General features: G+C 35.3%; 5 protein-coding genes across 5 annotated transcripts; 2 read left to right on the forward strand and 3 right to left on the reverse strand.

Moving 5' to 3' along the window:
- The first annotated feature begins 21,350 nt into the window (after positions 1-21,350).
- On the forward strand, positions 21,351-26,766 carry LOC114190551 (alcohol dehydrogenase class-3). The gene is made up of 9 exons (XM_028079486.1): positions 21,351-21,483; positions 21,630-21,766; positions 21,968-22,014; positions 22,224-22,549; positions 25,170-25,252; positions 25,347-25,422; positions 25,818-25,975; positions 26,133-26,294; positions 26,394-26,766. Exons 1-9 carry the CDS (start codon positions 21,450-21,452, stop codon positions 26,508-26,510), a joined length of 1,140 nt encoding a protein of 379 aa, XP_027935287.1. The 5' UTR covers positions 21,351-21,449; the 3' UTR covers positions 26,511-26,766.
- Positions 26,767-27,241: 475 nt separating this feature from the next.
- LOC114190222 (tetratricopeptide repeat protein 4 homolog) lies at positions 27,242-31,104 on the reverse strand. The gene is made up of 8 exons (XM_028079021.1): positions 30,870-31,104; positions 30,575-30,787; positions 30,290-30,481; positions 30,000-30,200; positions 29,841-29,918; positions 29,114-29,243; positions 27,735-27,821; positions 27,242-27,663 (listed from the first exon to the last, which is right to left on the reverse strand). The coding sequence occupies exons 1-8, from the start codon at positions 30,972-30,974 to the stop codon at positions 27,587-27,589; spliced, it is 1,083 nt and encodes a 360-aa protein (XP_027934822.1). The 5' UTR covers positions 30,975-31,104; the 3' UTR covers positions 27,242-27,586.
- A 2,719-nt stretch (positions 31,105-33,823) lies between these two features.
- On the reverse strand, positions 33,824-37,601 carry LOC114192677 (cleavage stimulating factor 64). The gene is made up of 8 exons (XM_028082456.1): positions 37,361-37,601; positions 36,896-36,990; positions 36,738-36,815; positions 36,166-36,204; positions 35,514-36,086; positions 35,338-35,430; positions 34,367-34,552; positions 33,824-34,287 (listed from the first exon to the last, which is right to left on the reverse strand). Exons 2-8 carry the CDS (start codon positions 36,986-36,988, stop codon positions 34,162-34,164), a joined length of 1,188 nt encoding a protein of 395 aa, XP_027938257.1. The 5' UTR covers positions 36,989-36,990; positions 37,361-37,601; the 3' UTR covers positions 33,824-34,161.
- Positions 37,602-66,352: 28,751 nt separating this feature from the next.
- Positions 66,353-70,541, reverse strand: LOC114191710. Its single transcript, XM_028081064.1, has 3 exons — positions 69,996-70,541; positions 68,289-68,375; positions 66,353-68,152 (listed from the first exon to the last, which is right to left on the reverse strand). The coding sequence occupies exons 1-3, from the start codon at positions 70,314-70,316 to the stop codon at positions 66,773-66,775; spliced, it is 1,788 nt and encodes a 595-aa protein (XP_027936865.1). The 5' UTR covers positions 70,317-70,541; the 3' UTR covers positions 66,353-66,772.
- A 63,786-nt stretch (positions 70,542-134,327) lies between these two features.
- On the forward strand, positions 134,328-142,915 carry LOC114192569 (ABC transporter C family member 5-like). The gene is made up of 11 exons (XM_028082329.1): positions 134,328-137,021; positions 137,139-137,459; positions 137,566-137,652; positions 138,767-139,453; positions 139,549-139,713; positions 140,005-140,299; positions 140,461-140,675; positions 140,932-141,237; positions 141,447-141,510; positions 141,648-141,887; positions 142,265-142,915. Exons 1-11 carry the CDS (start codon positions 134,973-134,975, stop codon positions 142,375-142,377), a joined length of 4,542 nt encoding a protein of 1,513 aa, XP_027938130.1. The 5' UTR covers positions 134,328-134,972; the 3' UTR covers positions 142,378-142,915.
- The last annotated feature ends 1,264 nt before the right edge of the window (positions 142,916-144,179 follow it).

Consider the following 144,179-nt stretch of genomic DNA (forward strand, 5'->3'; position numbering starts at 1 on the left):
GGGTAACGTTTTAAAAGAGGCTAATGTTTACAATAAAGAGGGATTTGGGTAATTTGTGAAACCCTAAATTGGAGTGGTGCGACGAAGACATTGGTGAGGATCTTTGGCAGAGTACGAAGATGTTATGAATAACATTCATGATTGAAGACCGTTGTAGAGTGATGAAGAGTGGGAGCAAAGGATTTCACTGTTCGCAGAGGAATAATGGTTCGAGAATGTCTCAAAGTTGTGCATCGTCTGTAGATATGTCCTCAAAAGTGTGTGGGTGTGGGGAAAGATTGTTGCTCCTAAAGGCAACAACTGTGAAGAACAAGGGGAGATTATTTTAGAGATGTAGAAATTGGGCTGTAAGTAACAAATTTAAATTTAATATTGATTAGTCAAGCTTGATTTTGTTTCATCTGATAATGGTTTCGTAATTTTTGCAGTCGAATTCTCACTGTAATATTTTTGAATGGATTAATGAAAATGAATCCAAATTCGAATGTAATGAATATGAATTTCAAGATAGCGGTGGAAAAGGAGTTGAATAAGATGAAGTGTCGCCGGAAAAGGAGAGGGTAATATTAGAGTTGATGAAGAAAAGTGAGAAGTTGAAGAGGAAATTACAAGAAGAGAAAAAGTTTGAGAGATTCCTACAATGTTTATTGGTTTTGTCATGGGCGATAACAGTTGTATTGGTGCTTATGTTGTTGTTCAAGTTGAATTGTAATTAGTCATGTACTCAGTAGTATTTAGGACTTAGGTATTACTTTTGTATGAAACTTGAAGGGTTAATTAAGTGTTGTGTGTTCCCGTTATGTTTTAACTAAGTTTTGATAGGCAAATGTTCTGTGCTCCTGAGATGTTTGAATGAATGAAATCAGAACTTTTGTTACTGGTGTTATTCTTGTTTGTATCATTATTGGCCTTTTTTTTCAGCAATGTATCATATCATATATTGATTCTATAGATTGTATCATTCTTGTTCGTATAAATTGATTCTAATACTGGAATGAATTTTTGGTATAAATTGATTACATATCATACTGGAATCTATAGTATTATTGGAATGAAACAATAATATTATTGGAATGGAACAAAAATAGTATTATTGGAACAAAAATAATCCCTCGTCAATTATGACAACAAAAAGTAGTCCAACTGTAATGCAACGTGAAAGTGGTCCCTAACATTGAACTCAATAAAATATTCCAGGCCAAACAAGTGGTCCATAAATTTGAATACAATAAGCTTTCATATTGCTTTAATAAAAAAAGTTGTCCACTATCACTATGCCCACTGCAACAAAAAGGTGGTCCACCATTAAAAGCAACAAAACAACTTTGTTTCCTCCATCAATTTCACGTGGGCTGGGCAGAAGTTCCAGTACTTTCTTGAGACCCTGAGACATGTGCCGCCATGCTTCTGATTTGTGTTGTTGATGGTTTTTCTCCTTGGTTCATGTTTGCAGCAACCATGGGTGCAGATCTTCTTCTACTAGTGGAGCTCTAGTTGGATGGTCTTGCAGGGCTGGTAGCTCCACTCATAGTTGGATTTTTTTGTGTTTATCCCTGTCAATTGGGTATGTATAACAGATTCAGATATGTATGCTTTGAACAAACAAAAAAAATTGAACAAACAGATTAAAATTTACCTTTCTATTTCTGATTCCCTTTCTACAACTCCTTATGTTATGTCCTAATTGCTTACACCTGCTGCATCAGGATGAGATTTTTCTTTGACAGCTTGGAATGACTGACATGTTCATCAACTTCCCTTCTTCTTAGCTTTTTAGGTCTCCCAGGCGGTGTTTTATAAATTGGTGGACGTAGTTCCGGCTGATTTCTTTTAGCCAGAGTTGTCCATTGATTGGGGTTATTTTTGGGCTATAGCATGCCTCATAAGCAGCTCTTTTGTAATATGCATGCACATAAGCTTCAGGGTTTTCTACCTTATAATTAATTGTTGCCACAACATGTCTACAAGGTATGCCTACCGGATCCCAAAAATAACACGTGTAACTATGGTTACTGAGATCTACCACAAACTTCTCCATGGTGAACCCTTGTGTTACTTCAAACTTAGCACCCCTTGCCCACACTGGAAGTCAATTTCCACTATTTCCCACTTCCCTATCAAGCCTTTTCCGTGGCTTAGGCATAACAGTTCCAGGATATGCATTTAATTTTTCTCTAAGTGTTGCAAATCTACTCATTGTGTATGACCTAATCCATTCCATCATACTAATAATTGGTTTATCCCTAGCCAATAAGGTAGTACTATTGAATGACTCAGACAGGTTATTCATTAAAACATCACATCTAGGATAAATGCTGAATGCATGCTTACACCATGAACTTCTAGGAATGCCAATTAACCAATTGTACGCTTTAGGGTTAATGTTTCTTAACTCACCCATATTTTTTTCCCAACCTGCGTAGAAGGTTGCCTTTGCTGCCCCCATCATAAGGTCTTTGATAACTACCCCACCACTAAATTTCTTCTTGAAATTGCTATAGAGATTCCTCAAACAGAAACGATGCTCCACCATATTCAAGATTTCATCAAATACTGTCATAAGTCCCTGCAAAAATGAATAGTTGTATATAAGACTATAGTATCAATTAATTATCATACTCTAAAATTTCAGTGCATGTAAGTAGTTCACCTTTTGTTGATCTGAGATGAAAACCCAACGATGATTTTCAATTTCCCCAATATCTTCTAGCAACAGTGAAAGAAACCACCTCCACGTCTCCTTACATTCATTCTCTACAACAACAAATGCCAGTGGATAGTATTGGTCATTGGGGTCCCTACCCACTGCAACCAAAAGTTGACCACCATAAGTTGTTTTCAAGTGGCATCCATCAACCCCTATAAAGGACCTACACCTAGCCAGAAAACCAGCCTTACAACCTTCTAAGCACATGTAGAAACAACCAAACCTTGGTGGCAGATTTGCTTGAGGCTGATTTATCTTAATTTTGAATGTTCCAGCCTTTACTCTCACCAATTCAGCTACATAATTATATAAGCGATTGTATTGCCTTTGTCCATCCCCTACCAAAGAGTCCATTGCTATTTGCTTTGCTTTCCTAGCCCTCTAAGGGGTTATCCCAACACTGTATGTCTTCTTGCTCTCGTCAATAATTTGACTCACTGTCATTACACCTACATTCATAAATTTGTCTACTAACACTTGTGCTATCCAGTCCTTATTTGCATTTTTATTCCCAAAAACCCTGCTACACCTATGACGCCCAACCAATGTCTTAATCTGAAAGGTTTCCCTACCACCAACCTTGCTCGCCATCATTAAGAAACCACATTTTTTTTACAGACAACCCTAACTCTATTTTGATCATTTTTAACAAACTGAACTTCTTTACCATTTAAAACACTATGCTCCATTAATGCTTGCTTAAAATCCTTCAAAGAAGAAAATTCCATTCCTAATTTGAACTTGAAGCCCTTTGTCATATCTTCAGCTCTATATCTTGAAAATTTGGGCTTATCACGACCAACACCCTCCTCACTATCAACATCTGAATCCAACTCGTCAGTATCGTATTCATCACTTATGTCATGTTGTCCAACTTCAACATTAGTCACAAATGAACCAGGTCCAACATCTTTCTTACTCCTCATAGTGCTTGAAGTGCTTGAATTTTGTTTCATTGCTTTCCACCTATCCCAAATCCATCATCATCATCTACCACCCTTTCTTCTTCACTGTCATCAAGTTTATCTACAGAAGAACCTTCATTCTTATCAGACACATCCTCAACTACCACATCTGGTTGTCCAGCTCCATCCTCATCACCCCCCATTGTGCCTCATTCCCAGTTCTGCCTCACCCACTGGTTCTACCTCACCCCCAATTCTCCCTCACTAACCACACCACATGAACTCCTACTTCTACCTCAACCCCCAATTGTGCCTCAATGCCCATTTGTGCCTCACACCCCTGTTCTGCCTCACCAACCAGATCACCAAGAACTCCTACTTCTGGCTCACACCCTTGTTCTGCCTCACCAACCAGATCACCATGAACTCCTATTTCTGGCTCACACCCTTGTTTTGCCTCACCAACCACATCACCCTCACATCCTACTTCTTGCTCACACCCCCGTTCTGGCTCACCAACCACATCACCCTCACATCTTACTTCTGCCTCAACCCCCAATTGTGCCCCAGCCCCCATTTCATCCATTCCAGCACCAGCAATAAAATGAACTACTTCGGGCTGACAAGGAATGTGTTGAACATATATATCAACCTCTTCATTCCTATCCTCTACATACTTAGAAGAAAGGGAGTTCCTTGATCCCTTCCTTTACTTTTATTTTCTTTAGTTTAAAATTCCATTAAGTTGGTTTGGTTGACTATTTTTAAGTTGACTAGTTGACCTTGACTTTGGGTTGACTTGTTGACTCAAAGGATTAGCTTAACCTAATGCCAACATGCTAATTCAAAATTAACTTGTGTTTGTAGGTTCATTAAGAGGTGGGACAAGCATTGTCCATGTCCTCCTTTTTGGACCTACTTTCTAGACTCTAGGTTTTGTTATTTGCATTATAATCCTTTTTAACTTATTTGTTTTTGCTAAGAGGCCCCTAGACACTTCTATTTAAAGGGACCTCTAACACTTGTACAAGGGTTGAACATTTTGGAGAAATTATACACTTTGTGTTTCAACCTTTTGTGAGAGCATCCCTCCTTAGCGAGTGGAGTTCTTTCAAGCCTTATCTTGCCTTGGCAAGTGGCGGCATACACCACTCATCTTCAAGGTTGCCATGGCTTCTTCTAGCCATCCTCCTTGCTTTTCATTTTATGTTTCTTTATTCTTCTTGGTTTATATTGTTTCTATTATATGTTTTTCCTTTTGGTTTCTTACTCTCCATCAATCCATTTTCCTCCTCTCTAGAACCTTGGAAAGGAACCTTCATATCTAGATAGCTTGCTATCTTAATGTCCAGTAGGGATTTCCTTGGTTTTCTTAATCAATCATCACCATATTCATTAATCTTCTAAAAGGAACAAGATAATCCTACATCATTTGGTATCTAGAGCTCTGGTTGTCCTTGAATATGGTGTTTTCATGTTCTAACCTTGTGTTTTGTAGCTATCTTTGAATGGTCCACATAAAAACAGTGTTGGCAGCAATGTGTGCGTTTTTGAAAAAATACTGCAGCTAGGTCAGACGTCCAAAAGTAACGTTCTTTATATCAAAATAAAGATCTGTGAGTCTAGTTTCCAACAAAAAAAGAATGAACGCATTTGGAGTTATGTGGAGAGAGTTATGATGAAATGAGTGAGCAAAGGTCAAAGCTGCCGAGAATACGAAAAACAATGTTTTTCAGGTTATGTTGTGACAATTTTGGCTTCGGTTTTGTGACTCTTTTGCTCCTAAATGTGGTTGGATAACATGTCTTTGGATGCTTAGTCATGGAGCTTCAAATCCATGAGTTTAAATGCATGATAGCTACATGTTTGTGTCTTTGTGTATGTCACGTTGAGTCTTTAAATATGCCTAACTTTTGCTTGAGTCATATGTCATATGTTAGCTTGAAGTTTTTTTGTTCTTGTTATTCCAAGTATTTGAATATTGCATTCACTTTATGTATTGCTTGATGTTGCTCCTTGAAATTGATTTTGGCCTAAAATTTGAGGAACTAAGTGTCCAAGTAAAAACATTGTCTTTCTATCTTATGAAACTTGTGAAAGAAGAAAAATCTTAACACCTTTTTACTCATTTGCCAAGGGCAAACTTGCTCTTTGGTGAACCAAAAGTGCAATTTTGATTAGGTGTTATGCTACTAGTTTTCATATTAAAATTGTGGGTGATATTAGCTAATTAGTTCCATTCTTAACTTGACTATTATCTATTTTAGTGTATGAATTTATGACTTGGTGTGGCATGTTCAAGTACTTTCCATAGGGTCTTTAAATGTGCTTTTCTTGTTTGTTTTGGTAAAATTTTTGTCATATAATTTCTTTTCATGAGAGTTTAACTTCCTTGGCTTTGTGCTTTTCTTGCTTGTCCTTAAGTAATCTTTGTTTTGTCTTAGTGGTTTTCTTCCTTTGTTCTCTTTTAAGTTTGGTGGCCGACCCACTTGAGTTTGTGGTTGAGAAGGTTTCAAAAAGTATTTCACTCCTTTTGGTGGATTTAAGTGTAGCCTTGCCTTGTTGCTTTGGGGAGAGTGATCTAAACACTTAGGTAAAATTCTTTGGACCGTACTTAGTCTTGGGTTTGGTTACCAATTGTCACTAATATCTTCTTTTTTTCTCGGACTTTGAGTTTTATGGTAGGAGACTCCTTTCTAGACTCCTTTTTCCCTCCACTTTTTGAAGACTCCTTGGTCTCATTTTAGCCTATAAATAGAAGGCTTAGGAGATGTATTTTTCAGCTTGAAATTGAGTAATGAATTGCTGCCCAAATTTGTGCACAAATCTCTTTTGAGCTCACCTTAGAGTAAACTCTTCTCTAGTTTACTCTAGTCTTCTTCCTTAGGAGTTGGCCTCACCTCTCTTAAGAATCCTTTCACCTACACCAAACCAAACACCTTAAGCTTCTTTCCTTCATGCTTCCGCATCCAACACCATCCATGGAGCCTCCATTCTTCATGCAAGCTTCAATGGAGACAAGAGAAGCCATCAATAATCAACAAAGTTAGCCATGGATTCATGATTCATGATGTTCACACGAACCTGCCCGCTTGTGGTCTTGCCTCTACGAACCTCCCCGCTTACAGTCCTACTCTACGGACCTGCTTGCCCGTAGTCCAACACATGTGATCCACCAGCTACGTACCTCCCCGCACGCAGCATCTCTCAATTGTGAGCACGGAACATACGAACCTACCTCGCTCGTATCCCCACAGGAGAGTAATTTAAGTATGAACCTCCCTACTCATACCATTACATGTCAACCTCCATCCATGAACCTACCCGTTCATGACACAGGATCTCCTGATCTACATTTACATCAATGCGTACAACAATACACACAAACGGCACTAAACTTGCTTGGGCTAGAAGCCTTAGCTTAAGCAACCAGGCCTGTCTCGCTCAAGTTAAGCTTCCTCGCCTGAGCGAGCGTGCTACCATGGTTTACGTGCGAAGACTCGCTTAGGCGAGCTTGTCTCGCTTGGATGAGATCTCCCTGCGCTCAACACAACATCACTCGCCTAGGCGGTGAGACATCAGAACACACACTCCTCAATTGCAATTTCTCGCTTAGGCGAGTACCTCTCGCCTGAGCAAGGTACTCTGTCGCTCAAACCATGGGCTCCTCGTCTGAGCGAGACCCTCGAGCACAACCTCACCACTACGCGATTTCTCGCCTGAGCGAGATGTGCAGACACAACCCATAATTTCGTTTATGCTATTCTCGCCTAGGCAAGCCTAGTTATCTTGAGCGAGAATAGCAAATATCCTCCCAGTCATGCGCGCAGAAACCTATCCCAAAAAGCCCAAAAGCCCATTCAACTATGCCAAGCAATACATCACAGGATACCACATTATGTGCATGATTTGAACACCAAATTAATCACCCAAAATGCGAAATCAGACCTTAAACACCAACAGTACAACAAATCCCATAATTTCCATACAAACTCATAAGGGTTTTATCACATTACCACAAAACAATCCAATACCCCAATTCATAGCCTGTTGTCAAGAAAATTACATGGCAAAGGTACATAAATCATTGCATATCACAATATACACGAAATTCGCCTCAATACTCATATAAATGCATGGAAAGGAGCTCCCCTAACCTGAAATTCCTTGCTCCAAGTGGTCTTTTAGCCTTAGCTTTGTGCTACCCAAAATCCTCCTTTGTTCTCCCACAAAAAAAAAAATAGCTCTTCTCTCAACCCAATTCACCTCCTAATTACCTTATTTTGTCTTTTTATATGGTCCTTAATTATGGTTAATGAAAAAAAACGAAATTACCCTTTTTTAATGTCTATAATTACCTTTCATAAACCATTATAGGTTATTTTTCCCAACTCCCTTGGCTGCCCATTGTCTCTAGGGTTTTCCCACCCTTTCACATTCAGACCACAAGTATTTTAACAAAAATAAAGATATTAATTTGTTCTCAACAAGGGTTGAACGCACAACCACTCAAACATAAGTTAATTGCACAACCAATCCAACCAAATCATGTTTCATGTTAATTCCTCTAATTCTGTAGTTACGTTATCACCCAACACAATCATGCATATGATTAAAATAATAATAAATCAAATAACACATACATGACATACATAGGACTTAAACCCAAGTCCTCTCACATAACCAAGTACTCTCAACCACTTGAGCTAGTACTATTCCACGTCACAACAACTAACATTAAATGCCATAAAGGCTTCTACTACCCGCATTTATTAAATAATTATTTATTTAATCATTTAATTTTTCCGGGTCTTACATGATGCATATTTGAAATAAATGGTCTCACTTGCACCTTCTAATTATGACAACACTTGTCAAATTTATTGGAAGGTGCCAAGGCTGATATTAATTCAGAAATTTACTCTCACCCTGTAATTTGGATAAGACTTGTCAATGTTATTGGGATAGTGTGCGAATAAAGATACATAATTTTACCACTTCAAAAGCTGACGGATATTTCAACACATGGTCGTACACATTAGACCAAAATATTCATCACCACTCCCCATTAATCTACTTTATACTCACCACTTATCGATTGATTCATGCATGGTACATTATGTAGATAAAAAATTTAGCCAGTATGACAACATTCACTACTAGTTTATGTCGACGGTGGACCTTTTTCAAATTGTGCTAATACTGATATTGTTCGTAAGTGGGGAGTACAAAGGTAGTAAGTGGGGAGTTGTGATGACTATTTTGGTCTTCATTACCCAGTTTTTATATAAAAATCAAACTTCATTGTGAACATAATATTCTCACACTAATCTTAACATAGTACAAATTCATTTCCATGACCATGACATTAAATACTGGATAATGTAACCACGGGGGTGTTTTGAAATTTTCGAGTCACACTATGTTCGAAATTGAGTGGAGAACAATTAAGTGGGAAGTTATGTTGGATATTTTGGTCATTAGTACCAGTTTTTGTTTCATATTTTGAGTTACTGCAACTGATAATAAAAAAAATTACAATAACTCCCCATTTAATCCAACACAGCTCCCCACATACCATTTACGTTACTTATGGGATAATTTGTAATGTTCACCATCCAAATAAGCTACTATTCAATTTAGTCGTCATGGAAATAATTTACTTTTGTTGTTCATAACTCAAGATCAAAATGTCCATCGTAACTCCCTACTTAATCTATCATTAGTCCCTACCTACCTCATTCATTAGTTATGAGACCTTTTTTCCATTATCCTCGTCCAGCTAACATTTAGTAGTCTTGGAAATATTATTGTGCTATCATATGATTACAATGAACATTTTTCTCTTAACTCTCAAGTTTTATATTTTCCATTTTTATACTTTCCATTGAATTACTACAACTAATGTTCAAAATAATAAGAATAACTCACAAGTTAATCCAACAGGACTCCCCACATACCTCATACATACTTTAAGGGACATCTTTTCATTACCACCATCCAAAAAAAGCTGTTTTCAATTTCGTGGTGATGAAAATAGTTTTGTTCAATGATACAATGACAACGAACATTTTGTCTTAACACTCAAGTTTCATATTTTACATTTAAAAAATTGTTAGCGATGTTCATAATATTAAGAAAAACTCCCCACTTATTCCAGCATTACTCCTCACATACAGAACCCACAATGAAATGAAAGTCCACGAAGGAAAGATTCAAAAAACAGCACCCAAAAAAATTGATTCTCTCATCCTTGCAATCACTCCTATTAAAAACAATTAATACTACACAAATTATAAAAAAAAAATTAAATTGACGTTTATATTTTCAAATTACACATAAAATAACTTACTACACAATACAAAATCTATTTTTATATCAACAAATTCAAAAAGGCAAAAAAAATAATTTTATTTTTTTATTTTTTCAAATAATACCTAAAATAACTAAAAATACAATAGTAAATCTATTTTATAAAAAATAATTTTAACCTCTAATGCAACATTTTTTACAAAAAAAATAAAATTAACTCTTATATCTATATTATTAAAAAAATTCAAAAATCTAAATTCTAATTTATTTATATTAAAAAAAATCAAGTACAGAATTTGGGTCCTTGAGGACCGAAGTCTGACTTGGGATGGCAAAAAAAATTACAAATCATAGGCTGGAATTCGGGTCCCCAAGGACCGAATTCTCACCTAAAACAAAAAACAATGCTATGTATGTAATATTTGTGTACAATGTGCTATTGAGGTAAATAAAACGGGAAACAATGTTGATGGGAAAAAAATCCATATGTAGCACCTATAGTAACATAATTAACTTAATGTTTGTAATTAGACTGGAAATTTTGAACAAACTTTGAAAAAAATATGTTTCTTTTCGGCACAAACACACGATAAAAAACATAAAACGAAGTTCAGGCCATGACAAAGTTAATTTTAAATCATAAAACTCATAATCATGTAGTCAAGTAAAACAATTCATTTTAATTTCATTAATAAACAAAATTTTTAAAAATTCATGAATTTGATAAAAAAATTAGTATTAATCATTTCAAATTCATCTATTTTTCACAAGAATATTTACATAAAACTTTACAAGAGACTCGTATTTTAATTTAAGTCCTTCCCATTACTTAAGAACAATCTTAGTATGTTAAGATATATTATAAATATTCAAAGCACTTAAAATATGTTCATGACATCTCATATCTTTATGAGGAACATCATAATAGATTAATTAGTAGGTCTACATATCATATTATATATATATATATATATATATATATATATATATATATATATATATATAACATATTTCAATGAGCAACATAACATTATCTCTGACTTTTGCAATAAAATGAATAATGATGTGTAAAAAAAACTTTTTCTCTGTAAGAAAATAATAAAAATAAATAATTATTATTATTATTTAGGAATAAAATAATAGAAGATTCATCAAGTCAAACAAATCAACAAAATATGATATAATTATAATTGAATAAAGGAATAGAAATTGTTTGGGGTGAGGTACGCAGAACACTGTCTTAGAGAGAAAACATTCTCACTACACAGGCAAAACAAAAATGATTTACGCTTCTCTTTTAAGATACGATAACATGTTAGATCAGATGTGGTGAAGAATCTTTGAACCTTATAAACACCAATGCAATATTTTATAATATAGAGAAGAAGATAACACTCTTGTATGAATTGTAGTGTTTGTTATGTTATGTATTTTTTTAATGCACATAGGTGGTTGTTATAAATATAAAGAGAGATACTTATGAGTAAATTGTAATAAATATGACTTTTAAATAAATTAATATGTAATCAATAAAATAAATGTAGAAAATTATTTATCCATAAATAGCATTTATCTCTAGAATTAATAATGCATAAAACATTAACGACAAGAATTTATTCTAGTTATTTATTTTCTAAATTATATTAAATATTCCAACAATATACTATGAATTTAGTTGACTCTTTTTGACATCTACGCTATGTGAGCTTTTGAGTATCTGTAACGTCCCATTTAATAAATAAACATCATTAAATGAAACATCACATAAATAAGATAAAGAGCATTGTCATGGAGTGGAAATATCACTCCTTACAGTTATCCGAAATACTTAGAAAGGAAACTAAGGCACACCACGATGCCATTAACAAAATGGGGTAAATGAGTATTCAAAATATATGCTCAAGGAGCAAGATGATACATAGGCAACAATGCCTTAAAAGAAAACTTGGAGCAAGGAGTCCAACTCAAGAATAGCTACGCAGCGGAATTTCCATCACCCTGACGACCACAAGGAGTTCCCACATTTGCTCACATCAATAAATTGATGATCATCGTAAAAGGAGAAAACCACACACAAGACACGCAAACAAACAAAAAGGGTAAGCTAGAGTGAAAAAGGTTTTATCATATTATTGCATACAATTTAAAATGTAAAGATACATAAAACCAAGCATGTGATGACCAACAAGCACAACGCTAAGACTCAATTATCCGAATACATATAATTAGTCGGATTTACTGGATGCTTGCACTTGTGGTGACCTCTACTACTCTGCAAAGCCATTGCTAATGAGTTTCACCTTACCACGCACAAGGTTAGCCTTCAAACGTCTAAGGCCATTATCCTACCAAAGATTAGGGCCTTCTACTACTCTCACCACTCAAGTCAATACGCTCTACGTGAGACTTACTGACTCTTTAGAGTTTCAGGATGCAATCCTTACTTGAATCCTTACTAATTATATAATGAGGCAGCATTATGAAACCTTCATGGAATTATGTCCTAACCATGAGGCACTACCATGAGCTCCCACTAAAAAGGATCATGGAATTACGTCCTGACCATGAGGCACCACCACGAAACCTTTGCGGATTTATGTCCTGACCATGAGGCACCACCATGAGATCTCACCTAAAGATTCATGGAATTGCGTCCTAAACCATACCAAAATCATGTCTCACCAACCAACATAAAATGATCATGCATATCAATCTCATGCCAATATGTATAACCAACCATCCCATTATGTTCCACACAAAGATCATAACAAACTCATCAATTCCAGCCCATAAATCATTTAAATACATGCAAAATCACTCAATTCATGCTTTAACATAGTAATCCAACCAAACATGTGACCATCAACCAAGAACAGAGGAGAAAACAGTACCTGAGCACATTCTCGCCCAGTTCTCGCTCAAGCTATAAGGCCTCGCTCAGGCTATAAGGCCTCGCTTAGGCGAGAGGGTTCTCTCGCTCAGGCGAGCTCCTTTCGCCTAGGCGAGAACTCAAAAAGTGGAAACAGTGGCCCTCGCGTTCTCTTGCTTAGGCGAGACCTCATCGCCCGAGCGAGATGGACTCTTGCTCAAAACTGGAGCTCGTCGCCTGAGCAACAGCTAGTGAAAACCCTAGGGAGCACTTCTGGCACTCTTGCTTGGGCGAGCCTTGCTCACCTGGGCGAAAACACCAGGTTCCTCCACTATTCACGTGTGTAACAGCTAGGTATTCACAACCAAATGATGTTTTAGCATTTCTCAGGCAATTACAACATCAAATAAGCCACAATTTCATGAAACAATACCAAAGCAAGTAGAAAATCGAAGAACAAACAAAACCCTAGCTTCCCTTACCTGGAAAAGGCTAGCAAAAGACTTAGACACCCCAAACAGCTAAGCACAATAGCTCTAGGAGTAGATTCGTGAGCTGGAAAATATTGGCACATATAGAAAATGAGATCATCAAGATGAACCTTTGTTGGAATCACGAAAGTAAGACTAGAGAAGAACGAGTATGAGCTGAAAAACAACTTACGTGGAGCAGAAAATAGGGTTGAGCTAACTCGAAGACGAATGAGACCCAAACCCTAACAGAGCACTGTTAAGGGAAAAAGGAGATGAGTAAAACACTGTTTTTGCAAGGTGGGCAGAAAATAAGAGTTAGGTTGGTTTAGGAGTTTTGGACACCCTATGGGTCAGCTTTAGCTCCAACTGATTAGGACAAGCCCTTAAACATTGGGGCAAAATTAAAGTGGACCTTATACTATCTAAATTTTTTTTACCTTTACCCGTATAACCCAAGTTGTGTGAGTTGACCAAATTGAGTTTTTATCAATATGTTTTGAAGTTTATTTCCTATCTGCATTATCTTGACATTGCTATTGTTTTTTATAATATAATTATAACTTTCAAAACTAAGACGTTAAATTACGCTAACGTTCCATTAAAATTAATTATACAGATTAAGGTTCAATTATTTTAATTATCTTAATATTTTTAACGAATATATTTTATATTTAAAAAAATAGACTAATTCCAATGTTTTATAATAAAATAATTTATTTCATATTCATATACACCAACAACAAAAATTAATAGACTCAAAAGTGAGTTACAGTTTGCTTTAAAAGATCGATTTTAATGTATCTATCATAAATTCATTTATTTCATTTCATACACTTCTAAAAATAATTAATAGACTAAAAAGTAACTTATCATTTTTTTTATCATAAAAATATTTACTTCATATTAGTAAGGTTGTTGACTTACATCATCAACAAGAGATAAGGTCAACTTAATATATATATATATATATATATATATATATATATATATATAAAAGTTGATGTAAACCTAACCTTACAAGTCAGGTCAGGATTGTGAGGTTGAGTTAGGTTTAAAGTTCAAAGTTTACACTTTAATCTGGTATAAAAATCATTATTAGAGCATATCCTAACAAAGTTTAATGTTTGTTGGACACGTTATTCCGACACTCTGTCGAGTTGTTATCGGACCATTCATTGGACATGTTATTCTGACACCCTATCGAGTTATTATCAGACCATCCATGAATATCTAATCCACGTTCGAAGTGTATATAATTCTGCATAATCATTATTAGAACTTATCCTAACGAAGTTTAATGTTTGTTGGTCACGTTATTCCGACACTCTGTCGAGTTGTCATCAGACCATCCATTGGGCATGTTATTTCGACACTCTATCGAGTCGTAATATATCAAATCATCCATTAATATTTAATCCACGCTCAAAGTGTATATAACTCTGAATAAGAAAGTGTAGTTAAGTTTAGACTTTAAAGTTTACTTCTTCGTAAAAAAATAATTGTAATTTTAATAAACTACACAGTTTGGACAAAGAAAAAAATACTATCAAAAACATAAGTTCAATAATATAAATCAAAATCAATAAAAAGAGGTCATTAGGTAAACAACACATACACGACAAAAAATACAACTATCATTCAACTTACATGAATCTTCTTGATCACCAGAGATTTTTCAGCAAGTCCCTCTATAATTACAATAATCAATTTTAATTCTTAATTTTTTAAATACTTTATCTAATAACGTATGTAAATATATATATATATATATATATATATATATATATATATATATACACATTATTTTTAAAATTTAAATAAATTTAACGATTTAATTGACTAATCGAAACCGAGCTAATATATTTTAAATTACATAAGGAGTGAGTCTAAGTAGACTCATTTTTACAACTATATTATTACTTTTCTCTTTTATTCCTACCTACCATGACTACTCACGAGTCTTTTAACAAATTTATTAAACCTCATTTTTAAAAGTAATTGAAATAAGTTTAATATTTCTTAGTTTATGCGACATATATATAAAAAATAGAAAAGAAAAAAAACTTAGAGTAAGTTTTAAATTATTGATAAATTTGTGTATATATTTATTTGGGTTCCTATTAAATTTATAAATTATAAAATTACAGATCTGCAAAATTATAAAATTGCATAATAGCATGCGACAACTGAATAAAGTGATAAAGAAAAATAACAATCATATTGTTATGAATTAATGGTCGTCCATTGATTTATACAATTACTCATATGATTGATAATCATATTATTCATTACTCTTTATGTAATATTTTGTATTTACTATTTGATTTTATATCTTTTCTGGGTTACCATATTGTATCTATAAATAGGACTCGTCCTATCAGTAATAAGACACACATACAAACAGAAGTTGCTCCCTACTCTCTCATTCTCTATTCTTCCTCTCCTTTGTCTCTCTTATTACCTTTATTTTATAACACGTTATCAACACGAGGGTTATCCAACTGAGCGTGAAGGCATATTTTTTTTTTCTCCCTAAGAACAACGCTCTACATTCCTTAACCGAGGTTCTTTCTAATCTTTTTCTCATTCACAAACTTTATCTCATTTTTTTTTGTGTAATGATAATTGTTTGATTTATTTTTCTCTGTCATATTATTATTATTATTATTTGATTTTAATAATTTCATACATGAAATTTGATTATATTAATATTTTATGTGCTAGTTCTAAAACATGTCAAATCTTGCAAAGCTTGAATTTGCGGCCCTTGATATTTTGGGGGAGAATTATTTATCATGGATTTTAGATGCTGAGATTCATCTAGATGCAATGGGTCTGGGTGATGCTATTAAAGAAGGAAATAAAGCATCTGAACAAGATAAAGCTAAAACTATGATTTTCCTTCGTCGCCATCTTCATGAAGGGTTGAAAATTGAATACCTTACTATAAAAGACCCTTCTGTATTATGGAAAAATTTAAAAGAAAGATATGACCACCAAAAGACCGTGATTTTGCCAAAAGCTCGTTATGATTGGATGCATTTATGGTTGCAAGATTTTAAAACTGTAAGTGAATATAATTTTGCAATGTTTAGAATTACTTCTCAATTGACTCTATGTGGAGAAAGAATTACTGATGAGGATATGTTGGAAAAAACATTCTCAACTTTTCATGCAACTAATTTGCTTTTGCAACAACAGTATCGTGAAAAAGGTTTTCACAAATATTCTGAATTGATTTCATGCCTTCTTGTGGCTGAACAAAATAATGAGCTCTTGATGAAAAATCATGAGGCCCGACCAACTGGTTCTGCTCCATTCCCAGAAGTGAATGCAGCAACATCTGATCCATATAATCATGGACGAGGTCAAGACCATAATAATAATCGTGGTCGTAATTTTGGCCGTGGTCGTAGCCATGGTCGTGGTCGTGGTCGTGCTATTAATCATGGTCGTGGACATGGTTATAAAGGAAATTTCAAAGAGAAACTTCATCAACAGAAGTGGAACAAGAATGCGAAAAAGGAAAAAGAAAGGGGTGAAAATAATGGCAAAAAGGCTGAAAATATATGTTACCGTTGTGGTAGTAAAGGTCATTGGACCCGTGCCTGTTATACACCAAAGCATCTTGTTGAACTCTACCAAGAATCACTTAAAAAGAAGAATGTAGAAACACACTTTGCTTATGAAGATGGTGATTCTGATTATGGTCATATGGATACTACTCATCTTGATATTGGTGATTTCTTTTCTAAACCCGATGGAAGCATTGATCACCTTATTGGTGATGGGAGTGTTAGAAAATAGTTTTATTTTATGATTAAATTTTAAGACAATGTTTTATATTTAATTCATGTTGCTTTTATATGTACAAGTTTTTATGTTTTTATGAATAAAATCCTCTATTTTATTTTTTTTATTTTTTTTCTCTCCTCTTACAAAGTAATCTCTAATATTGATATTTATGTTTATATGAAGAATGAATATTGGCATTAACACCAATGATGAGGATCTGTGCCTTGCTGATAGTGCAACAACTCATACAATTCTCAAGAGTAATAAATTTTTCTCTACTTTGGTAATGCGAGAAGTCAATGTTAGTACTATTTCTAGTACTACAAATATAATTGAAGGCTCTGGAAGAGCTACAGTACTTCTGCCAAGAGGTACAAGATTGCATATTAAAAATGCATTTTATTCTCCTAAGTCCAATAGAAACTTATTAAGTTTCAAGGATATTCGTCTAAATGGATATCATATTGAGACAAATAATGAAGGAGATGTTGAATATCTTTATATCACTCAAATTGAGTCAAATAAAAAATGTGTATTGGAGAAATTATCAGCCTTCTCTTATGGCTTGTACTACACATATATTAATGCGATTGAGACGCATGTTATTGTAAGCCAGAAGCTTACAAATAAGAATGAATTTCTTGTTTGGCATGATCGGTTGGGTCATCCTGGATATATCATGATGCGAAAAATAGCTGAAAACTCATGTGGACATCCACTTAAAAGTCAAAAGCTTCTTCAGTCCAATGATTTCTCATGTACTGCATGTTCGCAGGGAAAATTGATAATAAGACCATCACCAGAAAAAATTAGAAATGAGTCAATCTCATTTTTAGAACGAATACAAGGTGATATTTGTGGTCCAATACACCCACCATGTGGATCATTTAGATATTTCATGGTATTAATTGATGCGTCCACTAGATGGTCACATATTTGTTTACTATCAACTCGAAATCAAGCATTTGCTAAGTTATTAGCACAATTGATCAAGTTAAGAGCCCACTTCCCAGATTATCCAATTAAGAAAATTCGTCTTGATAATGCTGGTGAATTTACATCTCATGCTTTTAATGAGTATTGTATGTCAATTGGAATTGAAGTTGAACATCCAGTAGCACATGTTCATACTCAAAATGGACTTGCAGAATCATTGATAAAACGTCTAAAATTGATTGCACGACCTTTACTTATGAAAGCTAATCTTCCAATGACTACTTGGGGATATGCAATTCTACATGCTGCAGTATTGATTCGCATCAGACCAACAAGTTATCACAAATACTCTCCTTTACAGTTGGTGTTTGGTCAACAACCAAATATTTCTCATTTAAGAATTTTTGGGTGTGCTGTATATGTCCCAATTTCCCCACCAAAAAGGACTATGATGGGTCCTCAAAGAAGTTTGGGAATATATGTTGGATATGATTCTCCATCGATAATAAAATATCTTGAACCATCAACAGGTGACTTATTTACAGCTCGATTTGCTGATAGTCATTTTGATGAATCAATTTTTCCAACGTTAGGGGGAGAAAGAAAGAAATTGGAAAAGGATATTGGTTGGAATGAATTATCATTATCTCATCTTGATCCTCGTACAAAAGAGTGTGAACTAGAAGTTCAACGGATAATTCATTTACAAAAATTGGCCAACCAATTACCAGATGCTTTTACTGACACAAAAAGGGTAACTAAGTCGCATATACCCGCTGCTAATACTCCAATCAGAATTGATATTCCTGTTGGACAATCTAATATAGCAAATGAATCTCAAACACGCCTAAAGCGTGGTAGGCCTTTGGGTTCCAAAGATAAAAATACTCGTGTGAGAAAAAGGGAAAAAAGGCAAGATGGCCTAATCGAGGGGGTAAAAGTCCTAAAAGATTCTTTTGACATAATCAATGATTCAGTTCCAGAAGAACCTCAGGTACCTGAAATTGTTGAAAATGATGAGATCTCAATAAATTATGTCATGAATCATAAAATATGGAATCGAAATAAAGTCAATATTGACGAGGTTTTTGCATATAATGTAGCAAAGGATGTTATAAGTGACAATGATGATCAAGAACCAATGAAAATTGAAGATTGTCGGCAAAGAAATGATTGGCCAAAATGGAAAGATGCAATCCAAGCAGAATTAGATTCGCTTGCTAAACGAAAGGTTTTTGGACCTGTAGTTCGCACACCTGAGGGTGTAAAACCTATTGGGTACAGATGGGTTTTTGTACAAAAACGAAATGAGAATGGTGAAATTGTTAGATACAAAGCACGGTTAGTTGCTCAAGGTTTTTCACAAAGACCTGGTATTGATTTTGAGGAGACATATTCTCCAGTATTGGATGCAACAACATTTAGATATTTAATTAGCCTTGTTGCACAAGAAGGTTTGAATTTGCACCTCATGGATGTTGTTACAGCCTATTTGTATGGCTCTTTGGAAAATGATATTTATATGAAACTCCTTGAAGGATTTAATGTGCCCAACAAAGCAAATTCTAAAAAGGATTATTCAATAAAATTGAATAAGTCCCTTTATGGATTGAAACAATCAGGACGTATGTGGTATAACCGTCTAAGTGAGTACTTATTAAAGGAAGGGTATAAAAATGACCCTATTTGTCCTTGTATTTATATGAAAAGATCCGAGAATGAATTTGCCATAATTGCTGTTTATGTAGATGACATAAACATAGTTGGAACTCCTAATGAGCTCACAAAGGCAATTGATTGTTTAAAGAAAGAATTTGAGATGAAGGATCTTGGAAGGACAAAATTTTGTTTGGGATTACAAATTGAGTATTTAAACAAAGGTGTTCTTGTACATCAAGAAGCTTATATAACGAAAGTGCTTAAAAAGTTCTATATGGACAAATCACATTCACTATGCACTCCAATGGTGGTGAGGTCATTAGATGTTGATAAAGACCCTTTTAGACCTCAAGAAAAAGATGAAGAACTACTTGGTCCTGAAGTACCATATCTTAGTGCTATAGGAGCACTAATGTATCTTGCTAATTATACTCGACCCGATATAGCATTTGCTGTAAATTTGTTAGCAAGATATAGTTCTTCACCTACAAGAAGACATTGGAATGGAGTAAAACAAATACTCCGTTACCTTAAAGGCACTATGAATATGGGCTTGTTTTACCCAAATGATTCAAAATTAGATTTAATGGGTTATGCAGATGCAGGTTATTTATCAGATCCTCATAATGGTCGATCACAAACAGGATATTTGTTCACATGTGGTGGCACAGCGATTTCATGGCGATCTGTGAAACAAACAATAACAACAACATCGTCAAATCATGCAGAAATTTTAGCATTACATGAGGCAAGTCGTGAATGCATTTGGTTAAGGTCTATAATTCAACATGTGCGACAAACTTGTGGTTTATCCTTGGGAAAAATGAAACCAACAACGATATATGAAGACAATAGTGCATGCATTGCTCAATTGAAAGAAGGATATATTAAAGGAGACAGAACAAAACATATTCTTCCAAAATTCTTTTTCACTCATGATCTTCAAAGAAATGGTGATGTAGAGATCCAAAAGATTCGCTCATGTGAAAATCTAGCAGATTTATTTACAAAGTCTTTGCCAAGGAGAACTTTTGAGCAATTGGTTCATAGGATTGGACTCCGCTATCTTAATGATGTAAGTTTACATGAGGGGGAGAAATAGAAGATGCAAAGAACAATATTATATAGAATGATGTACTATTTTTCCTTCACTAGGTTTTTATCCCAAAGGGTTTTTCCTAGTAAGGTTTTAACGAGACACATTCTTTTATCAATGGACACCCAAGGGAGAGTGTTATGAATTAATGGTCGTCCATTGATTTATACAATTACTCATATGATTGATAATCATATTATTCATTACTCTTTATGTAATATTTTGTATTTACTATTTGATTTTATATCCTTACTGGGTTACCATATTGTATCTATAAATAGGACTCGTCCTATCAGTAATAAGACACACATACAAACAGAAGTTGTTCCATACTCTCTCATTCTCTATTCTTCCTCTCCTTTGTCTCTCTTATTACCTTTATTTTATAACACATGTCTCTTAATTAAAAAATAATAATGAAATATAATTTTTTTTATATTCAATATATGACGAAAAATTATTAGGAAATAAATCTGACCTATCCACATTCACAAGGACTTACCACTTAATAAAACCTAAAAAAATATAAGGGATTTTTACCTGTTACATTATACCATTTGGTCAGGAGCCCCACTGTCAGTATCTTATATAAACCTCGTATATATAATCCTCAAACAATCTCATACCTGGTATCATAGACGGCGACACTGACCATATATCTCTTTGAACCAATATCAACTCTTTTTTCTTCTCTTCCATGGCTACTCAAGGACAAGTCATTACCTGCAAAGGTTCCATTCTTTCATTTCTCCAATTCTTCACTCTCTCTTAATACATATATCAAACCCTCTCTCTCTCTCTTGTTATTATTAATATCACTACATTTTGTGAATTCATACGTGAATCATTGATTCAAACTGTTGATTTCATGGTGAAGCCGCGGTGGCCTGGGAACCCAACAAGCCATTGAGCATCGAGGACGTTCAGGTGGCTCCGCCGCAGAATGGAGAGGTCCGAATCAAAATTCTCTACACTGCTCTCTGTCACACCGATGCTTACACGTGGAGCGGCAAGGTACCATTCTTTTCATTCTTTTTTTTTTCTTGGCTTGATGGAGTTTTCTGGGTATGAACTTGGTTGGCAATGTAGAAAAAAAAAATTATATTTTTTGGTATCTACGTGAGTTTTTGCACTGCTAGGGTTAATTCAATGATATGTTTGATTGTTGCATGGAGATTTTTTGTCTCATGAATTTATTTTATATTGATTTTGCAGGATCCAGAAGGCCTTTTTCCATGTATACTCGGTCATGAGGCTGCAGGGTATATATATAGAAAAAAAAAGCACTTGAAAATGTTCTTTTGTTTTTAACTTTCTCATGTATTCTCGGAAGCAAATTTGCTCAAGCACAAATGAGGACTCTAGTTTTAGTGAGAATATAAATCTTATATATGAAAGATTAACTATTTCTGTTTTTGTTTAGAGCAAATAAGAGAAAAAGTTTTGATTGTTAAGTATGTTTTTGGTGCAGGATTGTGGAAAGTGTTGGAGAAGGTGTTACTGCAGTTGAGGTTGGTGATCATGTGATCCCTTGTTACCAGGCTGAGTGTGGAGAGTGCAAGTTTTGTAAATCAGGGAAAACCAATCTGTGTGGCAAAGTTCGAAGTGCAACTGGAGTAGGTGTGATGTTGAGCGATGGCAAGAGTCGGTTCTCTATTAACGGAAAACCCCTTTATCATTTTATGGGAACCTCCACATTTAGTCAATACACTGTTGTTCATGATGTTAGTGTAGCCAAGATTGATCCCAAAGCTCCTTTGGACAAAGTTTGTCTTCTTGGATGTGGTGTTCCAACTGGTATGTTAATTCTTTTTAGAATAATCTTCAATACAATTTATTATATGTATTTCTTCTAATTCCTTTAGTTTTCTCTTATTCATTGTATGTGCTGCATTCCAAGTTATACCAAGTTATTGCAGATATGAAATCCTAAGGGAGGGGAAGTATCTCTCTCAAATTCATTGTATTATCTTTGTGTATCTTTCTGGAGCGGATCGATCACGCTGTGCTGGTTTTTGTCTTGTTTTTGTTTGAAAAAAGAATTGTTTATTAGTCATTATTTGTGTAGTCCATTGTTCTTTGTTGTTGTTCGCCACCATCCGCCAATGGATCATTATGTAATTAATTACCTTAGTCAATTAGTCAATGGATCCAAATTTACTTTTTAGGAAGTTGGTCAAATTTTCCTTTCTCCCTCCTTAAACCTAAATCATCTTCATATTGTCTTATTGTCCTTTCAATCTAATTTTCCTAAGTCACTTAATCAAATCCTTGAATTGTTCCTTTACCTTTGATGCAAATTCTAGTATAGGTCAATTGATTGGGGAAGGATATGAATCTAGAAGACTTTATTATTTAGTTCTAGAACATCAATGTCTTATTCAGCATCATCTCCTGCACTTTTGCATGATCGCTTAGATCATCTACATTTGTCAAAATTAAAAAAAAGAAAAATTCTTGAACTTAGCAAAATTCAAAGCTTAAAATGTGAATCATGTGAATTAGAAAAACATGTTCATTCTTCTTTTTCAAAAAGAACGGGAATAAGATGCAATTCTATCTTTTCTATAATTCATTCTGACATTTGAGGTTTTAGTCGAGTCACTTCCTTTAAATTTCATTATTTTTCCACTTTTATTGGTGAATTTCTTGTTGCACTTGAGTTTACTTAATGAAAGATATGTTTGAACTCCTAAACATCTTTAAGTCTTTCCTTAATAAAATTAAAAACCAATTTGACAAATTGATCTCGAGGACTTATAAAGCCAAAGGACATTTTTCTTCTAGTTTTTATACTCTTTTAAATTCACATGGCATTTTACATTAGTCTACTTGTCTATATACACTCTAGGAAAATAGAAAGAATAGATACTTAGTTGAAACTGCTAGTAGCTTATGAATTTGGACCAATCTACCACTCCATCATTGGAGGGAAGCCATTCTTATTGCGTGCTATCTTATTAATCGAATGTCTTCTTCATTAAACAATCAAGTTTATTCCATTGTATTTCCAAATGAATCTCTTTTTTCGTTACTCCTCAAGTATTTGGTTGTTTTTGTTTTGTACATTATGTGTTTCCATATTTAGAAAAATTTTCGGTCCAAGCCATCAAATGTGTCTTCTTAAGGTATTCTCGTCATCAAAAATTATATGGATGTTATTTTCTTGGCACTAAAAAATACTACATGTATGCAAGTGTCACATTTTTTTTGAAGAAACTCTTTTCTTCTTTTCCTCCGCCCAAGATGTTAACTATGTCCAACAAGTGTTGTCTATGCCAAAGGATGTTTATTGAGCTTTTTCTTATCTCTTATTCTTCAAGTAGATTGTCTAGTGGCAACGTCTAGTTGATGCTTCCAGTAGAGTATGTCTAGTAAACATCCTTTAAGAAACATTGTCTAGTGAACATCGTTTATCTTCTAAAGTATGAGCATTTGCTTGCTACTAGTATTAGATCATTTTTTAAATTTTGTTGGCTTCACATTGTCATTCTTTCTCTTATTTTTTGTTATCTTAGTTAGCTATGGACTGTGATATTTTAATAAACTTTTTTTGACAAAATTTGTTTTTCAACACACATTAAACCTTTTTCTTCTTTTTTCAAATCACATCAAATCTTTCTTTCATCCATTAAAGTGTTGGTACGTGTGCATTGTTAAAAGTTTGTCAACAAAATTTTGTTAAAAATTAATTTTCCGTTAGCTATATATGCTAACTACAACTATATACATATACTTGATTGGAAAATTATTTTTTGACAGTTTTAGTGACAAACTTTTGACAATGCATACATGACATCCACCTTAATGGATGAAAAGAATGATTTGATATAACTTGGAAAGAGAAGAAAAATGTTTGGTGTGTGTTGAAAAACAAATTTTGTCAAACTTTATCAAGAAAAAAGTTTATCAAAGTATCATAGTCCAATACTTGATTTCGTGTAATTGTATTCATGTTAATTATTGCTATAACTTTTTTATTTTTGTCTAAGTGTGTACTCTGAAATTATTATCCGTTATTGTATATATTCACAAAACCCTTTAACAGAGAACCATCATATTCTCTTCCTATGTTTTCATATCTCTCTTTTATCCAACGAAGAGATTATGGATGAACATAGAAGTTTCATCACTAGATACTAATCGTGATGTTACTCTACTAGTTTGGTTGAACTCAATTAACCATGTCCGTGTTGTATGAGTTCTAAAGCTGCGTTTGAGTTCTAAAAACAATATTTTTATCCTTGATCCAATTTTCAGTTTGTTATATATAACATTAGGCTTCCATTTCTTTTTTCTTATTCTTTTATTTCTTTCTTCTATCTTAGCAATCCGATGGACAAGAGTGGTGTATTTTTATCACCGTTGCTTGCTTAATATTTTGTACCCAATTTAATTATTATTTTGTACATTTTAGGTCTTGGAGCTGTCTGGAACACTGCAAAGGTGGAAAAGGGATCAATTGTTGCTATTTTTGGCCTTGGAACTGTTGGGCTTGCTGTGAGTTTCTAAAATAACAGTAGTAACTTTTGCAATTGTTTGCGTGGACTCAGTGCTACCATTATGAGATGTGACTAAAAATTTGCACTTGCAGGTTGCAGAAGGTGCAAAAACTGTTGGTGCATCAAGGATTATTGGCATAGATATTGATAGCAATAAGTTTGAAAGAGGTACACCTTAAGCTTTATTGACATAATTTTGAAATGAGTGTGCATTTAATGCTGTCAATTATCTCCATTATGTTTTTTGACTAATACTCTTCAAATTCAGTGTATTAACCATCATATGTTAATCCAACCATAGCCCCAAATGTTATCTGATAAATATGGTTTCATTTTTTAATAATTTCACTCACAAGTGGGACAATTATAGCCCCAAATATGATCTGGCTATCTTCGTTCTTTTGGTTTGTAGTTGTATTTCTCGATTTTTGCTTCATTATTTTTCTTCCGTGTGCTACTTTTTAAGATATTGTTTATTCTGAGCCTTGGTTTTATTCATTTTTGTACATAAAAAGCTGCATTACTTGTTTTAATTACTTGTCTTGTTTCACTTGCAATTGCAGCAAAGAACTTTGGAGTCACCGAATTTATTAATCCAAAAGAACATGAGAAACCAATTCAGCAGGTGATAGTTGATCTCACAGATGGTGGAGTTGATTACAGTTTTGAGTGTATTGGAAATGTGTCTGTGATGAGAGCTGCTTTGGAATGCTGCCATAAGGTGACTCTGCTGCTTTCCTTACACATCTAGACCGAAATTAGTGGCAGTATTAAAAGATCTAAAGTTAAGAAAGTTAGTTGAAGATTGATGATAGCAGAAAGTAATAGAAAAAAAGAAAGTTTAAGGATCTAAGTTTAAGGTTGTTAAAAAATTGCAGGGTTGGGGTACATCAGTTATTGTGGGGGTTGCAGCATCAGGTCAGGAAATATGTACTCGACCTTTCCAGCTGGTGACTGGGCGTGTATGGAAGGGAACAGCTTTTGGTGGCTTCAAGAGCCGATCACAAGTGCCTTGGCTTGTAGAAAAGTACATGAAGAAGGTAAAGGTTTTGAGCCTTAAATGTAAATATGAAAATGAAAATGAAAATGAAAATGAAAATGTATGATTAGTTTTATGGACTGAATGAATCATTTTGCAGGAAATCAAGGTTGATGAGTACGTCACCCACAGTTTGACTCTTGCGGAGATCAATAAGGCATTTGACCTCATGCATGAAGGAGGATGTCTCCGTTGTGTGCTTGCAATGCATGAGTGACTGTGTCTACATGCATGCATGCCTAATAATATGAATGTTATCTTCTCATGTCGCTTGGCATGAAAACTAGCTATCAGAATTCTTTTTGCGCTGGATTTCAGTTTTAACATTCGAATGTATGCTGTCACGGTTGCAAACATACAAATTCTTCTTAAATAATCCTAGAGTGCAAAAAACAAAGACACTGGATGACTCATGTCATTCTCATTCTGTCATAAAATACAAACTGTTTATAAATAATTTTTTACAAGTTTAACTAGGAAAGCCAAATCTTTGCAAAGTTTCGAAATTAAAACACCAAAAGAGAAAGTCTAGTCCACTTGCACTTTTTTGTTCCTTTAACAATCATGCTCACAAAAAGTGCATAAAATCTTTTCAGAAACCTACCCTATAATCAAATTTGATTAATTACAACATATATAATTGTTAAAATAAAAACTTAGTGATCACGTTATTTATGTATTTTTATTTTTCAACTTTTAGTTGTGAATAAAAATGTAATAGTTTATCTTTGTTTTCATTTTTTACAATAATAAATTATTCTGACCTGAATAACTGCTATAATCCATCATCTCTTTGCTGCTAAATTAGTCCCTATTATACTGTTTTATCTAGTTTTATATTTATTTACTGTACAAAGAATCATAAGGAAGATGATGTAAGGAAATCGAGTGGAAAACAAGAATAAACAAACCACTTATAGACAACCATGGTGTGTCTAAGTGAAAATGTAAACAGGAAATTCTGCATAATGAAAATGCACGAAGAACTTTATAATGTAACAAAATTTATCAAATTATACATTTGTGCCAAAAAATCCAAGCTACATAACATTATACTTAGTTGACTAGGTAGCAAGAGAGAAGAATTGGACTCATTCAAGGGAGGTTCCTCGTATTCTAGTACTATCATTGGCCACTAGACCTGCCTAACATCTTTCACTCACCAAACAACTGCAGTAATTGGAAGGTAACTCTAGTTTAAAAGGAAGTCCAAAACAGTTGGAAGAACTACAATCAAACTTCAAGACTTGCAGTTTGAAACATTCAACCTTTAAATCATGCTTGTTTCTTCCTTCATACATTTGGAGGAGCCCACTTTCCAGCTTTGAACTTGCTGTAAAAGCTGGATCTCTTCGAAATAACATAGAAGACTGCAAATACATAACAGTCAGGAAATTCTAAACAAAACCAATGATAAAGAAGTTCGTGCACTATATTTTACCTGGGATCCCAGGAATGATGAAATCAGGCTCTTTCAGAACATCATTGAGTGTCCTCCTTTCATTCACTTTGATCCATTTTGGAGAACCTGTGAACATAAAAGATTACATCAAGTTTTCAACTGTCCCTGATGTTTATCTCGCATGTTATATTTTGAAAAATAAAACAACAAAAACCATGTAATCAAAAGGTTAAAATTTTCTTATATATGAATAATATATTCTGCTAAACCTATATACAAGCACTGTTTCGTTTTTCAGACAAACTGCTATTAATAATCACTTAACATTAATATGGTTTGAGATACCCATTTTAGAAAACATATAAAACCACTGACTTCATCTGACAGATTAAGCTTTTGGAATAGTTTATTGCTAAGCCTTCATGGCCAATCACTCAGATGAATTTTGTTGTCCTCATTCCTCATTCTTCTACAAAAGGTTGAATTTTAGCAAACGGTAGATGATGGGTCTATGCATTATCCACGCTTCAATCCTAAAGGGCTCTTGTGTAGAGTACAGAAGTAATATAAAAATCATTCACTCGTCTTAACACTTTGGGTATGGTTGTTTCATGACAATATCATTCAAGAATTATCTAATCAATCCAAGAACATAACTCCTCCCCATGTTACATGGTTGGCTATAAGACCTAAGGATTTAACCAAGGGAGTCACCATTCAAGTGCATATAATCAATCATAATTTTAACAGTTGACCTTTCAATCAATAGGTATAACTCCTCACTTTACTCTGGGTATTCAATCCTTACTCCAGATAGAAGACATAAATTTTGAAAAACAAAAGAAGTTTTTAAAGTACATTATGCAGACGTTTTGCCTTGCTAAGTGTGATGCGGCTGTTTTTTTAAGTGTTATGTACTGTAATCACTTGAGATTTTAAATAAGTTCTTATTTGATCAATTCTGCAGCGACCAGTTAGAAAATATCCATTATAACATTGGTATTCAACTAACTATGTTTATTTTAAATGAAAGTTTCTTCATTGTTGCTTTTTAATTTATTTTAACTTTAAAAAAAGGGATTAACCAAAATTTACCAAAGATACTGAACTGTTCAAAATCAAATTTAATACAAGCCAAGTATCAAATATTACAAAACCAGTTTGAAATCGAACATTTCCGAAATACTTATTTCTTATCCAAACCGAAACACCTTCTGAAGCATAATTATAAAGATTAGACAAGTTCGAAAAGTTTCATCATACATCACAAAAATGGTTCACCGAAAATTAGAGCAATACATGTTTTCCTCGTACTTAGATTGCAAAACTTCATACATTGTAAATCACTAAAGAAGGAGAAACTAGTCAGACTCAAACATCAACAGCAAAGGAGGAAAAGTACTTCAGAAGTAACATACCCGTTTGTTGCTTATAATCCTCAACTGCATCTTTCTCTTCATCACCAACACTATCACTGTGAGCAGCTGCAGTTCCTTCTAATAGACAACAAAGAAGTTTTTCCTTCGATAGACAGTGTCCAGAACCAGCCTGATAAAAAAATCCAAAGGTGAGAAAAAAATGCTTTGAAATTGTCAAACATCTGATACAACATACATCAAATCAGAACTATGCTACCAAAAAATTGATGTTGCAAATATAATCTTAGTAGTCCATGTTAGTAACACAAAAAATGTTAATAAAAGAAAAAATGGAATGTGATGATAACTACTCAACAGAGAGTCAAAATGAATTGAAGATTGGGCTTATGACAACAACAACAATGTACTTAAGTTGTATCCAAAGCCAACTTTTACTTTCATTTATAATTTCCCATTCAGTTTTGATCACCATTGGGACCAGTTGACACATTTTGAGATCTATATGTGCAAACTGAAGCGACATTTGTTTTTTTTTTTTTTAAGATCCAGAACACAAACTTGAGTATTTATGTAAATAACCACAAATGTTGCATGCCCAAAGTCCCCAAGTGTTGACTCCATAAAGTATGGCATGCCCTGCAGTATCCCATCCTTAAGTAAGACTGCATACTGATATGACTTTCCCCCATGTGAAATTCAAAATTACAATTTACATTCAGAACAACAAACACAGTCAAACAACAAAAGAATTTCAACAAGAGCTTACCTCATAGTATAATTCAATAAATTCACGTTTGTAGTTGTTTTCAACATCCCATGACAAAGGCTGATCTTCTGAAAATATGTTTGATAGCTAAGGGTGTATGTAACACATTCATATTCATAAAAATTGCTTTTCTATAAACCAATTCTCAGAAAAGGATATCAAATCAAGGTGAGCCGAAAACATGTCAGTCTCGCAGAAATCCTCAATGAAGTCACTGGACATAACCTCTGCATACAGAAGAACAACAGGCCAATGAAGGATATTACTTTTATCCAACACAGGTTTCCTCAATCCAATAAGGTCTCGATACATTGCCTTTCCAATCTTCAAGCCTCTATATTCTATAGCAGACACAAGTTCCTGCATGTTCTTTGGTTAGTAAACAAGGGCATTGACATCCTTACATCCAAAACAGACATCAAACACATAAGAAAACAATTCAAAGATACTTTTGCCTCTGCAACAGCCTTGGAGACTTGAGCCTCATGCTTTTCCTTCTCTGATATCTTCAGACCAATCTGTCTGTCAAGCTTCTTCAAATCCTCATTATTGGGGTCCAACTGAAGACCCTTCAGACAATACTCTCTTGCTTCAGCCAACATATTCAGCGAAAGGGAAGCTTTGACAGCTCTATAAATTGCCTAGTCACAGTTGGCAGCACTTTGAGACAACAAACCAGCCAATTATAATTACAAAGAAACAATCAAAAAAACACAAACCTTCAACACAAATACCTTTATATTTGAAGGGCACAACTTGAGGGCCTCTTGAGAATCTACGAGAGCACGTCTAAGATTTCCTAGTAGCAAATTCACATGGGCTCTATTTGAAAACAGAATAGAGGTCTCAGAGTCACCCAAGGCTTTCTGATCAATTGCCCTTGTGTAACAATCAATGGCATCAGAATAATGCTTCTTACCCATCTTCACATATTGGTTACCCTTTTCCTGAATTTGAAGGTTGAACTCGAATCAAAAGCCAACAAGAGAAAAAGAATGTTTCTTTAGCATTACCAAAACATTAATATACCTTGAATTCAAATGCAGCAGACTCTTTGAGTGCAGCAATGGCTTCAAGGTCAGCCTTCTCGCTTTCCGTTAAGGGCTCCGAACCCTTTTCCATCCACAGCGCCATCTTCAATTTCTTCGGCTACTGCCTCTCACCAACTACACACAAAGCTTAAAGTTCAACTCTTTCTGCAGTTTCTCTGTTGCAGACGAATTCTACGGTGTGGACGAGTTGGCCCCAACCGTTAAATATGTTACTATAATATTCTGTGCTTCAGATTTATTGAGGGCAATTTGTATGTATTAAAAAAGTTAACTTTTTTTTAGGCTTAATTACATTTTAAACATATGCTATTATTCGAATTTTTACATTCAAAGAAATAAAGTAACAACTAAATGGTGTTTTATCACTAATCTATAAGTGTTATAATAATTAATCTATTTTTACATTTCAACCCTTGTTCAAATTAGTTTTAATACCAAATTTATCCTCTAATTTTATTCGAATTTTTAGAATGACTCCTAATTTTTCATTTGTTCAATTTAGTCCTTCAATTTTTAAAAAATGTTTCATTTAGTCTTTTTTGTTAAATTGACGTTAACGTCGTCTTCGTACAGTACCACGATTAAAAATATTTGTCACATTGAACATTTAAAAATTACAAGTGTCACTTTACATTTACATTTTTAATATTTAAAAAAAATTATAAGTTTAAACAGGGATTTTTTATGTAAAAATGTAAAAGAAAAAATAATTTGAATATTTAGGTGAAAAATTTGATATATAAATATTTAAAAAATATTTTATCATATTTATATAAGCTGTAATTAAGTTTAATTACTAAGTTAGTCTCAGATTAGAAAAGGACCAAATTGCTTCCTTTTAAATAAAGAGAGGATCAAAATTATAAATAAGGGACTAAATTGACATGTGACAATAATATGACATGTTATACTGTACGAATATGACGTTAACATCAATTTAACATTAATGACTAAATTGAACAGAACATTTTAAAGAGATTGGAAGACAAAATTGAACAAATAAAAAATGAGAAATCTTTTAAACATTCGAATAAAATTAAATGACCAAATTTAGTATTAAACCTTCAATAGAAGGATTATGTTTGTGAGACTAATCTACCGCTACATTATACTAAGCTAAAATTAGAAAGACAAATGTTAGACCAACTGTAAATACGATTTCGATTGAATTTAGTTTTTTAGAAATAAAATAAAATAATATGATTTCGGTTCATCTAAAAAAAATTGAAACAAGCTGTAACAAACTGAAGAATATTAAATCTATCAGTAAGCTATGAACATTGCATAGGTTCCTCTGAAGTCAAAGTTTTCATTTTTCAAAATTTCCATTCGTTTGGTTTCAGGTGTGGATGCTCATGATGAAGGTTATCATATGATGAAGTCGTACAAAATATGAAAATTGTCTTACCTTGAACTTGTACACAATTATTTATGTTGTATTATTATAATTAAACTGATTAAGTTTTTAAAATAAATTTAACTAAAATTGTATTTTTCAATTTAAAAAACAACAAATTTAACTGAAGTGATATTTGATTTTTGAAAAAAGCCTTAACTGTATGCGCTAATTTAACTTCAAATATGCAAAGGATAATTATAATGTTCAAATAGGGGGTGTAAAGATAACTGTAAAAAGCAACCCCAAACTTAAATTTAAAATACTTAACTAGTAGAAAAAACTAGTGTCACCATGGTTCACAATGCACCAAACCTTTATCTTTTTTCGGTATTTTTTTTCGTTCACCTTAGAAATTTCTTTTGGTAATCTATATATTTTGCAATGCAACTTCTTTGTGAAATTATTTGCTCTTATCTTCTTTCATCTCCACCCTCTTCCACCAACGTACTCTTCTCCCCCTTCTTCCTCCTCCACTAGCACCTCTTACTCCTTCTTCCATTGGCTTTCCTTTCTCCGTTCTTTCACCAGCACCTCCTCTTCCCCATCTTTCTTCAATCGATGTTCCTCTCTTCTTTCACTTTCTTCTTACTAAAAAAAATATATATATTGAATTATGCAATCTATAATGTAATTTTATTTTACATGTATAATTTATAATTAAAAAATATACTTTGGATTATATATTTTAAAATACAAAATAAAAAGTTATATTCTGAATTGCATAATTTAAAATGCAAAATTTGTATTCCATAATACACAGTTCTAAATATAAAATTAGTATTACGAAGTATATAATCCAAAACATATATATTTGTATTCCATAATACAAAATTCTAAATTTAAATTTTGTATTATGAAGTATATAATCCAAAATACAATTAAGTTTCTTTTAATATTAGAATAATTTAAAATACAAAATTTGTATTTTATAGTACACAATTATAAATATAAAATTTGTATTTCGAAGTTTACGGTCTAAAATAGATATTTTGTATTCAGATTATATATTCCAAAATACAAATTAAGTTTTTTTTAATATTAGAAAAAAAAAAATTAAGTTATTGAATACATATGTATATGTAGCCAAGAAGGGAAATTTTATTTGGATTAATATTAATTATAAAACTCCCGGTAAGGACAAAGATCAGAAGACGGGAAAATTCATGAGGAGAAATGTTATTCAGCTTATAACAATTGATATACTGTCACCTACCAACCTAAGGAATATTACACGAGAAACAAGACTTTTATGCACTTTGCTTTAGTATTGCTCAAATCACTGCTATATATAAATGAATAAAATAGACGAGTCATTGGTTGCAATAAGAGAAAATGTGATTTTAATAAGAAAAATAATACATTAACGATGAAAAGGCTAAAATTTAGCCCATGAAGTACCAAACCCAAGACTTACCACGCTGACACATCGAAGAGATGTGAAAACAAAAAGACGTGTTCCTATGCTGAGGGTGTTAATGACAGTAAACCAAATTCCCTGCGTCCAGAAGCTCCATAAAACTAGCCAACCATGGTGCATCCACTAGGAAAAATACGAATCCTTCCATCATTTTATAGTATATATACAGATAGACATGCATAATAGATTTAGATAACCGGTAAAACAGAGCAAGTGAAATTAACAATAAATGCGGAACACGGTGAGAAGTTTTGCAAATAGCCCCACCAACAGGCTGATATTTAATTGGAGCTCAATTCCAGAAGAAAAGAATACTATGATCTCTAATTTGTTACATGAAGTTGTATTAATTTCTACAAAACTTAGCAGCCAGTCAGTTTGGATATATGACACAATAATCTCTGGCAAACTGGAAGGATCGAAGGTTGCCTAACTTTCAAGGTGCGAATTGCATCAATGACGCAACATCTGCTGTAGCTGCAGCACTTGATTTCTCTGCTCTGGAGGCAGGAGATTTATCTGCTCTGGTGTGAGGCTCATGACCTGTTGAAGCAGAGCTTTCTCCATCTCTGGTGTCAACTGCATGTACCAAGAAAAGAATATCAACAGACTGGGCAGAAATGTTTACAGAAACTAAACTGTAATTCAAAACAACTACCGCAGGAGGTCGAAGAGCTTGATTAGCAGCACCCATCGGACCAGAAACTCCATATGGAGGTCCAGGAGGACCAGAAAGATGTGCAAGGTTATCTGACGGACCAGGTATCATAGAAGACCCTCTGTCTACTTGCATAGCATTTCCAGCTTGATTGCCAAAATCAGGCCCTAAAGGCATATTCCCAACCTAACAAAATAAATATAGATTTACTTTCTTATAATCAAATAACCAAAATAAATTTACAGTTAGGTGAAATGCCATCGTGGTAATCAATTAACCTTTGAATGAACCAATGATAAATTTTATAAGTTATATACAGAGAAGACTAAAAATGGCAGGAAAAATAAATGATATCTGAAAAAAAAATAACGTTTCAAATGTGGAAAATCTTCTAACTCCAAATAAAAAATAGTTGTTCTAAATAAAATTGTCTGAGAAAACTAGGATAGAGAACAAACTACTTTCCTGTTCTACCCTTACCACCATAATTGGATTGTGTCAAATATATTCTTTCTAAGGGTATGTTTAGAAGTTGAATATGGAAGAGAAAATAAAGACAGGAAACATTTTATTATTTTTAAAATATAGTTCAAAAAGAAACAAAAAATTTACAAATTTAAACATAATTTGTTATTTTATTTCTTCCATTTCCCTTCAATAACACAACGTCTAAATATAGTAGCCAATAAAAATAAAAATATAACTTTCTGATGTAAAAGCTACTTTATAAGCCAGCATTCCAGAAACAATGCTATTCATTACAACTAGAAGATAGCTTAATGACTAATAACTTAGGGGGGGAAGTTAGGATTAACTATCCAATGAAGCAAGGAATCATACATTCATAATAGTAATAAGAAATCCCTACACAAACCAATAATGCAGGTGCACTAGTGCCTAGTTGCTCCTCACAATTCATGGTGCCAAAACGCAGTCTTTAAGTCTTAATCATCAGGAAACCCTCAACATACCTGATAAGGTGGCTGAGATGATTTTTGACTTGGAAGTTGTGTCTGCCCCTGTGGGAAAGCAGATCCAACACTAGCAGGGGGTTTTGAACCTGGCTGAAAATTTAATCAATAAACAATATTCAACTTACATGAAACATCTCATTGAATTATGAATTGTAAACTGAAGCTCATCTTACATGAAACAAGGACTGTGAAAGGTTGTGAGATGCACCAGCATGTTGAAAACCTAAGTTTGCACCCATTTGTGGGGGATATTGGGGATGGAAGGTTGGCACTGCAGATGGTGGTCTAATCTGCGGTGCCAGTGGTTGTTGCATAGGTATATGGGGAAATCCAGGTGACTGCAATGGTTGTTGTAACTGACTGGAAGCAGTCGGCATTTGAGGAGGATGAAGAGGTTGTGACAATGAATGAAGTGAAGGAGGAGGTATGTTTGGAAGTTGTGATGATTGTGGAAGAGATGCAAGAGCCACTTGGGGAGCAAGATGTCCTTTAGGCTGCTGTGGCATTGGCAAAGAATGTGCAGAAATGGGCTGAGATTGATGACTCATTGCAGGAACAGCAGATGAAACTGGCACTGAAGATTGGTTATGGTGTTTCCTCAGAGGAATCTGTGTTTGAGATACACCTGTTTGGTCCTGTGCCCCACCATGCCCAGGCAATAATGGAGCAGGCTGAGTATTTGGTTGTTGTGTTGGTTGTGCTGGCTGCTGATTATTCTGCAAAACCATTGGCTGGACTTTTGGAACCTAGAAGCAAACAAAATTTATCATCCAAAATTCTACCGAGGGATGGTATTGACCACATCAAAAGAAAGTAAGTGCATACCACTTGAGGAGCCTGCACCATTCCAAGCATAATTTGGGCCTGGTTTTAAACAAACAAAATGGACAAAAATGTCAAAGAGATTTAAGTGGCTGAAGACCCTCAATTGAATACTACGGTTACTGAACAATAAAACCAAATCAAAAAGGCACAGACTACTGTTTTCATTAAAGAATTTCGAACTGCCCCAAAAACAAGTAAGTTGATTCTCGTACACTTGCAGATATTAATGCTTTAGTGAGACCACAACTAGAATAGTTATAAAACAAACAAATACAAATCTGATTGTTCTGAATATAATTCAAATGAAGTCCAAGAATAGATAGATACACTGATACACGTATATGAAAAATTAGGATTTTATTTATGACAAAACCTTAGGGAAAATAGCTAATGTAATATAATCACCAGAAAATAACTACATGATCGTAACTAACTAACAAGTATCAAATACACACCTGCCGTGGTAAATGTAATGAAGTGATGTTTAGAAGTTATAGGTGTGAAATCCGAAGAATTTAGTGAAGCAACAAAAAGAGAAAAATAAAAGAAAGACAATCAGAAACCCTAAGAACCTGGAAAAGCGCTTTGGTTAACGTAGGGTTTTGAATTAGGATCTGCCTGGCCTGTTGCTGGTTCTGTTCTATCAGACTCTGAGAGACGACAACAAACAAAATGGTTAGCATGGTGTTCTACATGAGTAAAAAAGAAGATGAAAAAGAAATATATACACCTTCATCTGAGACACGATATCGTAGAGCTGGTTCTTCGACATTCCAGCTAGGTTAACCGACAAGTCCTCGCCGCCACCCTGTTTTCCAGCCATTGCTACACCAAAATGCCGAAAAACCACCGGGGCCAATTAGCTTTGATTAAAAAAAATTGTTCAATTCTTCGTCAAAATAAACCACCATTATCGAAAATACGTTTTGATATATAGGGTCTAGAAAAGTGGAGAATGCCTTAAGAAGCAATTACAGCGCCATTTTGACAAGCCCTTTTGTTTTGCAAAAAGTGGATTCTGAGTTCTTGCAAATATCTCAGTACATGATTCGGGTTCCCGTTTGCACTAGTGCTCTAGGATAAGAATTATGACATAATGAACAAACCTTTGAATTTTTATATTAATTTAACAAGTATCTGTAACATTTGTTGTTACTGATATTAAATTAGCACTAGGTCACAATTAAAGACTTACGCACGAAGAGGGAGCGACGGACCCGCTATGCGATTCGACGATTCTGCGAACAGAGGAGAGAAACACCAGCAGGGACCGACTGCCGCCGGCGGCGAGGAGCGACGGTGACGTCGGTTGCCGGAATCAGAGCGTGAGGGGATCGACGACGCGACGGTCACGGTGGCCTTGAGGGGATTAATGAGTCGCAACGACAACAGAAAGGGAAATAGGAACTAATTAAATTAGGTTTTCATGTCTACACAAACAAACGTCAAAACCGGCGTCGTTTAGTAACTCATTGAAAATGGTATGTCTCGTACATTTCGTTTTCAAACAACACATTTTTGAGTCCAATCAAATCGTAAAATCTAAATATATTAAATATGTTTTAAGTCTTTTTACTTTTATGCAGTCTTTGTATCGGAATGCAGATTTGTGAGAGTGAATTTATATCGATTTATGTTGATTTGTAAATAAATATGACGTTGTTTGGATTAAAATAAAGATGATATAATTTGAGTGAATATAAATGAAAAATTTATGAAAATTTGTGTGTAACGTGATTGATAAAATTTAGTAAATTATCATTTTTAATAAAATAAATTGTATGATTACCATTTTATTTTTCAATGTAAATAGAAAAAATGTTATCCAAATAAAATTAAAAATGTTATTTAAAATTATAAAAATATAATTTATTCATATTATAATTAATAACTTAAAATAATTATTATTATTCTTAATTATAACTTGAAATAATTTATAATATAAACTGTTTAATTTTAACTTCACATTCATATTATTATTCTTATATATATATATATATATAGTATTATCAATATTCATATAATAAATATATAATTATTATATATATTTTATTATATAATAATAATCACGTTAGTCACTTAACAACCACATATCTATCTAGTAAAATTCAATTGAAAAAATAATTTTATTAAGTACTCAATAAATTCTAAAACATTAATAAGACTCAAGTTGCCAAAATTTATAACAATTAAAAATATAATTTTTTTTAAATCGTCATTAACAAAATAATAATAATCTTTTTTAAGTTAAAACTTCCATATATTAATTTGAATTTGAAGTTTTGATTTTAAATATAAAATATAGTTATATACTTAAAAGGATTAATTCACTATGTTTTAAATTCATAGAAATAAACATTCTAGCTAGTACCAAAAATGAAAAAAATTACATTATCAGCCAATTAGAAGTTATTATTGGATATAATTTTAAAATTATTAAATTAAGGATTGGTAAACTTACTTAATTATGGCTAAACATATTGGTGAGTGATAATTATAGTTAAACATTGTCGCGCATTTTTTAATTTTCAAAAAATTTGAGTTAAGATTAATAATAAATATATAATTAATTTTTAAAATAGTTGTTAAATGTAAAATTAAAAAAAAATATGTATAAAAAAGTTTTTAAAATAATGATTTAAGACAAACAAAAAATTTAGAATAACGATTAAAAGTAAATTATTTATAAAATAATTAATTTTTAAAATTATTAAGGGTAAAACTAGTATTATGAAATGTGGACAAAAAAAGAGGAATCTTCTTTATATATTGTTATATATATATATATATATATATATATATATATATATTATAATAAATTAAATTGTTAAAAGAGAAGGACAAGAAAGTAATTTTAATACGATGATCTGGTACGAATCTCTTCATTTTAGAGCAACTTACCTGAAAATCCACACTCGCAAATCAGTGCAAACAAGTATATCCAAACACGTTTTCAAGTCACTTTCATCCACATGAACAGTACTCATGCGTATCCAAACAAAGTATTATTGAAAATTAGAATTAGTCTATTTTTTATAATTTTGACCTAATTTAGTTCATTAATTTCATAATTGTGTGGATTTAATCCTTTTAACTAAATTTTGATAAATTTATTTAACGTTTTAAACTTATTTCTCAATTACTATTGATCCAAGTTAATCTATCAACTTTAGAACTATAGTGGATTTAGTCCTTCTAACTATTTTTTGTTAAGTTTATTTTATGTTTTACACGTATTTAAAATTTGGGCTATGACAGTGCAAACGGACACGTCACTGAATAGTATCCACGTCACACAAAATCACCACGTTGGCCACTGTTCTGTTAACGATTTAGACGGAGTTAACGAAAAGGAGTTGATTGAAAAAAAATTACGAAATGTAGGACCAAATTGAAAACATTTTCAAAAGTAGGACCAACGTGAAAAAAGTCGACCAAAACTAGGACCAAATGACTATTTAAGCATATATATATATATATATATATATATATATATATATATATATATATATTCCTTTCTCTTTTAATTTTAAAATATAATAAAGAGTGAAATAGAAATATAAAATACGTAGGACAATCTCTTTTATATATCGATATACATTATAGATTTTCTTTTGCTTTTCAATTTTAAATTATGATTAGAGAAGTAAGGTCTTGTCATGTTTAAAAAAAGAAGGCTTAATTAACATTTTGGTTTCCTAATTTGTTGGTTTTGTTCATTATGGTCCTCTTATTTTTTTTGGTTCAATTTGGTCCATGCAGTTAAGTTGATGTTAACACCGTCTCCGTACATGCCACGTGTATACATTAATCCTTTATTTTTTATTTTTTTTTAATTTAAAAAAAATTTAAATAAAAAAATAAACTGCCACGTGTCACTTTATGGTTGTGACATGTGTCAATTTGAGATTTTTTTATTTAAAAAAAATACTGCCACGTGGTAGGACACGATTGTGCCACGTGTGAAGCTAACATTTGTTGTTTTCAATTTAGTCTCTCTATTTGAAATTTTGATTCAATTTAGTCCTCCAATTTTTAAAATGATTCAAGTTTGTCATCTCCAATTTGAAACCAAATTAATAATTAAGCTTAATTACAATTTATATATTCATGTTAAATAATTTTTTACCATTTATACATCAAATCACTTCCTAAATACTCATGTTATTTCATTTCTTACATTTTTCACTTGTAATTTTTTACACTTGAAATTTTGTACACATGTAAAAATAATAATAATTTGAATAGTTAGATGGAGTAATTTGATCTATAAATATAATAAAAATTATTTTAACATGTATATATAAGTTGTAATTAAGCTTAATTACTAATTTGGTATCAAATTAAAGAGGACAAAATTGAATCATTTTAAAAAATTGGAGGACTAAATTGAATAAAATAGTAAATAGAGGGATTAAATTGAAAACAACCAATGTTAGCTTGACACATGACACAATCGTCATGTGACACTTTTTTTTTAAATTAAAAAAATTAAAATTAATTTTTTTTATCAAGTTGACATGTGGCACAACCATAACATGACACGTGATAGTTTAATTTTTTTTTTAAATAATAAAAATAATTAAAAAATAAAAAAAAATTGAAAATTTCACAAAATGACATGTGGCATGTACGGAGACGGTGTTAACGCCAACTTAACGGTAAAGACCAAATTGAACTTTTTTAAAGAATTAGAGGACCAAATTGAACAAAAAAAATAATAAGGAGAACAAAATGAACCAAACCAACAAATTAGGGAACCAAAATAGTAATTAAGCCAAAAATGAATATGGTCGGAAGATTATTAATTCATTACAAAAACAATATCAAAATGAGATAAAGATATATATATATATATATATATATATATATATATATATATATATAAAGATGTATAGAAAAACATTTATTGCTTATGGAAATACGACAATTTATGTTTGCAAATAAAATGATAACTAGGACATTTCATAGGAATATACAATTAAATCATATGGCAATAAAAAAATAGGTAATTTTAGATGTTTTACATAATCATGTGATATTAAAGTGTGAGTAGCACATAAATCATATAATATATTGATGAGGAAATATGTCCATTTATATGCATTTACCTTGGATTAGGTCTTTTGATTTAGCAACTTCAGTACCATTCGTACCATTCATAGTGAAAACTCTTCTAGTTGTCATATGTTTTCAAACTTGATTATTTCCTCCACTGTTACTTTCTTTATTATCTTGCTCCTTTTTTAACTACTAGCATTCATTACGATAATGACCAAGTTTCCCACAATTTGCATTCATTACGATAATGACCTAGTTTTCCACAATTGAAGCAAGTTACAATCCTTGTGGAACACTTTCTTGATAAGTGAGGTCCTTTGTAGTGGAAGCATTTGACAAGGTTGGTTAAACCATAAGTATTTGTGGGAATGGGATTTCTTTTACTTAAAGAATTTTAAGAAGCATGAAATTAGTAATCTTAGTGGCCCTCCTTGTCACAACTGAGTTTGTCTCATGTTAATATCATCCTCATATATAAATCCTACAATGATTTATAAGAGTATAGAATGAGAAGCAATCTCTAAGTAACCAACTGCCTATATAGTATTAAGTCTTAGTCCACCTTTGAACTTTGAACAATGGAAATATTCCTTAACTCTCATGAAAGTAGGGAAATTTTCTTACGACTTGTCAAATTTTGATGCATAGTCTTACACATGATTTCTTGACAAAAATTAAGGAATTCAACTTCCTCCCTCCTTTGAAAATCCTATAGAAAATATTTTTCAAGAAATTTTTGTTTAAATAATTTTCAGGTAATTTTTCTTCTTTCATGATAAAGGATTGATCCCTACCAAGGATGATGGCTCATGGCACATGCTTAGAATGAAGGGAGTTCATTGATCCCTTCCTTTGTTTTTATTTTCTTTAGTTTAAAATTCCATTAAGTTGACTTGGTTGACTATTTTTAAGTTGACTTGCTGACCTTGTCTATGGGTTGACTTGTTGACTCAAAGGATTAGCTTAACCTAAAGCCAGCTAATTCAAAATTAACTTGTTTTGTAGGTTCATTAAGATATGGGACAAGGAAGGACAAGTGGCACATTTAGATGGCTTTTGGAGAGCACATGTGAAGGAAAGAGAAGGAGCAAAGCTTTCTAGAAAGGATGACCACATGCCTTGGCCACCAAGAAGTCTAGAAACATTTAAAAGGAACATCCACCTTGCCTTGGCCAAGAAGGCTTCTAGAATGTGTCCATGTGCTCCTTTATTGACCTACTTTCTAGACTCTAGGTTTTGTTATTTGCATTGTATTCCTTTTTAGCTTATTTGTTTTTTCTAAGAGGCCCCTAGATACTTCTATTTAAGGGGACCTCTAACACTTGTACAAGGGTTGAACATTTTGGAAAAATTAAAACACCTTTGTGTATCTACCATTGTGAGAGTCTTCCTCCTTAGGTAGTGAATGCTTTTAAGCCTTATCTTGAATTTTGATTCAAGTGGCGACACACATCCACTCATCTTCAAGGTTGTCGTGGCTTCTTCTAGCCTAGCCTTGTAGTGGCGTGCTTATCACATTTTTATCATTCCTTTTCTTTCCATTTTATGCTTTCTTCTTCCTTTGTGTGTGTGACCTGGGTTTTACTCTTTTTATGTGTTCTACACTCTTATTTCTTTTGAATCAATCCATTCTTCTATTCTCTAGAACCTTGGAAAGGAACCTTTACATCTAGATAGCTAGCTATCTTAATGTCCAATAGGGATTTCCTTGGTTTTCTTAATCAATTATCACCATATTCATTAATCTTCTAAAAGGAACAAGATAATCCTACATCATTTCATATTTCAGTTTGTTGGAAGTCCCACATCGATTAGAGATAAGGCAATTTCATAGTATATAAGTGAGATGCAAACCTCACCTTAAAAGCTGATTTTGTAGGGTTGAGTTAGGGTTAAAACTCACTTCTAACATGGTATCAGAGTCATTGTTTAAAACAGACATTTTGTTTCACCCGCTATTAGGCTCCTAACGGACCACCCATTAATTTCTAGTCTACCTCCTTGTGAGGGGGTGTGTTGGAAGTTCCACATCGACTAGAGATAAGATAATATTTAGCTTCTTTGATAAGCACAAAAATAGCAGATGTGACTTTATTTTGTTCAATGTATATCTAATTTATCATCTGCTTTCATATAACAAGTCATACAATTATCATAGATGAAAATCACAACATAATGAAGTGTTTTATTTTATAAGTTTTAAGCTACTAAAATGAAATGTTATATAAAAACTTTGAAAAATGTTGATAAGCCGATTCACTCATTCGTCCTTCAACAGGACAAATAAGATTTTTAATCCATTTTGTTGTGATGAGAAAGTCGATCCCACCTAAACTTTTACAAGTTAAAAATGTTAACTTCATATCATCAGTTTTCTAAATCACAAGTCTTTAATATTATAAATTGTTTGTTATATTTAGAATATATGTGAAAGAAATTATGCATCTCATACACCACCTCACACGAACAATAACATTATTTTATACTACCTTTGCCAATTTTAAATTTCATTTTTATTTTTCATTATTATTTTATCAACTTTCAATGATATATTTGAAATCTTCTTCTAACCATCTTAATTTCAATTCCTCAACTTACGAACTATATTAATTAATAATATTTATGCTTTTAATATTAAATCCAATATTTAATTATGTAAATATTATTCAAATTTTAAATATATATATATATATATATATATATATATATATATATTAACTCAAACAATAAATTTATTTTCCACCTAAATTTTCTATTTCAAATACAAAATAATTTTGTCACGGTTAAATATTGTCTATTTTTAATCCACAGTATTTGATTATATAAAATTTTGTACCTTTTAAAAATAGTTGAACACCGCAAGAAAATAAAAATAGTCATATTTGCATAAAATTAATAACATTTGTTGAAGTATTCTTATATATCAAATTAAATTAGTATAAGTATTTAAACTGTGAAAGTATATAATGCAAGGCCCAATTGTTTCTGCTTTTTTTTTTTTATTTTAAAGGCTGCCCAATCTTATGGGCCTAAGGGGGTTGGCCCAATCCAATTTCTGACCTAAGGTGCCCCAAACCCTAATTTGTGCTCACTTTTCGTAAAAACAGATCCCTCACATCCTTTAGAGCAGTTGCTGTTATCCTCTGCTAGGGTTTGGAATCGCCATAGCCAAGTAAGCTCAGCCTCATTCTTCCATTCCGCGTAAGTCTCTCCTAACTCAAGCTCTATGTTCATTTCGTCTCTTCCTTATGTTCCCAGTTAGAGCTTTCTAGTAAACTCGTTTTGACCTTGTCCCACTGTTTTTCAATTCGCGAAACTGTTCCTTAAGCTATTGTCCTTCGCTGTTCGAGTATCAAAGCCTTAGCTAACATTTTCCAGGTACGAGAAGCTAGGATTCGCTCTTTCTTTTGAGTTATGCTGCTTGTACTACTGTTTTACCAATTTAATATGTTTGGTGTGTTGATGCGAACTTGTGTATGATATTTTTGAGCCATTGGCGACCTGTTGGATGTTTGTGCACCAGAGAACAATGGTGAGCACTGGTTTTCTTGCCTAAGCGAGCATGTCTCGCCTAGGCGAGATCAACAGAGACTCGCCCAAGCTGCTTCACGCGAGCGGTCGCTTAGGCGACCTACGTTGCTCCTGAGCGAGTGAGCATCTCGCCTAAGCGAGAGGGGTCTCGCCTAAGCGAGATCCCACATGAGGCTACTGTTCCCCTTTTTCGAGCCCTCGCCTAGGCGAAGGGGGCTCGCCTGAGCGAGAGCCTCTCGCTTGAGCGAGAGCCTCTCGCCTGAGCGAGACCCTTCAGCCTGAGCGAGGAGCTAGGCGAGGCATTTCGATTGTGTGGTTGTTTCTGGAATCTGAAATGGTTTATGCTTGCTTGGATTTGATTATTGTGTTAAATGCATGAGACAAATAAACTTGTATGAGTGATGTGATTCATGGATTGTAAATGATGGATTTGGCATGAACTTAGCATGTGACCTTAATGAGGAGGTTAGTATTAAAGTGGCATGATAATGAGATGAGTTGGAATGGTATATTCACGAACGGAGTATGAAACATGAATTGGTATTGATTGAGCTGGGATGCGAAAGGGATTGGCTATAAATATTGGTATAATGTAAATACATATATGCATGATGGATTTTCTTAATTGAATGAATACGTTTGATCAACAGTCAGTGCATAAATCCTTGAGATCTCTAGGTGGGGTCTCAAGGTCATGCTTCAGTGGTCGGGACGTAATTCCATGGCCCTTGTTAGTGGGTGTCCATGGTGGTGCCCCATCTGTATAACTTGGTAAGGATTCAAGGTAAGGTTGCATCCTGACATTCTAAGGAGTCAGTTAGTCTCACCCAGAGCAGACTGACTCCTGTGGTGAGAGTAGCAGGAGGCCTGAAATTCATTAAGGGCTAACCTTGTGGTGAGGGAAATTGATTCATTGTAACACTTATAACACAGAGCTCGGGGGTGAGCAGAGGTATCCACCACAAGTGCAAGCATCCGCTGAATCCGACCAGGTTATATGTATCCGGATGAGTCGAGTCGAGTTTTAGTGTATTGGTTTGAGAGTCATAACATGCTTGGGTGTTTTATGTATTGTTGACTATGTAAGTGTATTAGATTTCATGATGAAATTATTTTGTGCTCTAGCTTACTCTACTTTTATTGTGGTGTGTTCTACTGTGTGGTACTCTATTTTGCGATGATCATCAACTTGTTAATGTGAGCATATGCGAGGAACACCCGTGGTCAACAGGGAGGCGATGGTTCCGCTGCTTAGTCTTTGGATTGATTGTTGCCCTTGGGCTCTTCATTTAGGGCTAAGGCCCATGTATTGTTTTCTCTGTAGATTTGTTTAAGTCTTTATCACTTTCTTGCTTTACTTGGTACCTGGCATCGTGGTGTGCCGCTTTATTCGTCCTTTAAATTTGGGATATTTGTATGAGTGACGTCATACTCTTTTATTCTCGCTTCTTATATTATTCAGTGTGACATGTCCTTTATTTAGCTTTATTAAATAAATGGGGTGTTACATTTATGGTATTAGAGCGGTCATTCCTTAGGTCTATGGACTTGGGTTGTCCGCTTAGTTTCCTCTATGTTTCTCTTAGTGTTTGGTTGAAATCCGATCTTATCAAGCCTAACCAAGTGATTTTCTGTGTGCTAGTGAACTATGGCACCCCATCGTAGGACCTCTCAATCCTCTCAAGGCGATGCACATGATATCGCCAGGGCTATAAAAGCAATGGTGGCTGCTATGACAGAGCAAAGCATGGCGATGATGCAACAGCATGAGGCATCGATGCAGTGACAGGCGGCATCGCTTGAGTAGTAGTAGATAGTGATGCAGTAGATGGAGGCTGCACGAGTGGCTGCCGAGGATGCACATAGGAAGCATATGGAAGCACTCCGCCAGTTGGAGGAGACCAGGACGGCAGCACCTGCCTTTGGTCCGGAGCCACGACCTGCAGCCAGGGAGTGGAGTTTAGAAGATGTCCTGAAGCACCACCCAACGAAGTTTGACGTGAAGACTAGTCCCGATGCCGTAGATCAATGGCTGAAGGATCTAAAGCGCATCTTTGATGCGAAAATGTGCCCCGTGGAGAACAGACTGGCGTTCTCAGTGTATATGCTCACAAGGGAGGCAGAACATTGGTGGATCAACACCAAATCCATCTAGAGGAGAGAGACGAGCCGGTGACATGGGAGGCTTTCAGGGAGAGATTCCTCTCCGACTACTTTTCGGACAACATTCGTACGCCAAGGAGGTGAAATTTCTCCAGTTGACTCAGGGGGAAAGTCCGTGACGGAGTATGCTGAGAGATTCAAGCATCTCACCGTTTCTACACCCTGTCACTTGATGAGGAGTGGCGATGCAGGAAGAACGGTCTCCGCGGTGATATTCGCTTGATGGTGTGATGAAGGATTGACCTCGACCAAGGATGGAGGCACATGCTTAAGAAGACTAAGCATGTTTAGAAAGGAAGTTCACTAATCCTTCATCCTGTTCATTTGTGTTTGTCATTTTTGATTCCCTAAGTCGACTTAGTTGAATCAACTTTAGTTGACTTGTTGACCTTTGAATATGTTTGACTTGTTGCATTGCTTTCTTACTCCTAATTAACCTACAAAGCAAATAAACTTAGATTAGCATGTTGACTTAAGTCAAGTCAACTATAGTCAACAAGTCACACCTAGTCAAAGGTCAACAAGTCAACTAAAGTTGATTCAACTAAGTCAACTTAGGGAATCAAAAATAACAAACACAAATGAAAGGGATGAAGAATTAGTGAACTTCCTTTCTAAACATGCTTAGTCTTCTTAAGCATGTGCCTCCATCCTTGGTTGGGGTCAATCCTTTATCAATGACAGGAGCAGAAGCTGCAGGCTTAGGTAATCTTGTTATGGGTCGATGCATGATTGTTGGTGAATCTTTGTGTGTGTTGTATGATTCTGGAGCGACACACTCTTTTGTGTCAATTGCTTGTATGGAACGTTTGGGTCTGCTGGTGCGCGAGCCACAGTGAGCTTGCGGTATCTACTCCGGCGTCGGGTCTGGTTAGGACGTCTTCCTTATGTGCTAGGTGCCCGGTGGAGGTAGAGGGACACATGTATAAGGTAAATCTGATATGCCTACCTCTATAGGAGTTAGAGGTAGGGGTGAGCAAAATGTGAGATACCGACCGAAACCGAAAAAAACGAAACATAAAATTAGATATGGGTCAGATTTTAATGGATAAGGATTAAAATGGATAAAAAAAACGGGTTCAACCGGATATATATGGTCGGGTTCGGGTATAGATTTGTTTTTTAAAAGATACCTGACCGACCATTAAATATGTTATACTTTTATGTTAAAAGTAGAAAGTCCAATCCAATTCTACTGACTCATTTATTGCACTGTGTCTCATGTTACCACAAACCATCATTACATTACTGCACACTATTACTGCACCTTTATTGAACCTTCACGCTACCACATACCACAACCCCTCCCCTTTTTCACTCATGGTTCCCATTTCAAGTTCAAAAAAAGTAACTTTTTTATTTCCTATTTCACACATAGTGAAGAAAGAACCCCTGTTTATTTGCTTGGTTTGGTGAGTGTTTTGCTTTTGGCTTGCTCTACAAATTGCAACATTTGGAAAAACTGAGGGTTTCAGGTTAGTAAATTATAAATTGCTTTCATTAATTTTTTCACTTTTATATCTTGCAATTCTATAATATTGTTAGTATGCACTCTACAGTTCTTCAATTGTGTCCATCATTTTAGCTTTTTCACAGTATCAATCTCACCATTTTCTTCAACTATATTATTATTTTAATCTTAAAATTCTATTTTAAACAACTATATTATTACTTTAATCCTAAAATTCTATTTTAAAGCTAAAATCTTTTGTAAAATTTTAAAAAATTATAGCTATCACCGTGAAGAGTATATGGTTTTAAGAAATTTTAGATCATATTTAATAAATTATAGCTTAATGATAATATAATGTTAAGAGTTATTTATTTAAGAAAGTTTAAATCTCTATTTAATAAATTATAGGTTGCATGATAATATCATTGTGAAAAGTATATAGTTTTAAAAGAAAGTTTAGATATATTTAATAATAATATTTTTAGGAATTAAAGTGATGTTATTATATATTTTAAGAAGTTTTAATGTTATGCGTTACTGTTTTTAAATGGTTTTTTCATTTCTTTTAAAATGTCAAATATTTTTTTTATTATAATTGATTGAATGTAATATATATATATATATATATATATATATATATATATATTCGTGTATATATGCATGATTTACATATAGGTGTCTGATTATTGTGAACTAAATATTGAATGTCATTTAATCACGAGAAAGCCATTAATCAAGTAATTTGAAACATAATAATACTATATTATCACTATTGGGGTCTGCAAGCAAATATAAAATTATCTTTTCTTACTATTTTTGAGTTTTGAGAATCCTTGATCGGACTATCCAGACATCTAGTTTCACTACTTAAAGATTTTTTTTCTTTTTTTTTATTTCATAAAACAAGACTGATTTGGAATTTGCTTTCATTCTGAGACATATAATTTGTATCCAGTAATTCATATTTGATTGGATTTTATTTTGCTAATTGATATGTGTCTCCTAAAATAAATTACACATATATGATTGGTAGTTATTGATTATGATTTTTTTTTATTATAGTTGTAATGGAGAGACATAGCCAAGAATTGCCTCCAAGTTCACAACAATCTGACCCACCAAACCCTACAACTGAACTTGTAGGAGCTGTAGGAGGGGAACATGATGTTCCTCATTCCCAAAATACAAAAAAGAGAAAACCAAATGCTAGTGGTAAGAAAACAACCTCTGTTGTTTGGGACCACTTGACAAGATCTCTTGAATCCACATATTCAATTGCAACATGTAATCATTGTGGTAAGCGATTTAGATGTGATCCAAAGATACATGGAACATCTAACCTTCTTAATCACCTTAAAAGGTTGTGTCCTAAATATCCATTTGCTGCCATTAATGACCCCAACCAAACAACTCTCACCTTTAAAAGTGGTGACAATAATAGTCTCCTTGCAACACCCCTAAAGTATAATGTTGAAGCTTGTCAAAAGGAAATTGCTATGTTTGTTATTGTGGATGAACAACCATTCAAGGTGGTGGAGGGTGAGGGTTTTAAGATATTGTGTAGACAATTACAACCTTTGTTTGTTGTCCCATCAAGATTCACCATAGCTAGAGATTGTTTTTAGTTGTATATGGATGAAAAATTTAGGTTAAAGGAGTTCTTTAAATCAAATTGTGTTAGAGTAGCACTCACTACCGATTGTTGGACATCAATTCAGAACTTAGGCTACTTAACACTCACTACACATTTCGTAGACAATGATTGCAGGTATCAAAAAGGATAATCAGTTTTTCAGTCATACCTAATCATAAAGGGGAAACCATTGAAAGGAAAGTTGAAAATTTTTTAAGGGAATGGGGAATTAGGAATGTGTCAACACTCACTGTTGATAATGCATCATCTAATGATGTGGCAGTTACATATTTAAAAAAAGGATGAAGAATATGGGTGGATTAGTAATGGATGGACAATTTTTCCATATGAGGTGTTGTGCTCATGTACTAAACTTAGTTGTGAGTGATGGCTTAAAAGAGTTTCACAATTCAATCACAAGTATTAGGAATGCTGTAAGATTTGTAAGGTCTTCACCACAAAGATTGGCTAAGTTTAGAGAGTGCATAGAGTTTTCAAAAATTGAATACAAAAAATTGTTGTGTTTTGATGTTCCCACAAGGTGGAATTCCACATATATGATGTTAGATGCAACAATCAAATTTCAAGTTGCATTTGAAAAGCTTGACAATGAAGACTCTAGCTATATGGCTTTTTTTGGTGATGAAGGTCCCCCATCTCCTAGTGATTGGAAACATGCCCAAGATTTTGTGAAGTTTCTAAAAATTTTCTATGAAGCCACTAAATCTTTCTCAACATCATTGCATGTGAGTATACACATTGCGTTTCACCAAATGGCTAATATTCATTTTGCACTTGACAAGACAACCATGAATCTGAATAGTATATTAGCAGCTACTATTTGTGACATGAGGTTGAAGTATCACAAATATTGGGGTAATGTTGACAACATCAATCACTTGTTATATTTTGGTGTAATTTTTGATCCTCGATACAAGTTTGAGTATGTCATTTGGAATTTTTAAGAAATGTACAAACATGATTCAAACAAAGTTGTTGAATTGACTAACTGTGTAAAAGATAGTTTGAAGAAAATGTATGATTGGTACAAATCACTTCATGATGAACAACATAGACCTGAGCAACCACTTGAACATCAATCTGATGCATCAACCATTCCTGAAATTCTTGTATATTTGGCAAGGGCTGATGCTTTTAAGAAGCATTTGAGAGAAAAGGACACCATAGATAGAAAGAATGAGTTAGAGAGGTATTTAAATGAATCCATTGTTGATGGTGATGACCAACTTGATATTTTGGTTTGGTGGAAAATAAACTCTTCACGGTTTCCCATTCTATCAAGAATGGTTAGAGATGTGTTGGCCACCCCTATTTCTACAATTGCCTCTGAGTACTGGAGGTATGGTTTTGGATACTTTTAGAAGCTCTTTAAATCCACCAATGGATGAGGCACTTATCTGTGCTCAAAATTGGTTGAGGACCACTATAACTCAATTTGATGGTATCAATGTCAATGAAGAGTTTGAGCTTTCTAAGAAGGTTTTCACAGGTACAAGTTTAATTTATTTGTTCTCTAAACTTCCTTTGTAATTATGTTGTTGTGTATATTAATAATATTTTGTTTCAATTAATTCCAGAATTTAACGGTAACACAATGGATGGAAGCGGAGTTGGTTCATCATCTCATAGCAACCAATGTTGTGACTCTTAACTACTATAAGAAATAACATTGCCAGTGAAGAAAACTCTAAAGATTTTGGAAATATGATAATTAGATGCTTTATAGGTTTTGGAATTGGTAGTAAAACTCTAAATACTAATGAAGTATGAGGTTGGAATGTGAAATATCTGGAGTCCCTGTCATAATTTCAATCACTAAGGTATCATATTCTATCTTCTAATTAATAATAATTAAATGTATAGTTATGGATTTTTTAATTTTGAGGCTGAAATGGTTGTTTGATTTCTATTTGTAATTAATAGTAGTTGTGAGGTTTTTAATTTTCTCATACGTTTTGTAATAATAATGATCTCTTCATACGTGTGATAATTTCTTATCATTTATGTTTTCCAGACTGGGAGGCATTGTTTGTGGTTGCAAATATCAAAAGAAGAATTACAAATGAGCTATGTAGTTTCCATCTCAGTTAATAGGGTATATATGTGTCATAACCAAGCGAGGAGGTGTAGGGTTGGATCCAAGCATGTATGTTCTTTCTTTTGTAACTGCAGATTCATTATTCTATCAATGGTTGATATACTTACTAAATCTACTATATTTTATAAATTCAGTCAACATATTTATTTAAATTCAATAATTTTTTTTTATTTATTCAAATTAAAATTAAATCCGAACAACCCGACCGTATTTAACTGTAACCGATATTATCTATATCCAAATAACCCGACAACTAAAATGGTCGGATTGGATTTTAAAATATTAAATTTGGGTTATGCTGGATTGAGCATATTGAACCCGAACCCGATCCAACCTGACCGCCGCTCACCCCTAGTTAGAGGTGATCTTGGGGATGGATTGGCTCTCTGCCAATCGCATCCTTATAGATTATCGAGAGAAGAAACTGCTTTTCCCCAACTCAGAGGAGCCTGAGTTGTTAACATCTCAAGGAGTGGTCAGGAAACTACAAGAGGGCGCGCAGTGTTACATGATCTTTACACATCTGGGAGGTAGAGAGAGGAGAGGCGACGTCAATGATACCGGTAGTACAGGATTTTGGGGATGTATTCCCGAAGGAAGTGCCAGGATTGCCTCCCAATAGAGAGGTGGAGTTCACTATTGATCTAGTACCAAGGACAGGTCCGGTATCGATGGCCCTTTACCGCATGGCCCCAGCAGAGTTAGTGGAACTCAAGAAACAGATAGAGGAGCTGATGGAGAAGTAGTTTATCCGACCCAACACTTCGCCTTGGGGAGCACCAGTGCTGTTGATGAAGAAGAAGGATGGGAGTTCACGCTTGTGTGTGGACTACAGACAACTGAACAAAATGACCATCAAGAATAAATATCCACTTCCGAGAATTGATGACTTGATGGATCAGTTGCATGAATCAATAGTATTCTCGAAGATTGATTTGCGATCAGGGTACCATCAGATTTTGGTAAAGGCTGACGATGTACAGAAGACGGCCTTCAGGTCCCGGTATGGACACTATGAGTACGTGGTTATGCCTTTTGGTGTGACCAATGCTTCGGCAGTGTTCATGGATTACATGAACAAGATTTTCAGACTATTCTTAGATAAGTTTGTCGTGGTCTTCATAGACGACATATTTATCTACTCTAAGACTCGGGAGGAACACGCAGAACACTTGAGGTTGGTGCTCGGTGTCTTAAGAGAGAAGCAACTTTATGCCAAGTTATCCAAGGGTGAGTTTTGGATGGATGAAGTTCAATTTTTAGGGCACGTGATATCTGCGCAGGGTATTTTAGTGGATCCAGTGAAGGTTGAGGCAATAGTTAAGTGGGAAAGTCCCAAGTCTGCAATTGAGATAAGAAGCTTTGTGGGTCTAGCTGGCTACTATAGGAGATTCATAGAGGGATTCTCCAAGATAGTGACACCTCTAACATAACTCACATAAAAGGACGGATAAGTGTGAGGAAAGCTTTCAAGAGTTGAAGCAGAGATTGACCAGTGCTCCGATACTAGTGATCCCTGATGTGGGGAAGCCTTTTGAGGTCTATTGTGACGCCTCTCATTTGGGACTCGGTTGTGTCTTGATGCAAGAAAAGAAGGCAGTGGCGTATGCTTCGAGACAACTTAAGGTGCATGAGCGAAACTACCTCACTCACGACTTGGAGTTGGCGGCCATAGTGTTTGCTTTGAAGATCTGGAGGCATTACCTCTATGGTGCCTAGTTTCGTGTGTTTAGCGACCACAAAAGCCTTAAGTATTTGTTTGATCAGAAGGAGATGAACATGAGACAGAGGAGATGGATGGAGTTCCTGAAGGACTACGACTTTGAATTGTTATATCACCCGGGGAAGGCTAATGTGGTAGTTGATGCCTTAAGTAGGAAGACAATGCACACTGCACATCTCATGATTAAGGAAGTGGAGCTACTCGAGAAATTTCGAGATATGAAGTTACAGGTGGAGTTAGGGTCTGAGTCCATTAGATGTAGTACCCTGACTATATCTAGTGACTTCTTGAGCTCAGTCAGGGAGAGACAGTTGTTGGATGTTAGTCTGAATAGAGTTAGAGAACAGCTTGGGTCAGATGAGACTAGAGATTTCGCTTTGGGTAATGATGATATCTTGAGATTCCAGGGTAGGATTTGTGTACCTAATGATGCAAAGGTAAAGAAGTTAATTCTTGAGGAAGGACATAAGAGTCGCCTTGGTCTGCATCCTAGCATGACTAAAATGTACCAAGATCTCAAGGAAACCTTCTGGTGGCAGGGGATGAAGAAAGATGTGGCTCAGTTCGTATCAGCATGTTTAACGTGTCAGAAGGCGAAGGTAGAGCATCAGAGACCCGGTGGGAATCTACAGCCCTTAGAGATACCAGTGTGGAAATGAGACAGCATCTCCATGGATTTTGTGACCCATCTGCCACAGACTTTTAGGGGGCATGATACAATCTGGGTTATAGTGGATCGACTAACCAAGAGTGCTCACTTCTTGGCGATGAACTTGAGAATGCCTATGACCAAGTTGGCTCAGTTTTACATTAGGGAGATAATGAGATTACATGGAGTACCGTCAAGTATTGTGTCAGACAGAGATCCGCGGTTCACTTCACGATTTTGGCAGACGCTACAGAGTGTTATGGGTAGCAAGCTCACCATGAGTTCGGCTTATCACCCTCAGACCGATGGTCAGTCTGAGAGGACGATCCAATCGCTGGAGGATTTTTTGAGGACATGCATTTTGGACCACCTGGGTGCTTGGAATGAGGTACTGCCTTTGATAGAGTTCACCTACAACAACAGTTTTCATGCGAGCATCGACATGGCGCCATATGAGGCTCTTTATGACAGGAGGTATAGGACCCCTCTTTGTTGGTATCAGGATGGGGAGGCAGCGCTTGATGGACCAGAGTTATTAGAACAAACTACAGAGAAGGTGAGGATGGTAAGGAACAGAATGCAGGCTTCCCAGAGTAGGTAGAAGGCTTACGTTGACCGTAGGAGGAGACCTTTAGAGTTTGGGGTTGGGGATCATGTGTTCTTGAGGGTGACCCAAACCACGGGCGTGGGAAGGGCTCTCCGCTTAAGGAAGCTTTCGCCCAAGTTTCTTGGTCCTTATCAAATCTTCAGGAGGATTGGACCGGTGGCGTATGAAATAGCTTTGCCTCCTCAGTTGGCAAACCTGCATCCGATGTTCCATGTCTCGCAGCTGAGGAAGTATGTGTTCGATCCGGCTCACGTGTTGGAAGTTGAGGATATACAGATCAAAGAGGATCTTACTGTGGAAGTACCACCCATCGCGTTAGAGGACAACAAACTTGAGGAACGCCGAGGAAAGACGGTCAGTCTTATCAAAGTCATCTGGGATCGGAGGACGGGTGACTCTACTTGGGAGTTGGAGGAGGATATGAGGAAATCACACCCACATCTGTTTACCTGGTAAGTTGCCATTTTCGAGGTCGAAAATTTTTGTTGTTGAAGGGAATGTAAGGCCCAATTGTTTCTGCCTTTTTCTTATTTTAAAGGCTGCCCAATCTTATGGGCCTAAGAGGGTTGGCCCAATCCAATTTCTGACCTAAGGTGCCCTAAACCCTAACTTGTGCTCACTTTTCGTAAAAACAGATCCCTCACATTCTGATAGAGGCCGTACCCCACCAAATTAAAACATATTAAATGCAGTACATGAAAGTGAACCAAGTCGTCTCCCAACGACCAATATTTTCATTCAAACCGAATTTTCCAGATGAACACAACAATAAAACACAAGGGGGGGGGGTTTTGGCAGATTCACACAAGTTTGCTAAATTCTAATCAAAACTGAATTAAACACACAATTCAAAACGTACTGGTCCCTTGATTCCACTGAAAATCAACCAATCACAGGTTACTAAATCAAGTCTCTTATCCAATTTACTCTCATGAAATCCGAATTAATCAACTATGCGAAAATTAACACAGCTTCATTATGCCATTAAGCATAGCACACATCATTCTTTCAATTTCACACACACACACACAGATTAAGCAACTGTGGCCAAAACCCGAACTCACTAAGCATGACAAGGATTCTGAAATTGTGCAAAATATGAACCCACGATTAAGCATCACAAATTCCATTTCAAAAGCTACGAAATTGAATAGGATGAAGAGAAATTGGGAATTGGAGTGCATTGCAAAACATCAACCTCATGGTTTCAATTCAGTTTCTTCAAGGAACCAATACGAAAAACTTAGCTATACATGGAAAATGAACAATCAAACACTTCAAAACTCCAATAACAAAACAGAACCAAGAACCCTATTTTATGAAATCTGAAAAACGCAATTCAAGAGCAAAAATAGAGATTTCAAAGCTTAAATGGAATGCAAAACGGTGTTGTCATATAGAAATGCGAAAACCCCATGAATGGGTATTGCTTCACCCAAATACCTAAAGAAAAATAATTAAAAACAAAAATTAGGCCAAATAATGTGAAATTAGTCCAAATTCGGAACAGTGACCCAATAAAGCCCAACAGATGAAAAACACTCTAATGATGAACAATTAAGCACTAATCAACTGTCTAATGGGTGCACAAAGGCTAGCGGAATAGAAGAAAATAATGACTCATCACATCCCTTAGAGCAGCTGCCGTCATCCTCTGCTAGGGTTTGCAATTGCCATAGCCAAGCAAGCTCAGCCTCATTCTTTCATTCCGCGTAAGTCTCTCCCAACTCAAGCTCTATGTTCATTTCGTCTCTTCCTTATGTTCCCAGTTAGAGCTTTCTAGTAAACTCGTTTTGACCTTGTCCCACTATTTTTCAGTTCGCGAAACTGTTCCTTAAGCTACTATCCTTCACTATTCGAGTATCAAAGCCTTAACTAACATTTTCCAGGTACGGGAAGTTAGGGTTCGCCCTTTCTTTTGAGTTATGCTACTTGTATTACTGTTTTACCGATTTAATATGTTTGGTGTGTTGATGCGAACCTGTGTATGATATTTTTAGCCATTGGCGACCTGTTGGATGTTTGTGCACGAGAGAACAGTGGTGAGCACTGGTTTTCTCGCCGAGCATGTCTCGCCTAGGTGAGATCAACAGAGGCTCGCTTAAGCTGCTTCACGCGAGTGGTCGCTCAGGCGACCCACATTGCTCTTGAGTGAGCGAGCATCTCGCCCAAGCGAGAGGGGTCTCGCCTAAGCGAGATCCCGTGTGAGGCTATTGTTCCCCTTTTTCGAGCCCTCGCCTAGGCGAAGGGGGCTCGCAAGAGCGAGACCCTTCGGCCTAAGCGAGGAGTTGGGCGAGGCAGTGCGATTGTGTGGTTGTTTCTGGAATCTGAAATGGTTTATGCTTGCTTAGATTTGATTATTGTGTTAAATGCATGAGACAAATAAACTTGTATGAGTGATGTGATTCATGGATTGTAAATGATGGATTTGGCATGAACTTAGCATGTGACCTTAATGAGGAGGTTAGTATTAAAGTGGCATGATAATGAGATGAGTTGGAATGGTATATTCACGAACGGAGTATGAAACATGAATTGGTATTGATTGAGCTGGGATGCGAAAGGGATTGGCTATAAAGATTGGTATAGTGTAAATACATATATGCATGATGGATTTTCTTAATTGAATGAATATGTTTGGTCGACAGTCAGTGCATAAATCCTTGAGATCTCTAGGTGGGGTCTCAGGGTCGTGCTTTAGTGGTCGGGACGTAATTCCATGGCCCCTGTTAGTGGGTGTCCATGGTGGTGCCCCATCTGTATAACTTGGTAAGGATTCAAGGTAAGATTGCATCCTGACACTCTAAGGAGTCAGTTAGTCTCACCTAGAGCGGACTCACTCTTGTGGTGAGAGTAGCAGGAGGCCTGAAATTCATTAAGGGCTAACCTTGTGGTGAGGGAAATTGATTCACTGTAACACTTATAACATATATGATGTGACACCAATAAGGCTTATAGCATTGGGCCAACGTCTAGGCCCATTTCTTTTAATTTCTTTTATTTTTAATTACATAAAACTTGTCTAATTGGGTTTGTTTGCTAAATGCAGCCTTTTATTTCCAAGCTGCCCATTGATATTGGGCCTGCGACCCAATTCACCACACCCACGCTTTCCATCAATAGGCATCATCATGTGGGCCAAGATCCCATCTGCGACCCAAGTCCATCTGCCTCCACGCGTCTACAAAATAGCAGCCAGTTTTTTCAATCAGCAGCCCAATCTTATTTTTCGCACACCCCTACAACGCTGGCAGCAACCTTTCTTCATTACCATCATCAATCGGGCCTGCATGTAGCAGCCCAATTTCTTTCGTGCATCCAGCACACCAAAATCCAGCTGCAACACCTCACGCCTTTACTGAACCCGAGCCTAGTTTCTTCCAATCAGCCTTTGAGTAAGGAAGGGCTTCTGCTAGGGTTTCGAAGGAGCAGAGACTTAACCCATTCACGCGAGCTCTTCTTTCCTCACCCGAACACCCTTGCTTCATGCATTCCATCCTAGCACCGTTAGGTTTCAGCGTTGCTTCCACAACCAATTTCCGTTAGGGCTCTTGTACACGGCCGTGCTGCCGTTAGTCTTTCTTCTCGTCTTGTTTTCTTTTATGGTTGCCCTTCATCTATAAAAGGTGCAGGCCATCTCTTGTAAAGAAGCTTTGATGAATGAGATATTCGGTAGAGATCACTCCCACCGTTCATCAGCTCACCCAAACCCTAGATTAGGTCTTGGCCTCTTAGGGTTTACCAAACCAGCGAGAAACCAGAGCAAACCTAGTGAAAACCTTCGTAATCAACCATTCCGCTGCGTTTCCCTCGCTCTCTGCGAGATTCAATCGGTGGAACGCCGATTGGGAAAGCTTTTCCGGCAAACACCGCGGCGGAGGAGCCTCATCAAGTGGTATTCAGAGCCACTCGGTTCTCGAAGTGTCGCAAGATAAGTATCCGTACCTTATCTCTGTTATTTCTTCTTCTATGTTTGATTTTTGTCTTGTTCATGTTTTGATTGTTTCTTTGCTTCACTGTGTGGAATCTGTGCTAAAAAAATTTCGTGCTGAAATTGATTCAAAATCCTTGTTCTGATTGCCTTGGATCAAATGCACTGTCATATATCTCTAAATCTGCCGTTTAAATGCATGTCAGTAGGTTTTTCATTTCAGCTTTTATTACCTAGCTTTGAATTTTATATTCTCGTGTTTTTGTCTTAGGTTTTGTTTAGTTTGTTTTGTATGTCAGTGATTCCATAGATGTGTGCTTAAACTGTGTCACTGTTTCGAATCTCATTCAATTTTTGTTTTGTTTTTGAATCCTTAGTTTCTGTTATTATAAGTGTTCTAGAGTTCTGAGTTGGCTAATAGATCATTACCAACTATCTGCAGTGCATATTGCCACTGATTCATGTTTTCTTCATGCTATTATTGTCTTAATGTTGATTTCCATGTGCTGTTTGATTCTGTTATTACTCTGGAAATTGAGGTTGTTGGCCAATGATTGTTGCTGACCAATTCCATATTCAGCTCTTACAATCTATCTGTCTTTGTTCAGATTGTTATGAGGTTTTGGTCATGTGAAGCATAGGCATTATCACCACCTTGTGTTTGTGCATTCTGGTTTCTTGAATTAGTGCCTGGCCAATTAGTTGCTGTTGGTGTAGTTTTGAAAATATTTTTCACAGTCTCTGCTACTTGTTCTTAGTTTGGCATTGCCTCTATTTTTTTTTGTGTATTTGCTATATCACAATTCTTTATTGTATCTCTGATTAGCCTAGACTGTGCATCTTGTCCTATATCTGCAGTTTCATTCTTGACTTGATTGTGTTGGCACATTTATTCATTTGGTTCACATCTGTGTGCATTGACCGTGGCTTTAGTTGTGAGTTTTGTAGATTGATTTTTGTTCCTCTACAATAGCTACTCTGTGGTGCCATGATTCTCGTAGTCTATGACTACTTTGGCCAACATCAGTGTTTTAAAAAAATCTGTTGCATCTGTTTGTGTTATTACACTATTGACCTTGTTTAGTGCAATCATATGACTGGTCTGGATTTGCGTCGCAGCTGTTGTTTTGTCAGTTTTTTTGACATTAAAACTGCTTTAGTTTTCTGTTTGTCTGGTCCAATTCAATGCAGTAGTGGTATCAAGTTTCATTTACTTTTGAGTTCTTCTATTGTGGCCTGATTCATTACTTGACTCCACAATTCTGGTGTTCTTGCTTTGAGCTGCTGTTACTTTCTATAATTCCACATGTTCAGATTTTGAGATTGTCAAATGACATAAACTGTTGCACCTTCTGTAATCTATGTTGATGATTGATTCAAATCTGCTGCATATTGATTTTGTTTTGTTCTGCACTGGCTGAGTCTTTTTCCATTTGTCCTTGTGTATGTCTTTCAAATTGTTTTTGAGTTGGATCCTTGCAGTTTGTCATATGCATTTGTTCATTGATTTGGTGGTAGAATTTTGATACTATTGTGCACTGTTCTACACGTTTTTGAGAGCTGAAAAGGAAAAGAGAAAGAAATCAGTAAAAAGAAAAAGATTATGATAAAAAAAAGCTTCTGAAAGATATTATTTTAGTCTTTATTGAATTTGAGAACATTATTTGTTTCAGCAAAATACAAATTGTCTTGCACAGTTCACAAAGTGCCTACTGCTCTGTTCAATTTCATGTGCACATGCTCTTGATTCAACTTAGTTTGATTCTTGTTTGATTTTCGTTTTGTTCATCTTGTTCTAGACACCTTCTTTAGGTTCCTTTTGTGTGCCTTCTTTATTGGTTAGTTTGTTTTTCTTGCTTGTCTTTATTGGCTATCCTTTGAGTTTGTCTATTCAATCTTTCACTTGATGTTGTCCACTTCTTCCATTTGAGCTTTTATTGCTTTCTGCTTTGTTATTCTTATGTGGAAGACTGTGCATGCTCTTGGTTCACTTTGCTTCCAACTCACTGTTTTGGTAATCCGTGTAGGTAAAGCCTCTTTTTGAAGGTGGAGTGGTGAGTGAACCTGTTGGGAGGTACACTGCCGAGGGAACACAGGAGTGAGCTGGGACTTGAGACCATAAAAGTGGAAGACACTTGAGGGAGATTTATTTGAAGGCTGGCCGAGAGAGAGACATAAATTAGCATAGTGTTATTTTAGTTTTTTTGTTCTTTTTCATGTCACGGTAATTTGTGTAATTTTTTTTCTTTTTCAGATTTCAGTGTTTTCCTTTTATTTGGCTTAGGTGGGAAAATACTTTAAAGCAATCCCATCCTTAGCAAGTTTGTAATAGTTTTTAAACGTGTAGTGTGAGATTCAAGGGGTTCCAAAGGCCACTTGAATTTTCACTTAGGATTTTCGTCTAGTTTATGTTTTTTGCCTTTATGTTTTCTGTTTTATGCTTTTAATGTCCAGGTTTTGTGTGCTTTGTGTGTTTGCCATTTATGTTTTAGGTCACCGTAGGTGCCATTTGTTTAACACCTAGTTGACCTTCTTTTGGTCTTTAAGTTTTCACTCTCTTCACACACTTTGTCAATTTGTTTCACACAATCTGTTTTCATTTGAATTTTTCTTGAGAATTTTTGTGAAAGAATTATAGAGATCTCTGGCTAGGAAAGGCTTGGTTCCTAAGCTTGTCCATGTGACTCACCTCCCTTTCCTGGGAGTATCTCTAGACCTCTTTTCCACTACTTTCTCTTTAGAAATTCATCAACTTTGTGAAAAAATTGTTTTGCTACAATTGTTTCAAAATGAGTTTTTCTTCTTCTAGTCGTATGCATGTAGATAGGCATAATAGTGTGCATTTAGGTAGACATAGTAGTCTTGAGTTGCATCATACCATTCATAGTGACATTCCATTCTTTGGGGAAAATATAGGACCAATATCATTTAAATATTGGATGTGGGATACTGAGAAATTGGTGCAACCTTTGTTTAGTAAATATAGTCATATAGACATTCTTAGGCATGTTACATCTAGGTTTGTAGGAAGTGCATTTGATTGGTGGCAAGAGAAGCAATATCTAGCGAAAAAGGGGAGAATATCATGCATAAATACATTTTATGAATTAAAAACATGCATGTGGAAACATTTCATACCCCCTTCATTTAAGATCACTAAAGCACAACAAGCTAGGATAGAAGACTTCATTGACATTGGGGATGTATTCATCCAAAACATTGCTAAGTTTTCTAGACTAGAAAAGGATTTTAAGCACAATTTAGACTTGCTCTTGAGTGCACAAAGAAAGAGAGACAAATACAAGAGAGAGCAAGCTAAACATCAAAAGCTTCGAGAGTTTGAAAGAAGAGAGAAAAAGAAGAGCTTGAGAAGCTTTATGCTAAAAGAGAACAAGAGAAAAAGAGATAAAAAAGAAGAAAAAAAGAGAGGAAGAAGAAAAGGCTAAAGAGGAGATTCTAAGAAAAGCAAAAGAAGAGAAGGAGATAAAAGAGTTCGAGGAAAGAGAGAAAATAAAACAAGAGAGTAATTTTGAAATACAATCACCAGCGGTAGAGTTAAAGATCATTTCAAAAGCAAAAAGGGAACTTATTGTTAAGGATTTGGTTATCAATCCTTCACCAATCCCTTCCATTAAGTTCCAATTTTCAAAAGGAGTTCTCCCATCTTTAAACTCTACTGCCTTTGTCATTAAATCTTTCAAGTTGTTTCTCTCTCAAACTTTTTGTTCTCCATTTATTTCATCCTCCTCAACTTCTTGTGTAAAAACACACTTTGATTTTAAAATTATTTTCAAAAATTATCTTAGTCAAAGTGTAAAACATTCTTTTTGTGAAGTGAGCCTAATACCATCTTTTTCAATCTTTAAGAGCCTATTTTCACACATTCTCCAATTACATATATTGCATGGTCATTATGATTTTAATTCAATTTTATTTGATGACTACTACAGGTTTGTTTTTTATCCTAGTGGAACTATCAATTTGATTGTTGTGAGCCTTTCACAATCCTCTTGATCTGAGGACAGATCCTCTTCAAAAGGGAGGGGATGATGTGACCCCAATAAGGCTTATAGCATTGGGCCAACGCCTAGGCCCATTTCTTTTAATTTCTTTTAATTTCTTTTATTTTTAATTACATAAAACTTGTCTAATTGGGTTTGTTTGCTAAATGCAGCCTTTTATTTCCAAGCTGCCCATTGATATTGGGCCTGCGGCCCAATTCACCACACCCATGCTTTCCATCAATAAGCATCATCATGTGGGCCAAGATCCCATCTGCGACCCAAGTCCATCTGCCTCCACGCGTCTACAAAATAGCAGCCAATTTTTTCAATCAGCAGCCCAATCTTATTTTCCGCACACCCCTACAACGCTAGCAGCAACCTTTCTTCATTACCATCATCAATCGGGCCTGCACGTAGCAGCCCAATTTCTTTCGCGCATCCAGCACACCAAAATCCAGCTGCAACACCTCACGCCTTTACTGAACCCGAGCCCAGTTTCTTCCAATCAGCCTTTGAGTAAGGAAGGGCTTCTGCTAGGGTTTCGAAGGAGCAGAGACTTAACCCATTCACGCGAGCTCTTCTTTCCTCACCCGAACACCCTTGCTTCATGCATTCCATCCTAGCACCGTTAGGTTTCAGCATTGCTTCCACAACCAATCTCCGTTAGGGCTCTTGTACACGGCCGTGCTGCCGTTAGTCTTTCTTCTCGTCTTGTTTTCTTTTATGGCTGCCCTTCATCTATAAAAGGTGCAGGCCATCTCTTGTAAAGAAGCTTTGATGAATGAGATATTCGGTAGAGATCACTCCCACTCTTCATCAGCTCACCCAAACCCTAGATTAGGTCTTGGCCTCTTAGGGTTTACCAAACCAGCGAGAAACCAGAGCAAACCTAGTGAAAACCTTCGTAATCAACCATTCTGTTGCGTTTCCCTCGCTCTCTGGGAGATTCAATCGGTGGAATGCCGATTGGGAGAGCTTTTCCGGCGAACACCGCGACGGAGGAGCCTCATCAATATAGCTTGGGGGTGAGCAACTCGGGGGTGAGCAGAGGTATCCACCACAAGTGCAATCATCCGTTGAATCCGACCAGGTTATATGTACCGAATGAGTTGAGTCGAGTCTTAGTGTATTGGTTTGAGAGTCATAACATGCTTGAGTGTTTTATGTATTGTTGACTGTGTAAGTGTATTAGATTGCATGATGAAATTATTTTGTGCTCTAGCTTACCCTACTTTTATTGTGGTGTGTTCTGCTGTGTGGTACTCTATTTTGCGATGATCATCAACTTGTTGATGTGAGCATATGGGAGGAACACCCGAGATCAACAGGGAGGCGATGGTTTCACTACTTAGTCTTTGGATTGACTGTTGCCCTTGGGCTCTTCATTTAGGGCTAAGGCCCATGTATTGTTTTCTCTATAGATTTGTTTAAGTCTTTATCACTCTCTTGCTTTACTTGGTACTTGACATCGTGATGTGCCGCTTTATTCGTCCTTTAAATTTGGGATATTTGTATGAATAACATCATACTCTTTTATTCTCACTTCTTATATTATTCAGTATGACATGTCCTTTATTTAGCTTTATTAAATAAATGGGGTGTTACACATAATAGAATCGTAAAATAATAATAATTTCAATTAATATGATCACTATTTTAATTAATTTCACTTGAATGAAAAAATTAACTTAGTTTAATAAATGAGACATATTTTTATCCATATATTATGTTATACAGATAACTTGATAAGTTTTCTTGATTTAATTTTATTTCTTCAATATTAATTTATTAACTTTATTAATTATTTAAATAAATAAAAAATTAATTTTCCTTCCTTTTTCTATTTTTATAAACTTTATATCAATAACTATTAGAAATAAAAAATTATTAAAAGTGAAATTAAACAACATTTAATATTAACGTATATTAAACTCTTAAATCTTATTTATATTAAAGGAAGAAACCAGACCAGAACTTAATTTCTAGGATATGGAATTCCAACCAGCTATCGAACACACTTTGAAATGACAAAGGATTGAATTCATGCCAAGTAAACTGTGTCAAAACCCACAGTATGCCAATATTATTGAATATCTTCTGATTTGATCAAGACTAAAGACCAAATCCATTAAGATATTGATCTTTAACTAGTTTTTATTTGAAACGAAAGTGCCTTTATAGTTGCCATTTTCTTCATAATCATTTAGCTTGAATTTAAAAAGGTATTCACCAATATTTACCAAAGATATTAAAACATTCAAAATCACATTTGAGACAACCAAAGTATCAAATTCTTACAATTTACAAAACCAGTTTGAACTCCTAACAATTATGAACTTCTTTATCATCCATTACAAACATCTCCTGAGGTTTAGTGGTAATGACTGGTGACTGGACAAGACAGAAAAGTTTTATCATAAGTAAAAAAAAAAAAAAAAAAAAAGTCCACCATACGTTAGACAATGAAGAAGTTTTTCCTTAGATAGACAAAGTCCAGAACCAGACTGATAAAAGAAATACTTTTGAAGAATAAACATTTGATAAAAAACACGTCAATAAGAACTAGCTGACAAAAAATGTTTTAAATGTCGTAGAAGACCATAAACAACCACAAACCTCCAAATTATTTGAACGGCGCAACTTGAAGGCCTTACTGAGAATCTAAGAGACCATAGCTAAGATTTCCTAGCAGCAAATTCACACGGAATCAATTTGCTAAGAGAATACAAGTCTCACTAAAGGCTTTCTGATTAATTGCCCTTAGCAATCAATGGCATCAGAATAACGCTTCTTACCCATCTTCACACATTGGTTAGCCTTTCCTGAATTTGAAGGGTGAAGGGAAAAACCAAAAGCTGAACAGATAAAGATAATGCTATTTTATTATTCCCAAAGTATTTACATACCTTGAATTCCAAGGCATCAGAGCAAACTCCGAGTCAAGTAATGGCTTCAGTTAAGGGCTTAGAACCTTTTCCATCCAAGCACCAACTTCACTTTAATCGGCTGCCGACTCTCTCGAGCCACAGAGAAAGCTGAAACTCTTTCCACTGTTTCTTTGGATTACATAAGCAGGCATTACAATGCTATAAAAAAGCTTATGAAACGTCTTTTCATAAAGCTTATAAATTTCCTCAGGAGGTACTATAGTTTTTCAACCATCTATTAATATTAATAGCAAAAAAACGTTATCTATCATGTGTTGTAGTGCATATGTCAGATCTTTCCATAAATCAAGTCGCGGTAATATTTCCATTTAAACAGTACCATTCTTAAAACACAATTCACACAACATCAATTATGGTCAACGCAATTGAAATGAAAAAGGTATATCTAATATGGAACAACTTTTCAATTGTCAGCTTTACTCGCTTTGATCTTGTTTTCGCATCCATTACTCTAAAGCCATATATGCCAGGCAAAATATCAAAAGACTTCCCCACTACATTGAACAAAATAAAGCAAAACTACCCTAGCCTATGCTGTTTATATAACTGTGGACATTACTGATTAGGGAACACCTAAAATGGTCAGCTTAACTCATTTATCATCATGATAACACAAGTAGACGAGACTCAAATGAAAGGTGCCATTACTCAGAGCTGTGCAATTCATAAATAGGGGCACAAAATTGAGTAGTCACCACAGCATCATCATTCAACTGGCAACCAATTCTAAATACTTCCACTGAAGACTGTAGTGTGGGTTGAAAGTATTGGCAAGTCACCTTAACTCATTTACCATCATGATAAAATAAACCCATAACCACATCAGATGGAAAAAGATCTGGAGATGGCATATTCAGCTCAGATTGCAAAACCCCATCTGTTAACTCCGGAAATCGGTCTTTATCCAAAAGCCAATTATCAAAATCAACAAATGAATTGGGTGATTGAGAGCATTCAAACAAGGGTTCAATGAATTCGTTGACAATGGGAGCTTGTCCTACAGATCCTGAAGTTTCTAGAATACTTTGACCAGTATTGTCTATCCAACTTGGGTCAAATGCTGAAAATTTTGCAGCAGTCTCCCTTGCAGACTGTTCATGTGGTTGTTGTAGTTGTGGTTGGCAAGAATCTTGACTTGCAATTCCACATTGTGTAGTAGTTCTACTGAAATTTCCATTTTGACTTCGGATTTGAGGCTCATTTCCGTAGTGACTGCTATTCAGGTGTACCACATAAGGAGCACTACTATTTACTTGGATACAAGTTTGATGGGAGCCCTGACTACTGTTTGGTAGGGGCAATGGTTGACTATATGCTTGTGTTTCAGAAGCCACAGACTGCTGGTTAACACAACTCAGGCTGGCAAGTTGAGAGCTCAGCTGAGGGTATATATTTGTGGGGTGACAAGCATCATATGGCTCATTGCAGTTTCTGTAATTTGAGAATCCTACTGATGTACCATAATTGTGATGTTGTTGTATCAGATTAACACTGTTGCTGAAACCAGATGATCCATGAAGGGAGTTATTTGCCATCGGGAAGTTCCCAGCACTGTCTACTTCCCTGGACACCAGATGGTGACGAAGGAACTGAGGTCTAAAACTGCTTCCACCATTTCCTCGCCCCTTTTGGATGGTGTGACTACACACACCCAGCACTGGCCTTGGTACAGAGGGTGGTTGGACTCTGTTTCTCAACAAAAGCCTACCATGGCTTGCACCATTTGGCATTGCTACGTTGGGGGTTGGGGTCATTATAGGGGTGTTAATAGGCCTAGAAACCTGATTTTGCACACTGGAATATGGTAAAGAGGTAGTGCGGAAATGATTTATTAATGGTCGAGCGGCCTGGGTTTGAGGTATGGAGTTGAGTGCGGGGACAGCACACATTGCAGTGGATCTGGGTGCTTGATTTGGTAATACAGAATTTGGAGACGAGTTAACTACACCAGGAGGCACAAATTCATTACGCTGGAGATGTCCTGGTCTGAGTGAAGTACCAAAATTAGTTGAAGCTGGTAATGGGGAACTCAAGCCCAGCTTGAAATTTTTTCTCTGAACTTCCCACGGCTCAGTTCCACTAATTGCGTGGCAATGATCCGAACTCAAAGCACCAGTGCCCCACTTCAGGCATGGTGCTGGGGAGTCACATACATAACAGTGGCACTGCATATCATCAAAACCATAAGCGAGTGGTAGAGGAACAATATCGTATAGCAAATAAAAGATAAGAAACTGTGATGATTAAACCAGAAAAAAGCCGTAATTCTACATTCTAAGTTACGATCTTTAGTTTTTTTACCTGCTTACAGTGCTTCTCGTGAGGGGTGGAAGAGAATGGTAATGTAGCACAAAGATATCTCGCATGAGGAAAGTCTCGGCATGCAATCTGCAAGCCAAAATTAAAATGAGTTAACACATGTGAAATACCATAGCTACATCTTCCATTACCAAAGACAAGCATCAAAGCAGTATATTTAATTAAAACTCCCTGCATGCAAACCAAAGAAAATTTTGGACAGATAATTAAATAATAAAATAAGCAGATAGCAAATAGTATGTTTCCCTTAAAACAAATGGCTATATAATAAATTTTAGTTGGACTTGGAATTACTCTAAACTATACTTCTTCAAAATTTTGGAACTTTGCTATAAGTTAAAGCGTGGGTAAATCACCAATAACCGTCAAGTTGAGACACGGGTATAATGACTGAAATCCTCTAAAACTATGTTTTGCATGTACTCTGTATAGAGGTAGCAACATTTAACAACTGTACCTTGGGGTCTCAAACAAGATCAGCAATTCTAATTTCAATATCCTCGGATATGAATTCATTTAGTGTTTTCTCAGATGCAATAGTCAAGATGCATTGTCCAGACTCGAACAACTCCATCATATCTTTGGCCACCGTCACTTTCCTCATAAGGCAATTTTATGCCCTGCAAGAATTTGACATGAGGCTAACCCTGGCAAAGATGTACCAAAGGGCCTAACCTAATTTCTGCTAAAAATAGCATTACCAATAAACATATCGCTCTCCCCACCACCACCCCCACAAAACCACAGGACATGATTTTTTAGAGATGCAACATTCAATATTAGGTTTAAGATGTTTGAATTTACAAAGGAACTAGCCAAAACCCTTGGTCACTCCACTAACCCAGACAAATCACACCAACAGCATTACATGAAGGAAAAAGTAATAAAAATTCCCACGTATGTGACCGCAATGTTATCACTGACGACAAGGATTTATGTCATTATGTCACGCAGTTTCTGCCGCATTTGCCCACGATATTGAAGATCACAACGGCAACTTAAAACCTTGAAAATCAGTGTCATCAAATTACGATGGAATATGAAGATCTATTTCAAAACACTACTGAAATGGTAATTCTAAGTAAAGCACAATAAAACACAAAGTATCTGTCACAATCGAGAGATAGAACAGTATACAAAGAGTAGGCAACAAATGAAAAAAATAATAATACAACTTCGGAAATGTTAATCAATTTTAAAAGAAAGCATTCTCAAAAAACAGAATCCATTGAAGCTTAACATGTCAAGGAAACAGTTTCAGCGTCGTTATACCTATTTATGATTCTATGTTTCCTGTAACAAAACCAAGGTTTTAAAAAAACGGTCCGAGACCACAATTTCAGCAACAATACCAAGGTATTTGGAGTGTCCACATCCAAAACCGCGGCCGCATTTTCCCGCAGTTCCCTGAAATACCTATGAACACGAAGAAACCGCAAACATGCAACAACCGAAAAGAAAACACTTGATCAAAACTCATGCAGCCTAAAACCCAAGCCTAGTTAATCACAAAATTCACAAAATCAAAACAACACAAACAGTGCGTCAGCAACACAAATCAAAGCAAAGCACACACTCTCATCAATTAACGCTTTCCAGGTGCAAATAACAACTCATAATAGCAAAATTTATAATGCAATTCCCATGAGCACTGTCACAAACAGAGGAATAAAGCACGGACACAAATACCTGACCCTTTTCCCCAATTACAAGCAAATCATCTGACCCATTTGCTTCCTCTTCAACAGATGCCACACCGTTTTCAGGGTCACTCTCCAGAAGCACGCAATCATCATCATCGTCATCGCCACCCAAATCCTCTACAGCCAAAACTGAAGACTTTGACTTCAGCACAGGCTTGTTCTCGCGGATTTCAACAACCTTGACTGAATCATCGGATTCTTCGTCAGAAGAGAACAACATCTCTCTTATAAATTTGAAATCGGTTACAGTAAGACTCTCCTCCAAACCCTCTTCTTCATCGGAGCTTATATCTAATATCTCACGCATGGCTGGCTCCCACACTCAACAGCAACAAGAGGGTTTGCTGAAAACCTCAAAAGGTTTCAAATTTTGGAGTACACTGGCAGTGGGTTCTTTAAATTCTCCTAGAAAATCAAGCTTAAAAAAATGGGAAGTATAAAAAATTATGGGAAGCCTTGGTTAAGGAGGAGAGAAAGACTTAGAGAGACTGACGAAGAAACAGCGTATTTTCAGGGGAAATGAGTGACCAAGAAAAACAATGGCAATTGCTGAAGCCTTTTATAGTGGTTGAGATATATTACTTTTCTGAGCATGGATGAATATATTAAATAAATAATAAAATAATTTTTTGTTCAAAAAAATATGAAAAGTTATATGAATTAAGATGACGTCTTCTTTCTACAAATAATGTTGTTTTAGAATTAAACATGTTGATGAGAAAAAAATATTAATATAATTTATTATATATTTTTAATATAATTTTAAAAAGAATTATTGTAAAATTTAATAATCATATTACATATACTGGTATGCATTTCAATGAAAATATAGAAATCATTTGATTTTATAGTGTATTTCATAAAGAGTACACTTGTTCCTATTGGATTAATATGATGTTATTATGCGATCAGAAGAAAAGTCTTATTGTAATCTCTAAACTCTTCAAACGGGTTTCTGTGTCCTTATTCTAGACTGCCTATTAAGTATTTGTCTCCTTTTTGTCACAAATGAGGATTGTACCTACAAAAGAAACTTCAACGTTCAAGTCAACACAAAGTTTTTCTCAAGGTTAAATTTGGGATTAGTGATTAAGGAATTGTGTACCTTTGGTCATGGGGTCCACTTATATTTATAAAAATCATTTTGCCTTTTTACTTTCATCTTAATCAACTGGGCTTGTTTATGGGCCTTGAATCTTTTATTTTGAAGTTAATTAGGCTTGTTATTGTTTCCATTGGCCGAATCTATCAATGGATTTTAGTGAAAGTTCCTTAAGATTTGTCTAAGTTAAGGTTATGATGTGAGGTGTGTACATAGCGGTCTACTGCCATATTATCTTATTTCATTCCCTACTTATGTCTTATGGTCGTCTACTTTTAGTTACTTGGAGTGTACTTAGCATGGTGCTTGTATGGTTGACTTCTCGTTCTTTTGTTTATGGCTAGGTAACTCCTTGACGTGAGTTCTCGACCACAGGGGTAATTTGGAGGTAACCGACTTATTTCACCTCGTTAGTCCGAGGAGTATTCGGCCTATTTGAACCTTACCGTACAATAGTGAATAAAGAAATTGTAAAAGATGTCATAATAAGATTTAATGAAAGATATTAATACGGGAAATTTTAGACAATATTGTAAGTAGAGCTGTCAAAACGTAAAACCATCACGGGTTGGCCACTTAGTGAGTCAACCCAACCCGACTCACTTATTAGCGAGTCAAAAAAAATTGAACCCGACTTGGCTTACCATGGGTTGGTGGGTCAAAACGGTTGGCTCACTGGTTCACTTAATTAAAAAAATACAATTTTTTTCTTCCACCTAAGAAAAACTAATTTATATTTAGGATTAAAATATAAATAAACTTCAATAGAATCCAAATACAATCCAAAAGGATGTTAAACTCCAAATACAAACCAAAACCACAAAAATACAAATTACCAATGTGTTGGCTAAAAATACCAATTTAACCTGACCCAAATGCAAAACCCATTATAATAAAAAAACACTTATGTGACCCTTTATTCACGAGTTGGTGACCCAACCCAGCTCACCACAGGTTCAACCCGGGTGAGTCGGATCAAAAATTAACCCGTATTGAGATTTGTAAAAAGAAAATTAACCCAATCCGGCTTGAACTCGTGGTGGGTCGGGTTGGCTCACGGGTTCCAACCCATTTTGACAACTCTAATTGTAAGGTTATCAATTGAGAATCTGATCACACTTTATAATAGGTGAACAACTTAAGATCATTATTGTTCGAACAAAAATTCAAACAAAGTTTTCATTTACTTTAAGGTTTCCTTTTTCTCTTAGTTTAATATGTTTTTTGTCATCAATCTTTGTGAGATTAGTTGGGAGAATTGTTTTTCTCAATTTGTTCTACCATATTGTTAATTATCGTCATTTTTGGATACCTTATTCTTGGTCTCTAGTTGATGGTAGTCTTATTTCTTGAGTTGTAGAGCTTTAGTTTTGAGAAAAGTTATTTTAGGTAAGAAAAGCTAGTAAAAGTTGTGTTATTACTTGTTTGGAGTTATGATGATGAGGAATATGAGATAATTTGATGAAAATGTTGATTTTTCTTGTTGGATGGTTATTTATATGGTGATTCAATTAAGGTTATATATGATAACTTGAGATGTTTGTTTATGCATTCAGTTAGGTTGTCATTGAGTCAAACTAGCTAAATGAAAAAAAAAACATTTTTAGTATAAATGCTTTACTGGGATAGGCCTAACTGGAACATTTAAATTCAGTTTGAATTATTGATTTTGTTTTGTTTAATTGAACTTCATGATGTGGTTAAATTGATCTATGATGTATATGTATTGTAAAAAGGGTTATCTGAGCATAATTTGCATTAAATTAGATATATTTTGGTATAAAAGAGTAAAATGACTCAAATAGGTCCAATAGGCCAATTTAATACATATCAATTTAAGAATTATGTAATTTCACTAGGCAAGATCTCAAAACTGCTAGGCAGGATCTTAGAGTCATTGGGCATGAATGGAAATTTTACATTCTAATGAGCACTCAACTTTCTTCTCGTTGGGTAGGCCATCCCAAGTTGGGTGCACCAAGCAAATTTTGCTTCTACGGGCTATGTTATTTTAAAAATCCAGAGAATGGAGTGATAATGTTTGTTGGGCAAGTTCGAGTTTCGCTCATGAAATTTTAAAGATTTTTCTCCTAGTACTCAATCATTGGGTCAACCATTTTCTCGACTAAGCGAAAAAAAATTTAAACAAAATCCAAAGAGCTTGAGTAGCATGATTTTGCTCGGAGAACCATGCTACCTATGAGCAAGCTTAACTTCCAAGTTGCCTCGTTGGGCAATGGAATGAAGGCACTGGGAAAAATTAAATGTTCCAAATGTATGAATGAGTAAAGTTAAAGGGTTTTCGATTTTGTGTGTATATTGAATTTATTATTTAAGATAAGATATGTGATTGTAGTGACTACATTGAAATGATGTTAGTGATGTATTGAAAAGTTTGTCTATTTCTGATACTATACTGCCTTTGTGATGGCTCCTTCTCCAAGCAAGGTGGCACTAAGCGGGTGTAGAAGCTCAAATTTTTGAAGGTAGGAGTAAGTTATAATACGTATATAGTAATATGTGAGTCTTCTACAAGTAGAGTAAATATTTATGTTATGAATGGATCATGAGGATTGGGTTAAGATGTTGTATGATAAACATTTGATTTTTGATAAGAATTATTGATTTGAGACGATGGTGATAAAATTATGCATGGTATGTTTCAATTTTAACTAGTTTACCTTATGTGTTTTTGTTGTGTTGTTGTGTCCACTTGCTATAATCATATATTGCATGTGAGCACAGAAAATAATGAAAGTGATAATAATAAACAACAATGACTTTTTTTTTTGACGTTGGATAATTTGTAAATACATACTATATGTAAATATTCATATTTTTTTATTGTCTACTATTAATTATGTAATAATATAATTAATAATATTTTATCCATTAATTTGGATCGTTACAAATTAAAAAAAACTATGTAAAAAACAATGAATTATATCAAATGACATCTAAATTAATTATATGGCTTAAAACTTATAGAAATAAATAAATAAAACAGGGATGTTGAGACTACATATGTTTAAACTTTATGACTGTTTAATAAAAAAAACAATTGATCAACCATGCTACATAGTAAAAAGTTAACTCTTGAAAAATTAAAAAACATAATTACATTACATTAACAAATTTAAAATATAAGTTTAAATATTTTTGCTCATGATATAATATTTAAAAGCTAAAATATATCTTTATAGTTTGAAATATATTTAAATTTATTTTTAATTCCTATAAAACCTTAATATATTTTCAGTTTTTTATTTATAAAACATGGTTTGCTTTATTTTTATACCACTCTCATGTCATTTTTAGGTTATTAACAAAGTGTTAATTTTTTTGGTCCGAATTTTATTATGTCGCATTGTTTTTAACATCTTATTATGTAATTTAGTCAAATTAAATAATTTTATAAAACATCGCTTCGATAATATTTTTTCTCAAAACTTACTCTTAAAAAAGTAGTTGATTTTAACATAAAATAAAACTTTTTAGTTTTATGATTCGGAATGTATTTTTAAATCTTAAATTTATCACTTTGGTATAACCTACAATAAAAATATATTTTTTTATGAAATTTTAAGTTTTTAGATGAAATTTTAAGTTTTTGTATGAAATTTTAAATTTTTTGATATACAAAAATATATTTATCTAAAAATTACCTATTTTCTAGGAGTTAGATACAATTTTTCAAAACTTCTAAAAATTCACTAATTGACATTAAACAAATTAAATTTTGCCAATTGATTGTATTAACAACAAAGACTATTTAATGACCATTAAATAATAAAAGGAATGAAAAAGTCTTACATTCTAAAAACACATTCAATTATTACATCTTAGATTTATAACTCCATTAATTAAAATGTTAAATGTTGTTCTTTCTAATTTTAAAACATAATTACATACACGTTCAAGTAAAATATGATTTGTTTTGGAGAAAGAAATTCCACCGGGAGATTCCATTATTTGTTCGGTAGTGTATGAATTGATGTAGGAGTTTAGATTGTGGACGTTATCTTGTCGCTCTAATAATCATTCAGAATCAGGTAGAGTAGGATGAGGTATATGGTGAGAGGTGTAGGAGGTCCTAGTCTAGGGCTTTTACCTTGGTCAAAGATGTTAATGGACTAACCTTGTGTATGGTAGGGTGAAACTCATTGACAATGACTTTATAGAGTAGTAAAGACCACCACAAGTGCAAGATCCCCCCTGAGATTTAACATCAATGGTTGTATCCGGATAATTGAGTCTTTTATAGTCTTCTCTTATGAATTGTATGTGTTGATGAAGGATTGATGAAATCTTATAACCTGAATTATATGTTCCATATATAATATTCTTTTTATATATTAGTTTACCCTCCCTTGTTTGTTTGTTTGTTATGTGTTATGTTCTTCTCTTGCAATGATCACCTTATTGGTGTGAATAGATTGAGATACACATGATAAAGGCACCTCCTGTGGTTGAAGAGTTAGTTGTCTATATGGTTAAGTAATATTAGATCATGTTAGGTATAGTCTTGTAATATAATCATACTATAATATTATGTTGTAAGACTGTACTAATATACAATATAGATTGAATTATTTGTTGTTCTTACAAGGTCGAGATAATACCTTGCATCGAACTATGAACTTCACAATGGGTTCTAGTATTCGTTCTTCGTATGTCCAAAATGGGGATTATCTATAAAAAGGAATTCCAACTCACAAGTTAACACAAAGCTTCTCTCTAGGTCAAATCTCAAATTAGTGATTAATTAAATGTGCGTCCTTAATTACAGGGGTCCATTTGTATTTATAATAGTTTTTTTACCTTTGAATTACCTTAATTACTCTTGCTGGGTTTGGGCTTTGGGCCCATTGATTAAGGTTATTTGGGTTTGTCTTCCTAGGCCTAATTTTCTAGCAGAAGCTTCAATGGAAGGTTATCTTATATTTGTCTAAGTTAAAAGTTGGAAAAACGAGAGGGGGTTGACTATATACCGGTCTGCTGCCATGTTACCGACCATAGCTTTTACTTATGTTGCATAGTCGTTTTCTTTATATCAATTAGTTTCCTGGGGTGTGTATGTTTGGGGTGGTTCGCATGTGGTCATCTTTTTAGTATTATGTTCATAAGCTTATGGTTAAGTTTTCTGTAGTAGATTTCCAGGTATGGTAATTAGTTGGCTAGTTCTCTATTATGGTGGACGTATACATTTGGTTAAGAAGTATTCGACCTCACCTTGTCGACCTTAAGTGGCTTTTCCTAACCTTTGTGACCTATATACAATACATACGACCTTAAAGGTTGTAGCGACATGGCTTTACCAATTCTTTGTTGTGTTGAATTTTATTACTGATTTTTATTTTATTATTTATTTCATTTTATTATATATTATTTTAAAAAGAAGAATTCCTATTTTCTTTAGTTCTACTTTCCTATGGTATGATAGCTCCCAACCTCAAGGAATGTAAATGACAAAGAGGTTTGATGAAAGGTGATGTCATGTGGGTAGGTTTGAGAGTATAAGTGTTTTGTTATGAAGCTTAGCTTGGAAAATGGGGATAGTGGGAATGTATATGACTGCCTCGTAAATTGTGCCTTTTATGACGTTTTGTAGAAGAGTAATGATGACAGTGAGTCAAGCGGGAACATGAAAGGTTGCAACCATTTGTTTATAAAAAGGAGTTCATTTGTAATTATGAGTCTTGCGAGACTCTTAGCTTGTTTGTGCTGTCAAGATATCTATGCAAAAGAAAACATCTGATTGCCACATACATGTATCTTCTTTAAGGTATGTCTTGTAGTTGTTTTAGTTGGGGGGTCTATGAGTGGTACATGTACTCATGGTAGTTGGCCTATTACCTCTTCTATAAGTGATTTGTTGTTTAGAACATATGGTTTGATTATAGAAACAATTCCCGATATTAGGGAGGATTCAATGGAGGAGTTGGGCGAGAATGACTTACCGCGTAGAGAGAGATACGAGTGGGTATTGTCAGTAGTTATAGGGTAGTTCTCAATATATAGATAGTCTAGGGTCTTGAATTATTGGCTGAATAGTATTTATGCATTTGAAAAAGGTATGTCACCGGATATAGTCTCGTTAAAGAGGGTGAGTGTCATATACAATGTTTGTCATAGTCGAGAACAATACAACGAGGAACTCTTCTATATGTATATGTGTCACTTTGTGCAGTTGCACATTCGATTACCTTTCGATAACTTCACCATGGGGGTGCTTCGTTTGTTGAATGTAGCACCTACTCAACTACATCCTAATAGTTATGGCTATTTGCATGTATTTAGGTTGCTATGTCGGTCATTATATATACGATCCTCTCGAGAGTGTTTCTTATACTTTTATAACACACATCCTAAAGATCCAATTACCTGGTTGTCACTAGTTAGTAGGCCAGGTATCAATATTTTAGATGCATATTCTCAATCCTTTAAACGTTTTAAGTACGATTTCTTTAGAGTTGTTGTAAAGCCAGCTAGCTGGTCATGCTCATTTTTATGATGAAAACAGTGAAACAACGTTCCCATTTTACTGGACCAATAATCCTTGGAGGTATAAGGATATGCAGAAGGAGATATTGCCGATTGAAGCCAAATGTTAGTGTTCGCAAGGGTGTGGACATTAACCTTGATGAGGATGTTACTAAGTCTTTAGATGATATGGATCTTGTTGCTGCTATCCAAGCTTTACTGGAGTTTAGTAGTAAAACTTTGATTATGGGTCACAAGGTTGGCGGCTTATTGCAAAAAGGAATTAAGGGATGGTGATAAAGCAAGATTGGTTGAGGATTTGTCTTTGTCGCAAGTCAAGTATCACGAGGAGAAAATGGCCTAGGCTAGGAGGGAGAATGTTGTAGAGGCTGAAAAGAAGGTTTTGGATGAGGTAAGACAATCAAAGATAGTTTGTCAACCAACCTAGTCTTGTAGCAGTTACAACATGATCTACTATCCACAATTAAAGAACAAGTGTTTTCCAAAATTTTACACCTTGTGTGAAATATGTTCTCTCTTTGTGCTAGTGCTTCTGGACTAGGTTGATTATTGAGGATCCTTCTAACCATCAATAGGTCCCATCACAAGGGTGAACATCTTCTACATTAGATTCCTCACTTCCACTCTCACTTTCACTTTCATCTTAGCTGCTACATCTATCAACACCCGTAAGAATCATGGTCTTTTTGGTGGGGGCATTGGGATGCTATGTGACCTCTACCAAAACATTTGAAACATTTAATCTCACTTGTGCGAGTGTGTGATGATGCACTACCCTCTTTGTCTTTCCCTTTACTTGGATTCCTCGGTGGCTCATCCTTTTTCTCTTTTTTGAAATCCTTCTTAACATAAGAGTTAATTTGAACTTGATTTCTCTTTGAAAAATATTTTCTCAAATTTTGTTGTTCTACCTTAATGCAATTTACACTAAATCATTCAAATCTTGTTAAGGTAGAAGCTCAACTCTATCTCTTATATTAAGGTTTAAGCCACTTAAGAATTTAGAAATAGTAATGGCCTCTTCCTCAATTATCCTCGCCTTTATTATAAGTAACTCCATTTTCTGCCTATACTTTTCTACAAACATATTTCTTTGTTGGAGTCTTTGGAGCTTGTTTATGAGCTCTCTATTATAGTATGAGGGAATGTGTCTCCTCATAAGGGCTGACTTGAGATCATTCCAATATTAAATTGAAGGCCCATTACTCTTTAGCCTTTCTTGGACTATAGAAGTCCACCAATACATATCATACCCTTGAAAACTTAGGGTTGCTAGAGGCACTTTACTTTCTTCACTAACTTGGTTGCAAGCAAAGAATTGTTCCACCTTCAGCTCCCAATCCAAATAAGCTTCAACATCATCTTTACCTAAAAAGTAAGGCAAGTCCACTTTAAGTTCTCTAGGAGTAAGGTCTCTTATTGGTCTCCTAACGTGGGAAGGTTGTTGGTAATACTCTCATAACTTAACCTTTACTCTTCTTCAAAGATTGAAGCACCACTTCTAGACCCTTTGCTAGAACTACTCCCACTTTTGAGCTTATTTTGGACTTTCTCATCTCTTTTATTTAAAGCTTTGATTTGTTCAACCAAGAGAGCAATTTGACCATCTCTTTCAAGTTGGTCTTTCTTGTAAATTGCCTCTTGTTGCCAACATAGTTCAAGTGATTTGAGTTGTTGAGAAACATGTTTTAAGCTATGAATTGAATCCTCAGAATCACTTGCATTATGTAGGGAGGGTTGCCTAGACATGTTTACTATTTTTGGACTTTTGATTTTAAAGACTAAGTCTAACTAAGAAATTCTAAAGTAGAAGTAGATCACAAACTTCTTGAATTCTCTTCCAGGAATGAGAGGCGAATCACCTGGATTGCTTAAGTACCAAGTCTTTCCTAGCAAAGGAATTCAAAGAATGTTGCACAAAACTTCTAAACTAGAATTAGAAACACACTAAACAAATTAAGCAAAAGCAAGAATTAAATATAAGTTATGCGGCCTAATTGGTGAGGCTTGTTGTTACAAGACACACACTCACCGTCTACAAGCGCTATTACTATTTTTAAAGGTTCTAATTAAAAGATGAGAGAACATCTAAGGCTCCCCCAAGACATTTAATTAGTCCAAAAAGATACAAGAAAGAAAGCTTGAACAAATACAACTCAAATGAATACAATCATAAATTTGCACAAACTTTAAAGGTCTTCAAGTGTTTCACTCCACTCTTTTTCTTTTGGCTCACTTAAGTGTTTGCTTGGATTTCACTTTGTGAACTTCACTTGTAGCTTAGAGTTCCACTTTGGTTTCCACTTCCTAAGATGCTACCTTGAGTATTTTGTTACCTTATGTCCCAACCATACCATGAACCAAGTGTAAGTACACAGTAAGCAGCCACCAATAACCCTCAAGACCGCTTACTCTGTATTAAGGAATCCCTTTAGTACACAGTAAGCGACCATTAACAACTTTCAAGACCGCTTACTTTGTACTAAAGGATCCCTTAGTGCATAGTAAGTGGCCATCAACAACCTCCAAGGCCGCTTACTCTGTACTAAGGAACCCCTTAGTATACAGTAAGCGACCACCAGTAAACGACCATCAGGAACTTCCAAGACCGCTTACTCTATACTAAGGAATCCCTTAGTACACAGTAAGCGGCCATCAAGAACCTTCAAAGCCGCTTACTTTGTACTAAGAAATCCCTTAGTACACAGTAAGCGACCATTAGGAATTTTCAAGGCCGCTTACTCTGTACCAAGAAATCCCTTAGTACACAATAAGCAGCCTCAGACATCCAACCCTTACTACTCAAATAACTAGGCGGCCCAAGAAGTGTCCAGCCTTGCAGACGCACATGCCCGCTTACTGGATACCGCATACTTAGTCTCCCATAAGTATGCGGTATCCATCCTTATTGACTCATAGGCCACCTGCCAGTGACTATTGAAGGCCCTTCATGTAATTTCACCCATTGTTACTGGATCCAGAGACAGCTAAAAGAGGTAATTTCGGCCCAAAAGCCCATTCCAGGTAGGACCCACATGTAAAAAAGATATAAATAGCACATTGTTCTATGCATTGATTACGCATTAAAATATTCCCTGAATATCTGACATGACCAATGCTAACTTAAGCATCAAAGTGTCTTTTGCAAGCCCCCTTGCACCGTTATCGGAGCTTCACCGGAGTAGGAAGATATTCAGCCAGCAACCGAGCAAAAGAGCAGCCCAACAGACTTGTGGAGTACAACTCGATCCCGTAAGAACGCCTCCAAAGAGAACTTTCACCAACAATGTAACACTAAACCAAAAAAGCCAAGAAGGAAAAGCAAGAAAAAGCTTAAATGAAAGAATTGCAAAAGTCAAGTGAAATATATGTGAAACATACTCAAAGATTTAATAAAGAAAGACAAACTAAAAATAAGGTAAGAAACAAGGTAAGCACACAAAAGATTTTACCTAAAGATAGGTGCTAGAATAGATTGACAAATTAAAAACAAAAAGCAAATTGTAATAAACTGCAAAGAAGCTTGTTCTAATCTCAAAATTGGAACCAAAACAAGTGAACTAATCCACCTTTGTTAAGGCCAAATGAAAATAGACTAAAACAACCTTAAAAATGCATTTTAGTATGATTTTCACAATGTTGTCAGACAGAAAACAGAAACATATTCCTTCACTTCAACTTTTTATCATTTTTTCATTTCTCAACATATTACTTTGATTCTTTTTTTTGTATTTTTTGTGAAGGTCTTACACAAAATATATTTCAAACAGATATGAAATTTCACTTATCAATTAATTGTGATAAAACAAACAAAATAAGTGCGCAATTTAAAACAGATTACTAGAATAAAAAAAATGCAATTGCTAGTGATGCTTCTAATGCACAATTTTGGCCACTTTCTTTTAATCTTTTGTACAGTTTTTTTTGGCACTTTTTATTTGCTCTTGTAGTGCTCTTTTCTTTCTTTTATCTCCTTTTATAACAACATTTTTAGTCACTAAAACAAAATCATCGCTACCAAAGCTTCATTATGTAATATTAATTGATAAAAAGACAGAAGGAAACTTAAGGAAGCAAATGATGAAGGCATGACCACCTCCTTAGAAGCTCCATCAAGAAGGATCACTAGAAGCATGTCTAGAGGGGAGTCTTCTATTTCATCACCTTTATCTTTGTTTTGCATTACTTTAGTTTGAATTCCCTAAGTTGGTTTCTAGTTGATTTATTTTGGTTGACTTGTTGACTTTGATCCAAAGTTGACCTTTGACCAAGATTAGATTAACTTAAACCAACATGCTAATCCTTGTTTGTCTTGCTTTGTAGGTAATTAAGAGAAAGTAGAGCATGGCTAGGTGGCACTTGGTGATTGGAGCACTTGGATGAAGTGGAAGAGAGAGGAAAGCAAAAAGTATAAAGCAAAAGCAAAAGTAGACATGTACCTTGTCTCATTTTGCCTTTGTGGTTTATGCCTTAGAAGGTCACTTGGTCTCCTTCCTCTTTTGGCCTAGAATCCTCATGGGAATGCCTCCACCAATCATCTCCCTTCACTTGGCCAAGACTCACTCTCACATTAGGTTTAGGGTTTGCTAGTTAATCCTTTTTCATGTTTTTGTATTTGCTAAAGGACCCTTATGAAATCCTATTTAAAGGGTGCTCCTTGTCTTGTAAAAGGGTTGAACATTTTGAAGTAAAAACACTCTTGTGTCTCAACCATTTGTGAGAGTTTCCTCCCTTGGGAGTGAATACTTTTAAGCCTTATCTTGCATAGCAAGTGGCGGCACACATCCACTCATCTTCAAGGTTGTCATGGCTTCTAGCCTAGCCTTGTAGTGGCGTGCTTCTCACATTTTTACCATTTCTTTCCTTTCCATTTTATGTTTTCTTCTTCTTTTGATTGTTCTTGATTTTCTATGGTTTATGTGTCTTCCATTTCCTTTTTGTTTTGAATCAATCCATCATCTTCTTCTCTTGAGCTTTGTGAAAGGAACCTTCACATCTAGATAGCTTGCTATCTTAATGTCCAGTGGGGATTTCGCTTAGCTTTCTTAATCAACTCACACCATATTCAACAATCTTAAAAAGGAACAAGATAATCCTTCATCAGCAAAAACTAAGAGTAACAACTTGAAACAAACACAATAGAAACCTAACTTTAAGTAACTTGTTAAAAACTAATTAACAAGTATAAACTCAAATGCAAACAAAAAACAAATGAAAGCACACAAATCACATTAGAAGTCGAAAATGAAACTTAGGTGATTAAGCAAGAACAAGAAAACTTTCCATTAGACATTAGATAACCAAGGTTATCTAGTTGTGAAGGTGCATTTTCAAGGTTCCAAGGGAGAAGAGAATGTGCATTTTCAAGGCTCCAAGGGAGAAGAGAAGTTGCATTTTCAAGGCTCCAAGGGAGAAGAGAAGGTGTATTTTAGAAGCAAAATACTACATCAAAACAACCATATAAAACGCAACAAACGAAAGGAAAATTAAAAGGCTAAACAATGGGATTCAAGACATAATTGGACTAAACATGACTCTAGAAAAAAACATGGATTAGAAAATTAAAATGACTCAAAATAGATGAAACATAAGATGAACAAGACTCAAACGAAAATGTGAAAAGGCAAACAAATTCACCATGGTTGAGCTCGTAGGCACAATGGCCAAATGGTTCCAAAGGAAAAATGGTAAGAACAATATAACCAATGAGGTGAATGGAAGAAAAACAACAAGACAAGAAAGGAAATTAATGGACAACACGAAAATTGAAAGAAAACAAAGAAGATGAACTTATCTCTTGAAGAGAAGCTTGCTCAACCAAAGCTCTAGATACCATGTGATGAGTCTATCTCAAGAGAGAGGAAGCCTTGCGAAATTGGTGGAGACTTCCATGGAATGGATGAAGTTGCGGGAGCTAGGAGAAAGGAGGAGGTGGTTCAACTATGGTGTTTGGAGGAGCTCTCAAATGCGATTAGGCCAACACTCAGGGAAGGAGACTAGAAGAAACCACTAAGGGAAACTCTAACCTAAGTTGATTCACAAAAAGAGAGGTGTCTGGAGTGATCTCAACAAAGTATATCTACTATATTCATGAATGAATTTACAATGGTCCTAAGTTCTTTATTTATAGGAGTAAGTTGTCTTAAACCTAGATGAGCAAACCCATAAAAGAGTCATCTTAGAAAGCTTGGAGATTTAGCTAGAAATCCTCTCCAATGAGAGGTGGACATGTGGTCAATACACGAGAGAATCTTCTCCACTCACCGAATGACACTTGGCCACTATTCTTAGCAAATCCTCTCCATTAAGAGAGTGCCACATGGCTACTACTTCACTAAAGTCTTACTCATTAAATTTCAAAACTACTCTTTGACCCTTGGTCAAGTTCTTCTTTATGCGTCCCATGTAGTCAACCTTGGGCTTTGACCTAAGTTGACTTAAGTTGAATAACATTCCTATTATATTTTGGCTCATTATACAAAGCCCAAAATGAAATTCCCTTTACTACTTGGCCCAAAATACAAGGCCAAAAATTAAATCATAATCTAATATTTACAAACAAAGAGTCTTAGGCTAGGTTTTCATATCCTCCTTAGCCCATGTGAGTTTCAAATTAGGCCTTGCATGCTCAAAGGAGGCTCATTCTTCCTGTATCATCCTAGTCATAGCTCTTCTTGTAGGTCCTTTGGCTAGAGGTATCTCATCACAACCTCTACCATAGGGATTTGGTTGTAGCCAGAGTAGGCATCTAGGAAACTTAGTATACAATTGCCTACAGCTTCGTCAACTAACCTGTCATTGTTGGGCAGTGGGTATGCCTCTTTGGGGCACATTTTATTTAAGTCAGTGTAATAAACACACATTTGCCATTTTCCACTTGACTTTTTTACTAACATCATGTTGGCCAGCCAGGTGGTGTGATGGGCTTCTCTTACAAATCTGGCATCTAATAGCTTGGTGGCTTCTTCCATGACCGCTTATCGCTCCTAACTTCCTTTTCTTTTGTAATATAGGTCAAACCTCTCGAAAGACAAACAACTTATGGGAAGTGATTTTGGGATTAACACCTAGTAGGTCGATAGGCAAATAAATCTGCATTTTGTGTTGGGGATTGGTCTACTATTGTTTCATACTCCTTGTTCATAGTCGTACCTATTTTTAGATTTCTTCCCTCAGATAAATGGAAGCCATTTGTTTCACCCACAAGTTTGATCTACATCTCACTTCCTATTTTGGGATCCAAATCCTTTCTAGCTAAGGTGGTTCTGGCATCTAGTGCTTGTTCAATATTGTTGGTCGTTAAAGTGGTAGTTGAAGGCCACACACTAGTTAAATAACACTCTTTTGCTAGTAATATCCTCATGTATGGTGTTAATATCGCCAAATGTTGATGGAAATTTCATGGCAAGGTGGGGAGTGGACACTACGACCCCTAATATGTTAAGTGAGGGTCTTCCCAATAGAATGTTGTAAGATGTATGTGCATCAACAACAAGGTATTGCACATGTATTTTCTTTGACAAAGTGCCCTCATTGAATATTGTGTGCACGTCTACACACCCCTTGGTGCATACTCTTTCTCCGAAGAATTTGTATACCGACTCATCATATGGGTACCATGGCCTCTTCTTGTAGTTGCAACTTCTTTTACGTCTTCCAGTAAAGGATGTCCACTGAACTACCTTGGTCAACAAAGACTTTCTTTACCGCAAATATTTCAATTTCAATGGTGATTACCATTGGGTCGTCTTGGTTTGGATGTGCTCCTTGAAAGTTGGCATCTGTGAAGGTAATTGGCAACATTCTTCTTCTTCTTCAAAACACGTGTGTTATTACATTTATTGATTGTATGTTCTGTAGATGTTGTTTCATGGCTGATGATGAGGCTCCTCCTCTTGCAAACCCTCCATATATCATATTTATTGTTCCCCTTAAGGGTGGTATTTCGTCCAAACGCTTATCCTCTTTGGGTGTCTCTTCCTCTCTTTTGGCTTATTTTTCCTTGTCATTCCTTGGTTGATATCGGTTATCGAAGTGCTTGATTTCTGCCCTTGAGCTTCCTTCATCTTCCTTCTAAACGAAGAGTTTAAGGTGGTCAACTCGTAATAGCTCTTCTATTTTGTTGCTTCATGTCACCCATTCTTATGGGATATGACTATTATTGTGGTGGTATTTACAGTATTTACTCATGTCCACTTTTAAAGGGTTTAACGACATCCGTGGCAGGGGTATAAGATCTGTTTACAAGGCTTCCTCGAGGACCCGTGACCTTGACACGTTAAGGAAGGCATATCTTGAATACCGAGGTGGTATGAGCTCTCTAGGTTGGGTCCCCCTTTTTGTATTGTTTCTTTGTCTACTCCTTTCATTTCATTTTGTCTATCCTCTGTGCACATCTTGTTCCTCAAATCTCTCATTTCCTCCACCCTTATGTAGTTTACGACTCGCAATCGTACCTCATGCATAATAGTCGGAGGATTCATGCACAAATTGTCGACGAAGGGACCTAGTTTCAAGGTCGTGGCCATGTATTGCAAGAAGAACTCATGGGTTAGATTTTTTATCTTTAGCGCTAGCATGCTAAATCTGTCGATGAAGGCTTTGAATGTCTCATCCTTTTCTTGCTTGACGTTGAGAAGCGATAAAGAAGTCACTGGATGGGAGCGGATGCCAACGAATTGGGTGGAAAACAAACTGGATAGGGTTTCAAAGCAGTCGATAGAGTATGACAATATTGAAGTGAACCATTCCAATGCAGGACCCTTAAGTGTCGTGGGGAACGCTTTACACATGATGGTGTCTTATGTTGAGTAGAGGCTTACTAGGGTTATGTAGACAAAAATGTGCTCATCTAGGTTTGTATCCTTGTCGTATCATTCCAAGGTGAAGGCCTCTCATTGCATGGGCAATGGCGTTTCCGTGATACCATTGACGAAAGGATGCCAACGCTTAACTTTGTTGGCAGCGATGGTGAGCGTAGTAGCCGCAGTGTGGGGGATTGGGTTGTACTCACTTTCTTCTTCTGCAAAAAGAGTGCTATTAGCGTACAAGGGATTTTTGGAATCAACAAGAATTTCCTTCTCCTTCATTTGGTTATGGGCTGCTTCAACATCTATCTTTCTCTTCAGTTGCGAGTTCTACTATTTCAATGCTTCCATCTCTATGACGCTTCTATTCTTGAATTCCATGAACTCTAGATGCATCTTAGCTTGTCCTTCGAGGATCGCCACCAAATTGACTTGGGATGGGCCTCCCTCCTTTGCTCCTACCATCCTACTACGGGTGGAAACCATTTAGAAGTGTCTTTAGGCTTCGTTGTGAGATATTAGTCGGCCCCACGATGTGCGTCAATTGTTCTTACGGGATCAAGATGATACCTTGCCGCGGACTATGAACTTCACAATGGGTTTTGGTATCCGCTCTTTGTGTGTCCAAAATGGAGGTTATCTTTAAAAAGGAACTGCAACTCATAGGTCAACACAAAGCTTTTCTCCAAGTAAAATCTCATATTACTGATTAATGAAATGTGTGTCCTTAGTTGCAGGGGTCTACTTGTATTTATAATAAAATTTTTACCTTTGACTTACCTTAATTACTCTTGTTGGCTTTGGGCTTTGGGCCCTTTGATTGAGGGTATTTGGGCCTATCTTTGTGGGCCAATTTTCTAGCAGAAGCTTTTCCAGAAGTTTGTCTTATATTTGTCTAAGTTAAGAGTGGGAAAAGGGGAGAGGGTTGAGTATATACCGGTCTACCGCCATGTTACCGACCATCGCTTTTACTTATGTCGCATAGTCATTTTCTTTATATCGATTAGTTGCATGGGGTGTGTATGTTTGGGATGGTTCGCATTCGATCATTTGTATAGTATTATGTTCATAAGCTTGCGGTTAAGTTTCTGTAATAGGTTTTTGGCTTTGGTAATCAACAACCATGTACTGGCTGGTTCTCTATTATGGTGGACGTATACACCAGGTTGAGAAGTATGCGGCCTCACCTTGCTCCTGCAGGACAAGGTTCTCGACCTTAAGTGGTTTTTTCTAACCTTTGTGATCTATACCGTACATCTATCTTATGAATGTTCATAATGAAATAATTTATTTTAGTGGTATTATACTATTAAAATGAAAAGTTATATACAATTTTATCCATTTTACAAAATTACGATCACAGATTTAAATAGACAAATAAGATATAAAATAATAGAATCTTATGATCTTAAAAGTTAAATATCAATTTTAAGTATAATAATTATAATGTATAAAAATGAAAAAAAATATAAATGAAAAAAAATTAAAAAATTAATTCGTATTATTTATTGTTATTGGAAAAAAACTGCAATGTAACTATTATGTTAAATTACTCTTTTGGTCCTTCTATTTGTCAAGTAATATCAAATCCTTAATTTTTTTTTGTCTCAATTTGGTCATCATTTTCTTAAAAATGATTCAATTTGGTCCTTGCTGTTAATTTTGACCAAACAGTGTTAAAGTCAACACCATGTGTCATTTTCTGGTTTTTTTGAATTTTTTTATATTTCTCTTTTTTTTTGAATTTTTTTACATGTGTCACCCCACAATTGTGCCACATGTCAAAATGATTCAATCTAGTCCATATATTTGTTTTTAGTTTTAATTTAGTCCCATTTTTTGTAAAAATGAAACAATATTGTCCCTCCTTAAATGATTCAATCTAGTCCATATATTTGTTTTTAGTTTTAATTTAGTCCCATTTTTTGTAAAAATGAAACAATATTGTCCCTCCTTAAATTGACACTCAATTGACATTTTTATTAAATATTTGTAAAAATATTTTTAAACAAGTTTTTTTTTTTAGTTTTATTATTAAAAACAAAGTTAAACCCCAAACTTAATTTCAACAATTAACAATTTTGTCATCATATATAAAGACATCAATTGTATCATATTATACAAATTTAGTGAAGATTAAAAATCAAATAACTTGTGACACATAAATTTAGGAACTAAATTTCAAGTTTAAAACAACACCAAAGTTTAATATTTTTTATAGAATTTAAAGTTAATTTAAAATATTTCTAGAAATATTTAATAAAAACATTAATTTTAGTAAGAATATCACCATAAGATTTATAAAAACTGTAAATTGAGTATCAATTTAAGGAGAGACAATATTGCTTCATTTTTACAAAAATTGAGACTAAATTAAAATTAAAAACAGATCTAGGGACCAAATTAATCATTTTGACACGTGGCACAACTGTGAAGTGACACATGTAAATAATTAAAAAAAATTCAAAAAATTCAAAAAAACCAGAAATTGACATGTGGCGTTGACTTTAACACCATATGGTCAAACTAACGGTAAAGACTAAATTGAATCATTTTTAAGAAAAGGAGGACTAAATTGATACAAAAAAAAAAAAACTCGAGGACCAAACTGACCTTATTTAACAAATAGAAAGACCAAAAAGTAATTTAACCTAACTATTAATACTTATACTTATATGTCTCCATATTTATAACGTTACTTTTTTCACTAAAAATTTAATTATTATAATATAATTTAATTATTTTATACATTAATATGTTTTTAGTTTTAAATTTAATATACAAATGTAATACGAGCACCGAAAGAGATTTTAGACCATACCGATCGAATGAAGATGGATGGGTTTAGATAGGTTTGTTCCAACTTGCTCTTTTGGACCATGAAAGAAGCAGGATCTAGCATTGTGAAACTACTTTTCTACTTGTTAACGATTAGGTAGCCGCCTAATAGAGTGAGTGACGGATACAGATCCATATTCTCAGCAAGATGTCGAAAGAGCTAGTGAAACGGTGGTTTGGGCCCCCTCCTGCAAAGAAAGCTAAGATCCCAAGGATAGGCTCGCCTTGTGCTTGGACCTGCAAGGAGGAAGAGATAGCATAGTCTTATAGGGGGCCTTACAATCAGTTGAGGGGAGGGAAAAACAAACCTATTGCACCCCTTGAGTAGGACAAGAGAAGAGATTTTGTTTTGACATTGTTATTTGGTGAGATAAAATAGTAAAAGTAAATAAAGTGATTTTACATAAATTAAAAGGGTACATTAATTAGTAAAATGTGCATATGAAAAAGCAAATAAACATCCTATATATTAAAAGTTAAAACGATAAATAACTTTAAATAATTTAATAAATAATAAATTATAAATATAAAAATGTCTATCATTAACAAAACATTAAAAAAACTTAATATTGGAAATTAATGCATTAATTATAATGTTCATGTGCAATTATTTTTAAAGTTATGTGAATAATTTTTAATTAGTTAATAATGTTAAAAATGTTATGAAATTTATGGATGTCCATTGAGTTGCTAGCAATTACCTATGATTGATTGTTATTGATGTTATCATTAGTATTGTAACCATTGAGTTGTATCCCTTGGGTTGCCTTTTGTATCTATAAATAGGGACTTCTCCTATTGATAAATGACACACAGAAAATCAGTCTCTACTCTCTATTCTATTTCTCTCATTTATTTTATAACATGTTATCTGCACGAAGGTTATACAACTGAGTAAGTAGAAACATTTTTCTCTTTCAGGATAATGCTTTGCATACCTCAGTTCAGGCTATTTCTAATCCTTTCCTTATTGTCAATCTTTTCTTATATTCTTCTTTTTGTGATAAAATATTATTTGACTTTATCAATTTTTATATTTGTCTTATATTATTATTATTGTTTATATTAATTTTATAGTTTCATAAATAAAATTTGATTATTATCAATATTTTATGAGTCAATTTTAAACAAGTCAAACCTTACAAAAATTGAATTTGTGACTTTTGATATTACAAGGAAAAATTACTCATTTTCTTGAGTATTAAAGGTTGAAATACATCTAGATGCAATGGGTCTTGATGATACTCTAAAAAAAAGAAAAAAAAAGAAGGTAAAAATAAAGCATCTTAATGTCTTCTCATGGCCAAACAAAATTTTTAATGAAAAATCATGAGACCAAATTGATTATGCTTCATTCCCAAAAGTGAATGCAACAACATCCATGAGACTAAATTGGTTATGCTTTGTTCCCAGAAGTGAATATAACAACATCTAATTCCTATTTTCATAGTCATAAAGGAAATTTCAAAGAGACATTTTGTTCTCAGAAGTGAAACAATAGTGTGAAAAGGTAAAAGAAAAAGATAAAAACAATGACAAATAATATGACAATATAATTTATCACTACGGTGGTAAAGGCCATTTGGGTCATACTTGTCTTCAGTGGCGGATCTTGATCAAGAATGTTGGAGGGGCCAAAGTAATATGGTTATTTGATTTTGATTGAATCATTAGTATAATGTTTTCAAAAAATAACTTATGTAACTGAACAATTGAATCATTAGTTTTTCTTGTATCACTTCTAAAAAAACATTTATTATTTTATTCTTCATCAATATACTTTTTTTTAAAATATATTAAAAAATAATTTGTTATAATCTAATAAAAAATTAAGAGACATAATTATTAAAAGAGAAATATATGGTAGTCAAGTCACATAATACATTATTTTTTACTTTTATAATAATAAAAAATGAATATACAAGATACTCATGAGATAAAAAATAATAATTTTAATAACTATTAAACTAATATTTCATTATCAAGTAGACAAGAGAGTTACATCTTGTTATTCGAGAAAGAAAAGAAACAAATAAGAAATAAGAGCAAAAATAATGAATATATATATATATATATATATATATATATCTAACTTTATTTTTTCTTCAAAAAAAAAAATACAAGAGTGAAAAACTAAAAAGACAATGAGAAAGAAAATAAAAAATATCTTATTAAATATTTTGTTTAATTATTCTTTTGGTTACTATTTCCAAAAATATCAAGATGTTCCCCTATTTTTTAGTCTCAATTTAATCTCAATTTAGTCCAATTTGATATTTTTAGATAAAAATATAGATAAAAAAAGTAATTAAACATAAATATTTGTATTCTTTGTTATATTTGATTTTATGTTTTATTATTTATTAGTATTAAATATTTTATTTTATTAAAGAAATAAAAAATATAATTTAATTTTCTTCATTTTTTAAAATACACTATTTATAATTTAAAAAAATTTCAAAATTCTTAAAAATTTCAAAAACATATATATAATTTTAAAAAAAATAAAAAATATTTGGGGGGGCCAAGGCCCCTCCCAACTTCATAGAAGCTCCGCCCCTGCTTGTCTTACAATAAAGCATCCTAAAATAGGGAGAAAAACTTATAAACACACTTTGTGTTTATAAAGATGATGATTTTGTTTTTGGCCATATAAATGTTACTCATCTTGATATTTTTTTTTTCTAAACTAAATGAAATGGAAGATGGAAACATTAATCACCTCATTGGTGATGGAAGTATTAAGAATTTGTGTTTTTTGTATAAAATGGCAGAAAAAGTTTCTATGTGACGGTAAAATATATTTTTATATATTAAATTATTTTTTAATTAATTTAAGGTGAATTCTCTATGGTATTATTACTATATAAAATATGCATGTTTGATGTTGGTTATGTATAAGTAAGAAGAATCAAATTTTCTTTTATATTATGAAATGTATATGTGAAATGAGTGTATAATGAACATTTATTATTATTATTATTTTATAAACTTTATCTTAATAAACTATTTAAAAAATAAAAAGAATTCAATTTATAAGTAATTGAAATGTTATATCTTAATTTCTTAAAATTCCTAAAATCTCTCGCCATATTCATCTTGTTAAGTCTTTGCTTCTCTTTTATTGCATTGACATTGAGATTATTCTTATAATTTCTTAATGCCTCTCATTTTAGTACACCTTTGCAAGTTGAGTGTTGCATGGTAGAAGAAGAAAGCCATTGGAAGAAAGGGCTATGGGTTACAACTTCTAATAAAGAACATGTGTTCCCCATTAGCCACATTTGGTTGTATTTTCCTTATTCCAATACTCTCTTCCTTGTTCGCTGGCATAGCTTTTGTTCCTCCCTTTCTCTCCATTCTCCTATTTCGATGTGTTGGATTAGCTTGGTTAGTTAGCCAAAATTTATTTACATTACATGTGTGTTGTCTTTATTGAATTATGTAATCAACTATGATCATTATATAATCATTTGTTTATGTTTGAAAACATAATTCACTTAATTGACTATCTGCATGCATAATCTTAATATTTATTTACAATCTTAATATTTTAAAATATAAAATACATGTGAAAAATAAATTAAAATATATTTATTTACAATCTTAATATTTTAAAATATAAAATACATGTGAAAAATAAATTAAAATATATTTTGAATATTTATTTTCATAATATTTATAATAACTCATATTTTCTTAATTTTAAAACTTTCAGCGTCCATGTACAATAATATATATCTTTTTATCCATACTAATAAAATAAATATAATTAAATATTATATATTTTTATAAAAAATTATAATGAATATTTATTATTAAATGTATAAGGTGATTATATATATATATATATATATATATATATATATATGTGTGTGTGTGTATGTTTGAGGTTTTGTTAAATATCAGTATATGCGACATTGTATTTTATTTGGATTAAATATTTGATACAGTGGGTTTTTAATAAAATATGGTTATTAAAAACTAAGCATTTATGGATTTGCTAATTTTTAATATATAATGTTATTTTATTTGACTCATGGTTTTAATTTTATATATAAGGTATTACTATATTACGATTTTGTGTTTATATGGTATATGTAATTGAGTTTTAGTGTATATATATATATATATATATATATATATATATGATCATTTTGATATGCAGTAATACTGGATAGAGTAAATATATTGTATTTTGTTGATAGTGCAAGGATTAAACTCTCAAGATTATTAATTTTTTTTTCTCTTATTAGCTTATTTGAGAAGTCAATATTAACATTATTTTTATATCACAAATAATGTTTTAAAGGCTCCAGAAAAGCTACTACACTTCTACAAAGAAGTCTAATAGAAACTTATTAAGTTATAAAGATATTTGTCTAAATAGATATCATATTGAGACAAACAATGAAGGAGATATGAAATATCTTTATATATCAATGGACTTGAGTTAAATAAAAAAAAATGTGTATTGGAGAAATTATCAATCTTCTCTTATGGTTTGTACTACACACGTATTAGTACAATTGAAATGCATATCATTGTAAACCAGAAGTTTACGAATCAAAAAGGAATTCCTTGTTTGGCATGATTAGTTGGGTCATCCTAGATCTATCATGACGCGAAAAAATAGTTGAAAACTCTATTGGACACCCACTTAAGAGTCAAAATTTTCTTCAATCCAATGATTTCTCATGTAATACATGTTTACAAGGAAAGTTGATAATAACACCATCACCAGAAAACTTTAGAAATGAGTCAATCTCCTCTTTTGGAATGAATACAAGGTGATTTTGTGGTCCAATGCACCCATCATGTGGATCATTTAGAGATTTTATGATTTAATTGATGCATCAACTAAATGGTCACATGTTTGTTTATTATCAACTTGTAATCAAGCATTTGCAAAGTATTAGCACAATTAGTTAAGTTAAGAGATCACTTTCCATATTATTCGTTCAAGAAAATTTGTCTTGATAATGTTGGTAAATTTACATCTTATGCTTTTCATGAGTATTGTATGTCAATGGAAATTGAAGTTGAACATCCAGTAGAAACATATGTTCATGCTCAAAATGGACTTGTAGAATTATGAATAAAACATCTAAAGTTGGTTGCAAGACCATTACTTATGAGTGTTAATCTTCCAATGTCTACTTGGAGATATGCAATTTTACATGCTACAGGATTGATTCGCATCAAGCCAACAAGTTATCATAATTATTCTATTATGCAGTTGGTTTTTGGTTAGTAACCTAATTGTCTCATTTAATAATTTTTGTATATAATCAAATTTCCCCACCAAAAGGGACTATGATGAGTCTTTAGAGACGATTGAGAATATATGTTGGATAGGAGACATATTTACAGTTTGATTAGTCAACTGTCATTTTTGATGAATAAGTTTTTCCAACATTAGGGGGAGAAAGAAAACAATTGGGTAAAGATATTGGTTGGAATGAATTATCATTATCTCTCTTGATCCTTATACAAAACAATGTGAACTCGAAATTCAAATGATAATTCATTCACAAATTAGTCAATCAATTATCAAATATTTTCTGACACAAATAGGGTAATTAAATCACACATACCAACTGTTAAATGCTCCAAATATAATTGATATTAATTCATAACATTATTAAAGTGTGGTAAGCCTATTGGTTCCAAAGATTAAAATCCTCGAATGAGAAAAGGAGCTAAAAAGACAAGATGACCTAATCAAGGAGGTGTAAATCACAAAAATTCATTTGACATAATTAATAATTTGGTTTCAGAAGAACATTGGTTCCAAAAGAACCACAGGTACTTGAAATTGTTGAAAATGATGAGATCTCAATAAATTATGTCATGAATAAGATCATATGGAACCAAAGTCAACATTGACGATGTTTTAGCATATAATATAACGATGAATGTTATGAGTGACAATGAGGAACAAGATTGTCGATAAAGAAATGATTGGCCAAATGGAAAGATGAAATATAAGCAAAATTAGATTTGCTTGTTAAACAAAAGGTTTTTGGACCTATAGTCCGCACACCTGAAGGTGCAAAACTCATTGAGTAAAAATGGATTTTTGCGTAAAACAATATTATAAAGAATGATAATTATATGAAAATCCATGAAGGATTTAATTTACCCAACAATGAAAATTCTAAAGTGGATGATTCAATAAAATTGAACAAGTCTCTTTTATGGATTAAAGCAATCAAGATGTATAGTTGTCCTTGTAAGTATTTGTTAAAAGAGAGGTACTTATAGTTGTATTTATGTGAAAATATCAAAAAATGAATTTGTCATAATTGTTGTTTATGCATATAACATAAACATCAACGTCGTTGAAACTCCTAATGAGTTCACAAAGGCAATTGATTGCTTAAAAAAGAATTTGATATGAAAGATCTTGGAAGTACAAAGATTTGTTTAAAGATTACAAATTGAGTATTTAAATACAAGTGTTTTTGTACATCAAGAGGTTTATATAATAAAGGTGCTTAAAAGGTTCTATATGGACAAGTTATATCATTTTTGCACTTCAATTGTGAGGATATTAGAGGTTGATAAATGTCCTTTTAGACCTCACAATGATGAAGAACTTTTTGGTTAAGAAATACCATATTTTTGGTTAAGAGCACTAATATATTTTGCTTATTGTACTCGACTTGATATAGTATTTATTGTAAATTTGTTAAGCAAGATATAATTCTTCACCTACAATAAGATTTTGAATTAGTGTAAAACATATATTTCGTTACCTTATGGGTATTTTAAATATAGGCTTATTTTTATCCAACTGATTCAAAATCAAATGAGTTATGTAGATGCAGGTTATTTATCTGATCATCACAATGGTTGATCACAAACAAAATATTTCTTCACATGTGGTGGCACAATGATTTCATGGCGGTCAGTGAAACAAACCATAATAACAACATCGTCAAATCATGTAACTTTTAGTATTACATGAGGAAAAATGGAATCAACAACCATATATGAAAACAACAGTGCATGTATTGCTCAATTGAAAGAATGATATATTAAAGATTTATTTACAAAGTCTTTGCCAAGGAGAATCTTTGAGCAATTGGTTCACAAGATTGGACTTGTCATCTTCAAGATGTAAGTTTACATGAGGGGGAGAAATAGTATAATATTATATCAAAGAATGAAGAATGATGTACTCTTTTTCCTTGACTAGGTTTGTTTTTATCCCAACGAGTTTTTCCTAGTAAGGTTTTAACTAGACACATTTTCTGATCAATGGACACCCCCAATGGGAAGTGTTATGAAATTTATGGATGTTCATTGAGTTTCTAGCAGTTACATATGATTGATTGCTATTGATGTTATTGATTGCTATTGATGTTATCATTAGTATTGTAACCATTGAGTTGTATCCCTTGGGTTGCCTTTTGTATATATAAATAGAGACTTCTTCTATTGATAAATGACACACAGGAAATCAGTCTCTAATCTCTATTCTATTTCTCTCATTTATTTTATAACAAAAAAGAAAATATTCATAATGTATCTTACGTGTTTAATAGCAAAAAATATTTAATGTTTTTATTTCAAAACATTTAATGTTATTAGATGTTTTTTTATTTCTAAACGTTTAATGCTATTAAATGTTTTTTATTTCATAAAATTTAATTTTACTGAATTCTTTTATTTCAAAAAATTTAATGTTATTAAATGTAATTAATAACATTCAAATATTCTACAAATTAGTGTCATAAACCTCTTGTTTTTATAACATAATAAAATTACTCAAATGAAAATATTTTAAGAAAAAGATAACTGAGAGAACAATTATGTGTTTAATTTTTTCATGTATATAATAAAGAGAGGGGAAGATATAATTAGATTATCTTTATCTTATTATTACATGCGATAAGTTTATTACTTAAACATTTATAAAATATTTTAATAGGGTCATTAGTCTAATAAATTTAATATAATAAATTGATATAATGATTATATATGTATTCCATAGACGGAAATTTTGCTTGATAATTTGTAAAAATACAATATAACTATAAAATCATAAACAATATTAACTTTTGTCTCATTTCCATTTTTATCAGGTAACGAATATATTTTCATATCCAGATACGTTATCTTACTGTTTCAATATTAATTAATTAATTTTTGTAAAATAATAAAAAATTTACGGTAAAAGAAACATAATATTATCAAATATTTAATATTAAGGGGTTGTTTTTTTCGATATCAAATATTTTAAAAAAATTATAATTGTATACATTTCAAATTAGAATACCAAATAAAATTTCATGAGAATCAAAACATTTATTAAGTTTCCAACATTAATGGAACCTAGTTGATAAAATTTAAAATATTTTTAAAAAAATATAAAAGAAAAACAAATATTCAAATTGAAATATATTTTAAATGTTTGTTTACTCCAATGTTTTAAACTCTAATAATTGTCTTTTTTACTTGATCAAAATCACAAAAAAAAAACAAATATTAAACTAATAATAATAAAATGATAACATAAATTTTGTATCTTGAACTTCAATATATGTTGGATGGTGATGGAAAAAAAATCATGACAATACATTAAATTTTTATATTATAGTAAATAAAATTTATTTATACAATTATAGTGACAAAATAATTTTATGATTAATAATGAGTTAGAAAATAAAAATTAATTATATAAAATAAATCAAAATAATATTCTACGTGATAAAAATAAACAACAAATAAAAATATAAAAAAATTACCTTAGGTGAGTCTTAGAAACATTTGAGAGACTATTGAATGAAGTCGCATAGAGAAAAACAAATGTATAATTAAGCGTATGATAAGATGAAAAAACCTTAGAAATCTAAGAAAACTTTTCAAATATCAACCAAGAAATAAGGAAAATTGTTTTAAACAAACAAAAGAGTTCTTCAAATGAAACAAAAAGTAATAATAATAAAGTAAAGAGAATCATTTTTTTATATTACCTAGTAAATGAAGATTTATGTTATTAAACACTTAAATTGAGAGGGTTAAACATTATCATGTGAAAGGAAAATTACAATAAATATAAATATTAAAAAACTATAAATATTCAAATGTGAGACATAAAAAATATTTAATTGACATACATCATTTGAACATAATTGCATAAAGGCTATGATAAGATGAAAAAATATATTGGAGATTCAAATGAATTTTATGACAAACAAAACAATTAGAAGAAATAAATAATAGAAGGTGTGTAGTATTATGGCGGAGACGGGTACATTATGGCGGGTACGGGGACGGGACAAATATTTACAACCCCATATTCATCCCAATATCCAATTGAAAAAGTTGTGGATTTCCCATACTCATACCAGTCAATGTGAAGATTCTCCTTCAAAATGAAGACGAGTTCGGACAACACCTATGAGGGCAGGTTTATCTGTCATCCCTAGGTTGAACATTGTCTTCCAATTATAGTTTTATTGTAATAAATCATAATTCATTTTTAAATAGGTAAATTTTAGCCTTCTTTATTAGCAAATTCGGTTCTTTAATAACTAAATTCTAAGTCGGTATTTTGATTTATTATAATATATAATGTTTGTACTAAATACTGTAAAAAAATGATGTGTCGTTACTTGTTTTGGTATATGTTTTTGACACTTCATATGCATAAAATTGATACATTCTTTAGTAATCAATCCCTTTTAGCTTAAAAATACAAAATGAGGTACTAAGAAATATAAAATTAGAAAATTGATGAATTTTGGTGTTTTTCAACAATTTTTTAAGGAATTAAAGGATGATGTATCTAAGCATCAAATATGATGCTAAGCACCAAAAAACAGTTAAGAAAGAATTCAAGTATGACCTTTAAAATTGGACAACAATGTTAGTGCTGAACCACACGAGGAAACCTTCACAGCAAGGAAACCTTAAGCACTAGAACAAGAAGCAGAACCTTGAAGAAAACCCCCCTCTGAGGGAGGAAATCTCCAAAGTTGACCATCAAAACAGAAGCCTAAGCCAAAGAGAAAACCCTCCAAACCAAAGGAGGAAACCTCAGGAGTTAATCGCCTTAACTCAAGTTGAAGTTGTGTTATAATTTTCTATAAAAACTGAGTCATGCTCTACTTTTTGGGGACTAGTCTAGCTTATCTCCAACTTACTTTTAAAAAATTATTTTTTACTTATTGTAATATATTTTGTAAGAGACAAAGGAGAGGGACAACAACTCCAAATTCTTGTAAGGAGATTCATTGTCATAAGCAACTTATTAACTCTTTAATGTTGAAATTGGATGTAAAAATTTCTAATTCTTTCTACTAGTAATGATTTTTATGTATTTAAGTCCTTTATTTATGGTTTGATTTATATTTGTTTGTTTGGATGACTTGATTACTCATCTTATTTTATTGATTTGGATTGAGTTGGAAAATGTCAATATCCAATTCAATAAATAAAATGTTTCTTAAAACATCAAAAACCTTTTTAAATACATAAAAAAAAGGTAAAAATGAAATTTGTCTCAAAAAATAATAATTAAGAAAAATAAGATTTTAAAAGAATGAATTTGAATTTTGTTTTAAAAAAATAAAAATAAAAAATAAATAAAAATAAAAATAATAAAGTAAAATAGGAATTTATATTTTAAGATTAAAAAATATGAATTACAAAATTAAAATATATATAAATTACGATTAATGAAAAATTGTTTTTTCATTATTTTATTTTATTTTATTTTAATTGATTAAAAATTAAAAATTAAGAAAAACTGTTTTAAGAATTGAGGTGCACTCGGTTATTCTCAAGTTTTTTTAACTTCTCCACGCCCCCACCATCCAGGGTTTTATCTTGATCTTCCATTGGGTTCCATGGTTTTCCATCACCAATATCATTGGTCTTCATTTCTTAGCATCACCAATATCATTGGTCTTCATTTCTTAGCATCACCAATCATCATCAATTATCCCGATTACTTACACTCTCCACCATCACCTTTTCATCCTTTCATTATCTTCAAGATTCACCAATGGCGTCGCCTTGCCATGAGCATGGGTAGCGTCGGCGTTTGTGGTTGGTGGCCGCGCAGTGCAGTGGGTGTTGTGAGGTTGAAGACGAGAATGGATCTTTGTTTTAATTTTTGGAGGAATTAAAGACAATTGGGTTAGGGTTTTGGACAGACCCAACATTACCTTTCTGCACCCCGTGGTCCATTATTACACCGCTGTCTATTTGTTTCATTTGGGCCGTTTACTTTGTTTTACTTCATTCATGCACTAATAATCCCAATCCATTTCATCTTTTGTTTTATGCTCATTCATTTTACTTCTCATAATTGCGATTTCACTAAATTCACACTCCATTTCTTTTATTTCGTTTATGGACTTATTTACTTTGTGCATCCCTGCATTTACATGTTCCACTCTCACAATTTATATCCTATTTTTACTCCTGTTTTAAATTAAATCATTTTTTTATATACAAATTTTGTTTCTAAAATAAAAAAATATTTAAATTGGAATAAAAATTAAAATAAATTTTAGAAATGATAAAAATAAGAATAAATAAAATTAGAAAATTATTTTCTTTGTTTTCTCTTTTGGTGTCAACCCGATCGCTCACATGACACTCATGTTTAAAATATAAAAAATGTAAGATATAAAATAGATTTATGGTGTCTACTTGATCGTTCGCGTCGCATAACACTAATTTTTAAAATATAAAAAATGTAAAAAGACTTTTGGTGTCAAGTCAACCGCTCGTGTCACATTACACTCGTTTTCAAAATATAAAAAATGTAAAAAAGGCTTTTGGTGTCAAATCGGTAGTACGCATTGTATGATACTAATTTTAAAAAATGATGTAAACATGAAAAAGAAAACTTTCAAAAATTTAACAAAGTCAAACAAATATTCCAATCTTTTTAACAAAGAGTTACGTAGCTATGATTTCTCATTTTTAATGAGAATACTTAGGACCAAGGTTAACCCTTGTCGGGTCCTTCTCACTAAAAAATATTTTTTTGTTCAATATTTTCTTATTTATGGAAAAATAAGTATTTAAAATTTACACATTTAATTAAAGGTACAACCTTTGGACGAACGTCGTAGGATGTTGATACCTTCTCTATGCGTAATCGACTCCCGAACCCAAAATATGGTTTTCGTGGACTATGTTTTCTGTTTATGGTTTTCCATAGTTTTCTAGAATAAACTATGGTGATAACTCCAAATGTTTATTTTCAAAACAATTTCATTGTTAGTTCGTCGTCCTATTACGATTTAGGTTGCGACAAGAAACTAATATGAATTAAAGGTCTAATCAAATCATCAAACTACCCCACCTATGATAAGGAATTGTATGCCTTAGTTAGGGCCTCTCAAACTTTGGAACACTATCTAGTGTCCAAGGAGTTTATCATTCATAGTGACCATGAGTCACTTAAATACTTGAATGGTCAACATAAACTCAACAAGAGACATGTCAAATGGATGGAATTCTTGGAACAATTTTCCTATGTGATAAAATATAAGAATGGAAAAAGCAATGTGGTGGATGATGCCTTGTCTAGAAGGCACACCTTGTTTTCAAAATTGGGAGCCCAAATATTTGGATTTGATCATATTCCAGAAATGTATGAAAAAGATTCTAAGCTTTCCTTCACCTATGCTGAGTGCTTAGAAATATCATAAAAGGGTTTCTATTTGAATGATGGATATTGTTTAAAGAAGGAATAATTTTTATACCTCAAGGTTCACATAGAAAATTCCTTATCCAAGAAACACGTGAAGGGGGATTAATGAGTCATTTTGGAATAGAGAAAACCCTAGTACTTTTAAAAGAAAATTTCTTTTGGCTGCATATGAGGAAGGATGTCTAAAGACATTGTCATAAATGTATTTCATGTTTGTAATCAAAATCTAGGACAATACCTCATGGATTATATACCCCTTGCCTGTTACTTTAGCCCCTTAGAAGGATATAAGTATGAATTTTGTATTAGGACTCCTAAGAACCCAAGGAGATTTTGATTCCATTTTTGTTGTGGTGGATCATTTTAGTAAAATGACACATTTTATACCCTACCACAAAGTGGATGATGCTAGCAACATTGCTAGGTTGTTCTTTAGAGATTGGTAAAGCCTCATGGTATACCCCACACCACAGTTTCTAATAGAGACACCAAGTTTCTTAGCCACTTTTGGAAAAATCTTTGGTCAAGGCTAAGAACTAAGCTTAACTTTTCTACTTCGTGTCACCCACAAACCGATGGGCAAATCGAAGTTGTTAATATGTCTCTTTCTACTATGCTAAGGGCAATTTTGAAAGGAAACCACAAATCTTGAGATGAATACCTTCCTATATTGAGTTTGCCTACAATAAAGTAGTTCATAGGACTACTAAGACCTCTCCTTTTGAGGTTGTTTATGGATTTAATCCTTTCACTCCATTGAATTTTCTACCACTTCCCACACCTTTTGACTTTGTTCATAAAGAAGGGGTAGCAAATTTTGATTTTGTAAAGAAAATGCATGAAAGGGTTAATAAAAGACAAATCCAACAACAAATAGAGAGGTATGCTAAATACAACAATAAAGGGAAAAAGGAAAATGATTTTTGAAGAAGGGGATTAGTTGTGGTTACATATAAGCAAACCAAAGATAGATTTCCAAAGAAAAGGAAGTCTAGACTTAGTTCCCGAGGTGATGGTCCCTTTAAGATGCTAAAAATTGTCAATAATAATGCTTATAGGCTAGAACTATCTAAGGAATATGAAGTTAATGCCACCTTTAATGTTGCTGACTTAATACCTTTTATAGGTGGTACAAATATGAGGCAAAAACTTTAGATTTGAGGATAAGTCTTTCTCAAGAGGGAAGTGATGATGAGATACCTCTAGCCAATGGACCTACAACTAGAGCTATGGCTAGGAGGATACAAAAAGATGGGCCTCTGAGCATGCAAGGCCCAAGTTGAAATTTAGTTGAACCAAGAAAGATGTGAAGACCCAACCTAAGTTTATACCTTTGTAAATATTAGATTAGGAGTTAATTTTGGGCTTTGTATTCTGGACCCATTAGAATAGGGTTTTCTATGGGCTATGTGCCTTAGAGGAAATTTGGGTCTTAGAAGCATTTTGGACCAAAAGAGAGTTGGGCCTAGACTTTGGGCCTTTGTGGAGCGCATTCACCTAAGGATTCTAGATCCTTCATGCACCTAGCCTTCTCACCAAACTTGTCATGAAAGCCTATCTATAAGGAAAGTGTGACTTGCTTAGGTTGCAAGTCACACCTCCCACACGCTCCTTTTTTTGCTACAAAATTCAACTTTGTAGCACCAAATTTCCCTCCTCTTTTTAGAGACATCCAACTCTCCTTTTTTCCTATAAATAGAGGAGCTTACCTCGTGTAAACCTAGCTTGAATTTGAGTAAAGAAATGTTGCCCCATTATGTGCACATGCCTCCATTTTTTAGCCCATTTTAGAGTAAACTTCTTTCTAGTCTACTATAGTTTGGTTCCTTAGGAGTTGGCCTCACCTCTCACAAGGAACCTTTACTCTAGCCGAACGAAACCTCCACCTCAACCTCTTCTACTCTTGCTTCCACGTCTCTCATCCAATCCATGGAGTTTGTATCATCTTTTCAAGGACTCCAAGCTAGAAGATGGACTCATTACTTACACTTGTGTTTGATATTTTAACTTATTTATTCATGTTAGCGTCGACTAGCTCACATTTTGTTTATATTTTTTTTATTCATTCACATTAGTTAGCTGACACTACATAACACCCAAACTAACGTCTGATGGACGACTCATCTAAAGGCTAGCGTTCACTGAAGGACAAAACTAAAGGTTAACTTTGACCTTATTTTCGTGGGATGTCTTTTTGATGCTGAACCAGCACAAGGTTTGAATTGATATCAATTTTTGCCTTCTAGTTGTGTAAGACCCACTTTTTTTTGCTCTTATGTTTAAGGGCCTGACCTTAACCATTGGGCCTAAGGGTCAACCCATAGGGTGCCCAAAACCCTTTTTCAGCCCTAACTCTTTCATTCTGCTCTCACTTTGTAAACATCTCACTTCTCAAACACTCTCTTCTCTCTCTTTTTAGAAGCTCTGCTAGGGTTTGGCTTTCGTTCCTCGTTGAGCTAGAGAAACTCCATTCTACTCCATGTAAGCTTGTTCTCGACTCATGCTTTCTATTCTTTCGCTTGTCTTTCGTGGTTCCAACTAGGTTTCATCTTAGTAACCTAGTCTATGTTCTGGTGTTCGTGTTTTCAGCTCCCAAATTCGTTCCTGGAGCTGTGATGCTCATTGTTGTTAGTTTTGAAATGCTTGAAATGCCAAGAAGGGGGGTTGAATTGGCTAGTTAAAAAAATTTAGGCTATCTTTGAAAGCTAAAAACCTCCTTTAATTGAATCAATTAGATCACCAAGTTAGGATGCAAAAGCTACTAGACTGTATACTTTCAATCGATCAAAAATAGAGTTAATCGATTGATTTTACTAAACAAATTCTGTTCTGGTATAATCAACCGATTGAAATAGAAAAATAGTCGACTGAAATACTGGAAAAAATGCAAAAATGTAGATTCAAGTTTTAAACCAGGAACAGTGCACAAGAATGATCAAGTCAGGTTCTAAATGATTATGCAAACATGCTCAATGCTGCAGATGTCATGAAAACATGCAAGAACATGAAAAAAATGATTAAAACACAAGTTCTTTAAACTTTAAATGAATATACAAGAGAGAAAGGTTAGAGAAGAGATGAGATCACGAGATTTTTATACTGGTTCACTCAAACCTGAGCTACATCCAGTTTGTTAAGGCAACCTGAGCTTGACTTTGCACTATTTCAAAAGATTTACAAAGTATCCACCCTTACACTTTCAAAATATGCAAAAACCACACAAAAGACTCTTGAATCACACAAGAGTCACACCAGCACAAAAAGAACCCTCTTGCAAACCTAGAAAATTACCAGGCACACACACAAAGCCTGAGAAAGATCAAACCTGAGTGGTAGCACAACCCAGCCTACCACAAACCACTTTCTCCAAGCTTCAAACCAAGCCAAAAGCTTCAAGAATTGATCCAAGATCAATCTTCAACTGCTGCAAACTGTATGATCACGAAGGAGAGAGTTTCCACAAGTTTCCAGAATAATTTTACGCTAAAAAATGGTCAAAATAACTCTCTTTCGAAAATCACAGCTCTTATAGTCAAACTGTAACGAAATTCAACAGGTTGATTTTCAAATCAATCGATTGATTTCACTTGACTTATGTGAAATCAGTCGATTAAAAAATAAATCAACTGATTGAATTTGTTGTAGTTTAAGACTACTGCAGCCAACCTTTTAACCTGTTGAAAAACCATTCAACAGATTAAAAGAGACATTTTAACCTGTTGAAAAACCATTCAACAAATTAAAAAACACAACAAAGACCAAATGCATCTAATTAATGCTACAAGGTCTACAATATGAATTACAAACATCAAATACACTTTCTTAATGATGTTCCACATGGAGAGCACACGTTCTAACCTTGATCAACATGAATACCATCAAATCTCCCATCCTTCATCAATGTATGGCATTAAGATAGTTCAAAAGGGCTTCATTAAATCTTCATCAAATCTTCAAGAAGCACACCACCTTGATTCTACATGTCAACATTCTCCCCCCGATTTGATGAAGCCAACCTCTATCTTCTTCTATCTATCTTCGTCTATCTTTCATTTCAAATTGCTTCCATTGGTTGGATACCATTAGGTTGATGAAGTGACACCTAAGCTTGAAACTTGTGAACCTAAAAAACATTTACAATAGCAATACACACAAGCTATCAAGCACACAAATATGCACATGCTCCCCCTATCAATAATATGGGTTCAAATTTAGATTTGATTTTACTTCCAATATTAAAACTTTAATGCTTCTATTTTAGTCCAATTTGATCAATTTGCTATTTCATCAAATTTTCTCCCCCTTTGGATTCTTCAAGCAAAACAAATACATAAAGATAACAAGCGTTGCATATCATTTCATTAATACTGGAACATAATACAACCAACAGAAACTGAAAATAAAGAATAAAAAGCATAAAGCTGATACAATCAGCCGACTGAAAATAAAAACAACTAACTAAAACTAACAGAGCCTAAACTGAAAAAGCACAAACACACATGAATGCAATGCAAGATCCTAAACAACCAACACACTCAGTCATCCTGAGGATCATTTCTGGTCTGGAATGAGTGTAGCATGTCATGGATATCATCGGTTTGGCCATCCAATGCATTGAATCTCTCATTGCAATAGTTGTGATGTGCATGTTGGGACACATTGAGCTCATGCAACTGGTTCAGCACCATCCTATGAAAATGTGAGTACATAGGGCCTCTATGCTCTAGAGGGTTGTGGGGAATTAAGTCCATGGGTCCAACCGTTGGTTCTTCCTCTTGATTTGTGCCACTTGGGCCAGCTTCATGATCATGTGCACCACCAACTACAGCACCAGCAGCTGTCCATGCATTTCCCACCTTGAGAAAGCCCATTTTGTGCAGATTTTGGTTGAAGGTATGGTTCAACAGTCCAGTTGACTCTTCTAGGTCATCCTCTACATCAATTCCAAAGTATTCTATGAATATGGACACCAAAACCACATATGGCAGCCTAAAATTCGTGAGCCTATTGGCCTTGAGCATGTGATCACGAAACACATAGATTCAATCCACTTAAATGTTGTGTTGTATGTAGTACATGAGAATCAAATCTCCCTCATTCAATGTTGAATGATTGCTACCACGTGGAACTATGATTTTTTGTGACTATCATAACAAGAAGCCTTTTATCCACCTTGAGACCACCAACATGGAAGTGCTTGATTTCGGCAACAAGATTCCTCAAGCATTGGCCATAGTATTGAACCTTGTTGAATTCTGGAACATCCCCAGTTTCACCTTTCCTAACTTGCACACCCCTTGATTTGAGTCCAACCACATCTTTCCAAGCATTTTTGTTGATCTCCATTTGAATCCCCTTGATACTTGATAGTAGCATGTCATTTTAGAACTCCAAGTTGGTGAAAAACACCTTCACCAAGTTTAAATAAATTTTCCTTGAAATTTCAAGGAATGTCTTCAACTTTTTATGCTTGAGTTGTTGAAATAGGCTCTCAAAGCCTTCAGCTCTAAACCAAAAAAAACCTCAACACCTTAAGAATGATGTTTTGTTTCCTGTTCATCTCAATGAGGAACACTTGAATGTTGTCCTCATGATCCTCAAACCATGCTTCAATTCTCCCATGGCTTTTGTGATTTGGAGACCTTGGGGTAGGAGGAGTGGAATGCTTATCATCAGATTGGATAACTCTTTATTGACGACGAGGCATGATGAGTGTGGGTATGGCTGTTTCTAAGAGAAGTATGATGCAAATGCAGCAATACAAGTGCAATATTTATAATTGAACAAGTTGATTTTCAGAAATAGTTGATTAAATGGTGCAGCTTTTTCTACTTAATTCGTTTTAGGTTACCCAAACCATTTTAATGCAGTCTAAAATACTATCTCACGCATTCATGGTGTTTTCAATGTGTTTTTATGAGTGAATAAATCAGTTCAGATCATATGAGCTGCATGCACATTGGAATTATACACAACACATGCTTTTTGGTCAAACAAATCAGTAAAAGCAACACATGGCTGATGAAATAAATGTTAGGAGCAGATAGTACCTGACAAAAAGATGCTTTCTTTGACTGGGTCAGCTTTACAATTCAATTCATGAGTAAGTGCATAGTTTAAGTAAAATTAACACATTGAAAAGCAAAATCAGTTGATTAAAATAGCATAAGAGTATAAGAGATTAAAACCAGAATCTGGTTAAGTGAAATCAGCTGACTGATTTTAAAAATCAATCGATTGAAAATCTTAAAATTGAACTTCATTTTTCTAGATTCAGTTTTAATGAAATCAACATACTGAATTGTGAAATTAGCAGATTAAAAACCATAATAGATCAATTTGTCATCATTCAACGGCAATTTAAGTGAAATAAACATGTTGAAAAATAGAATCAACAGGTTGACAAATCATGATTTGTGCAAACAAAGGCAGATTTAAGTGAAATCAACACGTTAAAATTAAAAATCAACAGGTTAAATATGACAGTTTTCAATTTTTGCATACAACAACTGATTTTTATGAAACCAATGCATGAATACATAAGATTAACATGCTAAAAACACATCAGACCACATTCTTGATGTCTAATATGCCTAGTTCAGTTCTTAGCTTACTTAACCTATCTCTAGCTAATGGTTTTGTAAACAAATAAGCCAATTGATGTTCAGTTTTAACAAATTGAATTTCACAATCTCCCTTTTGAACATGATCACGAATGAAATGATGCCTAATCTCTATATGCTTGGTTTTAGAATGCTATGTTGGATTCTTGGTTAAGTTGATGGCACTAGTATTATCACTATACAAAGGTACCTTGCTTAGCCTTATACCATGGTCCAAAAGTTGATGCTTCAACCGTATGATTTGTGCACAGCCATGTCCAACAACAATATACTCAACTTCAGCAGTAGAGAGTGTCACACATGCTTGTTTTTTGCTAATCCATGAGATTAGACTTGATCCAAGTAAATGGCAAGTATCACTTGTGTTTTTCCTATCCAATTTGCACCCTGCATAATCCGAATCTAAAAAGCCACTAAGAGTTATGTTAGAATCACAAGGATACCATAAACCAACATTGATTGTTCCTTTAAGGTACTTTAGAATCCTTTTTGCAGCTTTAAAGTGTGATTCCTTTGGGTTTGCTTGGAACCGAGCACATAAACATACTCTAAACTAAATATCTGGCATACTTGCTGTAATATAGAGTAAAGACCCAATCAACCCTTTATATTTGGTTGAATCCACTGTTTGGCCAGCTTCATCTACATCCATAAGGCAATTTGTTGCAATTGGAGTGACAGCTTCCTTGCAATCCTCCATTTTGAACTTTTTCAACAAGTCAAAATAGTATTTTGATTGGTTTAAAAATGTTCCGTACTTGAGTTGCTTGACTTGCAGCCCTAGAAAGTAGGTAAGCTCACCCATCATGGACATCTCAAATTCTCCCTACATAGCTACAACAAACTCTTCACATAAAGTGTTGTTATTTGAACCAAATATGATATCATCAACATACACTTGAACAAGTATAACATCATTTTCATGTTTTCTAATGAAGTGTGTTTTATCCACTACACCTCTGGCATAACCTTTTGATAAGAGAAAATTTCTTAGCCTTTCATACCACTATCGTGGTGCTTGTTTCAAACCATATAAGGCCTTTTTTAATTTGAAAACATGGTTAGGATAGAGATGATCCTCAAATCCAGGAGGTTGTGATATATACACTTCTTCATTTAGGAAACCATTCAAGAATGCACTTTTCACATCCATTTGATTCAATTTAAAGTTACACATGCAAGCATATGCTAAGAGTAATCTCACAGCTTCTAGCCTAGCTACAGGTGCATAAGTTTCATCAAAGTCAATGCCTTTTTCTTGATTATAACCTTTAGTAACTAGTCTAGCTTTATTCCTTACAATATTAGTCATCAATCTCTTATTATAGACTCTATATGTCATCAATATTAGTCTAGCTTTATTCCTAGAAAAACACCTTCATCCGTTTTTGCATCAAATTTGCCAAGACTTTCTTTGCCATTATTTAAGATGAAACACTTACATCCAAATACTCTAGGTGACTTAAAACATGCCTTCTCCCTTTGAAAAGCTTATAAGGTGTTTTCTTCAAAATTGGCCTAATCAACACTCTATTTAAAACATAGCAAGCATTGTTGACTCCCAAAAATACTTAGGTAGTGAGTTTTCATTTAACATAATTCTAGCTAGTTCCTCAAGTGACCTGTTTTTCCTTTCAACAACACCATTTTGTTGTGGGGTTCTTGGTGCAGAAAAATTATGATTAATGCCATGCTTTTCACAAGTGTTCAAACTTTTCATTTTGAAATTCCTCACTATGGTCACTTCGAATAGACACTATCTTGGAACTCTTTTCATTTTCAAGCATCTTGGCAAGTCTTTTAAAAGCATGAAAAATATCATTTTTGGCAGCTAAGAACAAAGTCCATGTGTACCTAGAGAAATCATCTACTATGACTAATGCATAAAGATTGCCACCAAGGCTCATGGTTCGAGATGGACCAAATAGATCTATGTGAAACATCTCTAAAGGTCTTTTAGTTGAAACAACATTTTTGGGTTTAAAAGAGACCTTGGTTTGTTTTCCTTTTTGACATGCTTCACACACTCTATCATTCTCAAACTTGAGTTTTGGTAGTCCTTCAACCAACTGTTTTCTATTCAGCCGTTTGAAATGCTGCATATGTATGTGACAAAGTCTCCTATGCCATAACCAAGTGTCATCCTCTTTTGTAAGCAAATAATGGATGCTAAATGATGCATGATGCAGGTCAAGTAGATATATATTATTGACTCTTTTCCTATCAAAACAATACTACCATATGCATCATATATAAAGTAATTATTTGGTTCAAACATGACTTTAAAGCCTTTATCACATAGCTGACTTATACTTATCAAATTGTGTTTGAGTCCTTTTACCAGCAACACATTCTTGATGTTGAAAGAGGATCCATTGCCTATGACTCCATTTCCAAGGATTCTTCCTTTGCTGTTGTCTCCATAGGTTACAAACCATTCCTCCTTTAACTCTAACTTTGCAAATTTGGTCTTATCTCCTGTCATATGTCTCAACCACTATTAAGGTACCACAAATCTTTCTTATCACCTTTTATGATCCGCAAAACAGATTTGGATTACTCAGTACCCTTTGATAGGTTGGGTCTATCATGGTTATGCCTTTCTAGATCCTTTTGGGATCCATTTCATAATCCCTTTAGAAACATCATATTTTCTAGCATGACAGTTCTTAATAACATGACCTTTTTTGCATGCAGTAGTTGCAGGAAATGAATGTCATTTCATTTGGCTTACTAAAGAAGGATTATAACCAAGTCTAACTTTGCCAAACACATAGTTTTGAGAACTAAGAACAACCTCTAAGTTTGCTTCCCCTCTTGTGAACCCTGCACAAGACTTTATAAGGTATTTCACTTGATTTTTCAAAACCGTGCAGTTTTCACAGGGTTTTTCAGTCGATTGATTTCTAAAATAGTCGATTAAATTACTGTAAATAATTTCTAAATGTTCAAAATCAATTTTTAAATCAACTATTTCCTTTTCCAATTGACTAACTCTGTTTTCCAGCCATTTGTTTAAGCCTTTCAACCGATTGTTTAATGCAGAAATCTTGTTTGCTTCATTATGAAACTCTTCAAAATCATGCAACAATTAATTATAGTAATTTATGTCTAGAGAACTTACTTGGCTTGAGGAGGATGACTCATAACCAGCCATGAGGCACAAGTTTGCTTCTTCACTCTCATCTTGTGAGGAGCTACTTGTTGTTGAATCATTATTGTCCTCCCACGCAATGTATGCACGTCTCTCCTTTAACTTCTTCTCTTTTTTTCCTATCAACACTCTTCTTCTTTTCTTTGTTAGCATTTGGACATTCAATTTTGATATGTTGTTGTTTTCCACGGTTATAACAAGTAAAATTAGAAGAGTTTGATTCATTATGTTTGGAAGTATACCTCTTGGGATTACCTCTGCTACCTTTCCTTTTGAGATACTTACCAAACCTTTTGACAAGGAGATTCAACTTCTCACTTTCACTTGATTCATCCACCTCTTCCTCGAGTTCCTCATTTCTTCTTGGTGCTAGTCTTCAAGGCTATGTTCCTTACCTTTTTCTCACTTGACTCTAGCTCATTTAGCCTTTGCATCTCAATCTCATGCTCCCTAAGCTTGCCAAACAATGCAGTGGTAGTCAAAGTGGATAGATCTCTTGTTTCTTGTAAGACCCGTGAAAATTAATTAATTAATTAATTAATCAATAAATGCGGGTACTGGGAGCCTTTATAACATTAAATATAGTATGATGTGACGTAGAAAAGTACTAGCTCAAGTGGTTGAGAATACTTAATTGTGTGAGAGGACTTGGGTTCAAGTCCTATGTATGCCATTTATGTGTTGTTTGTTTTATTATTAATTTTAATAATATGTATGAGCATGGAAGTGGTAATGTAACCCTATATTTATGTGATTTATCATGAAATATGAATTGGTTGAGTGGTTTGTATTGAGTTGGCATTGGCATGGTCATGGGTTCAAACCTTGGCGACCCAAATTTAACTCTCTTTTTGCTAAAAACTGGTGTGGCATGAATATGAAAAGGGAAGAAGGGTTTTCGAGGCTGTTTTCTGAGAAGCTTTTGAAGGAGTGCGAAAATTGAGAGTGAATAGTGTGGTTTGGGGCATTGGAGAGCTGTTTGGGAGAGAAGCAAGGAGAGGGCATTGGTGTTCGAGGAAAGACTTACAATTCAAGTTTTAAGCAAGGAACTTTCAAGTTATGGGAGCTGAACCCTAATTTTCGACTAGTTATTTTATGCCCATATTCTGATGAGTATTGTGCCAAGAAATCATGCCATATATGATTGTAATTTGGGGTTTGAGGGTTGCATCGTCATATGATGGAAATTTTAATCAATTAAATGGGTATGTTGAATCTCTGCATTGAGTATGTTGTTAGTGTGCACACTTGGGTTTTTGGGGTATATAATGTGTCAATATTATGCTCCAATGTTTGGTACAATGTTTCAAATTGATTGATGTAATGTGTATGCGAATTGCGCATGTTTTTAGTTGGCGTCTATTGCGTTACAGTGCAAGAGTCTACATTTCTCGCTCAGGCGAGCCAGGCTCGCCTAGGCGAGAATGACAAAGACTCAAATTATGTTGTTGTTTGAGCATCTTGCTCAAGCGAGGGAAACTGGTTCTGGGCGATGGGTCATCTCGCTTAGGCGAGTGTATCTCGCTCAGGCGAGAATCCGGGTATGTTAGAGGTTGTGTTTCGGGGCCTCTCGCTCAGGCGCACATTTCTACTTATGGGCGATGGGGTATCTCGCTCAAGCAAGAGTCCCTCGCCTAAGCGAGATTTCGAGGGAGGTTTCACTGTGTTGTTAAACTCGTCGCCTCAACGAGGCACTTTAGTCCTGGCCGAATGAGGGTCTCGCCCAAGCGAGAAGGAGCTCGCTCAAGCGAGACATGTGGATTGCTATGGTAGCATGGACCCACTTAGGCGAGTGGGCCTAGCTTAAGCGAGATAGGTTGGGCTGTTTGGACAAGGGTCTTTAGTCTAAGTGACCTATGATGTTATTGTGTGTTCAAGACAAGTGTTAATGTTGTGTTAGATTGGATGGGTTGGAATTGGGATACCTGCTCTACAAGACTTCTAAGATATCTCAATGGTGGGCTTGCTGGTGTTCTTTGGGTTGTGGCCCAGAACGTATCCTTGAGTTGTGGCTCGGGATAAGGGTTAAGCACGTGGCATTCTATGGGTTGTGGCCCGTAATCACTTCCCTTCAGTTGTTCGGGATAACGGATGAACACGAGGAACTCTTGAGTTGTGGCTTCGGTTGGCGAGTGTTGCCGGTGTGAGTGTGCTGGTTATGGCCAGTACAGATGGGTCCAGATAGATTGCCCTCCTCAGTAGTTGACTGACGAGTTTGGTAGTCTTAGGATGTTACGGACTATGTTCGTATTTGGGAACTCTAGTTGGCATTACGGTGTTTGATCCGTAGCATGGTTTCCCACACGTGCTCTATCAGTTGTGGCCGATAGGTGTGGCAGCAAGACATCTTGAGGTACTCGTTAGAGGATGTAGAACATAGTTAACATGGTTATGGCCATGTGGAAGGAAAGAAATGAGTTTCCTTGGATGTAAATTGACATTACATGGTTGTGGCCATGTGGAAGGAAATTATGAATCTTCCTTGATGCAAGCTGATATCAACCTAGTTTTTGCCATGGCGAAATGAATGGAGGAAATTTCTTATTGTGCTATATATATATATATATATATATATATATATATATACATATATATATATATATATATATATATATATGTCTGATATATATTTTATGTGTTACCTTTTTAGCTCACCCTATTTGCTTGTGTTTGGCGATGATTGTGTACGCGGTACATGTGAGCAGATGATATTGTAGGTGGAGATGATGAGGCTTAGGCTCGGAGAGTGGGCTAGCTTGGGAGTTTTTGATGATTTGTGTTTTGAAAAATAAATTGTAAACACTGTGGATATTTATTATATTTTGCGTTTATAAATTATGGAATATTGGACTTTTCATAGTTGTAATAAAGTTTTAAATTTCCCACGCTTTATGGGAAATGAAGTATTATTAATTGCGATGTAATGTTGTTTTCTTTATTTTATTTTAATTAAACCCGTAATATCCTGACGGGATGTTACATTTGGTATCAGAGCAAAGGCTTTCAAAATGATTTTTCGGGGTCTGTGGGGAGTGAGCTTATCGTGTGTTGCTTGTGAGACCATTTTGATTGATGATTGTTAACCTTTTTTTTTGTATAAGTCTTAATCGAAGCTTTTTTATGTGAACAGTGAATATGTGGCGTGCTCAGGCTATGGCAAACAGGTGGATGAGGAATAATGCTGGGGCTGATGAGATCGCACATGCGATACATCAGATGATGGATGTGATGTAGCCCATTGCAATGCAACCTAGAGCCGTGGTAGCACCCACTCGCCCTGTGATGATGGAGGACTTCATGAGCCATAAGCCCTCAAAATTCACGGGCAAATCTACTCCATATAAACTGACGCATGGCTCAAGGAGTGTGAGAAAATTTGCAGAGTCATAGAGTGCACTGATGCACAGAAGCTGACTTTCGTCACATTCTTACTGGTGGCAGACGCAAAATACTGGTGGGCGGGCATGCAGCAGCTCATGTAGACTCAGGACGAGGAGGTTACCTAGGCTTCTAGCAAGGGAACCTGACTGTCTAGGTTTACATAAACAGATTTGAGTACTTGGCGAGATTCTATTCGCCCGCTGTCAACGAGGAGTGGAGGTGCAAAAAATATGAGGGCGGGCTGAAACATGAGTTGCGCCGATTCATTTTACCACTCCGGATCAGGGAGTTTCTAGTCTTGGTGGAACAGGCCAAGATAATTGAGGGCCCAACATAGTGGCTCGACCTTAGAAGAACACCTCCACGGTAGCAGAAGAAGCCGTATGACAGACCACATAGTTCAGTAAAGAAACTACAATGTTATAATTGTGGTGGAGAGCATCTCAGGAGGGATTGTCCAACACCCTCAGGCAGCTCTAGTGGTGGTAGTAGCATTGGCAAATGCTATGTTTGTGACCAGACGGGACATTTCGCACGTCACTGTCCTAACAAGAAACCAGCTGGAGGTGCGCTAGTGAAGAAACCAGTTGGGGAGCGACCTAGAGCACCGGGTCATGTGTTCGCATTGACGACCACAGAGGCAGCCTAGTCAGGTAACTTGGTGCAGACTACTTATTTATTGTTTAATCATGAGGTTGTTGTATTGTATGACTCAGGAGCTACCCATTCATTCGTATCAAATGAATGTGTGAGGAGACTCGGTCTAGTGATGCGAGAGCTGGCGTGTGAGTTGATAGTTGCGACACCAGCGTCGGGTGAGGTATCCACCACATTTGTTTGTGTGGGATGCCCTATGGAGGTGGCAGGCCGCAGGTTCAAGGTGAATCTCATATGCTTACTAATGGAAGGGTTGGACGTGATTATGGGTATGGATTGGTTGGCCAGTAACCACGTCGTAATCGATTACGGGCAACGCAAAGTGGTATTTCCAGATGCAGAGGGGCTAGAATTAATATCATCGAATCAGGCAGAGAAGGAGATTGAAGCTGGAGCTACTTGCTTTGTGATAGTGGCTTAGACAGAAAAGAAGAGCACTGTAGAGATAATTAGTATGATTCCAGTGGTAGATGAATATACAGATGTCTTCCCTGATGAAATTCCAGAATTGCCGCCTAGCAGGGATGTGGATTTCACCATTGACCTCATCCCTGGAGCGGGACCAGTTTCTGTGGCACCTTACCGGATGGCGCCAGTTGAGTTAGTTGAACTAAAGAAGCAGATTGAGGACCTGCTTGAAAAGAAGTTTATCTGACCGAGTGCATCACCATGGGGAGCACCGGTATTGCTTGTGAAAAAGAAGGATGGTAGTTCCAGGTTGTGTGTTGACTACCGACATCTGAATAAGTTAATAATCAAGAATAAGTACCCACTACCGAGGATCGACGACCTATTGGATCAGTTGCAGGGAGGTGCAATGTTCTCTAAAATTGACTTGAGGTCCGACTTTCAGGTCACGCTATGGTCACTACGAGTATGTTGTGATGCCGTTTGGGGTGACTAATGCGCCGGCAATATTTATGGATTATATGAACAGAATCTTTCAACCATATCTGGATTAGTTCGTGGTTGTCTTTATTGATGATATCATGATATGCTCTGAGAATCGTGAAGAACATGCCGAGCATTTAGAGTAGTGCTGGGAGTTCTCAAAGAACATCAATTGTACGGGAAGCTACTAAAGTGGGAATTCTGGTTGGAGGAGGTGCAATTCTTGGGCCATGTAATCTCAGCCCAAGGGATAGCAGTAAACCCAGCAAAGATTGAAACAGTGGTGAAGTGGGAGAGATCACAAACAATAACTGAGGTGAGAAGTTTCTTGGGCCTAGAAGGTTATTACAGGCGTTTTGTGGAAGGGTTATCCAAGATAGTGAGTCCATTGACTCAACTCACTAGAAAGGACCAACCTTTCTCTTGGATAGATGAGTGCAAGGTCTGTTTTGAGGACATGAAGAGGAGATTGATCACTGCACCTATACCAGCTATTCCTAACACAACCAAGACATTTAAGGTGTATTGTGATGCCTCATATCAGGGCTTGGGTTCTGTGCGTAACATCCTGACATGATATTACGAATTTAATAAATAAAGAAATAATAAATATTTTCATTTAATAATACATCATTTCCCAAAACGCGGGAAATTTAAAATTTCATTACTGCCAAATATAATTCCAAATCCATAGTTTATAAAAATGAAATAATAAACAAAATGTCTCATGAGAGTTTACAATTTGTTTCCAAAACATAATAATTTAAAAGACTCCCATGCTATCCCCGCTCCGTGACTAAGTCTCACCAGCACCACCTGCATCAACATCAGCTGCTTCCGTGTACCGCACACACGATCATCGCCAAACACAAGCAGATAGGGTGAGCTTAACAAATTAAACATATAAAACACATATACATATGTTAATTACACTTAAACTCCCATATAGATCTCACTCAATCACATTATAGAAATTCTCTCCTTTTGACTCTATCTCGCATGGCCACAACCATGATATTTGCATTCTACAGCTCCTAGTGAGTACTTTAAGATGACCTGCTGCTATACCTATCGGCCACAACCGACAGAACACGTGCGGGAAACCATTGCTACAGATCATACACTGTAACGCCAAATGAAGTTCCCAAATACGAACATAGTTCATAATGTCCTAAGACTACCAAACTCGTCAGCTGTCTACTGAGGAAGGCAATCCATCTGGACCCATCCGTACTGGCCACAACCAGCACACTTACATCGATAACACTCACCAACCCGAGCTCAACTCAAGGGTTCCTCGTGTTCATCCACCATCCCGAGCTCAACTCGAGGGATGCCATTTTGAGCTCAACTCGAGAAATGCCACGTGTTTAACCCCTATCCCGAGTTCAACTCAAGGGATACGTTCCGAGCTCAACTCAAGGAACCCAATAGTCCCACTTTTGAAGCATCACCAAAAGCCTTGTAGATCATGCTTGCGGAATCCAACAACTAAGACTTACAGCAGCCAAATCGCCTAGCGGGGGACACGTACCGCTAGGTGCTATCAGCTTCCAGGTCACCTGGCGGGGGACACATATCGCCAAGCGCCAAGTGCCTAAGAACCACTAATTCTACAACCACCGCCTGGCGGGACAGTCCACACCGCCTGGCGGACGTGCTCTAGGAGGCTACCATTTCTGTCGCTATCGCCTGGCGGGACCTTCCCCTCCGCCAGGCACCACCAAGTCCAGAAACCCCACTTTATCATCGCTATCGCCTGGCGGTTCGCGTATCACCGCCAGGCGCCATGATAGTGTTGTGCGTTACTGGTTTCTGCTCCAGTCTTGGCACAACTTTTCACATCAGTTTCATCTAGTCATTTTCCTAGTACCCTATAACTTTGATGGTTCCTAACAACCGTGCGGTTTAATCATCACTCCTTAATTTGATAGCATTTCCTATTCCACTACTACCCTCACAATTACCAATTCAAGCTTCCTTATTTTCACCCTAATATTATTCATGGATTCCTTAACTTTGAGTTTATGCCAAGACAATTACTACTGTTATAGGGTTCTCTTCACGGTCCAGTACCAACATTACAGATATCACATCTCTTATTATATGATTCCATGATTCGTTATGCCTTATTCTATTCCATAACTACCCACCTAAAATTCCCCTGTGAACTTCCACTGATACATGTGCTAGAGTACCTACTACTTGTCTTACTAATCTTTTACAATTTTATTTCTGTTACTTTATCATCATTGCACTTCTATCCATACCATTCTAACCTCAATTGAGTCTGGATCACTCCATTGCATCACCCTAAACCATATAAGTTTGTAACCCTAGTTTTCCCGTTTGGATCATTCCCAATCAAATTCCCAACCTCAACTCATATCACTCATAAGCTAAAATGGTTTCTTCCGATCAAAACGCACTCAGAACCCCAAATCCTGCACTCTGGTATGGCGCTTGGCGGCAAACCGAGAGCCGCCAACCGGTTCGTGCATTTTTTCCAGGAACCCCAAATTCTCCGAGTTGTGTGAACTCTAAGACCTGCATGCACCTGTGATTTCAGTCCATTCCCACCCTCATGACATACGATGCTCGTCCCAATTGCATTCTTCAGTTATTACTTACAGTTTTCTCTTTAATTTTTACAGCCCTAATGTGTTTGACAACAACATCCCTAATTATAACAACCTCACACTGTTTCATTCGAATTCACCATCCATTACATGAAGTTCACGGACAATTCAACATCCATCATCTCTTAACCACTAACCCTTGAATTTTCCTCGATCAGAATCCTCTCGAGCCGCACAGAATCACAAAATCGAGCCAAACAGACTCGCGCCGCCTGGCGGAAATTCATCACCGCGAGGCAGTTCATCAGAAAAACCCAAAATAGGTTACAGGCTTGCGTCGCCTGGCGGTACAGGGCTTCACCACTAGGCGCTGCCTCCAGGAAACACAAAAAACATGTAACTGGGTATAAGCCGCCTGGCGGCTATGTATAACCCGCCAGGCGGTTTCTGGAAAATTTCCAAAACTCAACAAAATCACATAACAGTTAAGGTTCATGCACAATTATCATATAATTATCATATAACTTATGCTAAAACATCAAATTATCGTGGAAAACTCCCCTAACCTAGTTTCCTTTGCTAAACTTGAAAATTCTCGTCTCCTCCTTTGATCAAAGTATGGCTTTTCGTCCCTCACTCAATTCAGCTCCTGGATGACACTCACTCTCACGTTTTCTCTATGGTTTTTCTCTCTCAAATGTGCAGTACAAGTCCAGGCCAAGAAAACCCTCTTTCTCCATTCAATTTTCCTTTTAATTATGTCTTAATGAAGGTTAATTAGTCAAAAACGAAATTTGGGTTTAATGCTTGTGATAAGTGTCATTTAAGACCATTTTGGGGTTGTTTTTCAGCCTCTTGGGCTGCCTTCACGCAGCTGCTAGGGTTTCTACCACTTCCCATCATTGCCAAAACAAAATTTAGCAGAAATAAAGTTTTGATTTAGATTCTCCAAGGCTTGAACCCAACACCTTGCCAATGCCAAATCAATGTTAAACCACCAAGCCAATTCATGTTTGTTGTTAACTAATATAATTCAAGTATTATATTATTTCACAACATGACTAACATATATTTAAAACAATAACAATAAATACACACAATTGACACACATAAGACTCGAACCCAAGGCCTTTCACACAATCAAAGTACTCTCAACCACAGGAGCTAGTACTTTTCCACGTCATACAAATAAGAATTTATTACCATAAATGTTCTTCCTACTCGCATTTATTAATTTATTATTTAATAAATTAATTAAATTCCACGGGTCTTACAGTGTGCTGATGTAGGAGAAACGATATGTTACTTATGCATCTCGTCAGCTAAAGGTTGATAGAGGTCGTATCCCACCAAATTAAAACACTTAAAATGCAGTATATGAAAGTGAACCAAGTCGTCTCCCAACGACAAATATTTTCATTCAAAGCTTCAATTTCCATATGAACACAACAATAACACAGGGGGGGGGGGGTTGGCAGATTTACGGATGCAATGTACAATTGAAAACTTAAATGCAGACATGTAAACTCAATGTAAAAATAGCGTTGATTCTTTGCTTCAAATGAACATCCACCAATCACGGATTACAACTCAAAATTGTTATATTAACTCTAATGAGACCCAAATTAATTACTAAGCGCAAATGAACTCGAACTCAAGTGCAATTAAGCAAAGCACACATCCATGAATCTACTATAGTTCACTAAGCATGAACACACAATGATTCCACTCTGCAAATTAAGCAAAAACAGAATGGTTTCTTCATTTAAACCCAAACACAAATTTAGAATTGAGAGATTAACATAACTCCACCGAACAAAACACTAATCTCAAGGTTTCAATCCATTATCTGCAAAGAATCAACACATAAACTTAGTTTCTCATGGAATCCGAATTAGGGTTCTCAACAGAATTTGCAATTCAACCATTCAAATGACTTCAAATTGACATTGAAAGCTTAAAATGGTGCAACAAACGAAAATGAGCAAGGGATAATAGAAGAACAACGAAAACAGCCACCAAAAACGAAAATGCTTCAATATAAATGTTACCCAAAGTGTAGAAAACGTGAATACAAGCAATAATTGTTGTCCAAGACTCATAAAATGTCAAAAACGAGTGGAAAACGCCACCATGGGTCACCTTCCAAAGCTTAAAAACATAAAAAATGGAGGTTTGAGAGAGTGGAGAAGGGAAGAAAGCGGCTAGTGCATGGAAAAGAAACCTAAAACTCGTGGTCCCATCACTCTGCCACTCATTATTTACAAAACTGCCATTATGAGCTGCAGAATTACAAAAATGCCACTCTAGACCTCAAATGTTGGCCCATTCACTTTGATGACGTGGAAATGTTTTGGAAACGATGTGGCGACTCTCTTCAACTGAATATTAATGTCCAAGCTCCAAAATATTCTTCACCCAAATATCTAAAAATAATTAAAAACGAAAATTAGGCCAAATAATGCGAAATTAACCCAAATTCGGAACAGTGGCCCAATAAAGCTCAATAGATGAAAAACACTCTAAAGATGAACAATTAGGCACTAATCAGTTGTCTAATGGGTACACAAAGGCTAGTGAAATGGAAGAAAATAATGACTCATCAAAGGTGCATGAGAAGAACTACCCTACACATGACTTAGAGTTAGCTGTGGTAGTATTTGCCCTCAAGACTTGGAGGCACTACTTGTATGGTTCACAGTTCCAAGTGTTCAACGATCATAAAAGTTTAAAGTACTTATTTGATCAGAAGGTGCTGAATATGAGATAGAGGCGTTGGATGAAGTATTTGAAAGACTACGATTTTGAGCTTCTATACCATCCAAGTAAAGCCAATGTCGTTGCTGACGCCTTGAGTAGGAAGATAGTTCACATATCTGCTATGATGGTGAAAGAGTTGGAGCTTATCAAGAAACTGAGGGATATGAACTTGGGTCTACATACATGCACTGATCATATATGGTGCAACATATTGTAGATCACTAATGAGTTCTTAGACGAGGTTCAGGTGGAACAGGGTAAGGATCAAGAACTGCAACAGATAATTGGTGAGTTGGACACCGAGAAGAGAAAAGATTTCAGGATGGGTAAGGACGGCATCCTATGCTTTAGAGAGAGGGTGTGTGTACCTAGGAGTCGGGTATTGAGGAAGATGCTCTTGGATGAAGGACATAAGAGTCATCTTAGCATACATCCAAGTATGACTAATATGTATAAAGACTTGAAGGCGACTTTCTGGTGGACTAGTATGAAAACAGATGTGGCAGATTATGTAGCATCTTGCTTAATGTGTCAAAAAGCGAAGATCGAGCATTAGAGGCCAAGTGGTACGTTGGAGCCTTTGGACATTCCTCAGTGGAAATGGGACAACATTTCCATGGACTTCGTTACACACCTACCGAGGTTTGTGAGGGGGCATGACTCAATCTGGGTTATTGTAGACAAATTGACAAAATGTGCTCACTTATTGCCAATTAATCAGAAGATGTCTTTGGATAAACTAGCAGAGTTATATGTCAAGGAGATTGTCAGACTTCATGGTGTGCCAGCGAGTATTGTGTCAAATAGGGATCCGAGGTACACCTTAAGATTTTGGTAGTCACTGTAGAATGCCTTGGGCACTCAGCTGGAAATGAGCTCGGCATACCATCCTCAGACTGATGGTCAGTATGAGAGAACCATACAGTCTCTGGAGGACTTACTGAGAACATGTGTCTTGGATCAGCTCGGGACGTGGAGTGATATGTTGCCCCTAGTGGAGTTCACTTATAACAACAACTACCATTCCAGTATTGGGATGGCACCATACGAGGCACTATATGGCAGGAGATGTCGGACACCCTTGTGTTGGCAGCAAGATGGAGAGTCTGTGGTGCTCGGGCTAGAGTTCTTACAACAGACTACTGAGAAAGTAAGGGTGATATAGGATCGGATGCGTGCAACTCAGAGTCGACAGAAATCCTACGCAGATAAGAGGACGAGGCCACTCGAGTTTGAGGCTGGTGACCGTGTGTTCCTCAAGGTTACACCTACAACAGGTATTGGGAGAGCACTGAAGTCGAGGAAGTTGACCTTTCGATTCATCGGTTTGTATCAGATTACGAGGCAAATCGGACCAGTGGCGTACGAGATTGCTTTGCCACCCCACTTGGCAAATCTACACAATGTATTCCATGTATCATAGCTGAGGAAGTATATTGCAGATCCTACTCATGTGCTGGAGGAGGATGATGTTCAGGTGCGGGAAGACTTGACACTCGGAGTTGGACCAGTGAGAATATTGGATTCTCAAGTCAAACAGCTCAGAGGGAAAGAGATTCGAACCGCAAAGGTCTTCTACGACGAGGCAACACAGGAGATGACTTGGGAAATGGAGGATCTCATGAGGAAGTCTTATCCTCACCTGTTTGCTGGTAAGTCCTATTTTTTTTTTATGAGGATGAAAACTTTTCAAGATGGGGGGAATGTAAGACCCGTGAAAATTAATTAATTAATCAACAAATGGAGGTAGTGGGAGCCTTTATGACATTAAATATTGTATGATGTGACGTGGAAAAGTACTAGCTCAAGTGGTTGAGAGTACTTAATTGTGTGAGAGGACTTGGGTTCGAGATTGTTTTTTGAGAAGCTTTAGAAGGAGTGCGAAAATTGAGAGTGAATAGTGTGGTTTGGGGCATTGGAGAGCTGTTTGGGAGAGAAGCAAGGAGAGGGCATTGGTGTTCGAGGAAAGACTTACAATTCAAGTTTTAAGCAAGGAACTTTCAAGTTATGGGAGCTGAACCCTAATTTTCGACTAGTTATTTTAGGCCCATATTCTGATGAGTATTGTGCCAAGAAATGATGCCATATATGATTGTAATTTGGGGTTTGAGGGTTGCATCGTCATATGATGGAAATTTTAATCAATTAAATGGGTATGTTGAATCTCTGCATTGAGTATGCTGTTAATGTGCACACTTGGGTTTTTGGGGTATATAATGTGTCAATATTATGCTCTAATGTTTGGTATAATGTTTCAAATTGATTGATGTAATGTGTATGCGAATTGCGCATGTTTTTGGTTGGCGTCTGTTGCGTTACAGTGCAAGAGTCTACATTTCTCGCTCAGGCGAGCCAGGCTCAAATTATGTTGTTGTTCGAGCATCTTGCTCAAGCAAGGGAAACTGGTTCTGGGTGACGGGCCATCTCGCTTAGGCAAGTGTATCTTGCTTAGGCGAGAATCCGGGTATGTTAGAGGTTGTGTTTTGGGGCCTCTTGCTCAGGCGCACATTTCTACTTTTGGGCGATGGAGTATCTCGCTCAGGCGAGAGTCCCTCACCTAAGCGAGATTTTGAGGGAGGTTTCGTTGTGTTGTTGAACTTGTCGCCTAAACAAGGCACTTTAGTCCTGGCCGAATGAGGGTCTCACTCAAGCGAGAAGGAGCTCGCTCAAGCGAGACATGTGGGTTGCTATGGTAGCATGGACTCGCTCAAGCGAGTAGGCCTAGCTTAAGCGAGATAAACTGGGCTGTTTGGACAAGGGTCTTTAGTCTAAGTGACTTATGATGCTATTATGTGTTCAAGACAAGTGTTAATGATGTGTTAGATTGGATGGGTTGGAATTGGGATTTGTGGTCTACAAGACTTCTAAGATATCTCAATGGTGGGCTTGCTGGTGTTCCTTGGGTTGTGGCCCGGAACGTATCCTTCAGTTGTGGCTCGGGATAGGGGTTAAGCATGTGGCATTCTATGGGTTGTGGCCCAGAATGACTTCCCTAGAGTTGTGGCTCGGGATAGCGGATGAACACGAGAAACTCTTGAGTTGTGGCTCGGGTTGGCGAGTGTTGCCGGTGTGAGTGTGCTGGTTGTGGCCAGTATGGATGGGTCCAGATAGATTGCCCTCCTCAATAGTTGACTGATGAGTTTGGTAGTCTTAGGACGTTACAGAGTATGTTCATATTTAGGAACTCCACCTGGCATTACGGTGTGTGATCCGTAGCATGTTTTCCCACATGTGCTCTATTGGTTGTTGTCGATAGGTATGACAGCAAGACATCTTGAGGTACTCGTTAGAGGATGTAGAACACAGTTAACATGGTTGTGGCCATGTGGAAGGAAAGGAATGAGTTTCCTTGTATGTAAATTGACATTACATGGTTGTGGCCATGTGGAAGGAAATTATGAATCTTCCTTGATGCAAGCTGATATCAACCTGGTTGTGGCCATGGGGAAATGAATGGAGGGAATTTCTTGTTGTGCTGTATATATATGTTTGATATATATTTTATGTGTTACCTTTTTAGCTCGCCCTATCTGCTTGTGTTTGGCGATGATTGTGTACGCAGTACACGTGAGCAAATGATATTGTAGGTGGAGTTGATGAGGCTTAGGTTCAGAGGGTGGGCTAGCTTGGGAGTTTTTGATGATTTGTGTTTTGAAAAATAAATTGTAAACACTATGGATATTTATTATATTTTGCGTTTATAAATTATGGAATATTGGACTTTTCATAGTTTTAATAAAGTTTTAAATTTCTCGCGCTTTATGGGAAATGAAGTATTATTAATTGCGATGTAATGTTGTTTTCTTTATTTTATTTTAATTAAACCCGTAATATCCTGACGGGATGTTACATTTCTGAGATAGTCGTGACCTTTGGTTGTCAAGATCTATCAAGACACTTCAGCACCTTGATGTTTAACTCTTCTTTGTCAAATTCCTTACCCAAACCCATGAGATGGTTGACTATGTGAGTGAATCTCTTTTGTACATCCGCTATAAATTCTCCTTGTTTCATCTTGAATAGCTCATACTCTTGAATTAAGGCATGCTTCCGTGCTCTCTTAACATCATTGGTTCCTTCATGAGTCACTTCAAGAACCTCCCACATTTCCTTGGCACTCTTGCATTGTGAAACACGAAAAAACTCATCCATGTTGAGAGATGAAGTGAGGATATTCTTTGTATTGCAATCATATTGATCTCTCCTCCTTTCTTCCTCAGTCCATTGAGTTCATGGCTTATCAACCTGCACATTTTCAATAGTATGCTTAGGAGTATATGGTCCATTTATGATTGCATCCCATATCCCTTGATCTATTGATTCAATAAAGATTTTAATCCTAATTTTCTAAAATTGGTAATTAATGCCACTAAACATAAGGGGTCTATGAATTGAGGCACCTTCTGTAAGACCCGAGAAAATTAAATAGTTAATTAAATAATTATTTAATATATGCAGGTAATAGAAGCCTTTAAGGCATTTAATGCGGTGTGCTATAACGTGGAAAAGTACTAGCTCAAGTGGTTGAGAGTACTTGTTTGTGTGAGAGGACTTGGGTTCAAGTCCTATGTATGCTAATTCTATGTTATTTTGACTTCTGTATTATTTTAAATACTATATTTGAGTGCGAGTTGTGATAATGTAATCCTAGAATTTTAGGAATTATCACAAATGTGAATTGGTTGAATTGGTTGTGCATTTGGCTTGGTAATTGATGGGTTGTGGGTTCAAACCTTGCTAAGAATAAAACTAAATTTCGTTCGTTTTTGGCTAAATTTTCTTTTGCATGGTAATGAAGAGGCATAGAAACCCTAGTTGCAAAAGTGGCAGCCAAGAAAGGTAGAGAAGGGCCATAATTGACTTTGAATAGCAATTAACCTTAGGATTAATGGTAATTTTCATTTTTGGACCATTAACAGTCATTAAGGAGTAATTAAGGGTTAGAAAAATTGGGGAGAGTTGTTTTCGTGTGTTTTCATTGTATATAACTTGCACTGCATTGTACAATTTGTATTGTATGAAAATTTCCCTTGTCTGTGCCATTTTTCGCAAGTTTCTGGACTTCCGCCCAGAAACCGCCTGATGGGTATGAGTATACCGCCAGGCGACACATCAGTCCTAACCTAGTTTTGGGTTTTGTAGCATGAGCTGCCTAACGGCAAGACGGAACCGCCAGGCGATGCGCGATGGCTATCACTGTTCCATTGTGTTACTGTGAATTTTATGAATTTATGAACTTCCCATCGTTTTACTATGTTGTGCGATTGCATAAAGCCATGGTATCTTTACTGTCTGGATGCTTGCGAGTATAACTGGAATATGGACAGGGAGGGTTCGTGTTAAGACCAAGAGGTCATTCTGAATTTTGGATTTTTATGAGAGATTAAGATGCGATTAGAAGTGTTTGATGTGTAGGGTATAATACTGTTGGGAATGAGTCTAGTAAACCATGTGGGACTTGTTGTATTATGTTATAATTGGATGCTGGATCAAGTTTTGGGAAAATTGATGATCGTTGCAGGTACAAAAATTTGGGAGTCGTACTCATGTTCTGATGTACCACCTGGCAGCATATTATTGGCCGCCAGGCGATAGTGAGTAATTTGGGCCTATTTTGTAACACTTGGAGCAGTGGCTGTGAGAGAGGTGAGTGGTGAACCAAAATGGGAGGAATTCCCGTTCGACTAGACGATAAGAGTGGAGGAATAGGAAACTAGTGATGGCGTAGGTAGTGCATGATGTGGATAGGAAAATTGCAATGCATTGATGTCAATTAGGAAATGAAAACTTTGGTGGTGATAGATAATCTGATATAAGAAGATGGTGGCAGGAGAGAATAACCATATTTAAATAGCGAGTTATAAGCTCTTGGGTCTTGGTATGATGATTAATAAGGATTGAAGGATAAAAGAATGAATTAAATGGGTTAAGCATATGAATTGGTGCTAAATGGAAGTATGTGACCGTGGAGTTAACAAATTATGGGATATGAGTTATGTATAGCCTAATGTGGTGAAGGAATTATATCTTTCAGAATTGAGTAAGTTCAACTACATGGATTAGGCAGTTTTCTTAAGATTGGATTGAACAATTATACTTGAGGGGAGATTTTGGTGAATCAAATGGTGAGAATAAAAGAACTTATGAATGAGATATAGGAAATTAAAGTGATGGTGGGATGGTTGGAAAATTAGCAGGTCCTGAAAAGCAAATGCGCAATATACCTTAGAGCAATCTAGATTGTAAAACCAACACATTTGAGTGCCTTTGGTATAGCGCCTGGCGGCCTGCTGATACCCGCCAAGCGATAGGAACAGCGGGAGAGGTCTTTGCACTGCGTGGCACTTGGTGGCAGGGTATGCTCCGCTAGGCGGTGTTTGTAACATAGTGGGTCTGGGAAAGGTCTGGCGCCTGGCGGTGAGGAGGTTCCGCCAGGCGGTCTGCACTGGTTTCGCCTGGCGGCGCTTGGGGTTGCGCCAAGCGATAATGCTGCAGACTATGACTTGTGTGGGTGTTGCGTTAAGCAATGATGCTATACTTGGATCAGGGGATGTTGTGCCATGAACGGGTAGATTCATGGATGGTGGTGAACATGTGATGATATGAGCGGGGAGGTTCATATCCAGTTACTCTTGTGTGGAGATACAAGCGAGGTAGGTTCGTATGTTCCGTGCTCACACTTGAGAGATGCTGCGAGCACGAAGGTACGTGGTTGGTGGATCACATATGTTGGACTACGGGCGGGCAGATCCGTAGAGTAGGACTACGAGTGGGGAGGTTCATAGAGGCAGGACCACGAGCGGGCATGTTCGTGTGAGCATCATATTCCTGAGTCCAAGGCTAACAAATTGTGTGATTGAAAGTTGAAAAACCTTAGGGTTTAAGGTCTTGGCCAAGAACTAATTAGGAGTAAATAAGATGGGTGTCGTACTTCTATGTTGTGATTATATATGTTATTTCTATTTTTATCAGCTCACCCTTTCTGTTTGTGATTGGCGATGATCGTGTGATTCGTCACACGGGAGCAGATGATGATACAGGTGATGCTGAGGCTGCTCAGGCGACGAAGTGAGGGCTAGCTGGGATTAGAGCTCGGAGATTTTACTATGTTTTATTTATGGTTTTTTGGATTTTGGTGATTGTAATGTTTTCTCCTACTACTGTTTATAAATTTTGGCGCGATGTTTAAATATTTTAAATTTTCCCTCATTTTGGGAATAATAATATTGGGACATTTTAAATTCATATTCCTTTTTATTTATTTAATTAAGTAATATTCCTTAGGGATGTTACACCTTCAGCAAAGGGTAACTTGTTTTCAGCCATTTCAAGTAGTTCAAAAACAGATTTAGGACCTTACTTGAGCAAATTTCAAGTACCTAGCTCTAGATACCAATTGTTAGTTTTGAAATGGTTGAAATGCCAAGAAGGGGGGGTTTGGATTTGAAAGCTTAAAAGCCTCCTTTAATTGAATCAATTAGATCACCAAGTTAGGATGCAAAAGTTACTAGACTGTATACTTTCAATTGGTCAAAAATAAAGTTAATCGATTGATTTTACTAAACAGATTCTGTTCTGGTATAATCAATCGATTGAAATAGAAAAACAGTCGACTGAAATACTGGAAAAAATACAAAAATGCATATTCGAGTTTTAAACCAAGAATAGTGCACAAGAATGATCAAGACAGGTTCTAAATGATTATGCAAACATGCTCAATGCTGTAGATGTCATGAAAACATGCAAGAACATGAAAAAGATGATTAAAACACAAGTTTTTTAAACTTTAAATGAATATGCAAGAGATAAAGGTTAGAGAAGAGATGAGATCACAAGATTTTTATACTGGTCCACTCAAACCTGAGCTACATCCAGTTTGTCAAGGCAACCTAAGCTTGACTTTGCACTATTTCAAAATATTTACAAAGTATCCATCCTTACACTTTCAAAATATGCAAAAACCACACAAAATACTCTTAAATCACACAAGAGTCACACCAGCACAGCAAGAACCCTCTTGTAGACCTGGAAAACCACAAAGCACACACACACAAAGCCTGAGAAAGATCAAACCTGAGTGGTAGCACAACCTAGCCTACCACAAACCTCGACGTGCCCACTATTGGAATCTCGCCTAGGCGAGATCTGGTAACTTGAACGAGGGGTTCCTCTAGCCTGAGCGAGAGCTCCTTTGTTTGAGCAAGACTAATAGTGTTGATTGGATAAATGTATGTTTTCTAATGCTTGGTTGGTGTGCTACTTTACAAAGTCATGTACGATGCCTTATATGTATTATATATGACACAATGAGAATGGAATTGATGAGTTTGGTATGATCTTTCGTATAGAACATGATTGGATGGTTGGTTGTGTATATTGGCATGAGATTGGTATGCATGATAACTTTATGTTGGTTGGTGAGACATGATTTTGGTATGGTTTAGGACGTAATTCCATGAATCTCGTGGTGAGATCTCATGGTGGTGCCTCACGGTTAGGACGTAATTCCACGAAGGTTTCGTGGTGGTGCTTCATGGTCAAGACGTAATTCCACGAAGGTTCGTGGTGGTGTCTCATGGTTAGGACGTAATTTCACGAAGGTTTCGTGGTGGTGCCTCATTATATTATTTAGTAAGGATTCAAGTAAGGATTCAAGTAAGGATTGCATCCTGAAACTCTAAAAAGTTAGTTAGTCTCACGTAGAGCGTACTGACTCAAGTGGTGAGTAGCAGAAGGCCCTAGTCTTTGGCAGGATAATGACCTTAGATGTTTGAAGGCTAACCTTGTGCATGGTAGGGTGAAACCCATTGGTAATGGCTCTACAGAGCAGTAGAGACCACCACAAAGTGCAAGCATCCAGTGAATCCGACTGATTGTATGTATCCGGATAATTGAGTCTTGGAATCTTAAATCGTATGTTATCACATGTTTGGTTGATTTATGTATCTTTGACTTTTAAATGGTATGCAATTGTATGATAAAACCTTTTTCAATCTAGCTTACCCTTTTTGTTTGCTTGTGTGTTCTATTTGTGGTTTTCTCCTTTTGCGATCATCATCAATTTATTGATGTGAGCAGATGTGGAAACCCCTAGTGGTCGTTAGGGTGATGGAAATTCCGCTGCGTAGCTATTCTTGGGTTGGATTCCCTGCTCTGAGTGCTCTTAGGGCACTGTGGCCCATACACTGTCTTTGCTCTATGAACATGTATTTTGGATAACTGTCCACTGTTTATTCTTATTCTTCTGTTTTGTTAATGGCATCGTGGTATACCTTAGTTTTCTCTCCGAATATTATGGATAATTGTAAGGAGTGACACTTATACTCCATGGTTTCATTCTTTTAGTATATCCCATGTGATGCTTCATTTTATTAAGCATATTTATTAAAATGGGACGTTACAAATTGGATTTTGGTTGACATTTTCCCTGAAAATCTTATAGTGTGTAATTCCTATTAATGTAAAAAAGAGTTATCGTGATTCTAATGGAAAGTGTAAAATGAAAATGTTGGTTTTTTTTCAAAATAACATGTCTTTAAGTGTTATATTTAAGATGAACAAGTTATTGCTATGATATTGGAAATTAATAGTAGAACTCTATTGAACAATATATTTGTACTATACTTAGGCGAACTTGGATAACCATACGGCCTAAACCGCCTACTAATAGTCCTATAACAAAACCAATAGATGGATAGTCAAGATTACATAGCGGCTTAGGCCGCCTACTATAAAATGTCACATTGTAATATAAAGCTGATAACTTCGAACTTAGGCCTCTCACAAATGTTCAAAACTTGGGCTCAACCCAGGGCTAGGCCCATAAAGAATATGAATATTGGCCCAAAATGACTCAAGAGGGGTCGAGCCCACAGGGGAAGACACATTAATGACTCTATAAATACGAGTGGACTCCAACAATTAAAGATATGCTTTTATTAATTCCCTAATCTGATATTTGACTTTTGAAAGTCTTTTGCTGACTTGATCATAGGAGACGACATGTACAAATCAAGAAAAAACCAGCTCGAGAAGTCAAGGATTGAGGTAAGACATTACTTGTGTTCCGTGCACATCCCTTATTTTGTTTTCGCAAGAACAATATTAATTCAGTAATGGTTCTACATAAGTCAAAGACGTCATTAATAAACCTCAAAACCTCAAACTTTATTTAATTATTTGCGTTGATGTATATGTGACCTATCTCTCACATAAGAAAGTATTTGGGAAATTAATTATTCGTTCAAAACTTTTACCTATTCTTAATGCATGTATATACGGTTTTTTTCCGTGGGCTTAATGCAACCGTTTAAGTTGTTTTATGTCTTCAATCCCAACTTTATATGAAATACAATTAATTACAATTAAATTACTTTTACCAATGTCTTTATTAATCTAATAATGACGACACTAAAATTTTAATAGTATTCATGGTCATAAATACGTAATGTGTGACAAAGGCCTAATTCTGTTATTTTGCATGTGTTCGGAGAATATTTTCAAATTACAAATAAAATAAAGGAAGAATGAAGAAACATCTCACAATTTAATGCTAATTGTCTTATTTTAAAAGATAATATATTCATTAAATATAAGTGCGACATCATTTCATATGGTTATGTTTTAAAATTATTTACTATATTTCTAGATATTTTCATTTTGATAAAATAAATTTATAAAATTATTAAATTAATGAAAATAATTTGTTACGAATGTTACTGAACCACATCAACAAAAGTATCCAGGTAAGTTTGGTAGGAGAAGTCTTTGATCTTTTACATGATAAAAACAAGACACCACCCAAGAGATTAGTTAAACATAAACTCACACATTAAATGCACACCATTAACTCAATTTGAAATATATATATATATATATATATATATATATATATATATATATATTATGTATATTTGCATGTAATAATATTCCTTTAGGCACTTTGTTCATGATTAAGAATAAACAAATACAAAGAGTCATTGAAGGAAAAAAAACTTGTGAAAATGTTTGATTCGTCTTATCAAATCACATGACTCCATTAATTACTACCAAAGCTATGACAGTTTAATAAGAGAAGGTACTTAAAAAAAAAAAAAAACACAACCAAAGGTTTGGTGTGGGATTTTATGTGCTGTAATTAATTTAACCTATTGTTTGTATTATGGCTAAGTTTTGGAGTTTTACAACAGAGGATCTATATATGGTACATAATAAATAGTAATTATATATAGACCCTATAAATGGACATGACATGGTGAAAAAAATACATACTTTCTCATAATTTTTATCTAGTTTATTCTTTTACAATATGAATCGTTAATAACTTCATGTCAACATTCAGATCATTCACTCTAATTTTTTTTTTTACAATGAGATAAATTTATTTATTATAAAGTAAAACTATAAAAAGTAGACAGGTATTTTATTTTGATCTTAAAAGGAAAAAGAAAAAGAAAAGGCTGTGATGAGGTGAACTTTCCGTCTTTACTTTTTGCTGCAAAAGGTAGATTTGTTGGGTGCTTTCATATGCACGTTGTGTTTAATCTGCATAAACAACCAACCAAAGAAGTGAAAGTAAGAGAAAAAGAAAGAAAAGAATGGTGTGGCTGACAATTCATGCACTTAGTTTTGGCATGTCACCACCACCAACCTTTCTTTTTGTATATTCTGCATGAACACAGATTCGTCAATATTGTTTTTTCCACAACTTATTTGATGAAGAATTAATTGAAGATGTGGTCCTCACTCCTCATTGCTCCTATTTACCAAACATGTTGGTGTGCTTTAAATTCTACATTAAAAAAACACACCATCATGCCATCACAGTCATTCACCACATCATCCACCATTATCTGAATTCCACCACCATCACCACCCACCTTACACCACTCTTCTACTGTAAAGCACAAACAAACAAAACCGCCCCTTCTCTCTTGCCAACACATTCGTTTTCCTAGTGAATGCAACAGTAAAATCACTATCAAACACCACCTTTGATCACACATGTCCACACCTACATACATATAAAATCAATGGTAAAGCTTTCCCATTTAAGAATATTAATGACCAATGTGCATGTTTTTTTTTTTTTGAGTGGTAATCAACTTAATTATCTTGCAAGAGTCTCAAAGTTTCTGTTTCAGTGAATCAACTTTAAATGAAACATCACAAGACAACATGTCGATAATCTTAATAATGATATATGGTATGCAGAAATATAATAAATAATATGTGTAATAATAATAATAATGTTTTTGTAGTGAATGCTAGTTATGTGGAATAATATTGTCTCTTCTTTCTCGTTGCCATATATAATGGTTTTGGGTTCTCATTCCGAAATTCATTGAAGCAGATCTTAGAATGAAGTAACTGTAGTGACGAGTCGTTTCAATTGACCTTTTTGGCTCCGTTCACCGAAAGCAAAAATTTCTGGAGAATCTGCTACACAAAGTTTCCGATTCCCACACGGAACTAATTCGCTGTTAAACAGCAACACACGGAAGCGTAGTTATTAATTAATTTGTTAGAAAGAAACAAGACATTATTAAAAAGGTGTAATAAGAGAGAGCCTCTTTCTCTCTCTTCGTTGTAATAGCATATGCTGCCTACTCGCCACCATCATTCGTCGTCGCTGGTGATTGTCGTTTCAGCTTTTCTCTGTATCGCAATTGGGGTTGACAAACCAGTGCGTCACGTCACCATCGAATTCAGAAACCACCCGGGTGGGGAATTTTGTGTATTTGCCCATTGGCTGTCTTTTGTTGTCTACAAAATTTGATTTTCAGTGCGACCCCACTGCAACGCCAGCATCCTTATTTTCTCTTTCTTCGTCTAATGTGTTGTTGAAATAAACCTCTTTCTCTTTGTTTTCACGTCCCTTTGGTTCTCCACATTTTCTGTATTCTGAGATGCCCCTTCTCTTCTCTTCGGCTAGTGGTTCTTTTCAATCCGTTTCTTCTTCATTAACGCATTGTTTGAAATAATGGGTGTCGCACGATTTTTCCATCATGTTCTGGGATTGTCCGTGTTGGAACTTGCGACAATCTGCGTCAACCTCACTTTTGTTCTTTTGTTTCTCTTTGTTGTCTCGGTGAGGCGTGCTATTGTGTACCAGGGTGGATTGCGATTTGGTAAGAATGGGGACAGCGGCAATGCCAGCCCAATCTGTAGTGTCATTGATGAAGAAACGCGTGGTGTTAGAATCGGTTTGGTGTTCAAGTTGTCAGTGGTGTCTTGTTTCTATGTTTTGATTGTGCATGTTTTGGCCTTGGGGTTCGAAGGGGGTGCTCTAGTTTGGGGTGAGGCTGACGTGGATTTGTCTCTTCTCTCTGTGCCTGCTGCACAGGTTTTGGCTTGGTTTGTGTTGAGCTTCTCGGCCTTGCATTGCAAGTTCAAGGTGTCAGAGAGGTTTCCAGTTTTGTTGAGAGTTTGGTGGTTTTTGTCCTTTGTTATTTGCTTGTGTACTTTGTATGTTGATGGGAGAGGGTTTTGGGAGGATGGTTTTCAACATCTATGTTCTCGTGCCGTCTCAAATGTTGCTGCCACTCCACCTCTTGCATTCTTGTTTGTGGTTGCAGTCAGGGGTGACACTGGTATAAGAGTTTGTCGGAACTCTGATCTTCAAGAGCCATTACTCGTTGAGGAGGAACCCGGGTGTCTCAGGGTTACTCCTTATAGAGATGCTGGAATTTTTAGTTTGGTAACTCTTTCTTGGCTGAATCCACTTCTTTCAGTTGGTGCTAAGAGACCACTTGAGCTTAAGGACATTCCACTCGTTGCACCAAGAGACAGAGCTAAGACTAGTTATAAGATTCTGAATTCTAATTGGGAGAGATTGAAAGCTGAAAATGACAATCCCTCTAAGCAACCTTCTTTGGCATGGGCGATTCTCAAGTCATTCTGGAAAGAGGCAGCTTTGAATGCTATCTTTGCTGGTTTGAATACTTTGGTGTCATATGTAGGGCCTTACATGATAAGTTACTTTGTGGATTACTTGGGTGGCAAGGAGACCTTCCCCAATGAGGGATATACCCTTGCTGGTATATTTTTTGTGTCGAAGCTTGTGGAGACTGTGACAACTAGGCAGTGGTATCTAGGAGTGGATATCTTGGGCATGCATGTTAGGTCAGCCCTAACTGCTATGGTATATAGAAAGGGACTCAGACTATCAAGCTCTGCCAAGCAAAGTCACACAAGTGGGGAGATTGTCAACTACATGGCTGTTGATGTTCAGAGGGTCGGGGACTTCTCTTGGTACCTTCATGACATGTGGATGCTTCCTCTGCAGATTGTTCTTGCCCTTTTTATTCTGTATAAGAATATCGGAATTGCTTCTATCGCAACATTGATTGCTACTATCGTTTCCATTGTTGTCACGGTTCCTGTGGCTAGGATACAAGAAGATTATCAGGACAAATTGATGACTGCCAAAGATGAAAGGATGAGAAAGACATCAGAGTGTCTTAGGAACATGAGGATTCTCAAGCTGCAAGCTTGGGAGGACAGATACCGATTGAAGTTGGAGGAAATGCGTGGAGTAGAGTACAAGTGGCTAAGGAAAGCACTCTACTCTCAGGCTTTCATAACTTTCATATTCTGGAGCTCCCCTATATTTGTTTCAGTTGTCACTTTCGCTACTTCCATATTGTTGGGGGGCCAGTTGACTGCTGGTGGCGTTCTCTCTGCTCTAGCTACTTTCAGAATTCTCCAAGAACCTCTGAGGAATTTTCCTGACTTGGTGTCAACCATGGCTCAGACAAAAGTTTCTACTGATCGCATATCTACTTTCCTTCAGGATGAAGAATTGCAGGAAGATGCCACTATCATAATGCCGCGTGACCTTTCTAACATGGCCGTAGAAATCAGGGATGGTGTCTTCTGCTGGGACTCTTCTTTGCCTAGGCCTACTCTATCAGGAATACATATGAAAGTGGAAAAGGGGATGAGCGTGGCTGTTTGTGGCATGGTCGGTTCTGGCAAGTCAAGTTTTCTTTCTTGCATCCTTGGAGAGATTCCCAAGCTGTCTGGTGAAGTACGTTATTCCTAAGGATAGAATAATATTTTAAATCTTTATGCATCGCTATTTGTCCATTTGAAATACTCTTGCTGTTTATGTCCGTTTTACCTGATGAATTGGATGATCCTGCAGGTAAAAGTGTGTGGTTCTGTTGCATACGTCCCCCAATCTGCTTGGATTCAGTCAGGAAATATAGAAGAAAATATCCTGTTTGGCTCCCCAATGGACAAAGCAAAGTACAAGAATGTTCTTCATGCTTGTTCACTGAAAAAGGATCTAGAGCTTTTCTCACATGGAGACCAGACAATTATTGGTGACAGAGGTATAAATTTGAGCGGTGGCCAGAAGCAGCGCGTTCAGCTTGCACGAGCACTCTACCAAGATGCTGATATTTACCTCCTTGATGATCCCTTCAGTGCAGTTGATGCCCACACTGGATCGGAATTATTTAGGGTTAGTTTCCTTAAGCTTGGAGTTAATGATGCTGTTTAAATGATTTTTTGGGCAGACAGTTTAAATTCATTTGATTTGGCTTAATCTATATGTCGTGTAACTGCAGGAGTATGTATTGACAGCACTAGCAAATAAGACAGTTATTTTTGTGACCCATCAAGTTGAATTTCTCCCTTCTGCTGATATGATACTGGTATGGCCGTATTTGTCTGTCTTGCACATTCATGAATTTATTCAGTAAAAGACCTGGATGATGTTTATATTTCAGGTGTTTTTTTTAATCATTTTAAAAGTACATTTCAACTTTTTGGCCATTCAAAGTTATGTATTCCCTGCATGATCAGGAGTTGAACTCTACTGTTTCCCCTGAAGGATTTTTTTCGCCCCCCATATCCTGGTTGGCTCTTAATTTTTTTGTTTCTATATTACAATCTGGTATTTCATAATACCTTCACTGTTTTCAATTATGGTTCTTATTTCCTTTACTATATTCAATATTTAAAAAAAAAATCAGAACTTGACAAGTATACCACATTGACTAGAGATAAGGCAATTTCATAGTATATAAGTGAGATGCAATCCTCACCTTACAAGTTGGTTTTGTGGGATTGAGTTAGATTTAAAGCTCACTCCTAACATGGTATCAGAGCCATTGTTTAAATTAAAGTTTATCCTAACGAACTTTCTTGGACATTTTGTTCCACCCGATATCGGGCTGCTAACGGACCACCCATTAATTTCTAGTCCCACGCATGAGATGTCTATACCTCAGCGTGAGGGGGTGTGTTGGAAGTTCCACATTGACCAGAGATAAGGCAATCTCATAGTATATAAGGGAGGTGCAAGCCATGAACTTTCTTGGACATTCTGTCAAAGCAGTCAATTTTAAGATAGAATATGCGATATTTTTAATGTGATAATGTTATATATTGACATGAGATGTTGACAACCTGTAAAAGCAATGCGAGAGGAAAGTTATTACATCTATATGAAATTTTAACTGTGCACACAATCGAGTGAAGCTGCTTATTTGATAATGGAACTCTTTCTTGCCTCCCTCACCTAATATTGTTCTGTTTTATGGAAGTTTGCTACTGAGTTACTCCAATCTATTGGTGTCATTATGGTAATTGAATGTTTTGCCAGTATTTTAAAAAAGCTTTCCTTTTCTTGTTTGGTACATCATTGATCCCTAGTCTCCCTTTATTTGTCAAGTTGTGTAATTTACCTTTACCTATAAAGATATTTTATTCTTCCAAGAATTCTCTTTTCGTTCTATTTCTCACTTTATTTTTTCAATCTGGTAGGTTCTTAAAGAAGGTCATATCATACAGGCAGGAAAATATGATGATCTTTTACAAGCAGGAACAGATTTCAAAACTCTAGTTTCGGCTCACCATGAAGCAATAGAGGCCATGGATATTCCTAATCACTCAGACGATTCAGATGAAAATGTACCTTTGGAGGAATCTATTATGAACAGTAAGACATCCATTTCTTCTGCATATGATATTGACAGTTTGGCAAAGGAAGTTCAAGAGGGATCATCGGATCAGAAAGCAATTAAGGAGAAGAAGAAAGCAAAACGCTCAAGGAAAAAACAGCTTGTTCAGGAAGAGGAGAGGGTTAGAGGTAGAGTCAGCATGATGGTCTACTGGTCGTACATGGCTGCAGCATATAAAGGTTTATTGATTCCACTCATAGTCATGGCACAAACATTATTTCAGTTCCTCCAGATTGCTAGTAATTGGTGGATGGCTTGGGCAAATCCTCAAACTGAGGGAGACCAGCCCAGAGTAACACCTACTGTTCTTCTTCTTGTGTACATGGCCCTCGCTTTTGGGAGCTCATGGTTTATTTTTGTAAGGGCTGTTCTCGTGGCTACATTTGGTCTAGCAGCTGCACAGAAGCTTTTCTTCAACATGCTTAGAAGCATTTTCCATGCACCAATGTCTTTCTTTGACTCTACACCAGCTGGGAGGATCTTGAATCGTGTAAGTTCTATTGTTTATCTCTTTCACCTTGTGTTTTCGCTATTGTCTGTTCGTGTGTGGTGTGCATCATATAATGGGCTATTTGTATCCACCAGGTTTCAATTGATCAAAGTGTGGTAGATCTTGACATTCCATTTAGACTTGGAGGGTTTGCTTCATCAACAATACAGCTTATTGGCATTGTTGCTGTAATGACAGATGTTACATGGCAAGTTTTGCTCCTTGTAGTCCCCATGGCTATTCTTTGTCTGTGGATGCAGGTAATTAATAATCGTCTTATGTTTTTAATCTTTAGAACTGCTTTCTTAAAAGAAACAGAAAAAAATTGTGCTCTTAAGCCAAAATTGAAGTCATGAAAGATAGAATAAGGTGCATTTATTTGAGAAAAATGAATTCATCTCTTTTTGGGAACAAATTATTCAAGGGAAAGGAGAAGACACAGTGACAAAGGACTATAAATCCTTCATTAATACATTGCATCTTTTCTTGTTTGTCTAGTACCCTGAGTTGTAATTAAATGAAAATTTTGACCATCAATTAATTCCTTGCAGAAATACTACATGGCTTCCTCAAGGGAACTGGTACGTATTGTGAGCATCCAGAAATCTCCAATTATACATCTTTTTGGTGAATCAATTGCGGGAGCAGCCACCATTAGAGGGTTTGGACAAGAAAAAAGGTTCATGAAGAGGAATCTCTATCTTCTGGATTGTTTTGCACGACCATTCTTCTGTAGTCTTGCAGCTATTGAGTGGCTCTGCCTGCGCATGGAATTACTTTCAACCTTTGTATTTGCTTTCTGCCTGGTATTGCTTGTTAGCCTTCCCCATGGAAGTATTGATCCCAGTGAGTTTTTCATTCTGATTACTTGTTTTGTGTCCCTATTTTCACAAGTGATTTGTCTATTCCTGGTATTACTTACACTGTGTGATAGGAAAGGGCACAAGTTCTGGTTTGAGATCACGCAGAATGCAATAATTGATAACATATGTTACTTTTCTGTGAAGGCATGGCTGGACTTGCTGTAACGTATGGCCTGAATTTAAATGCACGTCTATCAAGGTGGATACTCAGTTTTTGCAAACTAGAAAATAAAATTATATCCATTGAAAGAATTTATCAGTACAGCCAAGTTCCTACTGAAGCGCCAGCAATTATTGAGGATTATCGCCCTCCATCCTCATGGCCAGAGAATGGGACAATCCAATTAATTGATCTGAAGGTACCCAGCTCAGCTTCACATTAAGAATGTTTTTTGTTTTCACTAAGAAGGCTTATTCTGTTTTGTCTATAATTTCATCTTATGAAATTTTGTTTTCTTTTCTTCCTTTAGTCTATTTATAGTTGTAATTGTTGCAAGTTGCACACATTTTAGCATCTAAACTATGCTCTTAGCAATGTTACATGCACCAAAGGTTTTATAATGATTTTTCTACTGCAATTATCTCTTTCTCATGATGATGGATCTCCTTTTGAAGGTACGTTACAAGGAAAATCTTCCTGTGGTGCTTCATGGAGTATCCTGCACATTTCCTGGTGGGAAGAAGATTGGAATAGTTGGTCGTACTGGCAGTGGCAAATCTACGTTGATTCAAGCACTATTTCGATTGGTTGAACCAGAAGCAGGGAGTATCTTCATAGACAACATTAACATTTCAGCTATTGGCCTTCATGACCTTAGAAGCCATTTGAGTATCATACCACAAGATCCAACCTTATTTGAAGGCACCATTCGAGGAAATCTCGATCCTCTTGAAGAGCACTCTGACAAAGAGATTTGGGAAGTATGTATTACTTGAATAATTATATTTATTTAGAATTGCACAGAAAAAAATAAATCCAAAATTGCATTTGGGTTTCAAATGTGTAGGTATGGTTTGAGATAGATATTAAATTGTTTTTATAGAGAAAATGAGTATTATTATTACTAAAGTAGGAGTAGGACTGTTGGGGGTTACCTTTGCTTAATTGCTTTGAGTTTACCTTTTCACAGGCCCTAGATAAGTCTCAACTTGGTGAGATCATCCGTGAAAAGGGGCGAAAGCTTGATATGCCAGGTAGGACTTCAACAACTGGAATATGCCTTTGTATCTTTTCTTTCCATACCCCATAAGAGTGAGAGAGGAAAGGTTGTTTGCAATCACAAGTTGCTATGTGAAGATTTTTTTTTTTTTTTTTTTTTTTAAATCTGCAGTGCTGGAAAATGGAGATAATTGGAGTGTAGGACAGCGGCAACTTGTTTCTTTGGGTCGAGCTCTGCTGAAGCAATCAAAGATACTTGTACTTGATGAAGCAACTGCATCAGTCGATACTGCTACTGATAATCTTATACAGAAGATTATTAGAAGGGAGTTTAGAGATTGCACTGTCTGCACTATTGCACATCGTATTCCTACTGTTATTGACAGTGATCTGGTGCTGGTACTCAGTGATGGTGCGTATATTGCAGCTTTGGGAAATGGTTCGAATAAAGTAACTTTCACATGCCAACTAAATGAAGTAACTTGCAATCATTAAAAATAATTGACATCAATCGCAGATTCTCATTTCAAAACGCTAGATCTAGTTACATTGTTTGTACTATCAGTTTGAATAAAAGTTGTAAAAAGAATAGGATAAAATAAGAAAGTAAAATGAATTAAACATGTTTGTCTCAAATTTTATGTATTTTTTTCTCATCTGATTTCTTGGTTCTTTAGTCAACAACGTACCCAAAATATCTGTCAGTAAATTTTTGAGTTATTGGGATGGTTGGATCGGTCTTCATTTGTATGGTTCACAGCTTGTGAAGTCAATTTTGACATTTTACAGGTCGAGTTGCAGAGTTTGACACTCCAACAAGGCTATTAGAGGACAAATCATCTATGTTTTTGAAGTTGGTGACTGAGTATTCATCACGGTCAAGTGGCATAGCAGACTTTTAAACCAGATGAATATGCATCAAAACCTTCAACGTTGGAGGTGGGAAGAACTCAAGAACCTTCAGAGTCAGTGTCAGCACGAGCTCAAGACATTTCAAATGTTGAAACAATATTGATGCCTCAGTTGCTGCCACTGCTGCATTCGGCACATACCGAGACATAAAGTGAGCATATACACATAAGTCCTTACGGATCAAGCACTCCAGCGGCGGGAGGAACTTAGTTTCCACATTGAAAGCACCCATAAGTTGATTCAACCCCTTGACTTGAACAGCATTGAGGATCCATGCCATGATTGGCTTAGTTGTATAATACAGAATAAGATGATTAGTCTTTCAGGAAAGGAAAAACATGGGCGTCTGAATATGAATATGGTTTCAAATTTGAATAATGTTGAATAACACGCAGTTTTGAGAATGAGGCAGTAGGCTTTTGCATGCTTAGAAGAGTGTAGAGTCGGAACTTGTCTTTTGTATTACACTTTTTCTTGTTTGTTTCAGAATTATTTTAGGTCATTCATTGGCTGAAATTTTCCCCTTAACTTGGCTCCTTCCATTTTGCTATTTGGTTATTTTAGGAAATTAAATGTTTATGTAAGAAGGAAGAAAATAAATAGTTAGTTGGTCGGTTAGGAGGTCTCGATGTTATAGTCTTCCTAATGAGAAAACTATATATAGGTGGGGTTTCGCTGTCATGGGGATGTTATGTTTTTGTTTGAGAAGTTGGACAACATTCGTAGTGTCTTGTGTGAAGGGTAACATTTTCCCTTGATTGTATTCTTGTCATCTTGCTGTGGTGAAATAAACGAGACAAATTCAATATTGTGTAGGTGTGCTACTCGTGTTCTTGGGTGGGTAAATCACGAATATCAGTTTCTTTAATCAAGAAACCTAACATTTGGTCAAACCTACTTATATGAGGGGAGAGAACAATGGAAGGAAGAATAGTTGCGTTGGAGAAATTGGCCAGCAAACATGGAAGAGTGATATTTGAAATGCAAGATAACTTTCAAGAAATTAAATATTTGTTGTGTCACTTCAAGAGGAGGGAAGAAAGCTCTGATGGTCCACATGTATCTCAAGGGTTAAGTCCAATCAAAGGCTAACAAGATGATGCATGTTGGAGCATTAAAGTAGACTTTAATTTTGGGTCAATCGTTTAGGCCATGCTTTGAAAATAATGTAAAATTACTAGAAGTAGTTTTGGATCATAAATGATCTAGCTTTTCCAATTGGGTCAATTCAAGTCCAATTAAAAAAGTCTAGACCAAGTTTGCATCTAGCCTTAGTCATGAGTTGCAAATTTAGCACATGTATTAAATGAGAAAAGTGTGACATGTCACATGGCATGTGATCTACTTTTTGTGGATCTTAGATCTAGATCTAAATCTAGACACATGTGCTTCACATGGCCACCTTGCATTTGCATTCCATTTAGTTTTGAATTTTGATTTCATTTTAGGAAATGCTCTCTACTATAAATAAGAGACTCTACACTCTTTGTAAGGTTACTTTTGAATGGTAATAGACTTGTTGTTGAGATCACTCCACCCCTGTTGCCTCAAGAGTCACTTGCTAGAATAATTTTCTACCAAAACTCCTCTAGCCCCCTTCCCTAGAATAGACTTCTTTTCTTGGCTTCATCTCCACTTCATCTTCATTGCTTCAAGAACCTTCAAGCTTGACTCCACTTCTTCATTCCAACTGCATTTTCGTTGCCTCCATGGATCTCCTCTTCCCCATTTTGGTGCAAGGAGGTTCATCACGTAAACTTGTCCCGTAAACATGACCCCTACAATCGACCTG

Source organism: Vigna unguiculata, chromosome 7 (genome assembly GCF_004118075.2).
Source record: "Vigna unguiculata cultivar IT97K-499-35 chromosome 7, ASM411807v1, whole genome shotgun sequence".
NCBI classification, from domain to species: Eukaryota; Viridiplantae; Streptophyta; class Magnoliopsida; order Fabales; family Fabaceae; genus Vigna; species Vigna unguiculata.

Bases quoted from the DNA above. Each gene is read 5' to 3' on its own strand.
- LOC114190551 (XM_028079486.1), top strand. From the start codon at position 21,450: ATGGCTACTCAAGGACAAGTCATTACCTGCAAAG. The intron at 21,767-21,967 runs GTACCATTCTTT...TTGATTTTGCAG, and splicing joins CTTACACGTGGAGCGGCAAG to GATCCAGAAGGCCTTTTTCC. The intron at 22,550-25,169 runs GTATGTTAATTC...TGTACATTTTAG, and splicing joins TGGATGTGGTGTTCCAACTG to GTCTTGGAGCTGTCTGGAAC.
- LOC114190222 (XM_028079021.1), bottom strand. From the start codon at position 30,974: ATGGCGCTGTGGATGGAAAAGGGTTCGGAGCCCTTAACGGAAAGCGAG. The intron at 30,482-30,574 runs GTATTTGTGTTG...AACTGTGACTAG, and splicing joins TGTGCCCTTCAAATATAAAG to GCAATTTATAGAGCTGTCAA. The intron at 30,201-30,289 runs GTATCTTTGAAT...AAGAACATGCAG, and splicing joins AGGCTGTTGCAGAGGCAAAA to GAACTTGTGTCTGCTATAGA.
- LOC114192677 (XM_028082456.1), bottom strand. From the start codon at position 36,988: ATGGCTGGAAAACAGGGTGGCGGCGAGGACTTGTCGGTTAACCTAGCT. The intron at 36,087-36,165 runs GTATGCACTTAC...GTTTGCTTCTAG, and splicing joins TGGTGCAGGCTCCTCAAGTG to GTTCCAAAAGTCCAGCCAAT. The intron at 34,288-34,366 runs GTAGTTGTTTTG...TGGTACATGCAG, and splicing joins AAGCTCTTCGACCTCCTGCG to TTGACACCAGAGATGGAGAA.
- LOC114191710 (XM_028081064.1), bottom strand. From the start codon at position 70,316: ATGCGTGAGATATTAGATATAAGCTCCGATGAAGAAGAGGGTTTGGAG. The intron at 68,376-69,995 runs GTATTTGTGTCC...TTTGGCTTGCAG, and splicing joins TAATTGGGGAAAAGGGTCAG to ATTGCATGCCGAGACTTTCC. The intron at 68,153-68,288 runs GTAAAAAAACTA...GATGATATGCAG, and splicing joins ACGAGAAGCACTGTAAGCAG to TGCCACTGTTATGTATGTGA.
- LOC114192569 (XM_028082329.1), top strand. From the start codon at position 134,973: ATGGGTGTCGCACGATTTTTCCATCATGTTCTGGGATTGTCCGTGTTG. The intron at 137,460-137,565 runs GTTAGTTTCCTT...GTGTAACTGCAG, and splicing joins CTGGATCGGAATTATTTAGG to GAGTATGTATTGACAGCACT. The intron at 140,676-140,931 runs GTACCCAGCTCA...CTCCTTTTGAAG, and splicing joins TCCAATTAATTGATCTGAAG to GTACGTTACAAGGAAAATCT.